The sequence below is a fragment of the Poecilia mexicana genome, unplaced genomic scaffold (genome assembly GCF_051168715.1).
Source record: "Poecilia mexicana isolate PSO_F unplaced genomic scaffold, ASM5116871v1 scaffold_2, whole genome shotgun sequence".
NCBI classification, from domain to species: domain Eukaryota; kingdom Metazoa; phylum Chordata; class Actinopteri; order Cyprinodontiformes; family Poeciliidae; genus Poecilia; species Poecilia mexicana.
In genome coordinates this window covers 9265483-9370659 of record NW_028263371.1, presented here as the reverse complement: position 1 = coordinate 9370659, position 105177 = coordinate 9265483, and the positions used below count along the sequence as shown (strand labels likewise).

Sequence of the window (105177 nt, the reverse complement as noted above, 5' to 3'; positions counted from 1 at the left end):
AAATCAATAGTTAATTCCTCACACATTCATTTCAATGAATGAAAAGATGACAATTGTTTATGAACAAGACAGTCAAATTACTCTGTCATGTTTTCGTAATGACAATTCACTCTTAAAGTGTTTTTCCAATGCCAAAAAAGTCCGAGCCAGTGCTAATTTTGCACAGTCATTTGAAAACATATCAACAACAAACATTAAAAAAAAAAAAAGACACCCTTCGGGTAAAAATGTGCACAACTGTGAATAAAATCATTGGTGAAAGCTGAGATTTACTTACAGTTTTTTTCTTGATTGCTTCGATGCAGCTGTCCACATTTCCAAGACCTTTAACAGAGGCCTAAAGCGTGGTCAAAGTGACACATTTTGTTCGGTAAAGGCACTAACAGTGCCAAAAGATTTTTCAAAAAAATCTAAAACAAAAGCAAATATTGGCTTCAAACAGCACACCTGGCAACCGGTATGAACTCTTCCAATCAATCATTACATAATGGACAACGAAACACTTGCTTATCAGTCAGTGTAGCCCGGGGGTCTTCGAAGTGTGGGAGAGATTACTCACCGTCGATTTTGTCTCCGGCTTGAGGCTGGGTGAAGTTGACTAAATATTCGCAGTTACGTTTTCTGGTTTATTTTTTTAACTCGATGCCCTGCAGAGCTGCAGCAACCCCCACGGGGGGGAACACTTCCCACACTTTGGAAAGCCCTCGTGTATCACATTACGTCGCTTTCCTGTGAGTAGCATTTAAATTTTATTGATTGTATGACGTTGTTTTTAAATTGTGAATGAAAACGGAGATGTTGCAAATATTACAGAAAATACCGTAAATGTAAACCAAAAATTAAAATCAGAAAGAAAGCAAAGCAAACAAACAAACAAACAAACAAAAATATTACAGTCTTGTTTGCTTTGGATCCATGCTGGTAAAGAGCAACATGCAATGCAACTTAGTGGATCCCAGTTGAAGCAATCGAGAAAAAGTGTACATGGAATGATAATGATAATTCGGCACTGGCTGTATTTCATTTTGATTGACACAACATAAGTAAATGACAATGTTAGGAAACTGCAGGGAATTTTATGAAAGCAAGCGATGCGTGTCCAAAAGATTAATTTGCTGGAAGAGAAAGAGAAACTGCTACTATTATGAGCACAAAGGACTAATCGTTGAGGGGGTTGAACGCACAGTAATGAGAATTTAAATTCTGCAACAAAGCGGTTGGAAAAAGTTGTAATTTGATTCAGGTACGTTGGAGAAGGGATGCATGAATACTGCTCTTGAAGGCTGAACTTTAGACACCTCTGAGGTAAACCAATAAACAAAGTACACAGCACAGGTAAGAAACATAAATCCCCAAACCATAAAACACAAAACACTTCCAAAATCAAAATAACCCACAGATTGCTACACTTTTCTAAAAATACACTTTGTTTCAAGAACATTTTCACAAGTAACCCTCCGAACACCTGACAACGTTTTTATTCTTATTCTAATCAGTTGAGTCTTTCCTTCATTTACTTCCTTTAAAAACTTCATACATCCAGTCACAGGAGATGCTCATCCATCAATGATAATTTTACAATGTGCCCAATTTATGTGTTTTCTGTTTTTATTTCATTTTGTTTTTATTTTATTTTATTTTATTTTTGTGTGTTATTGCCATTCTAAAGCAACACTTCCTTGTTGGATCGAAGCTGTGACTGTTCCCCAGTCAGCAAAACTAGAAAACAAAAAGGGAACGTTTTAGCTACACTTGCTAACTAAGTCCTTTTGCTGAAAATAGTGCAGACACAAGCTTTTAATATGTGGCTTTTGCCATTAGTCCAGCAGGATATTTATCCTGCTAGACTAAATGCCATTTAGTCTAGCAGGCCTCAACATGGTGAACTTTCTTACTGCAGCTATGATTTCAATCCAGTCAAAACCATCCCCAATGAGAAGCAAAACCAAGGGAGCATGGTGTGACACCTATCCATAAGAAATAAGGAGCTGCTTTCAGCTGGAACATAATTAAACTGCATGAGACTTCATGTCCAAAACCTCTGATTTCCAAGGTAAATGAAACTTACAATAAAAAAAAACAAAAGTAATATTTAAAAGAAAACGTAGCTATTTCTATGGTTTAATAAGCATTATTGTTTTGATTTTATTTGACAGAAAATAAAAAAACAAAGAAAATCTTCACACTTATGTGTAGGTTACAAAAAAACAATGTTAAACATTGGTACATCTTGTTAATTTTTTATCTTTTTGATTAAGAAACTGCCCCAGATAAGCTTTCAGTTAGTGATAGATTCCTTGTCCTGTCAAAGTTCGTGGTTCTTGTAACAAACTCAAGAAGAAGAAGAAGAAGAAAAAAAAATCTCACCACATGCTATTTATGTATGCAATGCTGGACCGTTTTTGAACCAGTTTCCCTAATTTTACTTGTCTCACTGGAGTTGCAGTTTCTGCTCCTGCAATCAAATGGCACATTTCTGCCTGCTGTGTGTAACTGCCTGCATGATCAAAAACACCCAGGAATATTTCCCACATAATGACAGTTTCGAAATTTTCTTCTGTGAAATCCCTGAGCTGCAGTTCCGTTGTCAGTTTTCCTCCTGGTGTTGCCGGCCTTAATGAAAGGCTTCTCTGTGGTATGTGGGACCGAAGCCTCCGAAGCTCAGACCCACTCCCCTGGGAGCTCTAATTAAAGTAGAGGAAGCAGGACTTATCTGCATGGCTGATGGCGCTCGTACCACTTTAAATTGGTGCTAGCCTTAGTCTGGATGGAATTTAAGGAGTCAGTTATGATAGCGAGAGCGACAAAGCACAAAAAAATAACCAAAACTGTCCAAATAGTGCAGTAGAGTGTCCTCTGCTTCACCTGAAATGCTACAAGTTTTTTATTTGCAATCAGTACAGGATGAAATCACAGTATGAATGTGAGAGGATGGAAAGGGCTGTATAATGAAGTTAGGATTTTTACAGGTACTGCATTGCCCACACAACAATTTTCATCTTTTTCGCGATCTGACGATGAGCTGCTTTCAGTTTACTGACAACATCCACCAGATTAAAAATAAATTAAATCAATATATTTAATAGTGACATGGCGCTTTGCAACCTGACAATGTTCTGTGGGCCTTTGGAAGAGAGAAAGGCCCACAGCATCACAGCTCCCCCTCCATGCTACACCTCATGTCCATACATAAAAATGGGCATGATAGGCTTTTTCATCCATTGCTTTACACTACACTGGAGTTCTCCATCTCATCTACCCAAAGCACGTAAAGGTCCTTGTAGGATTTAATAAACTCCACACAGTTAGTCGTAAAGGTTATTTAATTTGCTTTTGAGAGCAATACAATATTTTGGTTTGAACTCAGTTAAATGGAGTCAGCTATATTGTAAAGCATCACAATATCTCTGCATGCTTGCCTTCCTCTCATATTGCAAAAGTGTCCATACTATTTCAAAACTTAAAAATAGAAATAAAATGGTTATTCTTTAAAATAAATAGTAAGACACACATTTTTCTTTTCACTTTTTACCAGTAAGTGTGGCAAGAGAAGTTCATAAACCCCAGACAGCGGTTTTATGGGTGAAATTTATGCAACAGCTTATTTGTATCAACATTTGCACCTCAGGGATCTACAGGATAAAAGCAAATGAAACAATGTCAGCTCCTGGACATCCCAGCATCAATACACACCCAACCTGAAATGAAACACAGATATGGTGTACATGTAGATATTTCTGCCACTCTTTGCTGATCCGTGAACCTGAATGTCAAACAAGCAAACAAACAAACAAACAAACAAACAAGCAAGGCACAGAGACACATCTCACACTCCAGCAGGCACAGACACACGTAAATCCAAACAGGTGTGGCAAAAATAAAAATAGCAACAAAGATTGAATGAAAAAACAAACTTCACCATCAATAAGAATAATAATAATAACAACAAAACACACACAAATACATAAAAAACAACAACATATAGATGGCCCAGGAGCATATAAAAATAATTACAAAAATAAATAGGTAAATGAAATGATATTGTTCTACCAAATTTGCCAATAAATCCACTTAATGCACAGTCAGAATTGTGCTAAAGGCTTGTACGGGGCTCCAAAAAGTATGTTGATTTGCAAAAAATACCTCATGTTTATTAGAGTCATACATAGCGTCAACATGTGATGAAGCAACACTTTGTGTGGCCTGGTTGATTTAACCAAACCAGTAGATAGAAACACACATAATTTGCTTCTTTTTTTTTTTTTTTTTTTTTTTTTTTTTTTTGCAGCATTTTAAAAATTTGCTCAAAATGTGCAAGATATTTGGACTAATGGAGACATTAACTCAGTAAGGAACAGTGTGATCTGTTATCTGGTGACACACAAGTACATTAAACTTGTGGTAAAAAATGTTGTGACCCTAATCTGAGCTGGGGAGAAGCATGAAGATATCGAATAAAAGGTGCACGGAAATGGAGCCTTGAGGAACACCACATTTAATCCTTGTTTGTTTAGATCTATAATTAACACAAATTAACAGAAACTTGCCAGTCTGTCAAGTAAGGTTTGAAAATTCTTTTCCACAATAGAAGGCAATCCTAACCTCTGTGTAAGGCTTGCAATTATTACTGCGTAATGACGAGCATTAAGTTTCATAACTGCTTTAAAGAACCTGGTGCAAAAGAATGATCAATTCCAGATTATTGTGACCTTACACATAAACCTCAGAGAAATATTCAAACTAGGGTGATGAGAGAGCTGGCTGTAAAGACTGAGTGTGTGATCAAATGCTAATGTAACATCAGTTTCATGGATGATCTCTGTAATGACAATTTGAGGAGCTCTTTTAAATAAAGTCCGGGGTATACTGAAGGGAAGGAGGCAAAGTCGAGTAAAAACGGATGCCTCAAGATGGAAGAAGGAAGATTGTCAACTGGAGAACGAGATGGGGGTGGGCATGATGGTGAGGGAAAGCGGGAGAGGATGATAGGAAATGGTCTCACGGACAAAGGGGGCAGGGTCACAGTGAAGACGGAGAAAGCAAGCCACAAAAGGAAGGTATCTGTGAAGGGGTCAGGTGCGGAAAACTGCACTCCAGCCTGTCGCCGGGATTATTCAACACCTGACAAGCGAGCACATCTCCCAGGCGGGTTGCAAATGTGCCACCCTTGGGTGGGAGTAGTTCAAAGAAGGCGTGGGTGCCTGGGAGATGGTTTGTTGGAGCAGCATAATAGGCTGTAAGACATCATGAAGAGCTTTATGATTACACCCCTCTCCCTTGCATCATCTGACCCAATCTCATCAAATTATTGTAACACCATTCATCATTTAGTCACACGCTGCGAAATCTATGCTGAGGAGGCGAGCATCTCACTGCTGCAAAGGAAGCTGGGAATTAATGTGAGTGTGTGTTGCCCAATGCAGAAAACACTTCTTCCCCCCAGCCCCCTCTGGGGATTCTGCTTCAAATAACACATTTCACGTCCTTTTTTTAGTCTTTTGGTATAGGTTCTTTTCCATTTCAGTGATAGGTCAACTAAATCATGATTCACTTTGAAATGTTTTCTTCCAGGCTTCCAGTGGAGTCGTGAAGTGCAACTGACAGAACATGAATGGAACGCACAAGAAGTGGCCATGAAAGAACTCAAAGTAGAAGAATTAACTCGGAGCCTTGAAATTTGGATGAACAAGAACGTATTATTACATGTTTGAATTTTCAGGGAAAAAAAAGGCACTTTGTAGGCAATCAAGTGCTCAACCCTGGAGCTTTTCTTTATGCCCAACAACCTTGCTATTCTCAGATTGTGAACAGCAACACAAGATGAAAAACTTCTTGTCTCACCTTTAAAAGTCAAGGTTTTTCTATTTACTCTCGGTTAGAATTGACTTCCAGCTACTAGATGTGAAACACAATCACTTCCTCCAACAAACAGCTTTGCAAATTGCAAAACGCAGCAACAGTGCACAGTTAATTGCATTAAGTTATTAATTTCCCACTAATCCCTCATGCTTAACATTCATATGATGACAGTGGACAGGAAAAATCCCATTTAACACAACAAGAAATCTCCACCAGATTTTTACTCAGTGTGAGCGACCGCCAACATGAACTGGATGTTTTAGACAACCGATTAGACACGAAAAACAGAGAAGGACTGGTTTGTGTAAAGATTTAACGGTATTAGTAGCTCCTTTAGTAGAATCAGTTGCATTAATACTTCCTTCGAGTGCTTTTACTAGAAAGGACACAGGGTTAAACACCGAAAAATTGGACCCAAGTCATATAGAAAGATGACCTGGTGTTATAGGAAAGAACAGCTCAGGCGACAGTGCCCTACAGGAAGTTTTTTACAGCCAAACAAAACATCTAGCCAGGAGTAAACTCCATGAAAAGAAAACAACACAGAACACAAAGTTAATGTTAGCAATAACTGCTGGCCATTTCCATCCCTTAATTACCATATCTCCAGATGACTTCTTCCAGCAAGTCAATGCACGGTCCCAAAACACTCAAAATGTCTCAAAATTGTGTCTTGAACATAATGGCAGGTTTACTGGACTCTTATCACCTCCACACTCAGCAGGTCTCAGTCTAATAGAACACCTTTGATATGTGGAGGATGAGGAGGTTCACACCCTGGATTAGTTGCTGACAAATCCTTTGCAACTGAGTGATGTTTTCCTCTCAGAAAGAAGTAACATTTTAGAGAATGTTTCCAACACCTAGATAAATCTATACCACAAACAACTGTTTCAGTTCTGACTGTAATTGGAGGTTAAATCCAGTATTTGGAAAATGTACCTAAAATTGGTATGTGAATGTACATTAAATATATAAAATGAAAGCTTTTTTTTCCCAGAATGATATTGATGAAGAAGCATCTTCCTGCTGATGAAGGCTATGCAACTTGGACTGAGACCGTTTTACATCTCTTATAGTAGGACCTACCTTAAAAAAATCAATGCGACTCTTGGGTCTCTATCGGTCTGCTGTACTGGACAACCATCTGCATAACATCACTGTTTGAAGGTTCTGGCACAGAAAATTACCACATCAAAACACACTATAGGTATTGCAGCAGATCCATCACTTTGTACATCCAGCTTGATTCAGGGACGTTGCTATGGTTCTGACCAAATCAAAAACATCCTTGGGGTGAGATTGAAAATCAGGACACGTATATGCACCAGCAACAATTCTTGTGGGTTGTGAGTACCCAAGTACAGAAATGGCAGTATCTGAGTTATCTCAGCAAAACATTAACCAATACATCATGGTACCTTGTACTCTTGGTAAAATGCAGCTTAGTGACATGTACCGTATTTTTTGGACTGTACCTTGCTCCGGAGCACTGGTGGCATTCATCAAAAAATGTAACATAAAGAGATGGAAAAACACATCTATAACATGCACTGAGAATAAATCGCATGTATTTAAAAATTGTTAAATTTGAAAGCAAACTTTGTCCATGTTGATGATGTGATCTGGTTATATATTGTGGTTCAGTTGCTTTTCAACAAATTCATGGAACCTGCTGACTTTGGATTGGATGTCTGCAGTTTCTGATGCACCGACATCCATACTGAAAATAAGGATGGTCAGGAATGTCTCCACTCCACAAGCGAAGTGTGCAGCAGAGCGGAGCCAAGCGGACACGCATGTGGTAAATCCGGGGTGACAGAGAGGCAGTTGCATTGCATGAAGGCCTGTCTGCAAAGTGATTTATATTCATCTTCTCCGCAACTACCACGGCACGGAGACATAATTGCACCATTCACGAGCCTCAACAGGTGTTCCAGCCTTTTTCAAAAGTAGCACTAACAGATTGATATAGCTATCTTAACGGACTAAGGTAGGAAAATCTGATGAGGTCACACAGATCGTGAGAACACCGGGAGTACTTTCTTTAAGTACCCAACTGCTGACATGTTCTTCCAGCTGTGGCCATCTTGCTTTCACCCCATGATTAGTGTTCCTCGTGGCTGGAGACAGTAATGTTTAATACTTGGTTAATCTCTGTCAGTATGAATTAATATTTAACGCATCAGTCAAAAAAAATTTTATTTTTAAAGTGGTATTTCTATAACATTATTTGAAATTGAAAGTAAGCATATATTATGAGACCTCTGTGAGTTCTACATTGTTTTTCCAGCAACATTAGCTGGAAAACCCCTTTCCTTTAGATCAGACAGCATGAGAACAGTTCACTGGTTCAACATTTGTTTTTCTTTGTTGGCCTACGTTTGGTAACATCTGACAGCTGACGACTTGGAACATCACTGAAGAGCTGCAGCTGTGAAGATGTATTGACCCAGGCACATGATACACTGTCCATGTCCATCACACATTGATTAACACACAGATTTTTCTTGTGATTTCAGTCAAGGTATCAACAACTGCAATTGTGCTTTAATATAGTTTTCCTTTATGTCGTTCCCATTAGGTCTGGAGTTTCTAATGAGGGCCCGCCTTGTCTCACATGATGTAACACCTGTGTCTTTGAGTTAATTCCTTGTAATTTTGAGAATATGTTTAAGCAGATGGTTGAATTTCCATCGTGACTCACAACAACTGAGAGTCTAAGCATAAAAATAAACCTAATGCTTTTAAATAAAACTACATAAGCAGCAGCGTACCATCCAAGTGTGATGTAGTTGGCTCAAGTTCATGCTTTCACATTAGGTTTATCAATTATTATAAAGACCACAAGCATTGGTCTTTATAATAATAACAATAATAATAATAATAATAATAATAATACTGTATGAATATTATAAAATAACAAAAAATGTAATAAGATGTAGACGGCAGGTTTGTATTGCATGTTTCACCCTCTTTGTTTGGGCTCTTAGAATGTATTTGTTTACAAGAGGCATCTTTGCAAAACCTATACCTATTGTTATTGTTGACAATATTTATTCAAACATATATCTCAAATATACAGCATCCTCTACTACCACTCTGTTAAAATATATACCCAAGTCCTAAATGAATTATGGTTACAGCGATTTGGTCACTGTGATTTTGCTGTTTGTGTTTTTTTTGTTTTTTTTTGTAAGTGTACTAATATAAAAGTTTCTAATCACAATGATATTTTTTTTAGTATATAAATAAAAAATACTGTGATTGGTTGGTGACCTGTTGAGTGCTGGAAACCACCAGCAAGCCACTCCTCTAGGGATAATAATGTAATATACTTGTTACATCTGTTTTATATTGATAATAATTATGATAATAATGTTGTTATTTTTACTATAATAATAAATATGATGATGATGATGATGATTATTATTATTATTATTATGTAAATAGTAAAAATCTCATTGAATCATAGTGAAACAAAAATGAAACCAGTTCAAAGGAGTAAGACATTTAACTTAAACATTTCTGTGGAATAAACTACAACATTGTTACTTGAGGGAAAACTTTTAATAATGGTAACACTACATATTTTTTCTTTTTTTTTTTTTCATATATAAAATAATTAACATAATGATGTATTATGCAGCTATTTTTGGACTTTTTAGTCATAATTTGACATTTATCAGGAACCAGCATCTTGTCTCCCTTTTCAACATTTCTTTGTGGAATTATTTTATTTGTTGTTCAAACTTTGCTTCACGTAATTTTTTTTCAGCAATGTTGTTGTGAATCCCAAGGTTTGTTTTATTTTTTTTTTATTGTTTGATCTTTCGCATTTTCCACCATAGCACTTTAGATAAATGAAGGACAGAAAGAAAAACATTGTTGAAAATAAATTAGCTGAGAAGAAACATTAGAAAAATGAGAATGTTAATAAATCCAGGAGAATACAGAGATATGGAGCATTCGGACATCTGCTTGCTCTGGGGCCTTCCCTGGTTTGCTGGTTATGCATGCATGCACGTATGTGTGTGTTTATCTGTATGTGTGTGTGTGTGCGTGTGTGTGTGTGTGTGTGCGTGTGTGTCTGTTTGTGTGCGTGTGTTTGTCCAGGCGTTTGCACACCTGCACAGACTGAGTGGGTTGGCTCAGTGGGCTGGCGTGGAGCTCCGTGGATCCCCCTCCAGGCCAGTTCTCTGTCAGGCCCTGCCAAGGTCAGCTGTCTGCCAGTGGGTGGGTGGGGGTGGGCGGTGGTTGCCAGTGGGGTGTGGAGCAGGGGGTTGGGGGGGCTGCTTCAGCAGCATGGCCTCCGGGGTCTCAGCACACGGTGTCCAACAGCGACCGCAAACCTCACACTCGCGCCGAGAATCCACTCCAGCACAGAGATAAAGTGGAAAACCAGCAATCGTTCATAGACTTGTTTTAAGTGTATGAGAGAAAAGATGCAAAGAGAAACACTTTGGATTACTTGACAAAGTAACTTCCAGAGATTAGGGGTATGAAAGGGAAAGCCAGGAAGGTAACATGGAGACCTGTGTGTTCTCTCTGTATTATGTCCATTCCACAGCTATCTATTACCTGGATCACCTTACTGGGTAGCTAAACCCACGGCGGGACCTGAGCTCACGAAGCCATACCTGACACACTTACTTACTTTTTCACATGTTACCACAGCCACAAGTTTTAATGTATTCTATTTGGATTTTATGTCACAATCCCAAATAGAGTGGAGTAAAGGAAAGTGATTCAAACATTTTTTTAAATAAATATTTGTTGTAAAACATAAATTGAAAGAAGGAAGTCCTGTTTGCTGTCATGTAGGTAACAGAAGTGACATGTCAAGTCAATACGCTGGTCAAACTTTACTAAGGAAAAAAGGCCTGCTTTAAAAATGACATACAGCTCTGGAAAAAAATTAAGAGGCCCTCTGCACTGAACCCCATTGAAAACCTCCTGGTAATTCCACCAAATATTGACTTCTGAACTCTTCCAAAGTTAAAACATTAATATTAATCTTTCTGAATGAATATGAACTTGTTTTCTTTGCATTATTTGAGGTCTAAACCCACTGCATCTTTTTCGTTATTTTGACCATTTCTCATTTTCTGCAAATAAATGCATCATTTTTGCTTGGAATTTCGGAGACATGTTGTCAGTAATTCATAGAATGACACAACAATGTTCATTTTACTCATCCATATATCTATAAAAAGTAAAATCAGAAAAACTGATCATTTTAACTGGTCTCTTTAATGTTTTTTTTTTTCCAGAGCTGTATGTAGAGGAAAACCAACACAACACATCTCTCGCATTAATAAAACATTGTGATAGTATTATGCTGCGGTGATATTTTTCTTCAGTAGGATTAGAGAAGCGGGTATAAGAGCTGATCATCATCATCATCATCATCATCATAGTCCTGAACAAAAACCTGCTAGAGACTGCAAAAGACTTGAGACCAGAGAAGAGGTCCAGCTTCCTTCCTTAAACATAATTACACATAATTAAACAGAACTATAATGGAATGGTTTAGATCAAAATATATAATATGTGTTATTATGACCCAGAGTTCAGGTCACAATTCAATAGAAAATCAATTGCAAGATTTGAAAAACTGTTGTTCACAGATGCTCTCTATCCAATCTGACAGAGCTTGAGCAATTTAGCAAAAAAAAAAAAAAGAATGGGGAAACCTTTTTTAGTCTCTAGATTAGCAAAGCAGGATGAACATTCAAATATGACTTTTCTGGCTTGCTAGTTCTAAACAAAGTTTTAATGTCTTCATTGTCGTCAGCGAATAGCCTGCTCATAAAGAAATGGAAACCACCTGAATTGTATGGCAGCACAAAAGCAATTACCCACCGCCACTCCTCCACAAACCCCCCACCCCCACCCCGCCGCTGTCAAACCTGTCATTAACCCCGGTGAGTGTGGATGTGAGAGTGTGTAACTAGCCACCCGGGTCCTCGCTGTTACTGGTTGGTTGCTGTTTTCTCAGCCTCCAGCTTTTTGGTTTTGTTGCAGAGGGACTTTGTGTTGTCCCCCTTGGTGGCTGGACCCCTCCCACTTCACCTCGTATACACTCCCCCGAACCCCCAAATAACCTCACCTCCGCCCCCTCCCCTCCCAGGCGTTGGGTAGAGAGAGAACAGCCAGTGCTCTCCAAACGCAAGGACAGAAGCTGCCAGCAGGTAGCCATGGCAACAGTTTCTCTCTCGCCCGCCACTTCCCCGCTCGGTAAAAGCGAGTGTGGAGAATCGCAGGGCCCCTCTCCTCCTGTTTTTTTTTTTTTTTTTTTTCCTGCGCTCCCTCACAGCCCAAATTAGACGGGTCACAGTGTTTTTCTGGCACCCGTTTAAGTAATCATAGAGATGGATGTGCATAAAGAGAGATGGAAGAAGAAAGAGGTGAGGCGGGGGCAAGCCAAGGAAACAGAATGGGGGTGTTAATCAAAAAGAGGCAGATTGCTGCACAACAAATGATTTTCTTTGCAGGCATAAGGCTCTGGTGGGTTGTAGACAAGGATGCTTGAGATATGTGCCAGCCATGGTGTGGAACTTATCAATCTACTGCGAGAGCAAGGAAGAAGTATGAGTAATTTCAACAGCTGAGTCTTGATGAGAGGATGGAAATGCCTGGCAAACACATCAGTTCTTTGTTCCAAGCTAAATGGGATTTTAAAGGTTCATTTCTAGATTTATCTTTTCAGAGGAATACCGGCACTTTGCGGCTGCTCTGGGCACCCACCCGGGCTTACAAGTCCCAAGAGAACAAGAATGGACCGGCTTTACAAACACACCAGTTGCACACACAGGAAAAAAACAAAAACAACAACAACACTTGAAAAGTTTGCTAGTTGTATTAGCAGAATCCTGATTTAAAGCTGATTTGGTCATTTCTGTTGCTAGTGAGGAAAATTCCTGATCCTTCGATCATAGACTAGGAGTAAAACCCGACACCAGACAAAACATTTGTTTTGGACTCTGAAAAAGACAAACCTTTATAGTATAATTTGATCTTTATCTGAAAGGCCAATAGAATCTCATTGTTTTTTGTGCCTGGTTTAAGTTCATCGTTACGGAACCTCAATTCCAGATAAATATTTATTTATTTATTTATTTATTTATTTATTTGTTTATTTTATTTTATTTTGAAGAAAAAAATATAACTTTACTTTGAAGGGCTCTCACTGACTTAGCTAAATGACGAACACAGAACCGACATTTTCGATAGTCCGAGCTATGACATGTCAATATTTAGAGTAGAAAAACATCTGGGAGTTTTATTTAGTTTGTAATGCCTGACTTATATGCATAACTGATGTGGAAACTACTTTGCAATAATTTAACAAATTATATATTGAAGCTTTTATGTAAAAGAGTGTCTGGAAACTTTATTTAAAATTCTCACTTCTAACCCTGACTTATTTAGTAGCAATCCTATAACAATGAGTCAGGAGGAATTATGTGATTTTCATGTGTAGCAAATTCTTCACATGGTGACAAAATTGTTAGGTAACTGGTTAACTGTAAAGCAAGTTGTTTTAAATGAAGAACACAAACATGATCAATGATCTAATTTAACCTTCTAGTTTGATGTTTAGCAGCTAAAACAACATCACAAAGTGCACGAGAAAAGTCTCTCTTACTCTTTAATTCTTATTTTCTGGATCCTTTGCCCCTGATACTCAGCTACATGTTTTGGATTTTTTTATTTTATTTTTTGGTTAGGCACATTGACTCGTGCAGCAGCCTCATGCAGATTTTGTCCTCCCGAACCTTTGTGTGTGTGCAGGAAGAGGTGCTAATATCAAGAGCAAGAACTTGTATGGCGGGAAACCCTGAAATGTTTTCCTTTCATCAGCTGCTGCCACGGGCTCGCTCAAGTTTATTAGTATTCCTGCCTTTTGAAAATAATTCAACCCCGCTTATTTTCTACTTGATTTACTTTGCGCGAGCCTCCCCTCATCAGCGCTGGAGTCCTGAAATTACGCCAAAATAAATTGGTTCCCTTTCTCTGCCATATGTTGGTCTCGGAGAAAAACTTTAAGAACACAGTCACGGGATTACATCACCGCTTAACAATTTCTATTTTTACTCTGGCTGAACGTTTTTCTTACTTCCAGGAATTTCCTAAACAGGATAAAGCTGAGAGATCAAGCACGGCACTGCAAACAAAAATATTGAATTAAAGTGTGGTCATACACGCAGGGTCAAAACAGGAATTAAATATTCTACAGAGATGTTTGGAGAGCACATTCAGAAGGATTAGAAGTCCTTGTAAGGAAAACTTGTTCCAGGTCTCAGACTGGTGCATGTTGTTGTTGTTGCTGGTGAAGCTCTCACATACTGACACATCTAGACAACATATGTATTGAAACATTGGTGTTGTTGAGTCTTTTATGTTTCGACTTCTTCAAACTCACCATTCAGGTGAGTTTTTTCCGCTTTAAACCTTACATATAGTATCTCTTCCCTCTTATCAGCATACCTCATAAAAGATGAGAGGGAAGAGTTACTGCTTAGGGTCTTGGAATGCCCATGTTTTAACCACCTGCTTGAACATTTTGACATTTTTTCTTTTCTTTTGATGGAATCTGTTGGTAAAGTGCACCAGTTTCTACTGCAGCCACGCGCCTCCACAACATGATGCTGCCAACGCTGCTACTTCACAGCTGGCATCGGGTTCTCAGCCTTACCAGCTTCACCCTTTTTTCTCTGGAAGGTCACGATGGTCAAATGTTACAATTTAAAGATGGGGGTATTATGTATTTTCCAGCATATAGTGGCATTTTAGAGCACAATCAAGTAACTATGTTATAAAAACACTGTATATATCAAGCCTAAAAGAAATTTGACATTGCAATTTGACACCTTGAAATTGGCCTCTATCTCTTTAAGAAGGTCCTACTCATTCAAGCACCAAAAATAACACTTTTAATCTCTATTACTATTGACTTAATATTAACTTCTGATAATACTACTGTTAATACTTGTTTATATTTGATTGGACAAATGAATGTAGCACCGAAAGGCATCTGGGAAATGTACCTAAGGATAAAACAGACCTGTGGAGGCCACAATTAACTTCCTGATATCTTGATTGATTTCCTGTGATTCTTCCATGATGTCACACAAGTGAGCAGAGTGCTCAAGGTGTTGCCTTAAAATTTGACTGAAATGATGTAAATTGGCCTATCAGAAGCTTATAAAGCCATGATGTCATTTGGGTTTTCCCAAAATGCCTAAAGGCGTGATCAACTTTTTGTTTGTCAACTTTTGAACTTGAAGAAAGTATTAAAGAAATCTCTAAAAAAATAAAAAAATAAAAAAAGAAGTCTTTACTTGTCTGACAATGAGGGAAGCTGTGTACCTCCATCCATCCATCCATCCATCCATCCATCCATCCATTATTCTACACGCTTATCTCTTATAGGGTTTCCAGGGGTGCTGGTTCCTATGTCCAGCAGTCAATGGGAGAGAGGCACGGTACAAACTGGACAGGTCAAGCTGAGCACCTATGAAGTATTAAAAAATACATTTATTTCTTCTTCTTTTTTCCATAAGATGTATGCAAATGTATAGTTTCAAATACAGTGAAATAAATTATATCTTTACCACAAAAACAAAAAAGAGGAGACTTGTGTGACTCGAGCACCTCACAGTTTACTTCTGGTAAAGGTGCACAAGAGGTCACTAACTAACATGATGATGGTCAGGTTCTGCCATGAATCTCTTTCATAAAAACAACTATGTGCGCTCTCTCTCTCTCCGTGTGTGTGTGTGTGTGTGTGTGTGTGTGTGTGTGTGTGGGTGTGTGTGTGTGCGCGTGTGTGTGCGGCTGGGAATATGGATGTGTGCACATTCACAAGCTTGCTTGACTTCCCCACATTGATACCAGATGGCCCTTCCCATCATGGCCAATAGAGGAATTCAGTTGGCAGGACCCTTTCTATTTCATGGTCAGTGTGCGTGTGCATGCTTGTGTGTGTGCGTGTGTGTGCGTGTGTGTGTGTGTGTGTGTGTGTGTGTGTGTGTGCGTGTGTGTGTGTGTGTGTGTGCGTGTGCGTGCGCGGGTGTGTGTCTCTCCCTGTAGCCTTTCCACCACACACTGACCTATTTGTATTCTGGGCAGAGCAGATGAGGCTCCAGGCCCACTGCCCTGTTCCCCTCTAGCCGGTCCCCTCGGGAGGGCATCTGCGGATCTGCGCTGGACAGATAGGGGCCGACCCATCATGGCAGCACTTTAAAGACCACCTCGCTGGTCCGAGGAGAGTCAGCGCGTTTGGAACTGGGTGTGGAGGGCCTCTGTGCTTCTGAGATGTCTCTCTTTGTATTTCTTTGTGCTGAGCAGTGTTGCTTCTGTTTTTGATGACAAAGGAAATCACCTGAGTCCTGTACCAAACAGGAAAAGTCCTTATCAAGGCTTGATAAACGGCTTCCGGTTGGCAAGGATGGACTCCTCAATAGGCTTAAAAAAATGAAACTAATAGCTGAAGGGCTGACTGACGTGCCGTGTCTCTCCGTATAGCTCTGACTGGCTGCTCAGAAGGGAATGATACGTGGTCAGCCGTACGTGTTGTGTGCGTGTGTCCGTCTGTGTGTCTCAATTCAAATTGAAATGGGCTAATTTGAAACCACCCAAGCGTCTCTGATAGTCCCCCCTTATTTTTAACCCACATCCATTCACCCTGCAAACATTATTTGTTCATTTGCGGCCACACACATATGTCGTGAAATCCAAACACAAAGGTGCGTGCGCGCGTCCGTGTGTGTGTGTGGAGGCAAGTGCGCAGACGTGCTATGAGGAAGAAGGTTGCCGAGCCATAAAGGAATGCAGGGCGGTATAATCACAGCATCATCAGCTCTGTCCTCTGAGAGAGAGGGCCAATAATGCCCCTCTAATTGAATAACTTATCCACAGCTATTTCCCAGGGGGGCCGAGCTGCAAGGCACTGTCGCAGAGAGGGAGAAGGGTGGGGGGAAGATGGTGTTGAGCAGAGCAAGCAGCATCCTCCAAGTGCTACACTCAAAGGTGGAGTTGAGCAAACGCACATAATCACTCAGTGCAGGGCAACTGCTCTTAAGCTAGGAACTTTTTTTTTTTTAGCTCTTTTTTATGAACGCAGGAACCTAATAAGTGGCTTTACGAGAACAGAAACTCATCTGTCTAATAAAGCGCATCATTCTGTCTTTGTTGCAAGGATTTTGTCTTATGTAATCCAAAAAAGGTTTGCAGTATTCCCCAGGCTGAATGGGAAGATAAATCCCCTTTAAGACAACCCCCCCGCCACCCAAAAAAAAAAAAAAAAAAAATATCTGGCTCCTACTTAATCCCTATTGGAGCACTGGAGGGGGTAACTAAACATTCTGTTTCTTATTTTTCCCATCATTCATCTCCTTCATAGAGAACACACACATGCTTAGCACAATGCAAGTACATTCTATAAAACATGGACAAATCTGGGTTAATTTGCTAAACCAGCATTGGGTGAAGCAAAGACCGTTTCGTTCCTGGGTTGAATTAATACGATGGGCTTGGGCTAAAGGTTTTCACCCAGCTTAGTGAAATAGGTTTTCAAAGTGAAAAATGGGTTTAAGCGATTAATGTCTAACACTCAAGCTATCAAGGACAGGGTTAAAAAATATAACTTATCGCTTTAATTAGTGATTTAAGTTAAATTTTCCTGTTTGTATCCCATTTATTACCTGTTATATTGCCCTAAAGAAACCACTTTAAGAATTTGTATTTAAGATTTTACCTTTCAGATTATCTTCTCTTTTGCATGTAAGTACATTTTCTAAAAGCTTAAGTATTTTATCAACTATAGTAAACATTGTCATAACAAAGATTTAAGGTTTTAATCCACACGTATAATTATGCTCCCTTGAACAAGTTGGGATATGACTATGGGCCTATCCTGTTCATTATACTTTTGTGCAAAATCATTCTTAGATAATGAGATTTTAGTCTGCTAAGTTCTGCATATTTTGAGCTGCTTTCAGAATTAGCTGTTTTGGGACTTCTTGATCACTTTAAATCCAAATTAGCTGCTGCTGCTGCTGCTGGCCACGCCCCCTCACCCCCAACTCCACATTTACAATCACATGTGAAAATGGTGGCAAACAGATGCACAGTTATACAACTATACATCTTTGAAAAGCAGAAGAAGAACCTAGTGCACAATGAATAAGAATGCACCAAGTAGTTTATGAATGGAAGGTCAACAACAAAACATTTGTGTTTTCCAGCAGCCATTCCACAGTGCACACAACGGCAAAACCAACTGACCAAACATCCTGGAGCTCAGCTTTGGTTGCTAGGTAACGGGCTAGGCTTTGCTGGGGTTGCTAGGTGAGGGTCAGTGCCTGCTGATTTGTGATGTTACATTCTAGAGGTTTTTGAAATGGGTCATTTTCATCAATGAAGATTAACTTATTGCCAAAAGTCAATCCTGCTGGCTTTTGGCACTTTTTATAAGTAGTAGAGACCCAAATGGAACTACAAAAATGTGCAACGTGTTAATTTTGTACAATAGGTCCCCTTTAAGATTGTAGTATTTTAAAATCTAACGTAACACAGGTGTCAAATTCATTTTTATTTCACACCACATCTACATCCTGGCTGTCCTCAAAGGGTCAGTTGTGGCAGAATGCATTAATAAAACTACTAATTAGGAAATTCAAACTTAAAAATGATTTAGACTTTTAGTAACATTAATTACCTTAATTTATAGTCATGTGCTAAACATGTTTGCAATGGCAGTCAAAATATATTGTAGAACATGACTGAATTTTTGGTAAATTGGTACAAACTACACATCTGTAGGTAAGTTAAGCCGCATATGTTGCAACATTTCACATCATTCCCAAGGCAGTCCAAGTAGCAAACAAGAATGGAGACTCACTGATAGGAACATACCCACTACCAATAATGAATATGTCAAAGGAGCAAAAAAGAAAAAAAAAAGAAATGAGAAAACAATATTGTCTCCTAACACTTGAATTTAAATAACCAAATGTATACTTTTGCATACATTTTCATAAAATACTTCCTGTCTAAACTGACTTTATGTCCAGTTCTTTGGTCAAAGTGTGAACGTAGACCATAACTAGCACTAGCTTGTGCTAATGTTATCCTAAATGCACAAATGTATTCTCTCCTGTAAAACGAAGTGATGTAAAGCAGCTCACTGACATTAACATGACTGTACAGCATATCACTACCATCCTAACACTTCCTATTTGAGCGCCATGGAGGAAGTTCAAAAAAGTTGCCTGTAAGGAATGAGACACATTCCTCACCCAGTGTTTAAACAGCATGAACCCAACATACGTGTTAAAGCAATAAACCAGAGTGTGATATTGTTGAGTCTTGATTGTTGCGTTTCTATGATGCTCCAGCCACAGTGAGATGTTCAGGTCAACTTGAGGGCTTTTGATTTGTCACATCATGAACAATAACACACGTCAACAGCGCATGGTGCCAGATACTTTCTACCTTATGTTCTGATGACACAGAGTCTTTCCTCGTCTAACCGACCAATCTCGTCTCTGCTGAGCTGTGCCTCATCAGCAGGCATGATCTCTACTCTAGTCAATACCTTTATGCCCACAAGCTCACTAAAAGTCAATAGAATTTTTATTAGGAAACAATAATGGGGGTGTTGGGGTGCGTATGAGGTGTAGATCGAGAGAAGGTGAGGTGTGTGGAGAGGTAGTACATTGATTTACCCTTCATAGTTCGGTGCACTACATTTACCCAGCAGAGTGCTCAAATTAGTGCCCTCCAGCTCTCTCCCAATTAGTTTCCACAGAGACGAGGTGTAAAGCCAGTCACTGGCCTCATTACCTCTCCTTTCTCCTCCTCATACTGTGCCCCCCCCCCCCCACACACACACACACACACTCACACACACACCCCTCACTTCCTCACTGACTACCCCTGCCTTCTACTCTCTATTTCACTGTGTGTGTTTTTTTTTGTTTTGTTTTTTTTTTCCCTCTCCACTTCAGCCTCTCTCATCTTTTTTTTCCTCCCCTGTTTCAGTGCTCAGTCCCAAGCCTTTATTTGTGCTCTCTCACTCTGGTCTCTCCATTTCAACATCTGTGTATTTTCCTCCTGTTTAAAGTGCCAAACAGTCTGGGGAGAGAGTGCATTCATCTCCAGGAGCATGGTGTGGGTTTGGCTGAAAGACTCAGCCACCTGATGAAGAATAGATGATGTTGTTCTTTTGTCCCCGCAGCTCTCTAAAGCTCTATGGCACAGGGAAGTCAACGATACTGCGAAAGCCCTTCAGCTAATGCAAAAATCCTTTTAGTATGTGTTCCCTCTAGACCTTTGGGTACAGGACTGACCCGAACATACCGTAATAACTTTAATTTAAGCATATAGGTTCTCCTGAAGCCCATCCTTAATGTTATGTGGAACAGTTTTACCTAAGTGCTCATTGTGTGTGTTTACATAAGCAAGCACACCTGGTTGTTGCACAAAATGCCAAAAGGATCAGCACTGTACTGGAAAAAAAAAAAAAGATATCTAACAAGACTATAAGGATCAGTATCAGAATAACTCTTTTTTTGGCCAACGATGTGTACACATATGAGGAATCTGAGCTTGCAAGTGCTTACACTGTGCGGACGTTAAGTATGAATGCATTAACTGCATATATTTACAGCCATATTTCTTTACAGATAAAGAAAACAAAAGAAAAATGCTTTACTAAAACTGTTTTTTATTCTGTCTCTATACTCATCATCACCCAGGGCATGATTGTCATATTTATAAGGATGCGTGTGTGTCTGTGTGTGTGTATCCTGATCCTCTGATTGCAGGGTTTGACCGGCAGGCGTGTCCTCACAGCTGGAGCTCGTCAAGCCCAATCAGGAGGAGCTTAAAGAGGAGGGCATTACCTGAGGCAGATGCCAGATTGTTTTGCTCCATGAGTGGTAATCAGACCTACAACTTCTCAGCTCCTATACACTCTTTGATGTCCCATGCTCATCTCTTGTTGTCTCCGCCCCGGAAAGCCAGGTTCCCAGCTCGTGCTGTGTTCCTGGATGGCGGCGTTCTGCCTCTCTGCTGTCAGAGTTTGTTAAAGAGCCCAACTTGAGGCTTCCTCTGTGAATCTGTGAATCTGCACACCGCTGCTCCTGGTTCATGCTGTCAGACCCCCATACAACCCATCCAATGTTACTCGCCTCCTTGTCCACCCTCTGACACTCCACCGCCTCTCACCTCTCCACCTGGAAGAAAGGGCAAGGAAATCATTACCAACAAGCACCACTCACCACCCCCTGCTGAACTCAGTCTCTGGGGGTATACTCACCTTCCTTCCTTGGAACTCCATCTCTCCAGCAGTAAGCTAACTGCTGGAGAGATGGAGATATCATTTCCATCATATCTGAACCACGTTTTATGTTAACTTGCCTCTCTTCGTCAGTGCCACCTTGGATTCACCTCATGTGAATCTGGAAGAACCAGGAATTCATTCATTTGTATAAAACTGTTCAAACTTCTCTTTGATGTTCATAATTGTTGACTACAAGAAGGTCTCAAACAAAGAATTTGGCCCATATTGACATACAGTTATGCATATTTGTCACAAACATGCACAATTTGGACACCTGCTGTGCACACCCTACCTGGGGATTAGATGGCAGCAGGATGCGGTGTGAGAGGATGACAGGTCTAGGGGAGTATGTGTGAGTCTGCGATTCAAAAATGTTCTGGAAAACCTTGTGATGTATGAAATGGAAGGCTGTGAGACAGTTTAGGTGGTCAACTCGAGCTGCACATCAGCTCCACAAATAGTCTTCCTCACCCACATCAGACATTACCTTCTAATACGTGTGGTCTATTTAACTTGAACATTTCCTCCCCCACAACCTGCATGCTTTCAACCTAGATACCTGGGACTGAAATGGTCTCATTACTATATAGCATGTAGAGAAACATGCTGGAAGAGCGCTGGCATCAAAGCCAATCAAAAGACGTACAAAAGCCTCGTATTAACGAGTTGTCTGACTGAACTAATGTGCACATCTCATGCATGCAGAGAAATATTCCAGAATGGTTTACGGTTATTAAAAAAGTACTTAGATATTTAACTAATTTAAATGAAATGCGAGATGTGAAGGTGCTCTCTGGTTACTCCGTCTTCCTCTCACAACCAGATATACACTCTGAATATTAGTGTGTTATCACAGCAAATAACTGCAGAAAGTACGAACACTGACCGCATGTGTGTAAACTGATGAAATATGCAGCAGATCTCTACTCCTGTCCATCTCCATTAATGTTGGACTCCTGTCTAAAAACCCGTGGCAGAGATGTCAACAAACTCTTATGAGGAAAATGGTCAGTCAAAATATTTAGTATTTTCGCTTTAAGATTCTAAGTGGGCATTTAAGTACCACAATTAAAAATGTGCTCTAGATTTTTCCCTTTAAATGCAGTTTGATATTTTAAGCTACAGCTTCTTTTCCCAATACTGGCAAACAGAAATGCTACACGAAAATAAAGAAGACGTCTCCGTTTAAAATAGACGGAGCGCTCACAGTAACACAACCTTGGCCACAGAACAGAGAAATTTTGCCTACAGGAAAGCAAACACCTTTTCCTCTCAGATCACACCTCCAGCAGTTTCTTCCCTGTTCCCTCCCCTTTCGCCACCCTTCCTCTTGCACGGTGACCCTGAGAGAATCTAGGTGAGGTGTCAGCCCGATGAGCCGCCTGCAAACAAAAGCCACGCTGTCCACCCCAGACCCAGATGTTCCTTACTGATTCCCCACCCCCACCCCACCCCACACACACACACACACACACACACACACACACACACCTCCTGTGGATTTGGTATAATGTAACCTCTCCACAAACTCCCCTCACACTCCCCGAACATGCTGTTTGCGTTGTTCTCTGCTAATCTGTACAGTTCTGCATGACTGTCCAAATCAAAGCCTGGTGCACAGCAACAATCAACAGTTTAGTGCTTGCAGCACATACTCTTGCATTCATCCCCTTCCGTCTGCTATCACTTCCTCTCCAGACCCCCGGTTGGTTGTTTCTGGTTAATAATGTAGCGCGTCTCGGTGTCTGATGTTGCAACGGGTTGCCGTGGCACCACAAAGAGGCTGTCTACCTTTCCGGTAGAGACGCGGTGACCGGTTGCCAAGGAGTTGATTTCAGGAAGGAGGCGTGGAAGAGGGAGGGAGGGTAATTTAAAGGTCTGGCAGAGATAAAGTAAAGGGACAAAGACACAGAGAGAGAGAGAGACTGGAAAATAAAATGTAACTCAGCAAAGGAAGCAGGTCTACCTTTCATGCCTTTGCCATAATGTTCATACTTCACTCATGATGGTAAAATTAAGGTGGCGATGACCTAAATAAATACAAAAAGCAGTTTTCAAAAGGTGGTTCCTTTTGTGTGTGTGTGTGTGTGTGTGCGTATGCGTGTGTGTGTGTGTGTTTATATATATATATATATATATATGTATATATATATATATATATATATATATATATATATATATATATATATATATATATATAGTAGTAGAATAAATAAATAACCTAAATTGAACCTGTGTGACAATATGAAGTTGACTAAAAGCAACGCAAGATGCAAAGGAAATTATGACCAGATGAAAAACAGTCACTTATGTCTATCTGTGGGGAAAAAAAAAAAAAAAGATTACACATGCTCTGGGACTCGGACCACAGAGAGAGCCATTCTCCACAAATGAAGAAAATGAAGCAAAAAAAATAAACATGGTGAACATGGTGAGCATAAATTACTACATGAATTACTCCAAGAACATCTAAAGCCGTCACTGGGCTCAGATGATTAAACAATATGAAATAGACCGAGCAAAAACTCCATGCACGGCAGAGTGCCGCAGTAATAAGCCCTGGGGATGAGATAAAACACAAAGGTCCATCTCGCATTTAGAAAGAAAAAAGAAAAAAGAAACAACATGAAGACCAGAAGACCTTTGGGAAAATCTTCTGAGGTTTAAAGAGACAAGAGGAACGTTTTAAGTACATACAGTGTTATATCTGGCATTAATAAAACCACAGCATTTCAGAAAAAGGGGATCATGCTGACAGTCAAACATGGTAGTGGTAGTGTCATGCTCTGGGCCTGTGCTACTTCTTCAGAACCTAGACAGCTTGCCATATTTGGTGGAAACATAAAGAGTTTCAATGGTCTTTATTGCAAACTCCCTTATGTTTTTCACACCAGGCCATATTAGCTTGAATAGCTTTTTTTTGTGTCCTAAATTAAAATCATATTTTAAAACTGCATTTTTGGTCTGGCTGTCTTTGCCTTATGCTAAAATATGTTTCACAATCTTAAGTATTTTGGTTTGACAACAAAAAATAAAAGCAAAAATAGGAACTCTTTTTCACAACACTGCATGGTGTAAAATTGAATTGAGCTGAATACATAGGACGAGATATGAGATATCTAACTTTTGTGTGCATATTTGTTTTCTTATAAGAAGCGAAAGCCATTAAATCGTTGAGGTGTAACTCGCAGATTGTGTTGTGGGTGGAAAATGCCATTCACAGGCTCCACGGCGCATATTTATGTCATTAGAAGAGCAGGCAAGGACTCTGAGGGAATTGATGGGTTTTCGCTGTTCGTCAGTGTTTCAGTTAAAGGTATTTCCCTGCGAACCAAAAGGTTTATGGTGATGCAAACACATAAATTCCCATATAGAGAATATCACAAGCGCTTAAAAAAAAAAAACATATAAAAAAGCTGACTCTCTGCCTTCAAGCCTTTGCACAATGTTTTTTTTTTTTTTTTTTTTTTTTGCGGTAGTTAATCTGATTCCATTGCAGGCAGGGTTGTGTCAGAGATGTCTCTTTTTTACCAGAGAGCTGCTCCTACATCAATGAGATTGTCTTTATCTGCCTGCTTGCAGCTTGGGCTCAGATTCTGCCCTCTATATACGGGTTGCCGGGTTTGTGGGAGGCATGTGGGCGAAGGTGCGTGGCATCCGGCCTAATGCACAGCCTGGAGAGAAATACTAACACTTCATATTCACTGTGACTTCAACACCGCCACAGTTGAGGCTCTCACATTTGGATGGAGATTTTCACTGAATGAGTCACAGGTTTGAAAGATATTCCACGGGACATGGTCTGCTAATTTTGTTGCCGCGTGAAATGAAAAGAGTCGACTGAATGCCGGTAGCAGGGCGTCCGTGTAAGCACCGTCGGCTCCACGGCTGCGGGACGCGCTCCGTGTCGCCTTGCTCGGTGACACAAAGAGCGGGGTTTTTTTTTTTTTTTTTTTTTTTTTGCAGAGAGCCCCCTCGCCTAGCAGAAGCGCGCTCCTTCCTCGGAACCCAGGAACGCCTTTTGTGTTTGACTCAGGATATTCCCCGCTGCACCGCATTCCACTGTTGCTCCGTTATGCTGGACAGGGTGCCTGGGTCTTCCTGCCAAAGCCCTCCCATAAACACACGTCCAACCCAGGGGTCCTCGCTCTGCAGGGGGCATTCCAGAGGTGTTCATTTTTCCGAGCTTTTCCCTCCATATTCAAAACACGTCCAGGCACAAAAACCGGTGGCCAAGCAGTCGGGATTTGAATCCTTCGCCTAAGGATAGAAAAGAGGAAAACTTAGCTCTCCCTCAAAAAGCTCAACAGGTCTTCATTCTCCTCTGTTGCAGACTCAGTTTTGAGACAGAGGTGAAATGTTGTAAAACTGGCAACATTTTGCTTACAAAAAAGTGTAGATATAAGCCCTTCTTGTTGTTTACAGGACAGGCCAAACATTCCAAAGACGTATTTGTCTCTTTATGGGAACTCTCCCTGTTTTTCATGCTCTCGTTGCAATTACCTCACTGAAGAATGCAGGCATCCCCATCCTGGAAAGAAGCTATAATTTTTCTTTTGTCCCTTGCGGGGTTGTTTACATGTTCCAGTGCAATTATGGGAACTAACAAAGAACATTTGCTGAAGTGCTTCAGTTTAAGAGTTTATGTTAAAAAAAAAGTCCAAAAATGTTACCATATCTTACTTTGTCGAAGCATCTTTATATTCAGTGTCAGACTTCTGTATTTGTTTATTCACATCTGCCATCAGTTGTTTTGAATCTGATGAAGCTGAAATAAAAGGCATATTTACTTGGTGGATTTTGCTGATCATTCTCATCCCTTCATCTGAAGCCACAGTTTGTGGAGAGGCTACAGACGATTAAAAAGGACTAATTGGACTAAGAGCAGGGCGCAAAACAGTTCCACAGCAATGTCCGCGTACCGTGGTACAATAAATATAGTCATGCAAAACTGAATAAAGTGACATTACTACAACGCGACGACAGCCAGAAAATTTGAAAAGCTTTTACGAGGCTAAAGGGAATTTATGTTTTCTATGTGACGACAACAGTCTTCTGTATTCTCCATCTGTCTGGCTACGTTGTACGGACAGATGACTGAAGGCTTTTCCGCCGGAGGAAACGTTCAGGCCTGGCCTGAAACTTTATGGGACAATAAGTTATGATTATGATTTCGTAGACGAAAAACAACTTTGCGCATCACTGAAAGAACACAGCGTCCACGGTGAAACATGGTGGTGGACCATGTTTCGTTGATTTGTTTGTTTTTCAGTTGTCAGTAAAAAAAAAAAAAAAAAAAAATCTTGAAATTATTTATTATGGTCAAACTGTTTTGCATCCCAAAATAAACCCTGGAATTTAAACAGCTGTGTTTATGGTTTTGAGAGCCACTGGATCTAAAGTAAAATAACATGCCGTTATTGCTAAGCATTCAATTTTTTGTAAAAATTCACCAATTTATATCTGACTAAATTCAAGCCTTTGCATTTTCTTTGTCTCCCTCAAGTTGTTGCATTTTGTTTCATGATGCAGATCATGATCTGGACGATGGTGATGCAATCACGATATTTCAATCGACAGTATCTTGTTAATTGAAGTAAAACAGCTATTTCTTTTTTTTTTTTCATTATTATTTCAATAAAATACTGTTCATAGATGGAAAAGATGGGTCTGTGCAGAAAACTGCAGCTCTCACAGAAACTCAGGGACGTCAATTCTGATTATTTAAAAATAATAATAATAATAAATAAGTCCCTTTCTCAATTATCACCCTGAAATAAATAACTTTTGGGGCTGGATTTGCTGACAGTTGGAAGAACCACTATATGGGGATTTTAAAAAACTTAATTTAAAATGTAATACTTTTCAGGACTTAAAAATTGCACCAACTAAGAGCCCGTGTGAGACTGATGATTTGATCAAAAGTCAGGTTTGCTAAATTTGTTGTTGCAGAAATGAAGCCAAGCTGACACATTCAATTATTCATAATATTTCCTGGGCATTTTTCTGGTCTGAAGGTGGTATGCCTGAAAATCTGAAAAATCATGCTGACTTTTCTTTCATTTTTTTATTTTTTTTTACAGCGAAAACTAAAATAGATTACAGATAAATTGAGCGCTTACCACCTCTCTGACTTTTTAGAGCTTCTTAAAAACAGAGTGCTGTAGATGCTTCTATATGCAGGAAACTATTATCTTTCAGCATCTCATATGGTTTCATTTTATTAAACTGTCTGAAAACTTCACAGATTGCTGGAAAGGAGACGACCAAAAGATCAAATAAATATGCTCTCTTTTTCTTGAATATCGTGAACTTCTGACTCCGGCTTCAGAGTTAGTGGCAGGATGAGGGCAAAATTCAGAGGCCCTGCACTATACCTCAGGACCTAAACAATCTGAACTACTTGGACAAAGAAAATGATTTTTCATGGAAGCCTTACGGCCTTGGAACAAAGAAACGGCTAAGTGTTTAGATTTAACTTGATTCACTGCAAACTTCTTGAAACGTGGCTGAGCATGATAGAAATGTTTTGACAGAGGAGACAGTCTGAATCCATAAACTAAAACTCCTGACAATTTTAACTCCATATATGGCCCCGTGATGGATTAAAAACATTTCTCAGACTGTACCCCTCCTGTAACCCACTGACTGCTGGGATAAAAGCTCCATTTCTCCTCCAACATCGACAGCTACAAAGTGAACAGGTGAGACCTCATTGTAGAGACTGTAACATCATTTAATTTTGGGGCTTTTAATTGTTTGAGATGAACGGTTCTGCTTCCAGAGCAGAATACTCGCACAACACGAAACCGCGTTGAATTTAAATTTGAAACGCAATTGGACGCAGACTTGGAATTTATAGTGGATTTTCTCCAGTCCATGCGCAGGATTTGTTTGACAGTACTCACTGGGCTGATCAAAGCCCAGAACAATGGGAAAGTCTCAGTGATGAGCTAAGAAGGAAAATTTTGGGATTACACAAGTTTGGGAAGCCTCGGAGTCATTTGTAAATAATCGCAGACTCCAGAATAATCAGTTTAAACAACGGGTACATTCGGCTGAAACCAGATTTTCACATAAATTGCCTTTTTATTTGTTAAATGGCAGAATAACAAGGGATTTGTTTTTATCACTGCCTTCCTATTCAGAAGTTCACATCAATACGATTACTTGGATTTCAAAGCATTAACAGATTCTGACAGGTTATTTCCTAACATTTGAGTGGAATCAAAACCCACCTATTTATGCGTTTCGAGACAACACCTCAGTCACACTGCTTTTTTTTTTTTTTTTATGCGATGTGATGAGAAAGTCAAATCAAATCTGGCAAGATCTGGTTCATCACTGGGCACAATTTCAAGATGCCTGAAGATTCGACGTTCATTCAAACAAATATGCAAGCACAAACAAGCTGGGAATGTCCCAGAGATGGAGGCATTTTGATGCAAAATGTGCAAATGAACCCCAGAACAAAAGCAAAAAGACTTTAGGGATATGCTGTTTGAAGATGGTAAGAGACTGAGTAAAATTAGTCATCTACCAACATGGGGTGAAAGGTCACTCGCGGAGGAAGAAGCCTTGGAAGAATTGGAGACTTTCAAAGTTAAGAACTCCATAGGATCTGTATAAATGGAGGTGATGGCATCGTGCATTTACCGCCAGTAAAGCTACTATGTTGCAAAAGAAAAAAGGTGAAACAGTAGAGAATCAGGGCTCCCTTCTAATTCTACATCTTCACCTCAATTTAACTGAAACTTGAGTACAGCAGGGGGGATTTTATGTCAGTGGAATAATCTCAAACACATATCAAATCTGGTTTTGGACAAAAAGGAGAGAGAAGTTAACATTAGGCTGCTAAAAAGGCCTCACCCTCAAAAATGTATAAAAACTTGCAAGGTTGTTGCCAACAAGCCAAAAAGTTTAATAGAGATCTGCAAAAAATAGCAGACAAGTAGTCAGATTTTAAGCCAGTTATTGTCAGAAATTAGGCACTTTTTTTTTATTTTATTTTTTTACCAAATATCTATACATTTATTTGAGCCTATATATAACATTTGAACTTTGTGTGAATTAAAAACAAACCCTGCAATATTCCAAACTTGTAAAATTGTGAGAATTTTAAAAATGCGTCTTCTAAGCCCCAAGTTGTCGTGACATTGACACCCTATTGTGAGGACAATTCTTACTAGAAATGTATTTGCTGCATTCCCTGAAGCTGTACTTTGGGGAGTGAAACTAGCTGAGCAGGTTTTTTACAAAATTAACATTCTTTTAACTCCCAGATCTAAGAGGCAGAGACAGAAAATGCCCTGTAACATCGTCTCACTGCAAGCTCTCGGCTAAATTTACAAGCTGTGTTCCTTTCCTTGATAGAGTTCAGCCACACATCATGTGACTTTGATTGAGAACATTTGTGGAAGCAGTTTTTTTTTTTTTTATTGTTTTGTTTTTTTTTCCCCCACCAACTTGTGAGATGTTGTGCTGTAGCAGTTCTTTGTGCTGTTGCCTCCTGCTTCGTGTTAGTTTTACACTGTCATCTCCCATTACTCATGAGGTCTGCCAGCACTTGTTGCGTCTCCCCGTCACTTATACACATTTGAGATATCTGGTCTCCGCTAGCAGTCCAGACAGTGAGAACTACTAAAATCCTCCTCATTATGATTCATTTACTAGCCCTCACCCGACTGGTTCTGTGTGCAACAGTCGGCGACAAAAATGTCATCATAGTTTTCAAAATGTAATTTCAATTCTATTTTTTTTTTCTTTTTAATAAGCAAAGTTCATTCTTTACGCTGTGTTTGCACTTTCTGCTCCACGTCTGTGCGCACGTGTGATGACTGCCTGTATCTTCTGACAAACTCTTCAGGTTTTCCCACGTGAACCCTGGATGTGAATTATTCATCGCGATCACCTGGGCCTCCTCACAGTCTCCATCTCGGCGTTTCTTGTTGCTGCAAGACACAGGGACGCACTCGGTCACAGAGGCAGCCGGGGAGGTACGGGCGGGGAGGAGGAGCCCCTGTGTACAGCCTGGCTGGAGCCAGAGGAGGCCGAGGAACAGCAGTGTTCATTAAAGTTGCCCCAAACGCGCAGGCAGAGGATAACAAGACCCTGGGGTGGCTGGTTTGGGCCCTCCGCCCTCAAAGGGCATAAATGTATTCCAATTCATCCAGACAAATCAAAAAGTCCACTGTGTCAGCAGAAAGACACACACACATGCACCCTTTCCAGGTACAATCCTTTCTTTCAGTTATAGTTCTGCAATCATAAATATAAAACAATTAAAGAGAAACTCCAACTTCTTTGGATTTTTTTTTTTAGATTTTTAACTTTCAGGTTGATATAATAATAAGCATACACAATTAATTATAGTGTACACACACAAAAAAGAGTCATGTAACACCATCTTAATGTTTTTCCCCCTCTACATTCGTTTTTGAAATAAAGATACTACACAGGCCTATTAATGCACGAGAAGCAGTCAGTCTCTACAAAGGCAGCAACAGATCTGCCATGTAAAGCACCCCGAGTTCATCTGCATGCTATATATCTTTTAATATTCAGAAAAACAGAAAGAAGAAGAAGAAGAAACCCCAACAACTCAATATTTGACATGTTGGAAGTTCCAGGCAAAGAAATCCAAACTTTTCTTTGCACAAAACTAGTTTCTAAGCAACCAGCAGAGAGTGCAGAAACTCACCGGACCTGTGAAAGAAAGAAAGATGCTGATAGGCAAATTTGCCACTTTTTGAGAGAGCAATTGCTTTCTTTTCCCCCCTCCACACACTTATAGTGCAAGGCCGGGAGAAAAGACTGCTGGTTTTAGTCGCTTACTCAGAAACAAGGAAATTTTTTTATTTTTTTTTTATGTTTTGTTTGTTTTAGTCTCTTCTGAAAATATCTAGTTGAAACACCTCCACTGCGGTTTAGACTCTTCTTAAACGCTCCTGCTTTGTGCTCATGTACCCATTCTCCACACCTTCACTGAAGCTACCTGAGACGTGCTGAAAACAGCTCTGCATCGAGTTGAAGGTGTCTGCAACCGAAAAGACAAGAGTGAACGTGGGATTAATCTGTGGTGGGGTGGAAGCGATCAACGACTTCTCGTTGCTGTCCCTTCATTCTTCGTTGGTTTTCATGCTCCTTCCTCTTTGTGGTGAGCTCTGCTGTGGTTGTGTGATCTCTGTTTCTGTGGAACTTTTGCAACAGCTCAGCTTTTCATTTAAACATAAATCGGCGTTGTTAAAAGCTGATGTACTTTTGTGTTTTTTGAGGAATAACCACCTGTTGCTCTACAGTAATAACTCTTATTTTTTACAGACTTTCCCAGACACCATGGTTTATTCCAGGTGAATTGGTTAAATTCACATAATATCCTACTGGTAAAAATGTATTTGATCAATAAGTTATTTTCTATACGTCATAAATATATGGGGAAACAGAAAATATGTCTGTTTTTTGCCAAAAAGCTATCGATGAAGGGAGTAGCATCGCTTGACGACAAAGCTGCAGGGGGACTTGCCTAGGACTTGGTTTTGATTCCTTGGTCAGCAATGTCTGTCCAGTATCCATGGTAACCAACTGTCCCCATCACACTTATTACATGTTCAGGAAGAATAGATAGCTTAAATATTCACCAGCTTTTAACTGGTGACGACGACGACGTCAATGATCGTTTTACGTCCCTGTGAAGGAAATTTAACTCACTCTTTTATGCAACTTTGAATTGCTTTAGTTCAAGCCCAATGTGTGGCTGTATACCCGAGGTTTGTTTTTCTGTAAAAACAGAAAAAGATGTACACCTTATAAAAAGAACAACTTTTATCTTGTCAGTTCACAGAATGTTTTCTTGTGGAATCACAGACATCAGCAACTCGGACCACCTGACTGAGTTGCTGGGTTACTCGTTGATGCACTCAGAGTAATTGTAGCAGGCCGTCCACTCCCAAAAAATGCTTACACAATTTGTTGACAAAGATTCAGTTGAGTCCCAAAGCCTGATAAATGGCTTTTTTAAACCTTCCCTGGCAGATTAATACTAATAACTGTTTTTCATGTTGAATCTCTTAAGGTCACGACATGATTTATGTCTTTAAAGAAACGTCTGACAGGAAATTTACATTTTATAGCACTGTGTTTGTATTGCAATATGGTAACCATAATACTTTTTTTTTTGAAGTCAAATAAAGAACAGCATATTCTATGAATACACCCTCACTGGTTCTTCATATCATTTTAGGTTAGTGACCTACAAATCTCTCTGCAATTTCATTGCAAATGCTAAAACGCATCAAAAAGACGTTTATTTTCCTCACAACAGTTCATTTAAAGAGATTTAAATCCAGCGTATGGACATTGGCTGTCGAGTAACTCTAACTTCTGCGAGACAGAGTCAGGGACAGGCATTTAAAAGGAGCACAACTAACTGAACGACTCCCAGAGGAGGCTCCCCTGACTGAGTTTATGGATCTCCGAGTTGTCTCTGCTCAAACTGCAAAGAGCTGCTGTTCTCCCTTGTTTGCCTGCCTGGCCTGTTGGACCCCCATACCACAGCTTTCCAGAAAGACCCCCAAGCGATCTTGCATTCAGCCAGGCTGAGCAGCAAGCTGAAATTAAAGCTGTTTCCCTGTGGTTAGTTAAATAGTTGGACAGTGAGAGCATGGGGTGGCCCTGAGTCAAGGCTGAGGCTGTCTGGGCTTGGGAGTGGAAATATCAAAAAAGGCAATGAATCGGGCAGGGGGTGGGGGGAGATGGGAAACATGCAAAGTGAGGTAGACGAAGAAGCTAATATAGCTGCCTGGTCAAAGGTTTTTGTTTTGAGAAATGGCATAAAGTCTCTGGGTGGGTGTAATATTTGCTTCATTTCTTCGGCGCATGCTTGAAAACGCAGCACGACGGGAAGGAGTGCATAACATGAGATGACAATGCATCCACTCAGCAACGCAGTCAAATACTACAAGCAGTTTTGCAAACGTATTTTATGCTCCTTGTAAATAAAATCCACGAGCCAAAATGTGTGATAGGTTGGTTATCTTTTTCACAAGACTCTTAATTTAGCCGGTAGTAACAGAAGTGAAACTGCTGATAACTCTGTTGTTTCTCCGTAAGGTGGCCTGAGGCTGGGACTCAACAGAGTTTAAAGTGTTTATTGTATTATGTAACCGTTCAGCAAAAATCTGGGCTAAGGAGCAAGAGGTGGGTCTACAACGTCCCTCTGCCCCCCCGTCTTCCCCACCTCATCCCTTCCCCGACTTTCTGGATTTGACCACAAGTCCAGCCAACATTCTTCATGCTTCTGCTCGGTTTGTTTTGAGGAGATCTGTGTACCTTTTCACGAAACATTAAGATACGAATCAAACCATGTGGACCTTGTCAGCGGCAGCTTTCCTGACATACGATCCTGCCCTCCAGGAAACACGCTGAGACCATCATGCCTGATTGTTATCACAATATTCCTCGTGCTTTTATTCTCTATTTTTATGCTTTCTGGACGACATACAAAAGACACTTTTTTCTCTCTTTTTTTTCCTCCTGATGTTTCCAGGCTGAAGCAAACTGGCTGTATATAATGACTGGAATAGAGAGGAGAAAAATGCCAAGTTTAAATCCGTGGGGGTTCAAGCAGCAAACGGATCGCTCCTGCAGCAACAGTAGCCAAGACATCTGTGTGACGAGAAGGGATTGATGCCTGCAACCAGAGCACCGGGATCAAGGGAAACCAGGATTAACTGGCCACATCGCATACTGCAGACCATGTCTCCCTCCTGTTATCCCAACAGTCAGATTTGAAATGCACATGTACAATTAAACAACCACGCACATACAAACGTAGAGGTGGACAGGAGTGTACAAGTATAATCTAGAGCAGTGCAGTAAGGGGTGCACTCAGTGGTAGAATATCCTCCCCAGTACTGAACTAATGTACTCAGTGTGGAGGCTCTCATTATCCACTATCCACTGGTTTTCCAGTCATTGGGGTCTTTGTGCTAACTCGAGAGTCCTTCCTGCCTGAGGGCAAAAGGATGGTGATGGGGATGACATGAGCACAGGGCTATAAGTGTTTCTCTGTATTATAGTTTACACCTCTGCAATACTGCTGCAAAACAGAAAGATAATTTCATCACTGCAACATTACGATGTCCATCAGGAAGCTGCTTTCTGGAGTAAGTAAACAGTGACTCGAGACGGAGCGTGTACGGCTACTAAAATATTAACTTACAGCAGCAAATCAACTGGTGGGCCCCCTTGGCCAAATCTGAGTCATGGGTTTGCTTTAACAGACCGGCAGTGGAGTAAATTTTTAATACATCAACCATAATCGGAAACTGAAATCCGCTGTAAATAAAAATAAAGAAATCCGGTGTAGCTTACCCAGACAAAAAGCAGGATTTTTTTTAAATTCCCATCAGGGCTTTCTTGAAAAGTCTTTGGATTGTTTAGTGTAAGTTTACCATTTTTTGCTAACTGCCAGTACTTTAGCAAGAAACCTAATGTACTGGTGAAAATCTGAAACCCCGTGTTTACAGATCCAAACCGGATTTCTAGATATGGTCACAGGTCCAGCACAACTGGAGACAATTTTCCGGGATTGGGTCGTGAGCTAACCAGGTCCAGTACAGAAACCCAGAATAACTCTAAGCAGTGACACTACCCAACTCATTTTACGAGTCTAGCAGTGTCTGGTTGAGAAAACCTCCAAAGGGATGAGCCAAGAAGGCATCGCAATTAAATGCCTGAGCCACCCTCTCTGGATGACGGAACTCTGACTCCAGCAAACATACAAAGAAAACTTTTCCTCGTTCACTTGCATCTGGGATCTTCTTCTTTTGGTCATGATCCATATTTGGTGACGAAAATTAAGGGTTGGGCCGTAGAAAGAGCAATAACTACAGAGCTTCGTTTAGACCAAGCTCTTTCTTCACTATAGCAGACTGAAGCACCGCTTCATTACTGAAGATGAGGAGCCAATCCATCTATTCCTTTCTAGCTGCATCTTGCCATCAATCATGAACGAGAAACTACTAAACATGATCTCTTGAGGCGGGGACATGAAATGAAATTAACTGAAATGAATTGAAGCCACTTATTTCTGTAGAACCATGACCTCTAACTTAGTGGAGCTGACTATCATCCACTTCTATCTGGACTTTGACTTGGCCAGTGTAATCTAAACCATTCTAAACTCTGGCTAAGAGTTTAGGACGACCGTGGTGCTAAAAGGTAAGTCCTTTAAGTCCTTTACAGTTTTCCACGTATTTAGCGTCATTCATCCTCTCATCAATAGTCACCCCCTTCACTGATGGTGATGATTTACAGATAAAGTCAAAATAAAATAATTTCTCTTGAAAAAAATCATTAGATATGATTATGTTTTACCAAAATGAAAGTTCAGCAGAAACTGAACACCTGAAACATCACCAATCAGAGGCCAAAATTTCCAGAAGTTAAAGCCGTAGTGCAAATTCTGCTGAATTATCTAAATTCTAATTTAGAGAATTACAGACGCTTTAAGACTCTGATCTGTACTTACATATTTTAATTTAAAGTACATGCATGCATACGCTTATGAAGGCCGTAGGAGTAAGTGTTGTATGAGGGTCAAGGAATAGAAGCTTGTGTTCTCAAACATGTGACCTCCAGTGTCCTGAACGTCGCCTCCACCCAGCCACACCCCCTGGTACACGCACGCACACATGCACGCACACGCACACACACACACACACACACACACACACACACACGCATGCACGTCTTCCAACCTAGACAGGCCAGGTTGCCAGAGCTACACAAACTCCCACCCATTAGCGGCAGGATTCCAGGATAACCATGGAAACCGGTCTCTCACCCCCGGGGAGACGAGCAGCAGAACTGAAAGGCTCCATTCAATTTCCACATCCCAGTACAGCACACACAAAAGAACACACATGCACTCTTTTTTTTTTTTTTTTTTTTCACACAGTAACACACACACACCCACAGACGAGCAAACGCGCACACACACAGTCGTGGACACGTCCTACCCACTTGCTCTAACAGCCTCGCAGTCACTCCAGCCTTCTCTGCCTGCCTCCACTGGGGTGAGTGGGAGCTTGTTAGAGAGACCGCGCACTACATCCTCTCACCCACGGTCCTCGGCTGCACACACGCAGCCCACCAGTGAAACATTAATTACACCTCACTCATTGTGATTAGACACACTTTTAGTGGGAGACGACAGACTTTATTGTGTGCTCGGGGATCATCCTTTCCCAACCCCCGAAGGCAGGAAGCATCTTATCAAGCAGCCACGGAGAGTCGCATCAAATGACTGCGTCCCCGCATGCACACTCTCGTCTGCCACTCACTTCACATGGCAGATATGAAGAGGTGAGGCGGCTGTCATTTATAGAAATGTTCACCGACACCTCTTCTGTGCACAGGCATTGAAATTAAACTAAGAGAGGAGCCGTGTCACATTCGGGAAACGTCTCCTAACGCGATATATAAAGAGAGGAGATGCGGATGCGATAGCAGGTGAAAGGATCCACCACGCAGCCGAGAGCGCACCACGCTTCCCAAGTCTGCCCAAGACTTAAAAAAAAAAGGCAGAATGTACTCAGTGGGTTCAACTAAGAGTGAAAAGGTTAATGAAGCACAGTGGGAAATCAGCCTTAAGGTGTCACAGTCAGAAGATCAGAGTAGATGGACAGAGAGTTACAGAGGTAGAGGAGGAGATCAGGAGGAAGCAGGCTTTGAGAGAGGAGACAAATTACAGATCACTTTATATAAAATTTGCTTTATTTTTGATTAACTTTGGCTTTGTGTATGCAAATGACAAACTAGGATTTCTTGTGTCATTGACTCACATTTATAATGCATTTTGTATTTTTTTTGTATTTATTGCTTGATTTCTGTTTCATAGTGTCAACTAGGCTGAGATCATTTTTCATATAATGAAACCATTTTGCATATGTGATATTAAAAACACATTCGTAATGACTATTAGATAATGTTTTGTAAAGAAGAAATAAGAATGTCAAAATTTAGAAAAAAAATTAACAATGGCATTCATAAAAGAGAAAAAATGGGAGAAGTGTGATGTTGCATAATATTTCTATGACAATCTTCAGAATTATTTATTTTTTTAAGGAAGCTAGGTGCAGCATCTTAACAGAAAAAAATATCAGAATTGAGGTTGTTGCTTATATTTTGTTTTGGTGGTGATTCAGAAGCAAAGACTGATCACTAAAAAAGCAACTTAAGGGTTGAAATTTTTTGAAAATTTATTAATATTTATATTTGTAGCTAACTGAGGCATTCTTTAAATAACAAATGTAAAGAAAATGTCTTGACACAGCCCATTTCATCTGCATGTTTCCTTTGCTTAAGAGACCCAGATGGTGAAATTTGTCTACAAATTTAGTTCAAAGAAACAAAAATTTCTCTGAATCAGTGTTGCAGCCAATTTCTGGCACACAGAGGCGTTGATTACTTGCAACCTGTCCACTCCTGAAAAAGAAAAGGATACAATGATTTTAATAATCCTATTTTAAGACATGAATAGAAAAAATTGACTTTTTGTGTTTGTTTGGTTTTTAAAGAATAGATGTAAATTGCTTTACTGTCATTTAAGGGGTTATAAAAGGAAAAAGTAGACACCTGAAGGTATCTTTAGAAAGGAGAAGAGTAATGCAAGGTATGGTATTTCTAAAATAAAGATCATAAAACCTTTAAAAGATTTTTTTTGTCCAAAGTACAAGGTAAAGCTTTCCATGAAGGATTACGGAAATAATTTCCAAAAGGAGACTGTCAAAAAAAACAACAAAAAAAAACACAAAAATGACTAACAACCTGCTCTGAAACACACTGTTCTGATTATCTCCTTGATCCCATCAGTAGCCCACACAGACCATTAAGATGTGAACCCTGTTTAATTCAATTTGGAAAAAAAAAAAAAAAATCTATTCAAGAAAACTGATTGGCAGGAACGCGTCATTCTACCTTCTCCACCGACGCAGTGCAGGTTGTTTTCTGGTATCCTAGTGGCAAGAAGAGCGGAGGTGAAGAGATTTGAGTCTGAACCTGGATGGATGCACAGGTGGTAGGGCTGACAGAGAAGTGAGGTGAAAAGATGAATAAATAAATAAAAAAGGGTGTGGTGTTGTTTTGAGAAGCAGTGTAGGCGGGAGGCAGAGAAGCAGGGCAATCTGGAGCGAGGCATGGACGGAGGAAGAGGCGAGGGAGGCTGGCATTAATGATGGGTGCGCCTGAGGCCACACAAGTACAGCTGTCTCCTCTCCCAACTTCAGCAATGTCAGATTGGTATAATAAAGCTCGGTTGCTCTGGTCTGTGCTCGCAGCTGGGTGGTTTGGGATGGAGAAAAAAAAAAAGACAAAACAACAAAACAAACCAAATCATTTTCACATCCGTGAATGAATCCACAATACAGTGACCGCAAACATCTGTGCGTCTTATTTGGATTTTATTTTACTAAGTAGTGCACACTTGTGAAGTGGAAGAAAAAAAATGATGCATGGGTTTCATCGTCTGCCACGAATGAAAATCTGAAAAGTGTGGTGTGCTTTTAAGTTCAAAAATTCAGTTTTAGAGTCATTTGTTTGAACAGAAATACTTTTGAATTTCTTTCAAAGACTTTATCATTGCCAATTTTCTATACAAAATAGTGGAGTTTCCGCTTCAGTTTAGTCAGATGGAGACTTTGTTTTTTTTTTTTTTTTTTAAACAGTTGAGACACACATTTTCAAACGTCAGGTTTTGGATGTTGAAAACTTGGGGAACTTATTATGTAGCCTAATCCTACTGTAAACTGTTTCACTTTATTCCTATTCTGTCTGCTGTGCTTCTCATTGGTCTTCATGATTATGTTTGTCACCAGCAAAACTCTGAGGCCTCCACAGATCTGACGTAGTTGTTGTACTTGTGTTGAAAACACATTATGACAAAGATGTTCAGTTTGTGGTTACCACTTGTCCCTTATTTTTTTCTTATTTCTGATGTATTTTGTCCTCCAATAGTTGGTCACAATGATTTAATTTAAACATTGCTGTTGCAACTTTGCATCACTCACTATCCTGGGTTTGTTTGTGGTAGCGTTAGTCAGTTTACATCTATGTAGATGTTTTAGTTAAAGCTAATGCCTTTGGACTATTGAATGACTATGAATGTTTATTTTGTTTCTAGGCACATTTCTGGTAAAAGTTTTGTTTTTCACCATTATATTTGTCCCTTTAGATCAGGGGTCCCCAAACTTTTTCCTGCGAGGGCCACATAGCTGTTCCTTTCTGTAGTCGGGGGCCGGTCTCAGGTTTTGTAGAAAGAAACCTTAGAAAATTCTTGTCGACGGGGGGGGGGGGGGAGGAGGCTGTTCTGTCTTTGAAACTGTCGAGCGGGGGGGGGGGGAAGAGCGCGATGACACATTCGCGCTTTTAGATAGATTTTTACCCAGAATGCAAATGGAAAAAACCGTGAGTGAAACGGTGACTGGGACTGACTAGTATATATTCCATTGAGGGAAAGTTAGTTTCACTTCTGCTCAAAAGCCCCCTGGTGGTTGAAGAAAAATCCACATATAAACCGGAAAATACAATATATGAAAAAAAACACTGAATGCTCTCTGGTATGAGGAGGCGGGCCGGATCCGGCAATTGTTCAGGGGGCCGGACCAAATGACGTGGCGGGCCGGATCCGGCCCGCGGGCCGTAGTTTGGGGACCCCTGCTTTAGATGCTCCAGGCTGAGCAGCTATATAGGAGGGGCCAGTCCAGCATTTCCTGCTTAAATGGCCCTATGATGTCACTGATTGGCTCACTGGGTTCTACCAAATAGAGGGTTTTCTTTTATGTATTGTTTTGTTTGTCTTTTTTCTCTTTAAAGCAACCTTTTGAGTTGTATTCAATGTTTTATTTTCCAGTGCATTAAGTTATGTGGATTTGTTTGTGCATGAGATCAATTATCTTGTTCCTGTTTCTCTGTTTATATTTTGTTGTTTGGTTTGACCTGTTCTATTATGGTATGGTCTAATGAAGTCCAACTGTGTTGCTAATTTGGTATAACACCAGTAATATTTCAGATTCTCCAGATGGATGTCAGAGCCTTAAAAAAAAAAAGCTAAATAATAAGAACCTGGAACTGATGGCTGATGCTGTTTTTTGACCATTTGACTACACTACCTCACACACATGCATCATTTCTTTTCAGATTTTGATTTGTTAAAAAAGCACGTCCAACCACTTCATTATGCGCTACTGTATGTTGGCCTGGTCACATATAACCCCATTAAAACATGTCAAAGTTTGGGGTTGTACCTTTAAAAAAAAAGAAATGTATGAAAAAAAAACTAAAAGTGTGAATACTTGAACAAGATACTCTATGCTCTCACAGATAACTGCAGCCCAGACTGACTGCTGCTCTAAATTGCTGCCTCCTCTGTTAGAACAGAACCGCTTGCTTTCATGGAGTTTCCTTTGGCTGACGTCAGAGTGCGTCCAGAGTGCACTGAGTCAGACATGGATGAGCTCTGCCCACCACCTTGTCTTTGTGCCGCTGTCCTTTGTGGCCTTGTGAAAAGGTAAAAAACATGATGTCAGATGTTCCAAACTCGAGTCACATCCGGTCACTTATCATCACGCCATACACCCGGATCCTGCAGGGCTTGACCAAGGACACACAAGCAAACAGAGTCAATCTGAGGACTGCCTCTGCTGCCTGTACTTGATCTTTACATGCACTTTTATTTGATGGACCGATGTGGGAGGATATCTGTTTGTCTGACTCACTCTATGTCTGCCTGACCACCCCCTCCCTCCTGGCCGGTACTTCAGTGTTGTGTCTTTCTCCTCCTTTTCTCCTGATCACTGCTGTGGTGATGTGGTCCAGGCATGTAGCCACTGGATAATCTGATTAGAGAAGGCTCAGGCATAAAGTCTCCACTCTGATCACTTCAGTCACCTGGGACTTTGGTCGCATTTGTTTGGGGAGGGGATCCCCATATGGAGGAAACAAATGCGCTTGTGAGATCCTCTGACATGTTAGTTCTGGTTTGTGAACTTCACCTTCTTTTAACCCTGCATTATACTACTCTGTGCATAATTCATAACTGTGAACTTAAAGAAAACATTGAAATCTGAACATCTCTTAGAGCACTGCCAAACGCATCATATGATGAAATAGCACAACTACAAACCTACCTAGAAATGCATAGGCACGCTCTCTTCCTCCTACAAAACATAAACATTACTTTAGACATAATTGGTCTCTCCAAATGGCGCTAGGGTGTGTGTGAATGGTCATTTGTCTTGTGTGTCTCCATGCTGACCTGTGATGAACTGGTGACTCTCGCCCAGTCACTGATGGAGATGGGACAATGGAATCTGTTGGCCAAAATTAAATCTAGCCTTCATGGCCAAGTGAAAAGTGGTTTGCAGTTTGTCACAAGCCACACAGAGGAAGGAGGTGCAGAGACTAAAATGCTACTCTTTTACTTACATGGAAAACCAGCACTGAACATCACCCAGAAAACTCGGTCCTTACAGTGAATCATCCTGGGGGGAGAGGTGAGAGGATGTTCATCGTCCCACAGGAAAACAGCCTTAAACGTGCAGCCAGAGCCACTTTGGATCAAAGTGTAGTCATTTGTTAGCATGGCCTAGTCTCTGAACACACTGAAATCCACTTGAGAATCTTTTCAAGAGTTGGAAATTGATATTGATATTTGGGCGTACCCTGAAAGACTTGCAGCAAAACTCGTAGCAACATAGGGTTCAACAAACGATTGACTCAGTGGGGCTCCACAGTTACTCACTACAGTGTGCATAAAACTTTAACATAACATGTTATAGTTAGTGGCTGTAGTGTGCCCCAATATGAAAACTTTCTAAAAAAAAAAAAAAAAAAACTTTTGCAAGGTAGTGTAAAGTAAAAGAGGGAGCAGAGGGGGGTCGACTTTCCTGTTAGAGATTAAGTTGCATCCTTATGGACTGTACATACATGTAAATCTGTGATTCCCTCGTGTCGGAGGCTACAAAGTGTGTTCTTCAGGCCTCCAGAGGCCCCACAGATGTACAAAGCTTTTCATTAGGTAAGCCAGGCGTTATTCCCCAGCATGTTCTGCAAATGTCCCCGGGGGGTTTTGTTGAGAGCGTGTGTTGTCAGACCGCTGAGGGGAAAAAAGGTGGAGAGGGGAAGAGTGGCTCTTGTCAGGAAAGAGACGAGGAAGGCTTAGACATGACAGACATCTCATTAATCACAAGACTCTCCAGGCAGTATTTGCGGCCCCACACCTCCTCTCTGTGGAGGAAACCGAAGGTACTGGACTGGATTGGCAATCGGAAGAGCGCACGTGTTGGTTTAGTGCCCCGTTTCTTCGGTGGCTTCATTATTGCCCTTTTCCCTCTGTCATTCCAGGCTGTGGTCGTGTGCACCATCAGCCCCTCTGGCAGCTCCATCCCTGACAGGTACAGACAGAGAGAAACACTCTGTAGGAAGCAAATCTGTCACCGCGCTAACTAAAACATGTCAGAGGGAAAGTGCTGCGTGTCTAAGAGCAGCGGTGCCCTCGCTGCGTGGATGGCTGATTGGAATTCAGGCTGTTTGAGCCAAGTGTTTATTTCACAGCTTCAGAAGAGGAGAGGAGTAGACAATGAAAGAGCCCTGGAAGAGATGGAGCAGCCGGTTGCATCGGAGAACGAAAGATTTGGGGGTTGGGGGGGAGAAATCAAGGCACAGCTGAACTGTACGGCACAGTCTGCATGTCTGTGTGTGTGTGTGTGTGTGCGTGTGTGTGTGCGTGCGTGCGTGCGTACGTGCGTGCGTGTTCGTGTCCTCAGGGAAGCCTGCTTCTCTCTCTAGGCTAGACTGAGCTCACCTGAGGCTCTCCTCCACCCCAGCAGCTGTTTCACTCACTAACTACCTTCAAGTTTCACCCCCAGTCTCCATCAGTCACACCAACTCCTCATCGCTTGTGTCTACAAGCCTGGCACCTCTCAGCCAGGCCCTCTGACATGCAGTGGTGTAATGTTTGAGCTTCTTCCACATTATTGACTTGAATCATGGAAAACTATGTTGGAGCGTTGCAGCTGAACAGCTGCTGGGATAATCCACGACCTGACGACTGCGGCCATGTGTTTTCAACTGAATGCAGTCCAGCTTGTAGACTGCTCCACAAGCGAAGCGGTATAAATTCCCATATAAGGCAGGAGGACCCTTCCTAACCTCCTGCTCCTCCTCTCTCTCCTCTCCCTCCGCCGACCCATAACTCCTTTACTGAAACTAGCTCATATGGCAACCTCCCTCAGACGCACACATAAACACAGTCACATCATGCAAAGAGCTGAAAACCGTCTAATGTCGAACACTGTGTCGTCAACGTGTGCCGTTATAAACCAGATACTGGCTCGTTCTCCAACAGATCAGACTCTCGTTCTTAAATGGGTTCGAAAGGTCAGAGTTTGCCACAGTTTCAGCTTCATGTTTTATTGAAGATGTTTTCAGTTTCCAGTTAGTTTGGAATCGGCTAATCTGTTTCCACGATTAAGACGCCTCGCCTGCTGTATTTATACACTCGTCGGTTTTAAGGGTTTGGTTTGAAGGTCCAATTTGGGAATCGCAGCGCATCTGAGTAGAGGGTCCACTTGGTCCAAATTAGAAAACTGCTGGGATTTGGGAATTGTTGTGGTGGGTGACTGGGCTATATGGGTGCATTGCATGTTCACGTTAATGTTCTGGTTGGCAGGAAACAGAAAACCACAGAAAATGAGAAGAAACTGTAAACATATGGTGGACCCCTGCCTATTTGTGGACGGATTCAGCTATTTGTTAATTTTTCCAAGGCAAAGAACTTCATATTACTCACATAAACTCCGCCTGTTTGCAAAATGTTTTGTAGCGCATATCAAAAATAATTGATGGAAAGTGCAGGTTGGGAGACTGACATAACCAGGTGCAACGCTACCTGACGCTACTGGCTGGCATTCAAAGTCACTTAAATCCTGTTTGGTCACATTCTGATGGTGAAGATCAACAAGTCTAAATGCACTGAGGCAGGGATTCGTTATTTGTGTTAGCAAGTAGCTGGAACTGGTGTATCTAATAAAGTGGCCAGAGCGTTTTTAGCTGTCGTTCACATTCATACTTTAGACATCAGTCAACGCCGAAAAAAAACCTGCTTGGCCTGAAAATGACCTCAGCAGATATTTTCGCATCCTTTTTAAACTAATGAAGACCAATATATTTTATGTGGGTAGCTCCCAACCAACTCTGCATATAAGAGCCCTTTGCAGTTGTCTTATCAGCAATAATATTGACCACCGCATATAGATGTTATTTAATCTGTACTGCTGCTACAGAGTATGGCTGACTGATTGGATTAATTAAAAAAAATTATGAAAATGAAGTTATTGCTGCAGTGAAAACGCAGGGAATCTGTCATCACAGGTTTTCTTTTGGTTTTTTCCCCAGACAATATAAAAAAACAAACAAACTTGAAAGCCTACCTTTTCAAATAATTATAGTGTGTAACAAACACACAACTGATTGTCTTTTTTGTTGTTCGCTTTCACACTCTCTGGGGCTCTCTTGCCAACCACAGGGAGACCAAAGGGTGAAGCACATGTTGCCCGGCAATGGTTTCGCAAACAATACAAGTTGGTAATAATATATTTCTCCCTAATTTATGTGCTGAAACCCTGAAGGGATGTATACACAAACAGAGACTGGACAGTCCTGTATTCAAGTGGTGCTACAAACCATCAGAAGGGCAAATTAACAGTTTACTTGTGCGACTCTTGCTACAGTTATCTCCACGGCAGCCATATTGAATGCAGACTTCTGAGTTTGGTGGGATTTGTGTTTAATTTTCCATCTTGTAACTCTAATTTATTTATTTTGTTTATTCTCCAAGTACAAATCGCACCACTGACATAAGATTTTAAAGGATTTATTATACCTTGAGTGAGTTTCACTGCACCAACTGCGAAGGTATCGCCTACAAAAAATAAACACACTGGGGTTCAATTCAGTACCAGACATTTGTGCACAAAAAAAAAAAAAAAAAAAAACTGAGCATAAGCTATTTAGTGTGGAGGTAGTCAGAGGTTTCTCAACTTCTAGTTAAAATTCTTCAAAAATAAACTTAACCTTGCTCTGTATTTTCCACAATATCTTCAAACCATTACATAAGAGCCGACTTTGTCTTGGGTTCTTTACAGAAAGACCTTGACACATGCCAATTATGTTGACTGACTGAAACAAGCAAGCTTTAACCCATATTTGTGTCCTGTACATGATTATGAAACAAAGTCCTAATCAGAAGATCAGTTGTGGATGTGCGTTCGCCATCAAAAGTGTCAAAGCATCTTCCTCTTCAAAGCTGCGTCGGAAAAGTGATCAATACCGAAGCTTCTCATCAGCCCGCATAAATCTGGTGGGACGGACGGAGGACAGTGGGAGGCAGGGATGGGTTGAAGAATGAAGATAATGAAAAAAAAAAAAACATAAGGAGAGCTGATAAGCCTTCAGCAGAGGAAGTGTTGTTCTGGGCCAATTCCCCCGTGGAGACCCTGCATCCCACTGCTGCCCTGCTGCAGGATGTGTCCTCGTGTGGGAATACACAAGGAATGCGGCCCCCTTTTGTTTAGCGTGCGATAGGCTTCTGGTTGGCGGTCATTTGTGTGTCTTATGTGTGACGAGCTCCAGGCTTGGCAGAGGCTGATCAGAGCGACACTCCAGCAGTCCTTTCTGGGTAAGGCCCTCCTGGGAAAACAATGACTGAGCTCATAGCTGCTATCTTTCAAAGCCTCTCCTTGGCCGGTTAGACACACGGTATGTTTTCTCTCTGTATTTATTTTTTTTGTTATTTATAAACCACACATTAAACAAATGGATAAGAGGGGATCTTAAAAAAGCTTGCCAGCTTTTTTAATTTTTTAGTTGGAATCCCCCCAAAGAGCCAGAAGAACTCAAAACCTTTCCCTGACACCTCCCACAATGTTCCACCAGTATGAAAGTTTTTAGAACTTGACGCTTCTCCTTCCGTCTGCAACTAGTCTGTCTCTTCAGGTCCGCCAAGGACACACTGCACACTGTGCTAAAAAATGCAAGTTTCTGTCTAAATAAATTGTCGGGAGTTACTTAGTTGGTGTTTAGTAATTTTTGTGGATGCAGCGAACCTGAAAAGGGGGAACAAAAAGGGTTTGCACAACATGCTGCTACTAACAAAGTACTTCAAGATTAAAAAAAAAAAAAGTCCTCTTGGCAAAGGTTGGATGTGCTCCTGAAGATATTTTATGCTTAAATTATATGTTTAATAGCGGGTGGGGATTAAAAATAGAACATCCATCTTGAAACAGCAGAGCATGAGGAATATGCTGACAATAAAAAGCAACCAATCTATAAACAAGGTCTTGACTTTCAGCAGTTGTATAAAGCTTTCGCTCACATTTTCTCAAAAGACAAGAGTGAGATTTGCTGGCAAGAAAACGCATAGAAATAATGCATGGCAAAAAAAAAAAAAGTAAAAAAAAAAAAAAAAAAAGGTAGAGATTCTTTCGCGATGGAATAAGGCCTGTCCTGGACAAGGTGATAAATGTTTGCAGGCGTGGGAAGCACATAACTGAGATAAGTTGCACACAGTGTTTCCCAATAAATTAGAATATCTGTGGAAAGTTTAAGTATTCAATAATTCCAAAAAGTGAAATTTATATACAGATACTGATCTTACAAAATTATTTCAGCTAATTTTAAGGAAAATCCTAAATTTGAATCGACTGCCCAGTAGTCTTAGATGAAAAAAACAACAAAAAAAACATTTATTTTGTCTAATTTAGATGGTTTATGAAAAAAAAAATATATATATATATAGTCTTTTACTTTATTGATTTTATTTAGTAAGAGAAAAGAACATTTCAAGGATATTCTATTTCACTGAGATGCAGCGTTGGAAAATGTTTTACAAAACGAGCTCAACTAACCACATCCTGCCTGGTGTAAGGAGGAGATAGGAGAATCGTCAGTGGTTTCTGAAATATTGAACAATCGTAGCAGCATAAGAAAGGAGGCACCAAACAATAAAGCAATAAAAATCCACATTAGATAGGTATTCCCTTTGAGAAATTACAATACATTTACAATTTTCTATCAAAACCGGTGAAATCTGCGTCACAATTTCACCCAATTCTGAGCACGGAGAGGAACAAAGCGGAGTGAAAACTCCAGCAACACTTGAAATAATGACTAATCAACTTTGCTGCTAATGGAGATTGTTACTAGGCATCCAAAGTGTTCAGTGGAGTCTTAACCTCACAAGACTTTAAGCTGTCATTTCAAGCTCCAAACGTGACCGGATTAAAACAATTCTGCAAAGAAGAGTGGGCCAAAACTCTCACACGGCGTCGATGACAAAGACTCACCGTCAGTTATCACAAACACTGGAACGGAAGCAGACGGCAGGTTTGTGATTACTTTCATTAGGTCCTGTTGGCTCACATTGCGTTATTCCCCTTAGCAATCAAAACATCCTTTGAGAACGACAATCTGTATTCAGTCACGTTATCTTTATTTATTTTTTTCTCCACAGTGAAATTAGGTTTGTCTGACATATTCGAGCGAGGGAAAGTACTTTTTCACAGCGCTCTGTGACAGGACTTTCTCACAAGCTAACACTTAAAACACGTGAAACTCATTGCTTCGTACAGAGCAGTGAGTCACACACGGTCGGGAAGGGAAGTCAACTATTTGATTCAATCTTAAACGTGTACAAGGCTAAATCTTTGACTTCTACTGAGATTTTTTTTTAAATCTTCTTTCATGCTTTCAGCTCAATGTTTAAATATGGTTTAATTTGCCCAAGTTGCTGACAAAAGAACAACTCCTAATGGAAAAAAAAACAAAAACAACCTTTATATATGCTCTTTGTGGATGTCGGCTTACGCTGGTCTTTTAAGCGAGCTAAACTTGGAGCGCTAAAGGAACAGAATTTAATTATTTGATCTCCTGATGGGAAGGAAATACATAGGGAGACTGAAAACAAGGCAAGGTGAGGTTTATTGATGTATTCAGGACAGTTTCTTTGCGTCAGTGTAGCCCTCATGTTGACAGTTTAAGCACAGTGATACAAGCACTAGTTAGCAGTCGAGATGCTGACCCCAACAGTGAGACTCTTAGGCTGAAACTTCACACACAGGGTTCCAATGAAGTCTGAAAAAGTATGAAATGTATTTTCATAAGCCCATCCATCCACTGTGCACTTTTCCATTTGTTTTGCCGTCCTTCCTTCCGGTCAATATTCCATAATTTTGACCTCTCGCTTTTCCGATTGTCCATTAATCTGTTTGTCTTACCATCCATTCATTTACCTTACTGCCCATCCATCCATCCTGTTTTTTTTATGTCCATATTAAAACCGGGGATTCTGACACGAAATGCACAGGAACCCTGCATATAGAGAATTGTGTAGCAAAATAAAAAATAAAAAAAAAGATTGTGTAATGATGATAAAAAGGCCCGACATTGTTTTTTTTTTTAATCGCATACTCAAGTTTTTGAGACCAATATTTGGTATTTCTTCAAGTTACTGTTAAAAACAACATCTAGGGAGAAAAAAAAAAGAAGAAGCGAGACAGATTCGGTGAAAAAGCCCATAAAATATGTAAAACACTGTGCATTTTGAATGAGTTCGTTCATGTATCTCCAGGAAATAAAGCACATCTTTGGTTCAATGGTCTTACATCAAGATGCACGGATATTGCAGTAGTACAAACTACAGACAAAGGCTTAGTTTCCTCTCTACTGCATGCATCCATTAAAAGTTGTTGGTTTAAAAAAAAAAAACAAAAAAAAACGAGCCATTTGATATGTTTTGCTGGGTAAATCCATGCAGCTCATTTTTTCAATAACAACTCAATCAAAAAACAAAACGCTCGTTTTCGCCGGGAACTTACGGCCTTATTTACACGACGGCTAAAGACACTTTATGCGAATTAGCCGATATCATTCGCATGTAAAGACGTGCGTATGATTGATAAACAAACGTATTGCACTGGCTGCCATTACCATACATCTTCTGGGACTCAAGTAACAGAATAAAAACTTTACACTCCAAACCAGCACAGATGTGTCACTCGTCTCCCACGGCAGGACGGCTGATGAACACCCTCTTGTTTCACGATAGAAGCCACCCTAATTTAATTGTAAAGAGTTTTTTTTCCCCCACACACACCTTTTAAAAGACGAGGACAAGTTTTCACTTGAATAAAAAGTGATGACGGTGATTCAGACCTGGAGGTGACAAAAAACAAAATCAAAGAGGGAGCCAGGGACAGAGCTTTAAAAGCATATAAACCGTCTGTCCATACAGTCAACCACTTCACTGCAGTGTGTGTGTGTGTGTGTGTGTGTCTAGATGCAGTATATAAAACCCAAGACTCATTATCGTTGAGAGGGCAACTCAAGCGCCCTCAGGCTCATTTTAGCTCCTTTCTTATTTCTCTGCTAAACTAAACTCTCCAGTTTTGGACATTGTGCTCCGACAACAACGTATCTAATTGACGTCTTGAGCCCAGTAAAGTGCCTTCCAAAAGTATTCGTGCCCAGCAAACATTTCTGTACTCTGTCATGTTACGACTACAATTTATTCAATTTATCACACAGATTTTAGATAGCAGACCAACGCAACGCCGAGGGTGATTTGGAAATGATTGTTAAAATCGCTTATATTATAAAAAATCTGGAAAATGTGCTACGTACTTGATAAACTACAGATAGTTAATTATGTGATTCCGAAGGGAATTGGCTGTACCTCAATTTATTCAGGGGTATCAGAGTAAACAAAGTCTACACCGCAAAGACACAAAATCTCGCAAAGTATTTTTGGTCTAATTTTTAATGCAAGTATCTCAGAATCCTTGAAATGAGGTAAAACCATCTTACAACTTTTTTTTTTTTGCGAGATATAAAAGCTTATTCTAAGTCAATAATTCCTTCCAGTGGCATATTATTTCACTTATGACGTTAGAAAAACGTCTTATCATAAGTGAAATAATCTTCCAGTGTAATTAATACAATTTTGTCAATATTGAGGAATTATTGATTTAAAACAAGCTTCAGTATCTTGCTGGAAAGTTGCTTGTAAGTTAATTGTGTCTCATATCAAGTGCACTAATACATTTGCACTAGAAACTAGAAGAGACTACAATACCAGTAAGATTTTGAGTTTTTGCAGACACACTTTTTTTCTGTCAAATGGCACCTTTGACTTTCTGCAAGAGCGTCTCCAGTCTGGAGGGGTTTTGCTCTCTCTGCATGGTTTGTATTTTCTCTTTTGTGCCCAGGTGGATTCAATCCAGGTTCTCCAGCTTCCTCTCAGTCCAAAAACATGACTGTTAGGTCAAATGTCAACTGTCTGTCCTGAGAGTGACACACTCTCTCCCATCAGAGTTGGATGGATGAATGCTTCAATTTCCTTCTGATTCACAATTATATGCAAATTGCATTGATATGTCAAATTAAACCATGAAAAAACACATCGCAGTCGTCGCTGAGACAATGTGAAACAGTTCCGACAGCTACGGATACTTCTGAGAAACTAAAGCGGTGCTGCCTCGCAGAGCTTTTTTCTTTCGTTTTTTTTTTTTTAAGTGCAGCAGCGTGTACATTCAGATCCCGTCTCCACCTCGATCTGTTTAGTCTGCGCCTCCCGGGGAGCGCGAGCTCTGCCTCGGAGTCTGAAGGCGGTGCTAAAACAGAGACGACCGGCGCGGCCGGCGTCTTACAGGAAGCCGAGGAGGCAGGCGACCTCACATCCTGCCCGAGATCTAGAAGAGACGTTTCTCGAGAAGAAACGGCACTCTGAGCGATCTCTAGCGATGCTGCACTCTAGTTCTGCTGAAGAGTGACGCCGACCTTCGCGGCGAGAGAACGAACGCGATTAGAACGACCCACGAGGAGACGTTACATTCATTAAAAACTTCAAGTGATTAAAATGTAATAAAGCGAAGCTTTCATTGGAGACGAACGTGTAAAAGAACAACAAAATGCTCCCCCCGATCAGACACTGGTAATGGCTGTAAGTTGACCTCGCAAGGTCCGAAAAAAATGACGTCTCAACAGGCAGCTTCTGTGGAGTTACTCCGTCAGGCAGTAAAATACATCCCGGCAGCGCGATCGAGGAAATTCCCCCATGAATAGAGCCAAAACATCCGGCCACTGCAGGACGGCGTGGCCGTTGGTTCTACCTCCAAACGGGCCGTGAATCAGATGAGAGAAACATTGGCTTTTCTGCGCTATGGAAACCCTGAAACCATCCTCCCACCAATCGTTTTATCTGCTCATCAAACACAACCGAGATGTTTCCCCATGCAGTCTGCCTGTCTCAAGACTTCAAACATTTACAAAACGCCGCCACACTTCATCACAGAAGTAAAGTGGAGCTCGTCGGCTTTCCACTGAGCAGTCTTCACTTGACAGTTTGTGGGTCTGAGTCGCTGCATCTGGCCGAACGCAGCCAATGCCTCCTCCAGCCCCCCCTCCCCTTGCAGCCTCCCTCCATCCCCACCTACTCCCTCCTGTTGCCATCAGGGCTTCTTGGCTGCGGTTTTGGCTTTCCCGTTGGGTCCTGTTTTGATCTGGGTCATCTCCACATCTGTCAGGGCGTCGGGGGGAAGGCTGGAGCGCATGCGTTCAACCGTCCTCTGGTAGGCTGCCCTCTCTTGCTCCAGGGAGCGAATCATGTGCTTCATTTTGCTCTCCCGAGAGAGGAAGCTCTCCACGCTCGTCTCCAGAGTCTGAATCTTCTGCCTTGCAGCCTGCAGGACAGAGAGAACGCACCTCAGTCAGGCGCTGTTGCAAAACGGACACTCAAATTTGAAAATCTTGATGACTGTAAAACAAGGCGTGCAATTTCGCACCGCAGCCCGGGAGGATAACGTCAGTAATCGGCGTAATGCATCTGAATGTGCATTTCATCCACGATCTTGAAATAACTTGTTGAGCTTTATAGGAGTCGAAAACCAAGTCCAAGTCCAAAACATTGACCCTCTAGTGATTTTCTCTCACCACAATCAGACATGAGAGCGCCTGAAGAACTTTCAAACCTCTGTTAATATGAAGCTCATCAGGTGCGACTTTATCAGTCCTCCTCCACAGATTCACACTTCACTGAAATGATTGAAGTACGTGGAGAACATAACAGCTCTCAGGCCTTTTGTTTCTTCAACAGTCTCTCATTGCTGCTGTGTTTTCCACTGATGTATTAGTGCCATCTACAGGTAATCTGAGGCAATGACATTTTTGCAATTACACACAGCTTCTTTGAGATTGCACAAATTGGCATTATTTTTTTAACAAATTGTGACTCTTTGCAGAAGAATATATCCTCTCAACAGTATTCTGGTTTACCACTTAAACATGCGATGTTGCACTTTATTTTCCTTACTTGAAGTTTTTCCAGCAGATCCATGTTCTGTTTCTTCAGCTGCACGTTCGTCTTCTCTAATTTGTCGAGGCGCTCCGAGTCGTCGGGCGGCGGCCCGGCGTCCAACATCTCATCCTGCAGGACGTGGTACTCGACCTCATATGCGTGCAGCTGCTTGGAGATGTCCATCTCCATCACCTAGTGATCCAGAATGAGCTGCAGTGAGGTTGTTTGCACCAATGCTTCAGACATATAAAGCCTGGAAATAAATTGTGTATTGCAATAGCCTTGCTTTGTTTGTAAAACATTTGATTTTTGCAGGGGGCTCTTTTCTATCAGTAGTCAGTCAAACTACTGATGGGTATCATGCTAGAAGGAAAGTATGCAGTTTCTATGTAGGCCAAAAATAAAAACATCTGCAATTGTTGAGCTATGTTGGGCTTTTGTTCTTTATACAGTCAAGACTTTTCAAGATTCTCTTGGAAAGCAATGACAGGTCCAACTGAAAATTTAAAAACGATCCATTTGGAGATGCGGCAGATGTGCTCTAGTCAGACGAAACCAAAACTGAACTTTCTGGTCTGGACCCAAAGTAAAGTGTTGTGGTGGCAGAATCATGCTGTGGGAATCATTTCAACTTAGTAAGACAAAAAATATTCCCCGTCTTGATCCACAAAAAAAAAAAAAAAAATCTCAATAAAATTACACTGAAACTTGTGCAAGGGGTGTGAAAACCTTTACAAGGTTCTGCATAAAACACATGTAATTGCATGTATACTTTATTTTTTTTTAATATTCGTGTTCTGTGTTCAATTTTCACAAGTCGGCAAAACCAAATTAGATGCGAGAAAATTGTAGTATTACTTTTGCATCGATGCGCTGCATTGAATCCCTTTCGGTACCTTGGTAATGGTTTGCTCCATCTGTGCCTGTGTGAGCGTGGGGAGTGTCGTTTTCAGGTAGTCCACGATGCTCTCAAAGCTGTCGCACTCCACTATCTCCCTCTCATGGTTGCTCAGCAGACAGAGGGCCACTTTAAAGATCACCTCAGTACCCTGTACAAACACTAGATCTAACCACAAAAACAACAACACCAACAAAAAACAAAAACAAAGAAGAGGCAGCATCAGAAACGTGTTAATGTAATCTCCAACACAAATGCCTCAGCAGATATAATTCTGCCGAGGCAATTTGGCTGCCATCAGAGACCCCAATGTTCTGGGCTTTACCAAAGATGCGGGACACGAAGCCGAGGGGGAACTGCGAGGCGAAGAGGGTGAGGAACCAAGGCGCAGCGTAGAGGCTTGGCCCGATCTCGTACTCCTCCAGGTGATTGTAAAGGTCCCGGTGGTAGTCGTGCAGCAACCTGGAGAGCTGGTACATCTGAATCTGGAGCACAAGAGAGACAAAAAAGGCAACATCAGGTCAGAACAAACTGGTAGAACTGGATCTGGAAGAGACAAGGTTTCCAAAAGAAATCCAAGAATCAATGAAGGATTTTTTTCTTTTTTTTTTTCTTTTTCCTCCCCCATTGAACCACAGCGCTGGTAAAGTGAAAGCAGTGTTGCTTAAAGGACTTGCTCAGACAAGGCCGTGCGTCTCATGAGCTGCAACAACTCTTTTTACAGTATGAGACAGCAAAGAGCAAAGACAGGAGAAGCAGAAGTTAGCTCGGGCTAAAATTAGACTCTCTGCTTTTACAATTTCCTCAAAGTAACAAAGAAGACAAGCGATACCTGAGCCTCCTCCCGAAGCGCAAAGGAAACAGCACAAATATGTGAGGAAACGTCTTTAAAGACCAAAACCGCTGCAGGGAGGGGAACGGCAGGCTTCTGCTCGGCTGAACGGTTACCTGGAGGAGATTAAACATTACCCCCCGCCCCCCTGTCGATGCTTCAACTATGGTGAGGTCAGCTGATGTTTAACTGGAGCTAACAGAGCAGGTGTGGTCTGACGGAGAGGTGGAGACACGCTGCTGCCAGCAAATCAAACCAATAAAAGGTGACAGGCAGATGACCGCTATAAAACGAACGGAGGAGCACACTGCATGGTTTTAAACAGGAAGTAGATGTGTTTGTTTTTTTGTGTGTGTTTTTCTGTGCTTTCAAAACACATTCGCAAAAATGGACTCTGCACTTGTCACTCCCGTCAAAAGCAATTTAAATAAAAAAAGGCAATAAAGACAAAAAGCATAAAACTGTAAGAAAATATTTAAAAATGGTATTTTCTTACACAAAGTCGACACGCATTTGGTTAAAATAAAACATCGACTCAGAAAGAATTCCTGCACATTCTCGACCTCGTGATGGCATTACATAAGAAAACGGAATGGTGCGTTTCTTGTCTTCAGGATCAGGCGCTGTAGTTCTTACAGTAAAACGTTTCAGTGTTTTATCCGTGGCATAATGCCTGAAATATTTAAACTATGGAGCAGGTCTGGACTGCTGGTGTGCAAACTCGGGTTCTGGGCTGTTCTGTTACGCCGCGATGCTGCTGGATGAGAGGATACGATGCTCTAAATGCGCATTATTCTTAGGAAATAAATTGAAGCCATGTGCATTTATTGGATAACAGTACTGGTTATAATGCAAACCACATTGTGCCTTTCCTCTTCTGCTTGGAGAATGCAGGACCAAGTGAAGAAGTAGTTAAATGTTTATTTGTTTACACAAAGAGTAATTTTCTCTCAGCCTCATAAAGACTGAAATGGTTCTGTCCCATTATTTTCGCAGCGTTTAATTTGTTTGTGAACAATGTTATGGAGAACTCAGCAGAGATTTTTTTTTTTTAATGAACAATTTTCAATGCATAAAAATCTTAATGATTCACTATTAATTACTGCAAACAGAGCTATTAGTTACTGAGGGAAAATTCTTTTGTTCAATGATACTATGAAACAGGGTTTGTTTTTTTTATTGTAATCAGCAGCAGCCTTTATCGAGTATTTGTGACAAAATGCCCAAAGTGGCCAAAGAGCAAGCAGGAAGGTCAGCACAGGTCAGAACCTGAACCCTTTAGCGATGTTCACACCCGGCTGTTCATCCATCATGACTCATCAGGCGCTCAGCCGTCTGACAAAACTGTCCCTGCAGTGGTTTGTAAAAGTATTCATACCATTAGAGCATTTCTTTTTACTTATTTTGCTTAGGGCCAGAACTTTAATGCGTTAATTTTGATTAATTAATTACATAGATTTTAACGTGTTAAAATTTTTTACTCATTTTAAAAAATTTTTTTTTTTAGTTTTAGTTTTACATATAAAAGTTCCAGCTGGAACCTTTATACTTGCGTTTCTGGCATGCCCCTAAATGCGATGCACACGCGACATCCACAAACAAACCAAAAGACAGCGAAGTCGCTTGTCTTGGACCCCTGAGGGTTCATTTTTGCCTCAATAAATAGCCTGATGGGACTCTGGAAAAGGCTGTTGTTGTGTACGTTGTGCATAAAGGAGTCGGCCGGTAACCGGAGCTACTCAAGCCTGAAATGCCAACTAAATGCAAAACATGTTGCCGCAGCACAGACGTACCCGGTGCTAATGTGAGTGTCCACAGGGCACATTTCTAAAGAAGTTTTTTTTTTTTTTTTCCAAAGATGATCCCTGAATGCTGGATGGATATAATGGCGCTTTTGCCCAAATCTGATGGTTAAATAATACAAATAACAGATGAAAAGCAACAAATCTCTTTGATGTTCAGCTCCTACGTCTATTTATTCAATAACGTAGCCGCAAAAAAGGGTTTTTGAATTAAAGATGTTGCTTAATTTGTCAACATATGATCTTCAATCAAATTGTGATCAAGTAATTAGAGACCTTGAAATTAACTCCATTAAAAATTATGACTAATTTTGTAGCAGTACAAACACAAACTTTGATCAATTGTATTTATTATGTGAAAGACTAAAGCAAAGTAGTGCATGGTTGAGAATAGTTGATGGTTTTCAAGACATTTGTTTTAATAGTAAAATAAAAATCCTAAACATGCAGACAATGCATATATATATATATATATATATATATATATATATATAAAACAAAACAAAAAACAAAAGAAAAACGCTGAAGTGCAAAAGTCTTCACCAGTTTTGATGTGAAAAATATTTCTGTGCACTCATGAGTTTGCTTTTGTTCGAGCGGCATGTCAAAGCAGCCGATCAGTGTGTGCGCGCTGACCTGCAGTGAAACCATGTCGGGTCGGTACTGCCGCCTGATGCCCAGGTCGTACATCAGGAACTTCAGCATGTCGAAAGCTTGCTCTTCCCTCATGTGGAGCAGCAACACTCCGGCCACAAAGCTGATGCCCTGGCAGTAGCCAACCTGCGGAGAAACAAATAGGAAAAGGACGCTTCATGATGACTTTGAGGAGATTCTTTACTTTGAATGTTTCTGTGAGCGGAGCAAAAAGGATTACAGCGTGTACCTCTGTGTCCATCAGAGAGTACGCCTTCAGCAAATTGTAGAGGGAAAGTTGGCCCGCTCCAAGCTGGGCTGAGAAGTACTGGTGTGTGGGGAAGGTCCGGCCTGAGGAGGGAGATGGATTTACAGCTATAAGCTTTTGTTATAAAAACAATGCTCCGTGTGAGAACTTCATTAACTATTCGCTGTTTGTAATTTTATGCACCACTCAGTAGTGGGACCACAGTTTCAGCTTTCCCATTAAATTTATTCTACATCGAAGCCCATTTTACCATGCACAGCTTGCAGACCTAATGTAGGAAGTGACTATAGTGAGTTTTTAATCTAACCAATCGAGGTAGTCACTAACAATATAAGTGGCTTTTACCCTTTGTTATAGATAATCCAAGGGACTGTATTGGCTGCTGCACCTTCCTGCAGGCAGCTGCTGGTTTAGTGACGAGTGGCACATAGAGCAGCTGAAACACTAGTCTTTAAATATCACGGCGGCGAAATTCAAGTACGAAGTTCATAAACTTTTAAATAAGCTGTATTATCAACAAATTAAAACAGAAAGTAGACGTGTACATTTTAGACAAGCACTTCAGAAAATTTGAGACAAATCCTGGAACCATCCGGACTGTGAGTCAAGTTGGAAAGAATTTAGTTTTTAATTTAAACCATGTGTGGTGTATTCTATGGACTTTGAGAAAATAGTCATTTCTGCAACTGCAACTTTAAGTGTTCAGCTTAAGAAATGTAAGGGGCATTCAAATTCAGTTCAAATGTATTTAATTTAATTACTTAAATTAAATACTCAAGAATTTAGCTCTGGAGCAGATTTGTATTTGTGTTTTAAATTCAACATATTAACTAAATCTCCACCCCGTGTGTAGAATAAAACATGTCTTTCTTCCTATAATTGTAGCAAAAAGAGAAGCATCAACTTCCATGTCCCTCCTTTGTTTTTAGGTGCTTTTGAAAGCTACACTACAACCGTCATCCGACTTCCTCACGTCTATTTCCTTTCTTCCTCACGCAAAGAAATGTTTGCGCAACTCATCGCAAGGAAAATCAGTCACAGTAAATTTCTAAATTTCTAATTTTCTTGTAGATTTTGAACTTAAAGATGTCGCTTCTGCCTGCAGTGGGGGCACCGATGAGAATATTTCCGCTTTTTTGTCGTGTTCAATCCTAGTGGGGTCGTGTGGTTAAGCGGAGGTCACGTAACGGTGAGCATGCCCACCTAAGTCCACCAGAATGGCGTGCTGCTGTGCGGTGAGCTGCTTCAGCAGGTCGTAGTAGGGGGTGTCTGGAGCTTGCTGGCGCTGGGGCAGCCTGTGCTGCAGCCGATGCTGATGGGAAAGGAGCAACCAAACCTCCCCGCGTCTGCTCTTTGGAACTCCTGCAGAAAAACAAACAAATAAGTCAAGTATAAGGTAAGGTAACATTTAATAATGTCAGGCTTTTAAAGTGCACCCATGCACTTCCCTCTCACCCTGGCAGATGGCTCTGTATATGTCCTCCTTGTCCTGCGGGTTTGTGGTTCTGCCTGGAGCCGTTAGCTTTCTCTCCCAGAGCGCCTGAGCTTCCTTGGAGCAGGTACACACTTCCTGGTAGTTGAGCTTCATTTTGCGGATGTGCAGCTCATCTCGACTCGCTTAGGTTGAATTCGGAGGTACGAAAAACAGATAAGGGAACAAACTGAACATCGCTTCGCTGAAGAGGGCATAAAAAGGGACAGGCAAAAACCACCAGGAGATGATGCAGACCATCAGTCCTTCAGCTGAGATGGAAACATGAGACACAAAAGCCACAATAACACCAAATAGAAACCAGATTATTCTAAAGATTTGATCGTAGTGATGAAGGGAACGGAAGGATAATTAAAAAAAAAAAAGTTGGTCACCCCCACCGCCAACCCCATGACATGCAGAAAAAAAGAAAAAAAAGGAAAGATGAGTTGAATGACTCTTGCAGCTAGCCACTAGTATCATGCAAAACCTCTTCCCTGATCCCAGAGGCTTCTGTTATAATGCTTACCTTCTACAGAAAACAGTTTTGCACTGTGAGGTCCTCAGACCAGCATTGAGGTCAAAATATCAGACAAACAAAAAGAGATGTGTTGGTGTTGGATTAAAGTGCATTAAAGTGATGTGCTCTTTTCTTTGTGTGTGTATTTTGAGATGTGCATGCATCAAAATATTATGTTCAGACACTCATTGCTGCTGAGACCTAATTCTGCATACGTCTATTGAGAAGTGCAATCTAAGATGCCATTTATTTTTGATGAATGGCATCTTAGAGAGCTGGACTGCATCCTAAAAATAAAAAATTCAATTTTTTTTTTTTATTGATCCTTTCGAATAATGTAGATTAACCGTCTTGTTCTTGGTGCTACATCAGCAGCAACTGCTTCCTTGAATTCAGAAATATTTTTCCACTGTGTCTCTGTTAAACCCTTATGAGTACAACAGGAACTGATCAATTGTAAAAACAAGGCGAGACTTTCAGCTGCTTCCAGTCACTGCCAAAAAATAAATTTAAAAAATACACAAACTAACCTGAATTTAGTCTTTTGTCTCAAGAGGCCATTCACTGCTGTGGCTGACTGAGATTTCCACAGAGTGTTTTGAAATAACTGCGTACATCTGTTAGATTTCTACACTATTTCAACATTTCTTAGACGTTTTACCTCGAGAGTGACATTTTCATTACCTACACGCTGCAAATCATCACAACTGTGATAAAGGTCTGAAACATCAGTCTGTGTACATAATGTGATTCACTCAGTAGACTGAGTTTGAATAAGTTAAGTTTTCAACAATATCTAAATGTATTGAAAACTGTACATCTACTGTAAATCACGTTCAAGCTGGAGAGTTAGTTGACACTTTTCCTCTTAGGATGCTGTTGTGCAAAGCAGGTCTGGATTTCAAACACAACATCATTGCTCCTTGCTCACTATTGGCTAATTTCTCAGCTGCCTTGTGCTTGCTCTTTTTTGGAGTTTATATATATATATATACTTTAATCATGAAAAGTAATACAAGTATCAACTATGTTTTCAACTAAACATAGTTGAAAAGTTATTAAAGAATGATGATTTATGCTCTTTAAGCTATTCTGGTGAAATGAAACTTTTTATAAACCACGTTGCAGTTTTTACAAATTGAACTAGTGAGGAAAATAAAACACACACACACACACAAGAGTGTAATTCCTGTTTCGGCAAGTATGAGGCCATCATAAGCACCATGTGTCCTTCATGTGACCGGCAAAGAATGCGCTCCAGGCTTAAAATGCCACTCTTCGGTGCGGTGGAGAAGGGATTTACGCTCACCTTCCAGCCTCTGATTCTCCTTTTCCATGCGCAGCAGCAGGATCTGCTGGTGGATGGCAGTTTTCCAGAGAGCTCTGTAATCGGCTCCCGTCTTCTTGGACTTCTTGTCGGCCGGCTGATCGGATGCCGGGGACAGAAGGCGCCTCAGAGGGTCCAGACCCGGGTCCGAGGCACGAGGTGACAGAGGCAGCAGCTCCGTGGCGTCAGAGCCGTCTGCAAAAAGTGTGTTAACACATGAACACGTGCTTAAAATTCACTTTGCTTTGCCATATAACAATAAGTTTGATTTACTAGCAGTGTCGAGTCCACAGAGGGTTTTAGAGGATAGTGAGAGCAGTTCCACACAGCTGCTTCTAATTTAGGATTTGTTGTCTCGAGTGGTTCTCGGCTATTAAAAGCACCTGCTTTCACACACACACAAAATACTGACAAAAGTTTTTAACTTATTCCAAAAGCTGACAGAAAAAATGGAGCATTTTGAAGTAAACGGGAATGTTTTCTGAACCGAGGGGATATTCAGTCAGAAACACGTAGACAAGATAACAAATTAAAACCAGAAGGAGATGGATTTAATTGTTGCCTTGTCTCACTGATAAACAATAATGGATCTGACTCTGACTGTGGTTCATTAGTCCAAAAAATGGCTGTGTAACCCTTTCAGTGACTTTGTTTCTTATCAGTGTTTCAAGTTCTTTAGTTTAGGGAAAGGTATGTTTCTTTTTGGGACGTTACAGTCTTCTTCGTGTTGCCAAACGGAGTCTATTTGGTTACAGGTCAGGTCTGCATGTGGCTAGAGAAACTGAAGGGGGGGAAAAAATTAACTCCTTGTAAGTATTTACTGCGTTAATGTGTAATCTTTTGCAAAGACGTCTGCTGTGGTTTATTTAACTGGAATTACTATTGCAGTCTTTAGAAGTTGTAGCATTTATTTATATTTCATTTCATATTGATTTACAAAAGGAAAATCTCACCAAGACACAAAACAAAATATTCTCTAAAAACATTTTCTGTGCGCTACTCAGAGAACCGATATGCAACTGAGTGAAATGACAAAAACATATTTCAATAACTCTAGTAATAGTGCTGTATTTTTGGGCTATCAGCCAAACTGTACGCATATTATCAAAGTACCTTAGCTTAATAACTCTGTCATTACACTGACAACATTTGCACACGATATTCATGATACAACATTTTCCTGTCGGTACATTGGTATCTTTCATTAAAGCAAAGGACGCCGATTACATGTTGCACATAATGATTCCTTGCAGAACAGCTTAAAGGATCATGTTACCCCACCTGTGTCCTGCATAGATGCAGATGGCTTGTTCATGGGTGACGCGACCCGCAGGAAGATCTTCTGTCTCCAGGAGACCCTGCGTGGGGTCAGAGGGAGACCTCCGCTCAGAGAGTCATTGCTGCAGCTTGACAGCGTCCTTTTCCTGCCTTCTCCATTGCTGCAAGAAAGAAAGAAAGGACAGATGTGTCAGAGACACCCGATAAAGGAGTCAGGTGTCACATTACACCAACTCTCTTCAACCCCTCTAATGATGGCAGACACAAACCAAACACAAGCACGATAGGAGAACTCGTCCAGCTTTTCCGGACAGTTCAGTTCATAAGCGGCGAAGGTGAACCTTCCCGAACAAAACAGCAGCCGCACACCGATTCCCCAGTGTCCGTGTTAATGAAGCAGCGGTAAACAGAAGAGACGTCGGCCACGGCCGAGGCGCATGCATTTCTGTTCTTTCTGAGAAAGAAGTTGATTGTCAGCGAAGGGGAAGAGACCGGTGGTGAGAGTTTCTGAAAAACTTTACGTTCGCAACCTGTTCGCAGACATCCCAGCTGTAGAAATACAGTCCAGACAGTCTGACAGAAGTGGGTGATGGTAAACCTTCACGATGCTGGTTGCTAGAATATGTAAAAACTTTTATGAATCCATTTCTGTAAGACCATGGGCGGGGAGGGGAGAGGTCTGCGGCACAGCAAAGAGCGAAGGGGAAGGTCCTGCAAAGTGTGCGCTTGGTCAGCTGTTCGGACTAAGCCCACAGCTTTCCCAGAATGACGATTTTTGGAGAATGAATTCAAGGAGTGACAAAACATTCAAGATGACTAAAGCCTTTAATGGAACAGGTTAGATCTTAAACAGCAAAATGATTTCCAAAAATGTGTGAAAAAAAAAAAAGAATCAACAAAGAGAAATAATTATTTCCACCTCTTGCTGTTAGTCACAAAACGCTTGAGCAATCAGTAAGCATTGTCAGGACACAAAAACCTGCCTGAACATGTGAGCAATGGGAAACAGGAAGTGACCTTGGTTCAAGACTAATGTCACTGAACACAAACAATCCGGCTACTCCATGCATGCCCCAGTCACTCCTTAAAATTCCTCCCTTGACACATTTACTCTAATGCTTCTCTGTTGTTAACCCAAGCAGGGCGTCGTCAGAAAAAGCTTTGGCTGCTAAAAGGGTCAATCAGAAAGAAAACCTCAGAGCGGACGAGTCATATTCAGCACATTCAAAACCCAAGGCTGAAACATCTGACCCCTAATCTGGGAGCGACGCAGTTCGAGAATTTAAAAAAGCTTGTCTTGATTCTTCGGATGCCACCTTGGAGTCTGGCTGCTCGGAGAACAAACAACACCTCACAGCGGCCCGCTGCGCTGCATCTCATTTATAATGGAAATGTTGACCTTTACTTTCTGTCACCCAGACATCTGAGGAGACAGAACCCACTTCTCAGACACACCGAGGTTTATCTGCTTTCACTGACGAACCAAACACGGTCACTGACTGGCCGAAGGTTACCGATGACAACCTTCCAAAATGAGACAGAAAAAAAGAAGAAGAAAATTGCAAAGCTTTGTTAGGTTTTAAACTGTGCAGCATCTTGCAAAAAAAAAAAAAAACTTCACATCTTGTTTTGTTAAAACCAAAAACTTCAATGTGTTTCATGGTACCGATGAACAACAAAGCGCTACACTGTTGTGAAGTGGAAGGAAGGTGGTGCGGTCGGTTTGAAATATATTTTACAAATAAAAACCAGAAAAGTGTGATTTACTCTGCTACCTCTAAATAAAATCTAGCTGAAACTCTGCTTTAAAAATTCACCTGATTTATAAATGGAGTTCACCTGTATGCTATTTAAAGTTAGCATAAATACAAAAGCTCCTAGAGAACATCAAGGAACATTCAGCATCATTCAGCCTACAGTTCAGGGAGAAAGTGCTGGAAGAGTTAGATGCAGGTTTGGGTTTTAAAACAATACCCCGAGCTTTGAACACATCAGAGAGCAACCTTTTAAAGAGTTTACAGCACAACTGCAAACCTAAAATGGACGTGATGGACGTCCGCTTCCACTCACAGGCCCATCTGGTGATAGGACAAGTAGTAGTCATGTAATCCTCTAATCTGAGCTTTCTGGAAGAAAGTCACTGTTGAATGAAGCCTATGCAAAGACCAAAGGCAAACGGATAGAAGAAGGTGAGCTAGATGGATAAGAACAAAACTGAACTTTTGAACTAAGAAGTAAAACGCAATCACCATCGCCGTGGTGATACACTGGGAAGGTGTTACGTTGTGGGGATGCAGTGGCAGCGGGTCCATAGGGGGCGCTGCCCTCTCTGATGCAGAGGAGGGGCAGAATCTTAAAATGATCTATAAACATGATTAAAAAATTGTATTTTCCTTAATTTAAAGATTTATAGAACCTCATCACCAGCCGACTCTCGTTCATCAGTGAATTTTCCTGACGGATTCCTATCAGGTAAAGCTGGTGGAGACAATCCAAAATAACTTGCGGCCATATTTGCAGAGAAAGTATTGGTCACAGGGAATGAACACAAATTAACTCCGTATCTCAGTTTCAACCCTTTTTACTAATGAAAGAGGGTTGAAAACAATTTATTGATTTCCTTCCATTTCTACAATAATGTGATGCTTTGTGTTAGTCTATCACAAAACTAAAACAAAAATCACAATAAAAATACACTTTGTTTTAGCCTGAAAAAAAAAAAAAAAAGCTTTAGTGGTACCGATATTTTTGCAAAGTACTGTCACGTCAGAAGAACGAAATGTAGTTAATGACGTTTGTTCGTCTCGGTGAAACACGCAGGAGTTTGCAGTGCAAAAAAGCTTTAGACGCACATGCAAATGAAACAGAAGGAGGATGTATCAATATCCCGCTCTAAACGGGAAGAAGGCCGGACTATCTGCAGAGCCGAGAGGAGGGTTAAAATAAAAAAAGAAAAAGGAAAAGAAAAGTCTCAAAATCCGGGAAACGAGAACAATAAGTTTGTGTTTATGTTGAGAAGAAGTTGAAAAGAGACTGGATAGTAGAGCTGCGAGTTACAAAGATTCAGCCAAACACGGATTATGGCTACTGCCATCCCAGCAACAGGTCAGCTGTTCCCATCCCACAGAAGTCATATCCTTCATCATCAGCTGTCTGTCTGTGCAAGGGAGGGGGGCGGGTGGTCGGAACCCCCCTCCGCTCACCTCTTGAGGCTCCCACTGTCCGTCAGGGAGCCCAGCGAACCCTGGTAAAAGCTTTTCAGGAAAGTGGGAGTGGAGAAGGTGGAGGGGAGGCTGAAGGAGGACTCCCCCTCTGAAATGCTGCGAGTTCTGGACACGGCCACGTGACTGGGGAGGGCCCAGCGTGAAACGCCCACAAATAAAATCATAAAAAAAAAGAGAACAAACATTACATAAAGGAAAGGAAAACAGTGAGAAATGCATGTGGGTCCAAAACACTGACAGGAAACCTGTGGTGCTATTGTTTCAGAGGACAGCGGGGGGATGAGGGGAGCAGATTTTAGACTGATCAAAGTGCTGCAAATAGATTACATTGTGTGTGCAGGAATCAAAAGGTCAGCGGAATATTTTGTTAGTTTTAAAGTGATTAGGGAGATTAACTGTAAAAAAAAAAAAAATCAACCAAATATCAAAGCTCAAAAAAACAGCAAAATGTGCAAAAGATTAATTCCTAAATGTGTAAAAGAAATGCACAAAATGACCAACTGTTTCAGGTACTTTACCTGGCCTGCAGCAGCTCAGGGTTGACGGAGTGCTGCCTGCGGAGCGGCGCCTGTTTGGTCTGGTTGGCCGGCTGGCTCTCGAAGGAGATGCGCTTCCTCACCGGCGGGTGGCTGAAGGTGTGAGCACGCCGACGGAACTGCGGCCCGGATTCCAGCTCGTCGTCCGGGAAGGCGGGAGGCGAGCCTGGCGGGGAGTGACCGGGAGACTCCTCATCCTGCTGGTCGGGACAAAACGCAAGATGTTTGTATGCGTGTTTGCCGCGCTCAGGCTGCAGATGTACCAAAAGATATTCTGCATAGCACGACACAAACCCACAAAAAAAAAAGAAAAAAAAAAGTTGTTGGAAATGAAATCTGCACTCACCTATTTCCTCACGGTTAAACTGACTTCACGCTTAACTTCTCCACTCGCCACTATTGAACTCTGTGCCTCATGCCTGCTGCTACAACTCCCACATCTATTGTACAGGTGCTGGTCATAAAATTAGAATATTGTGATAAAGTTCATTATTTTCCATAATGTCATGATAAAAATTAAATTGTCATATATTTTAGATTCATTGCACACCAACTGAAATATTTCAGGTCTTTTATTGTTTTAATTTTGATGATTTTGGCAAACAGCTCATGAAAACCCAAAATCCCTGTCTCAAAAAATTAGAATATTATGAAAAGGTTCTCTGAACGAGCAATAAAAATAATCATCTGAATCAACAAAGTAACTCTAAACACCTGAAAAAGATTCCTGAGGCCTTTAAAAACTCCCAGCCTGGTTCATTACTCAAAACCGCAATCATGGGTCAGACTGCTGACCTGACTGCTGTCCAGAAGGCCATCACTGACATCCTCAAGCAAGAGGGTGAGAAACGGAAAGAAATTTCTGAACGAATCGGCTGTTTGCAGAGTGTTATATCAAGGCACCTCAGTGGGAAGTCAGTAGGAAGGAAAACGTGTGGCAGAAAACGCTGCACAATGAGAAGAGGTGACCGGACCCTGAGGAAGATTGTGGAGAAGGGCCGATTCCAGACCAAATTAAATTTTCATCTCCATAAAACTTTTCAGCAGATGGAAGCATGAAGTGCTCCAAAATCTTCTGATAGCTGCTGCATTGATCCTGCCCTTGATAAAACCCAGTGGACCAACACCAGCAGCTGACATGGCACCCAGACCATCACTGACTGTGGGTACTTGACACTGGACTTCTGGCATTTTGGCATTTCCTTCTCCCCAGTCTTCCTCCAGAGTCTGGCACTTTGATTTCCGAATGACATGCAAAGTTTGCTTTCATCCGAAAAAAGTACTTTGGACCACTGAACAACAGTGGTCCAAAGTGCTGCTTCTCTGTAGCCCAGGTCAGGCGCTTCTGCCGCTGTTTCTGGTTCAAAAGTGGCTTGACCTTTGACCTGGGGAATGCGGCACCTGTAGCCCATTTCCTGCACACGCCTGTGCACAGTGGCTCTGGATGTTTCTACTCGAGACTCAGTCCACTGCTTCCCCCAAGGTCTGGAATCGGCCCTTCTCCACAATCTTCCTCAGGGTCCGGTCACCTCTTCTCGTTGTGCAGCGTTTTCTGCCACACTTTTTCCTTCCTACTGACTCCCCACTGAGGTGCCTTGATATAACACTCTGCAAACAGCCGATTCGTTCAGAAATTTCTTTCCGTTTCTCACCCTCTTGCTTGAGGATGTCAGTGATGGCCTTCTGGACAGCAGTCAGGTCAGCAGTCTGACCCATGACTGCGGTTTTGAGTAATGAACCAGGCTGGGAGTTTTTAAAGGCCTCAGGAATCTTTTTCAGGTGTTTAGAGTTACTTTGTTGATTCAGATGATTATTTTTATTGCTCGTTCAGAGAACCTTTTCATAATATTCTAATTTTTTGAGACAGGGATTTTGGGTTTTCATGAGCTGTTTGCCAAAATCATCAAAATTAAAACAATAAAAGACCTGAAATATTTCAGTTGGTGTGCAATGAGTCTAAAATATATGACAATTTAATTTTTATCATGACATTATGGAAAATAATGAACTTTATCACAATATTCTAATTTTATGACCAGCACCTGTATTCTAATGGATGATGTCCTATGACTCGGAGCATCGCACGCGATTGGCGGGGAGGACCTCACTGGCAGCAAGTCAGCACCAAAACCCTCCAATCTGCTCCTGTCCTGCTGTCACAGACCTCCCCTCTTGACTCCTGTCACCGCGCTGGACACGCAGTGACATTTGTGCTGCCAGTTCCTATCTTTGAACACAAACCACTTCCATTTCGGTGCAGAGCAGAGCTGCACAATGAACTCGCCTTTAATGAGGCTGTAAACAGAGGCTCACTTCCGCGTCTCTCCGTGTCATGATGAGGCTGAGCGGACAATGCGACAGACTGGTCTCGGCTGAAGTACAACTGGACATCCTGAGCGTCGTTTCCTGCTCGCTTTTACATCCCATCCTCGTGATGAGGCCCTCCGCAAAGCGCCTCGACGCAAACAGGTTTATCTGACCCCAGACAACGTTACTTGGGAAAGCATCTGTTTTGTCTTCTACTGGGTAATGTAGGACTTTTCTGAGGAACTGTGAATCTGACTGAAGTGTGCAAGGCAAAAAAACCCCCAAAAAAACAAAGAAATAAATAAATCTGCGGCGGCTCACAGATTCTGAGAAGGTAGAAGATATGCAGCGACGATAAAAGAGTGAATGGAGTCTGAATTTCCTCAAGCTTTACTGAATCTGACACGAAGAGTTTGAAGCAGGAGGCAATCTGGGTCATATCGGCAGATCTGAAGCGGAGGCTCTGCTGAGCTTCTGGAGATGTTGCCGAGAATTTTTCCGCAGATTTCTGAGAAACGTTCTCCCGCTGATGAACAAACTCCACCGGGGGGGAGTTTGTTCATCAGTCCGTCTGGCTGAGTTCAGCTGTTCATCCTGAACTCAGCCAGACGGACCAAATCCCCAAAACCACAGAGGCAGAATAAAGGTTTGCAGAGTAGTGCGGGTCTCTGCAGATTCATCTCAATTCATTAATTTATTCACTAATTCAATTCATAGAGGAAAACTTCTACATTACACAGATTCATTGCATATGTTCAGATATTTTACTGAACATATGCATTCAGTAAAATAACATATGAACATATGAACATATGCATTCAGTAAAATAACATATGAACATATGATTTCAGGTTTCCCCCCCTGAACGCAGCGACGGCTGTTTTGATTCCAATTAACCCGTTCTCGAATGGGTCACCTAAAAGTCGCTCCAAGGGCTGCAAATGGACACTCTTGTATGCAGACCCTTCAGGTTTTTCCCATGTTAACAAAAAAAAAAAAGATCTGGAGTAGTGTGACCAAAGGCCTGCACCTATAAATAAAATCAGATTTGAACTACTTCAACACTTTAACATTATGTGCAACTAAAACGCATTTCAAATTTATGTCATGAATTCAAGAAAAAACAGTGACTCACTCACCTATATTCTCTCCTTAAATGTATCTGACCATCTGAATAACCTTAAATGATAATATAAATGATCAAAGCTTATATTATATTTATTCATCTATATATTATACTCATATTTTCTAATTTTAAGATGAACTTAATTAGGTCAGCAGTAATGATCCTGTATCTGTGTCTTGATCGAATCATGCTGAATGCTTTTTTCACAACCTCGACGCGAGTCGTAAAAGCTGCGGCGGGTGTGTGCTCAACGGTCAAAATCCTCTTAACTTCACGCTGACGGGCAAACGGGACTTCGTTTCATACTCGCTTCACATTCCACACAACGGCAACAAAATGCGACCGCTTGTTACCAGCAGCTCGCCGACACCTCCGTAAACACATTCCGGCTCGGCCTCTCGGCCAGCTGCCCTTTAATCTTAAAAGCTCCTGGAAACAATGTGGAGCAAAATCACATCTTCAAGTTTTGAGGAGCCAAGGAGAGAAAGCAAATCCATCACCCTGCTCTGATGCTCAAGGCAAAGCTGGAGTGTAAAAGGGTTTAATAAGCCAGAGGGTTAAAAAAAAAAAAAAGAAGTGGGAATTCCCAGAATCCCCTGATAGACGCTCTGGGAATTCTCGTGTTTCTCTCTCTCAAGGACACTTACTCTTTCGAAACTGCTCATGCTTCCCATGCTTCCCAAGCGGCCCCGCATTCTGCTGGCACCCTGGTGACGGATATCAAGAGACAACGTGAAACACGGTGCGAAAAGATACAAGTGTTTGATAAAATAAACAATTAGGGTTTATGTGACATAATTGTTTTCTTTTTAACTCTTTAGGATACAACCACTAAAAGAAAAAAAAATTGAAGAAATGCACAGTCGTAAGGAAAATCTGAAATGGGAAAATGCAAAGAGGGAGGATGTTTTCAGAGGTGATAGCATTCAGTGTGGTGGTTGAGCTAAGGTCTAAGAGATAATAACAGATGGCAGCAGAGACTCTGAATGCCTGGATCCCTTCACTTAAGGAATTATTGTGTTGTCTCACTGGCAGATATGGGTCAATCCAAATCCCTTTGGATGAGCGCGACATTCTGTGTCGCGCTCATCCAGCAACTGCCACAAAGACTGAGGCAGGTGGGGGACCAAAAAAAACAAAACAAAAAAAGAAACAAAAAAGGTGGCTACATCCAATCAGGTGGAGAGAAAATAAAGAAACAGAAGCAGAGCAAAAACTTGGAGAGAAAATATCTAACTAGGGGAAGGACTGAACTAAAATAAAAATAAAAAAATAATAAAAATTCTACTTATTCCTACCCTTGCAAATATGTTTTCCAGAGAGCTGGTGAGGGAGGTGCGGGCTTTATTCTTGAGAATATCGAGTTTGAATCGACTGCCGGTGGCTGAGCCGTCTCCTGCAGCCGTGCTGTTTGCTGCATTCTGCAGAACAGTAAGAAAATCATCATTAAATGACATGGGAACGGTGGCCATTTTAGGTTAGGAAAGCATCAGACGTGTAAAACTAAGAAGAAAATGTCAGTTGCCAAATTTAACATCCACTCTGTTTTTTTTTTCTCTAGTGTTTTACGCCAGCATTTCTAAAGATTAAGAACTTTACCGACTGAATTCAATTGAATTTTAGATTTAGAAACAGAAACTTTCCCCAAACATAAGGGAATGTCTGCAAATTTAAAAACTTACTGCTATTTTTACTTTAGCCACTCACATACTCACCCGACGATGAGCATTTAATGATAGCGGAGGGTTAGGATACTTGTCAACAGCGACATTAAAAGGTGTATGACTCAATGGTTGGTAAGAGGTTTCTGGGTTTCAAAGCCACACTAATGTTTCTCTTAATAACACCTGACAGACAGACAGAGCACGGCGTTCAGTTCTCTCCTCCCTCATCTGTTCCTGGAAGCTGTCAGTCACCTGTGTGGAACAGCTAAGAGTGGATTTACCCTGAACGTTTCCCTTTTGTTAAAAAAAAAAAACACCTAAAAATCAGCTGTGATAGCCACGAGTTAGATTTCCTGGAAATCTGCCCATCTGGCTCTTTTTGAGTTTCCACTGCAGGGCCCTTTTTCTAGGAACCAGGAGTAGTTTTGCAGAGTCCGTATTATTCCTATCTGTTTCCACTGCAGATAGGAATAACATCTGCAGATAAAACTAATTTTACCAGATAAAACTAAAATAATACCAGGAAATAAACTTAGAAAAAGATGCCATGTAGGGAGACTGTGTTTTTCTCTTTTTTTTCCCCATTTAGCAGGAAGATTTGTCCAGATGAAAGACAGTGCTAAACATTTAAAATTGGTAGATTATTTACAGCATTCTAATTTAGTCTTAACTTGTCAAAAGCTCATATTTTCTGTTAACTTTAAAAGTAATGTTAAAATTATCTGCATCTTTTTTTCAGGAATCAGTTGAGGAAAAGGGAACACTTTCTTTATTTTAAAAGTACAGAAATGTGGCAAAAAGAAAAACAATCCCAACGGATCGCTGACGGAAGCAACGTGCTAATGGTTAATGATTCTTTGGGACACATTTCTCAGGTTTACTTGTTAAGCTTCTGTGAATACTCAAAGCTTCCTCTGGCTCTGAAATGCTTTTAATACACTTTTAAAGTGTCAGTCCTGTGAAATCACTCTGTCTCTCAAATCTGATGAAACACAAAAGCTTGAATCTAAAAACAAGAAGAAAAAAACCATTAAAAATAGATCACAGTTAGACCTTTTCAGTGGATTTTACAGTGATTCCCTAAATGAATTATAATGTGTCGTTGCTGCATTAGGATAATCAGTGAGAGATTTCTTTAAACATCCCAGTCTATATTTTCAAATCCTTGATCTCAGAGATCTTAAAGGTTTTTGTGTGCCAGTCATTGTACATCTGTGGATTTCATATTTTTGAACCCAAGAAAAAGTAAAGCAGAAAAATGATGCGTCTCCCATGGGACATTTTACAACCCCGTTTCACAACTCGTGATTTAAAGTCATTTTCTACAATGCACTTCAGGTCTACTGAAAAGTAAATATCATTATGTGACTCCAAGAAGTAATAATTTATCACACAAAATCTTTTGTTTTTTTTAATGCAATAAAAAAAAATCAAGATTTAATTTTCCTGATTATCTCAATAATTTATCAAAAAACAAACTATACTTTATGAAGCTTTACGTGTCTGACACACAAACCTTTGTTGCTGATGATGCTTCATAAGGTATCAAGAAGAGAGCTTGATTTGGAGTGTGTGCATCTAGTTTTGATATTTCTGGTTTTAATCCAGCATGCAGTTCAGCAAAAAAAAAATTTAGGGCGATTTAAGATATTTTTTTTGTAAAAAATAAATTCAAAATACTTAAAAATACCACAAAGTGGATTACTCTGATAGACACTGATGCAAAAAGCACTTAAGGATGAAATGGGTTGTTAGCCACCGGGAACTTTTGGGATTTCGGGTAAAAAAAAACAACAACAAAAAAACGGATAATAATATTTAGTTGGGATTGTGGCTTTAGCACTCGTAACAGACTATGGTGGAGAAATATGACATAGACATGTTGTTAAAGTAGCAATTATATATAAAAACATACAATGCTATATAATAAACCACAACTTGTTAGACTGAAATTGACTGAAATGTTTGGTTTAGGGATAAAAGTTCTTTGATTAAATATATGTCATTTTTTTCCTGTGTTTTAATTTAGAGAAAAACAGAAACGTGTATGATATAAATGCTAAATAATAAAGTTGTTCTCAAATATCACAGCTTACTGGACTCATTGAAAACCATTCAAGCACTCAGTCCACCTAAGTGAAGACCGGGCCTTCTTCGAATCATCAGTAACCTTGAACACAAAATGTTAGAAATTGCTAACAAGCATAAATGAGGGTAAAGTTCACTGGCTTAAATAAAACTCCCATAACAGTTTTCAGGTCCTCTTCAGCGTGAAGCCCATACCTGAGGGGTTTCTCCGATGTGAAGATGCGATTTCTGTTTGCTTTCACAGAGCTGCCTTAGATACATAATCGCCAACTCATTCTCCTCTTGGTCAGACCCAGGCTTCAGTCTCTGGAGAAACACACACACACCTTAAAAGACGACAACTAGGAGAAGGTGTGCTTTGAAGCTAGCAAAAGGAAGCTGTGAAACCCTGAACAGCTCTCAACCCAAAACCATTAATGTGTCACTTATGGCAACAGGAGAGAGAGAGAGAGTGCGCTTACTTGAACTCGCTCGAAAATCTCTGCCTGCTCATTATCGGTCAACAGGGAGAGATATTTTTGGATTGCTAGCTTCGCTCGGGGTGGATAAAGACCTGCGGAGAGAGAAAAAGGCGCTCTGAGGAACAGACTCATTGACGTACGGATCATCAGTACGAGTCGGGGACGCGTCGGGGTGACGGGGATCGTGCTGCTCGGATCACAGGGGGATTGGGGGGCGAGGGGGGCTTACCCTCAATCCTCTCGCAGAGTTTGTGCAGGTCGTGCATGGGGCACGCTTCGCAGAGCTGCACCGGGGTCTTGTTGCTCTGCAGGGCTGCGGCGGTGGAGAAGGCCTGCTTCAGGGTCAGCATCACCTCGTCAACCTGATACATAAACAGAAACACAAGCTCTTCACCTCTTGCGCTCCGGTGTAATTTTCACTGACATCACCCCCCGTGCAACTCACCAACGACTCGTTGGCGCACTGGAAGACGTAGCACACGTACTGACTGGGACCAGACTCCGACTGGTCCCGGCAGATGAATCCAAAATGATCGGTCTGCTTGACGCCCTGTTTGAAGACAGAGGCGAATAAGAAAAATCATTTTAGAAAAAAAAACAAAAAACAACAACTTCGAAATGTATGTTCTGAATAAGCTAAAGATCACTCAACTGCAGTACAGAGTGAAGCATAATGGTCCCATTTTATCAGTAAATTACCAAAACCACAAGGCAGTCCATTAGCTCGTAATAGCAGCCTCTTTCGACGCATTCAAACAGCATTGCATATGAAAAAAGGGGCCACATTTCCACAGTATTTCACAGATAAAAAGTTAATTCATTGTCAGTTTAAATGACATACAAAAATTCATATTGTTCTGTGGCCTGGATCATCGTACTGCATTAAGTTACTCTGTTCAAAACCTGGAGGTTCAGCAAAAAAAAAAAAAAAAAAAAAAAAAAATGGCTTTCCAGTGTAAATAATGAGAGACAAAAAAAAAAATGAACCAACCTGACAGCAGGATGAGATATCTTTGAAGTTCTTTTCCAGCACCACTGTTTTACTGTCTGGACTAATAAGGTTCACTTCAAAACGCCCAACCTGTGCAAAACATGTAAATACAGATTCGTTTAAAGCACTTAAAGGTATTCACGCCCCCCGAACGCTGTTGATTCAAGCCCTAACTTCACTGTGTTCTATTGTGGTTTTGATTGCCCAACAGAAAAGCGTGGCGTGGAAGTTAACTGGACGGAAAACATTGCAACAACTGTTTTTGCCTTATGGCCCAGTGAGCTCATACTTTCTCTCCAAGTCTCTTGGGGTTATATCTGCCAGCTTGGCACATCCAGAATCATTTGTCTTTTGTAAAACAGCTCAAGCTCAATCAGGCTGAATGAAAAGTTTCCCTATTAATCCTATCACATGAATATACTTTGATGTGAATCACTCCATCGCAGCCCTGGCTGCATGTTTACAGTTGTGATCTCACTAGAGGGTGAACCTCTCCCCCAGTTTTTCTAATCTATTGCAGCCTCCAAATGGTTTTCTTCCAGGGTTGTTCTGTATTTAGCAACCTGCTAAAGAATCCACACATCATAATGCTGTCATCCCCATATTTCAAGAAGGGGCTGGCACCTCCAGAGTGACATGCAACGTTATTTTTGCCACCACACACACACGCACACACACCCCCACGCACACACACACACACACACACACACACACACACACACACACACACACACACACACACACACACACACACGTCATTCTGCATGCAATCTGAAGTACAAGTTTGCTTTAATCTGCCAATAGCCAGTCCCTCCAGAATGTTGCGATATTTTCCGTGATTACTGAAACCTAACATTAGTGACTTTTACAAAACGTTGCAGTCAAAGTCGCTGATTTTTTTTAAAGCTTTTCTCATAACATTGCCTTACACACAAAAAAAGTTGAAATTGCTGCTCATGGCCTTCCAAATAAGAAATTATATTAATTAATGACACTGCACACCACTGTTTTGTGACTTGTGTTTCTAAAAATGTTAAAACCCATGTAGCATTTTTCCTTCCACTTCACTTCTATGCAAACCTTTGTGCCGGTCTGTCGCATAAAAACTCATGTAAAACAACCTTCCAGGGGTATGAGTTCATTTTTCTGTTGGCTGATTATGGTTTTAAGGACATGAAAAAAGATCTCCAAATCAAAACATCACATGATGCTAAATTGCTTGTTGATGGGCAGAAACACGCTCGTGCCGATCAAGGCCAACGATGCAGCCGGCCAATGGGTTTTTCCAATAATTGACCGCTGTGTGGAGTATCATATTGAGCGCCGTGCTCTAGTTTTTAAAATTAGCCTCATGAGGAAATGGGCATGGCGTTTGAGGAACGGCAGCTGGCTTGCGCTGCAGCCCCACATGTTTTCAATAAAGAGGCTTTGAGTTTACACAGGAGCAGCGATTTCAGACGGGAGTTACGGCCTCCGACTCCAGCAGGAGCAGAAATGCTGCTGAGAACAGTGGCAAGTCTGTACGCTACACCTGCCTGGCGCGTGAGCGTGGAAATGATTTGGCGGTAGAGTGAGGCCGAGCAGCCTGAATGCAGAGAGATTCGATGACGAGACGCAGGCGGGCTCTAAGACAAATTCCAAGACACGCATCCGCAAAGAACGGACACTGCAAGCAACATACTTCTCTTTTTCTGTTTGTTTGTTTGTTTGTTTTGCAAAGATGCATTATTTTTTACAGATCATTCAAATCAAAGCAACTTCTCTTCGATTTTTGTGTCCTTTACCTGGAACAGCATGGTGCGGTTCTTGTCGGAATCGGACGGCTGGACGTTGTTCGGCGCGCTGGCGTGTCTGCGACGCGTGGGACCCATGATGACTCCCTCCCCTGGCTTCCTCTGCAGGCTTCCAGCCAGGCTGCTGCAGCGCGTGCGAAACTCCTGAGGTTCCTCAAAGCCAGAGTCCTCCAGGATGCACTCGGGGAAGGATCCTCGCAGACTGCTCTGACTGGCACTGCTGGGCAGACATTTACCTGGACAAGATAAAGAAAAAACTTCAACTTGACATATTACTTAGATTAAGAAGAGGTTTTTCTTTAGCTTTTAGATATTACTCTTGGGTATTTTTTTTCTTTCTTGTTGTTGCAAAGAACAGCTTGATGTGCAACCAATCAGACAGGTTTCACTGTGTTTGAACACGTTTCTTTTCCGCTAGAGTATTTGTTTTAGCATGGGAACGTCTGGCCTTGATTTGACGATAAGTGCTCAGCAACTTTTTTTTAATTTTTTTTATGCGAACATCACTCAGACTGTGTAAGTACTGCGTTTTTAACTTGAGTACTTTATTAGATTCTCTTTATCAGTCCCATCTTCTGTTTCTTTAAAAGTGAAAATGAGTGGAGTGTTTTCGAACTCCACTGGTTAATTAACCAATTACTTCTGCGGCACAAAATGAGAGTAAGATCATCTAAACATACTGGTAGCAAACACTGTGGATCCTGAAAACATGAGATTACTCCACATCCTACACAATAAGGTAATTCTTGCCGATTGTTTATACATGTACAGAATAAAACAAACTGACCAAACTGATGGTCTTAAAATCTCTTCCTGTGTTTATTTTTGTCCCAATTCGCTGCAGTTCTCCTCCCAAACAGCAAAAGCCACAACTGAAAAAGATAATGCCACTCCATATCATAACAGTCCCCACAGGAGTTCATCCTCAAATGTGAGCTTCATCTGCACAGATTGAATTTTACTGACACAAACATTTATTTGTTTACGTAACGAGATTTCAGCTCAAAACTAAAAACTGAAAAGCACCGGCATCACGTCGGCCTGCGGCTGTTAATTATAATGACTCACATGACGAGATACAAGTGGTAAACTAGATGGAAAATGTTCAGCATGATTAATCAGAGAAATTGTTTGAGATAAATGTATTTCCTAGCAGAAGTATAAAATAAATGTGTTCACATGAGCGCTAGAGCTTTTGGCGTCTCTGATTGAAAACACAGTGACTCTAATCTGAGTCTGAGTCTGACTGACTTCATGCTGCAGTGAAGTTACTGCCATCTCACATCTACCTTACAGAATCCCACTTCAAACCAATTTTGTGTTCTCTCTTAAACATGTGATTTGAAGGTTGTCAGTACTGAACTTTTAATTGTTTGTTTTTTTTTCCCTTCACCTGTGATCAGGTCTTCTAGTCCTGGAGCTTCCGGTTCCTCCGTGGTTCTGCTGAGGGCAGTGGAAAGCGGGTCTCCGTCTTCAGCGATGAGTAAATCCACGGGGATGGTTTCTATCGACCCTCGCTGACCGTTGAGAAGTCGCAGACGCTTACGTTCAGTCTCGTGTTGGCGAAATTTTTCCACGCAGTCATCAATGAGGGTCGACGAAGCTTTCTTGTGGCCCACAGTAACCTGGATTTTTAAATTGAAAAGATGAACAACTTTCACCCGAAGTACATGAAACATGAAAATGTACGTCTGTTTTTTTTTTTTTTTTGTTTGTTTGGTTTTTTTTTTCAGGGAACTACCTTGCCACAGTAAAGCACTTCAAACTTCTGGGAGTTGTAGAACGCCTCGTCGGCTTCCTGTTTGGGCTTGGCATCTTCCTTCAGAGCCGATTTGGAAACTTGACGAATGCTGCTGATTACCTCTGGGACCTGTGAGTAAACACAGTGGAATGAGAGCAGATAATAACTGAGGAGACCTTCAAAAATAAAATTAAAGTTCATAAAATCACAAGGAAATGGGAATAAAAATTGTGGTTGAAACATAAAAAATTCGAGAGACACAAATGTCTTTCCAACGCACTGCAAAAAGGTTTGAAAATGCAGTTAAACAAAGCCTAAAAAAATTGCTTTCGTTGGATGATCACTTGTATGAAAAATAGGGAAATTATATTCATATATTTTCTCTACTGAATAAAACACGAACCAAAGTCAATGTGAATCACTAAAACTATGTTTAGAAGACATTTCCTGACTTTATACATTATTCTGCATAACAAACATGATCCAACTTCATGTTTCACAATAAAAAAAAATAAAATAAAAAAAAATGCCAAGGCCTTGGTGGAAAGCAAGGCTCAAACAAACAGACTGAACTCCAGAAGAAATGTGCAAGGAGTCATGGAAAAATCAATACGTTACTGGACTGAAGACATAGGGCTGGAAGAAACCAGAGATCTGAAGGTGAGCCTGTTTGTGCAGCAGTGTGTTGGAGGAAGAGCCTGTGCTATCAATACACTCGGTGCAGCCTGGTAACATTCATACAGGAGAAAAAAAACAAAAAAAAAACAATAGCCATACATTTTGCAAGAGAAATTCATAAGGAATGTCTGGAAATGTAAGAGACATTTGTTTTGCTTCATATGTATACAAGATCAAGAGAAAACTGACCAAATACAAAACGAATATACAATGTTGAGAGCTAAGACAGTGGATTCGTGTACTCTGTAAATGTATTACAACACATTAGTGGCGAGGCTAGTGGAAGAAGACGCATCACAGTGAAATGGAAAGAAAACAGGAAGAGGATGGTTGGGATTGAAACAAAAACATCCTGCAAAACATTTGACCGACTTCCTATTAGGGCATCAAGAAATCCTGACAAGATTTCTTGTAATGTTCCTGCAAGGAAGGGCAAGGGAGTTTGTGCCTTACATCCGGCTGCAACTGTTAAAAAATTCGAAAGCTGATCCGTGACAAGCTGGTGACAAGATATTGAAAGTAGGAAGAAAATTAAGGATGGAGGGACATGCTTGCTGAGTGATCTTCTCAAAAGAAATCTGTAATTATCTTTCTAGCGGACTGCAAAGCCGCGTTGTAATAATTCCTTGATGTCTTGTGAGGCCGAAGCCAATTTCCTGACATGGGTCATCAATGGTGGAAAAGAAAAAAAAAGCAGATACGAAATGAAAATGGCAACCTTTGGTCTGGCAGACCAGACAGCAGACACCTCTGGATCCGATCGATTCAAAGACCTCGCTTCAATCAAAGCAGCGCTGTCTCCGCAAACCCCGAGGGGAACATGACTGGACCATTTTAAGATTTTAAGAAAGTGATTCACTATGCATGAGTAAGATGACGCCAAAGCACCATTTGGGCTTATCAATTATTTATAACCTACCCAAAATAGAGTCTGTAAAGCAGCTTGTTCCAGGTAGAAGGAAAGCGACCAAGATAGAATTGGCTTTTCCCCTCCCCATTTAAAATCGGTTGAAGCGTAAGCCCTACAATAACTCATTGTCAAGCTGATTTAACTTTCACCCATTTCTGCCTGGATCTGTGGAACCATAACAGCAGTGTTGGGTGTGAGCAAGGACTGTCAACATAAATGCCAGCAGTGAAGCTCGGCTTTTATAGTCCAGGAGAAAAGCAAACATTACGTGAGCTGATGGATTGCGGGGCGAAATACTATGACCTCCCCACAGTCAGTCGTAATAATATGAGATCATTTACGCACTGATCCATGGTTTCTGCAGGCAAGCCAAGTTGGATTTCTTATAAAAATATGGATTACCGCTGGGCTGATACACAATATGCATGAAAAAAAAATAGACACTTGGACTTTCTGTCTCCTAAACGTTTAAAAAAAATAAGTCCTTGTTAAAACTGGGAATAAAACGGTATCTATTTTCAAATGTATTTAAGATCCAGGATAATTAAGGAACTTGTATTTTTTTTTTAAGTTTTGTGTATATTTAAAGGGAGCCAAGGCTGCAACCTTCATGTCACAAAGAAAGACTAAACTGTTTCCTGTTCTGCAGAGGTACTTCTCTATCTCAAGAATAGACATTCAATCAGCAGTTCAAAATGAGCAATAAAAGCTAACTAAACTAAAAAAAAATAAAATAAAAACATAAAACATGGTTCTTTGCATATTTTACAACCGAGCTGCAAACATAAAACACTACATCATGCCATGCTTTATTCAATAAACACCAGGTCTAATTGCAGAACCAATGCATTCAATAGCTTGAAGGAGATCCTTTATTAACCATGACCTGAAATAATCCAATTTTCCAAGACTTTGTTTGTTCCCCATATTTCTCACTGTTGTTTCAGCTGGCGAAGGAGTATCAACATTTTCTTCAAACAAAGGCAATTTTTTTGTTTTTTTTACAGAATTTTGTCAGACAGCGCTCATCTTTACTGCTGAAAATACGTTACGTTTTGAGTCCACGGACCCTGTCATGTTTACCAAGGTAATAGTCAAGGTTGGTTAACTCATTTCATTAACCCCAGCAAGCTTTCAAACACCACAGTTAGACATCAGTGGACATCTTTATGGCGAAGGTCAATTCACCTCTCACTTTCAGCCACAGTTTCACATTTTTACAAGCAGAAGGCAACATAGAGCTCTCCATGTCTGCTCAATGAAAAAGTGCTGAATGGGGCTAAATATGTTTTCTGTTGCGGACTTGCTGCTGTGCTTGAGGCCATTGTTCTGTTTCAGTGAAACTTCAGCAGTTGCCTCACGTCTGACTCCCAAATAATTCAATCGACAGAGGAGTTTGTGGTTGATTCGATCACGGCAAAGACCTCTGGCTCTCTGGCTGTAAAACAAACCCAAATCCTCTGGTCTTCAGCTTCTTGTTTGACAGTTGGTAAAGGTGTCTGTGTTCACATAGTGTGTCTTGTTTTCAATACGTAGTGCTGATAGTGATGATCAAATGTCTTCAAGGGAAATTCTTCCAGAAATGTTTTGGTTTATCCAGAAAAGCAGCAGTGATTAAATTTCTAAGATGATTTGCACTTTCCAAATTATCTGGTGACAACATAATTCAGCCAAATTACTGTTTTTTTTTTGTTTGTTTGTTTTGTTTTGTTTTGTTTTGTTTTGCTTTTTTATTGTAACATCTAAACAGTATTCTAAACACTCCCGGTTTGAATTTGGTATTTTTAATGGATAATTCAACTAGGTAAAGTGTTTATGTTGGATAAGAGCTGGTCAGATTACTTTTTAACTCCTCTTTCCTGAATCCACAAAACTGAAGACTTTGTGTGAAATGTCAAAGGTTACCCAAGAAGACAAACTGGGCAGCCGAATTTAACAACATTCATGTCCCAACATAAAACAGAAAGGCCCTTATGTCACCTTAGCAGGAGGTGGAAGATTACAACATAATCCACAAAGATGGGTGTAAAACAAAACCGTTTTTTTGTCATCAACTAATGTAGCTGTATAAATATTAGGAGTTAAATATTGCGACAGACAGCTATCGCCTTCATTTTCTAACCCTATGGAAACATTTATAGGAACAAAATGCACAACTAAATTCAGTTAAGAAAATTAGACAAAGAAGCTACTTGTTCTGGTCGATAGTGATTTAAAAATGGATAAAAGACTACTGTATTGGAATAATTTAAGTGACTAATGTCCAAATGAATCATCGTGTGTGCGTCAGTTATTGTCTCAATAAAAAACCGAACAGTAATTGTGAGAGTTGGCCCTTTTTAGCTATTTTGGTCTATTAATAAAAGTTTAACTGTTGTGAAAATCTGGGTTTTTAGCATGTCACAAAAACTGCTACAATGCCAAGCACTTTTTGATTCCGCTTCAGCATTCAGTATTGCCTCTGTTACAGTTAATCTGATTTACCTAAAATAAAGTTCAGTGATGACCCCACGACGACCTGCGTGGAGCGCTTCAGTCGGGCTTCAGAGTTCATCACAGCACTGAAGCAGCATTAGTGAAATCTACTAATAATATTTCCATGGTTTCAGATAATGGACTTGAGCTCTTTATGCCGATGATATTCCGATATTTTTATCCATAAATCCTAATGAATCCAAGTAGTTAGGTAGACTACACGCACCTCCTGGAGAAATAAAAATCTGGATGAATTGTCATTCTTAAATATCAGCGGACAAAAAGCAGAAAACGGTGAGAGTTCAACAAAATTAATAGGGAGACATTATATTTCTCCATTTGTCGGTTCTCTGCTGAACTGTAATTATGTTTAGTGTTTGTGATTGAAGTCCCAGTTTTGACATTACAAAAACTTGCCACTTTAAGAGGGGTTTGCACACTTTTGACAGGCTCTGTATAAATTATTCTGATCTGACTTCACAACAGAATCGTTGCCATGCCAGTTAATGACTAAAACACCTGAAAAGCGACATAAGCCAACGTAGGGTGATGCCCTTCTGAATCTTCACCTCTCAAACGGAGGCAGCATGCCCGGTTATAACAATCTGCTGCTCTCCACCTCTTAGTTTAAAGCAAAGGAGGTGGCGGAGTTCAACCTGTAATCAACAGTGAAATACGACTCGCCAATGCAGTGGCGAAACACATGAGTGTTTCTTATGCGCAACGGCACGTGGTACGGTTCAGATCCACCTGCGTTTTGTCTGGATATCACGGGAGAATACAGTTTCCTGTGGTCCCAGTCCACTTCAGATCGCAACGTAAAAAGCAGAGGAGCTTGTGGTTTATGGGATGGGCAGGCTCAAGTTCTCTATTGTTGGCTTAATAACAGGACCATGCTATTACAGGGTCAAAGTTAGATTTGTAACTGTGGCTTCGAGCTCCACACTACATCTCAGAGATTCTGAGGAGGTGAAAGGTTAAACTCAGTGGAATGTCCTACTCTGACTAAGATGTTAATCTGAGAAAACTCTTAAAGAAACACACCTCAAATGTAATATTTTATGGTTGGACATAAACTCTTGCTTTATACACGAGGGCTAAAGTTGAAATTCAAGTCAAACCTGATTTGACACGTGACCAGCCAAGTGTAGAGACAGAACGTGCTTTCACGCCATATCCGAATGTTTAACTTTTTCTTTACGCATGCAAAATCAGATTTGCAGTTTGCCACAGGCCGTGCAGGAGGCCTGGCCTCTCCCTATTTTATTTAACCTTTCCCTTCAATTTAATGCATGCAAGGACTCCCGACTCTGGCTTTACACAATGAGTTCCCATCATGTCCTCAGCTAAGAATAGATTTGGAAGCAGCTACCACTCTGTCAGCTAAAAGTCTGCAGCAATATTTCATTGTTTCTTTGAACTTTTCCGAGACAAACGGGAGCTTTCCGAAAGCACAAGAAGCTGGTTCTGAATAAACGGAGGATACACCTGGCAGATAATCGAATCAGTAACAATACAGTCACAGCAGGGCGTTGTGCGTGACGGTGGCATATGGGCAGAAAAACCCGACCATCACACGTAGTCCACCTTTCATATGTTGCACGCGGCCAGACCAGTTTTTGTTGCATAATAATAGTGACTGAGGGATGTTTACGACGACTCTCCAACTGTAGACTTCAGCTGAGAGGCCGCAAAGTACTTCTACTCTTATTTTAGAGCGCAAAACAGACTCTGTGCTCGGGCCCTCCAAATACCACTGGAAACATGATACAACACAGGCGCACTTGACATGAGCGCAAAACCCGAGCATATCCGTTTCTGAACATTATTTGTGAGTGTTTCCCCGGGTCACTGGGGAAACAAGACAAACACGAGCGAGTGTGAAGCATCAGAATGGGTTGCAGGCTGGGAAGGAATCGTATGTGCACATCCTGATGTTTAGATGTGCAAAAACAAATTGGCAAATTGCTCATTAAGCTTGTGATTTTTTCTAAAAATCCTTTTTACAGCTAATCTACAGCCAGGCAAAAACCCCAACATGCTGCTTGGGTGACTGAACCACACGGTGAGGCCTTCCAGCGCCGATAAGAGAGCAAGACGGCACATTGGTTTTTTAAAACACCAACTCCCACGTTCCTGGTTTTTGTAATGTTTTCAACATTTCAGTTTATTACTCAAGACTGGCATGCTGATCAGCATGTAAATGTGCTGACTCAATATTGTGCCTGTTCAGATTTCAGGAGAAATGTCTCATCTGCATCGATTGTGACAGCTCCAATTTGGAAAACACAAACTAACAACAAAGAGTTACTTTAAGAGAAGTGATGGGATGCTGACATCTGCAACAAATACCACATGCAGAGAGCTTCAATGTGTTTCATTGGGACTAAACACCAAACTGTCACATAACTGGGAATTATAAGGAAAATCATATGTAAAGTAAAAATTTGCAATTGTACAATTTGCATTGCTAAGATGTATTTCTACATCTTTGCAATGTAGTTCTGTTCAAATAATTAGCAATGGGTATAATTTAACATCAGCATAAAAGCAAATAAAAACGGGTAAGAGACTCAAGGTAACTCTGGAGGAGTTATAGAGATTTACAGCTCAGGTGGGAGAATCTGTTGCCAGGACATGTTCTAGCTGTCCATCCCACAAACATGACCTTTAAGAAAGAGTGTCAAGAGAAAAGCAATTCCTTAATCAAGAAAGTCATAAAAATCCAGCTTGCAGGCAAACATTGCTGGAAGTCGTGTAGAAGGCAAGCAAATATGTGGAAGAAGCCACTCTGGTCAGATGACACCTAAATTAAACTTTTTGGCTGTACAAGCAAACCACTGAAGCAAACATCACACACCTCCTGTGAATTATGGTGGTGAGGACAAAAAAAAATATGGTTAGAGTTGATGGGAAGATGGAGGGAACTAGCTGCTGATTTGTCTCCTTGGAGAAAACAAATCAGAGGTCGCAGAGATTTCTTGATAGAAGTTCACCTAAATATTTTTTTCAAAAATCCTAGATACACAGCAAAAGCTACACTGGAATGGTTTAGAGCGAAGCTTATTTATGTGTCAGATTGACCCAAAAGTGCAGACAGAGTCAAAGTGCAGACCTAAATGCAGTCAAGACATTTAAAATGGCCTTTCAATGTATATGCTTTGAAAACTGACATTTTTCTTCCACCTTCTTATTATGCACTAGTTGGTCTACCACGTAACATTTCATTAAAACTCGAAATGCGGCAAAAAAAACAAACATCAAGGGATATGAATTCTTAAGTGCCACAATAAGCACTAACTTAACACCCAAAATACAGTTAAGCTTAAAAAAACAGCTGACCTACAAGTGAGTTTTGCATCACATGAAGTCATCCCAAAATGAGAAGTGAGAGCTGTAATGTCTGAATTCTGTGCGTCCAGCAAAACAGTTTTATATGCATCACCATGCCCACACTGTTCTCAGACATATGTATTTTATTGCTCAATTACTATCAATTATTGATACAATGCTTCCCAGTTACTATCAATTGAGATCAATAACCCAGAAGGAGTTGGAAAACTATGCATCTCAGGATTGTGAAGGGTCACAGTGAGGATTTGTCAGCAAAAACAGTAGGAAGTTCATTAGGTTGCAATCTGATTTGTAGCAAATATATATATATATATTGCTATCTAAAAGCACCTATGAAATGTAAAGAAAACGACAAAATACTGCAAGAATTGTTTTGTGTAAAAATGCAATCCAGGCAAATTCTTTAAAGAACTTTGTGTATTGCACATTTATCTTATGTCACTTTATTTTGACTTTAATGAGATTCCTAAACAGAAAAAGGACAGTGAATGGATTAACTGCCAAATATTATCCCCTCCAACCAGTGGCCTAAATACTTAATAGTAAGATAAACAGGTCTGGAGTAAAGGCTAAAATAATACTGTGTTTATGTGAGATTATAAGGCAAAGTCTGTCGCTCCATGGTAATCCCCACTTCCTTGTCTTATGTTTGGAAAATTATGAATTATGAAAAAATATATATATTTTTAATAAACTCGACTTTTTAAGAGAGTAGAGTGTTTGACTGCAGATTACAGATAATAGCTGCTGTAAAAATTGACATATTACTTTTGGAAACACAAACTACACTTTATGCACTTTATCTTGTAATACCTAATCAGTCTACAGCCTCTACTATCATGTGCTGTTTCCATTAAGTAAAGTACAACATTTGATCATCATTACAGTTATTTATCAGTACTTACCTGTAAATACTAACATTTTTTCCAAACATTTATATGATTATAATTTTCATTTGCACTTTTCAGAATTTCTGGAGACTTTTTTTTGTTGTTTGATGATGATTATGTTTCTGAAGGAGACACATGGGAAAAATTTAACTACAGGCAGACCTGGCCCAAGGCATAAGTAAACTAAGCCACTACTTAGTGATTGTTTTTAACCTCAGTCAATTAAACACCTGGAATATCCTCTCCCAGATTTCACTAGTTGTCTTGAACGCTAATAGCGGTGGCAATTCAGAATGAACTAGCTCATTGGTGTACACATAGATTAAATATTTATGTATTACTGGAACACAACATTGACTCGTGTCTAAATTAGTTCTACATATTAACATTAAAATCGGGTGTATTTAATCACCAAAGGATGAAAAAAATGGGGGTTGCACATGGAGTGGCTCGCCCAGGGCGTCATTCGTGCAAGGATCGCCACTGGCTTGTGTGCCTATACTTCAGCACGCCTACCTGGTTCGGGTCGCAGGCCTTGAAGACGTGACAGGACATCTCGGACTCCGGGTTGTCCGGCTGGCCCCGCAGCAGATAGGAAAAACAAGTGAGGTCATTGCTGTTGTGGATGAAGCGCGAGATCAGCTGAGCTTTGTGCTCGAAGATGAAGACCGACGAGTTGCTGCTGTTTGTGGGGACGCAGCGGACGAAGGGGGGGTTGAGCAGCAGCTGAACTTCTCTGGGCTGCATGACGGGGCCGCAGTCGCCCCTCTCGCTCCTCCTGCGGATCTCGGCCACCAGCCACGGCAGCATGGGCAGAGTGGTCCGCCTGTCCAGCGAGCACCAGCCGACGTAAGTCAGGGCGAAGCGCTTGTCCGTCCTGCTCTCCTTCTCCTCCTGGCTCTCCATGTCGACCCAGCAGACTCTTCCGTCCAAAACTAGCGAGACAGCGACGGGGGAACTAAAAACACTTTCCAAAAAAATATCCCCGATGGACCATTCCCTGCAAGCTCAGTGCACACGACGTCGGATTTACTTTGTAGCAATTTCCATGTTCACATCCACACTCTATGCTCTTGCAACAACAACAACGGGGCTCTGCTACGTGCACAACATGTGCTCGCTCAGCTGCAATTCTCCATGTTATCCAAATGTCAAAAGTGTATCCGATGCACTTTTTCTTTTTCTTTGTTTTTTTTGTTTTTTTTTTACCTCGAGGGATTTAAAGTAATCGCATACGTGCAGTCTGATTCACTGCTCCACTCCTCTGCTGAGGTAAACAGCTAAAAGTTTTCTGCACTGTGTGCTGCACTTCGTTGAAGATTGCCTGCTAAAACGTGGCTTTGGATGGTTCCTGTGTAAACACAAGGCGTTTGGTAGAACTTGATTTTCTGACGCGCTGAACGTCCCTCCAGAGTGCACAGATCGCGGCGCGTTTACACCATCGAGATCCTGAAATCCTACAGCGCGCGGACTTGTGAGGTTGTTATCAGTCCCGTGCAGACGATCAATACATTGTTGCTGGTAAATCGTCTTCAAGAACAGTCCCTTGATTGTGATCCTTTCTTCCCAAACGCCTTGGAGGCGGAGCGGCTGTGCGCGCTGAAGCGCCTCCCAGCCGTCCCATGTGCTGGGGAAGCGGGTGGGGGTATGGCAGACCGTTGTAACATATATTCAAAAGGACACCAAATTAACTTTTTTTTTTTAAGGTCAAATTAGGGCCACACTAATAAAATGGTAATAATAATAATAATAATGTAGTCATAATATTACAAGAGTAATGTTGTACAAGAATAGTCATAACTGCTTTATTTTTTTGTAAAGTTATGACTTTTTTTTCTCAAAATATGACTTTTTGCATTAGTTTTTATTCTCGCAATACTGTGGCTTTATTCTCATGATATTGACTGTAATGTTGTGATATTATTTTCACAAAATATAACTTTATTCTTGTACAACTTCATTCTCGTAACAGAGTTTAGTCTCATTTGTTATTAGTATGGCCCTGACACACGGTCGAACAACGTCCTCCATATTTGCCAGTACCTCTTCAATTTGTAGTTCCTGATGTGTCGAGGTGGTTCTATTTGAGGTTTTGTTTGGTCCTCCAGGTTTCACTTTGGAAATGAACAGTCAGCTCTTTGGATGCTCTTGGAGTTCATTCATTTTTATCTCTGTGGACCACCCAGGTTTGTTTACCAGTTTCGAGACTTGACCAGAACCCCTTAGTGTAAATTACCTTGAGAAATAATGAGATTTGGTTATATAACAGGCTTTACTGCCGAAAAATGATCAGATGTTACAAGCCATGTGTGCCATACAAATAGAACAGATACAGCGCGACATTCACACCGTTCAGCACTGGACACCTTAGCACACCTTAAGGATGCAACCAAGTGAGGCAAAGATTGTTTTATTATTCTCTGCAATCTGTACTCTCCCTAAAGGCTAGTCTAATCAGTTTTAGTCTGTTTACATATGTCTGGCGGCAGTCACACATAAACATGATTATGCAAGCTGCAGCGTGTAAGCAGATAAAAGAGGGTAAAAGAGATAGAAAAAAAACCCACACAGAATCCATAACAATGCTCAGATGTTTGTAAGCTGGATTAATGCCCAGCCCTTCCCTTGACAACTGCATCGGTTCCACCTTGCTAGTCTGTGATGCTGTCCAGGTAGATGAAAGATTGTGCGTCCTCCAGAGGTCGTTATTAGAGTTGATCTTAAGGATTTTGGTGCTCTCCTTGTGGTCAATGAGTCCAGCCTATTCTGATGTGGCAGCCAATACATTTGTATTTACTTTTTGTATTCTCAAATAAACTGCTTCTCGTTATCGTTCCAAATACATGGAAATACTCTGAAAATGCTGCTTGGTTGCTTACGACAGGATGTCCTTACATTTCTATTTAAATACAATATTTAAATTAAGTTTTAGATTTCAAATATAAAATCATATAGTATGATTAATATCATAATTCGAAAGTCTTGTTAAACGAGAAAATTTACGTTATCTGTCTTGCTTTTTTTTTTTTCCTTTTACATTTTAGATAGTTGAAATCTTTTTGGTGTTAAATTATACAACACCTTGCCATAGTACCAAATGACAGGACGGAGCTCCGCCTTTTCTCTAACAGAACAGAAGCTGTTAAATGGAAAGTGTCTCCCATGGCAATATGAGGAATGTTTGCAGCCCCTGTGGCACAGCTCCTCTGGGCTCCCGTTGGTTGTAATTCCTGAGGATAGTTTTTAATGAAAGCCGTGTTTAAGGCCTACGAGTATTGAGTATGAGCTTGTAAGCAGTAAACAGGTTTTCTGTTTACAAGCTACCCCTGCTGAATCATAGTATTACATAGCTGCTGTACGTAGCAGGAAGCTCCCATCTGCCAGACTACATAATTCCTAGAACTCCACCTTTCCCAAAATAGTACCTTTGCCATATATAACCTCATCAGTCAGGGCCCTGCAGACTAGGCCCTGCAGACTAGACACCCACCCACACTGAGCTCTCCTACTTATCTTAGCTATTACTTATCAAGAACTCCAAACCACTAAAAATCTTGGTTTGCATTTTATTGATATCTAGAAGAAATAAGGTTCCCTTTTTAGAATTTTAATAAAAATTAAAATAACATTGCTAGATGGGAGCATAGCTTAAAAATAGTAAGTTATTAAAACAGAAGAGGCATTCTGCTCGAGTCTACACATTTCTGAGCTGGCAATAATATCCAGCACACATATATTCACATATAAACTTAAACTTTTATCAGTAAAATAAAAAAAGATACTACTGACTGTCTAGCTTCGAGCTAAACCAGAGTAAAGTTCAGAGAGGGACTTTACTCAATTAAAAATGATGAAGGGTTTTCTCAGCTCTGTTGGAGCTGCATAGATTAACGCTGCCACTACTGAGCTTTGAATGTCCAAATGTTTGGAAGATCTTACTACTCTGATTAAATATGGCTCCTAAGTATGATTTAAATATAGAACCGAACACTGAGCAATAGGTAAAATTAACTTTTTTTTTTTTTTCCAATTTCAGCTAAGACAACAAAAAAGTTTAACTTCTCAAAGCAATGAATCCAAGATCAAATACAAATAAGATTTATATTTACGGAAGCAGAGCACAATTAAGATGATCCACTGATAGAGCAATAGGCCTGCAAGTTTAAAAGAATGTTAAAAATAGTTTATTCGCATACATGGAAAAAATGGGAAAATTCTACATTTTTAATGCAGTACTCAAGCTCCAAACCTACATTAATAAAGTCAAAGAAAGTAAAATAATTCCAAGTAAACAGGCATAATGTTTTATATCACTAAATTGTTCAGGCCTCAGTGGGATATAACATAGCCTTCAAAAAATACAAATTACTTGTGTCTGCACACAATCCTGGACAATAAAGCTGATTCTGATTCTTAAGTGAGGAGAAAATTGCCCAAGTTTGGCAAACAGGGATGATCCAGCCGATAAAAACAGAGACTATGTTTGCTTTCAAGCAGAATGAGGCATTTACTGTAAACAACCCTGAAAAGAAAAACACAGGGAACTGTGCTCTGTTCATTAACAACAAGGTGCAGGATAAAACAGGCACAATTTTTTATTTTTTTTTTAAATATGAGCCTCAATCAGGAATAGACCTAAAGAAAACCTGGAATTGTGAGAAAGAGGGTAAAGAAAAAATAATGATGCTTCACATGATCTGTGTCCACAACGACCAGCTGCTTAAGATATCCCGTCTTTATTGGCTGTGACCTGAGCACAGTGCAAGCTCCAAAGATTGAATGGTAAATGACGCATAATTGTATAGCACTTTACCTAATCCAGAAGACCACAAAACGCTTCACACAACATTCAGTCACTCTCTGGAGGTGGTGAGCTACGTGGTAGCTACAGAAGATGGCCGTGACGAATGGAGCAGGGATTTGAAACTGCGTCCCATCGGTTACAACCAAACTCCTACCTCCTGATCCATTGTCGCCTCAGTACAAAGGAAAAAAAAAAAAAAAAAAAAAAACTGACATAAATCAATATTTGTGGTGCCAACTTGATTTAAACGTGAAAAAAATTCAAGGTGTCTGAATATGTTCACATCCACAGCTGTCAAGTCTCCCATTTTGGCCAAGACACTAGAGTTTTTATCCCCCTTTTCTGCCGTGCTCCCGTATTATTATTTTCCCTTAAATCAGTGGTCCCCAAACTATGGCCCGCGGGCCGGATCCACATTTGGTCTGAACAATACCAGAGAGCATTTAGATTTTTTTTCATATACAGTATTTTCCGGACTATAAGCCGCTACTTTTCCCCTAAGCTGTGAACCTTGCGGCTTATAGCCCAGTGCGGCTTATATGAAGAATTTTCTTCAACAACCAGGGGGCTCTTTAGCAGGAAGTGAATCATTGGAAGTCAAAATTGGAAATAAAAGAAGAAAGCGCCCATTAAAACGGAATTAGATTTTTGAGAATGTTGTTGATCAATTAAATAGCACTGAGAGGGAAAAGAAGATTTTCAGCTTTTTTTTAAATACTGGGATCATTATTAGAATTTGAGACAGATATTAGGATCCAATAGATGGCAGTAGTGCAACAATAATGGATGCAAGCTGCTGTTGAAATCTAAAGAAGACGACGAATAAGAAGAAAGCGCCCATTTTCATTTAGCCCATGCTAGTAGCAGACACGAAGCATCAACACATTTACTGTTACAGTTACCGTTCGAAAACTACCGTAATCAGTTCTGTTAAATCTAAACTTGGCAACTTTTTCTTTTTCAACAGTAATAAATGTGATATTCAATTGACCTGATATGACTCAAATTTTGGGTGTCCGCCCCCCTCTGCTGCTGCTACATCGTTGTGGAAAACCAAGAGCGGCAGAGATATCTGCGGCTTATAGCCCGGCGCGGCTTATAGTCCAGAAAATATTTATTTCATAAATAGTGTTATTTCCTGAATTTTTTCTGTGAAGAACCCAGAGAGGGTTATTTGATTGTGCTTTCTGGAAAACAATATTTTTTTTACATTTAGGCACACCTGGAAATGTCACACTTTTTCTGTTACAAACTGACTTCGGCCCCCCACCAGAGAAGGGAAAAGTTATGTGGCCCTCACAGGAAAAAGTTTGGGGACCCCTGCCTTAAATCATAATACGCTCTTACGTCAGTCTGGCGACATTTCCCGTATGCTCAAGTCCAGAACTCGACAGGCATGTTCACATCACTGTGATGCAGGGATCACTGAGATGTGGCATACCTAAAGAATCCTTTGCCAAGTACCAACTCGGAAAATCTACCCACTTGGAAGAGTTTCTGAGGTCAGTCTAATTACATGGCATCACAGAGTCACATATATTGCAGAGACCACAAGTGACTCTCATAATTTTGTCAAGCGTCGACATCTTTGCCGCTTGATCAGTGAGCAAAAACTTGATAGGAAAGGTGCTCTGTAAAATTGGGTATTTTTGCTTTAGGTTGCCCAGGGCTCGGTCCATATTTATTCTAACTGATAAAAGTTTTTTGCCTTCTGTGATTTCCCCGTGCGGCAGCTGTTTGACACCTTTTGTGATGACAGGAACTACCAACTTTGCGCCACGCAGAGCAATGATATCTTCAATACTAAACCCTTTGTTTGCTAGAACAGCATCTCCTGGAGCAAGATTGTTCAGGTAGCCGCAGCTCTCTGTCACCAGCCGATCGGACGTACGGCCAGCCCATCCTTTGGATATAAAATTAATGAAACCTTGTGGCGTCACTGAAATTAAATACTTCATTGTATTGTGACTTTTGTAGTGAGAACTGTTTATGGTTTTGGTTTCAAGGTATGACGGTCCTTCTGTCAATACCTCAAAACAGTCCAGTATCGAAACACAATCGGGATACGTAGCTTTAAAAAGTTGGGGCATTGTACTTCTTACCTGATCTCGTTCTGGCCAAAATACAGTAGAAGGAACTAATTTGATATTTAAAAAGGTGATCACGTCAGAAAATGTTTTTGCAACTGTGCTGTAGTGAACTCTGAAAACATATGATAGATATAGCATACTGACATTAAGTCTTAGCTTCATTAATGTCAATAAGCATTTGTGAAACGGCGATAAGGCCGAGTTTGGTTTCCGTAAACAAGGCATGATCAAATCCATGACGGCCATTAATGAGACAAATGTCGGTAAACCTGTGTAAACCTTAGTTTTTTCATCATTATCTTTAAACGATTCCTCAGAGAGGTCCATGACCTTTAGCTGATCAGTCAGCAGTTCTTTGTCTGAAGTCAACTTTTGAACTGCGGATGACAAACTGTCGATATCTTCACCGCTCATTTCAGTCTGAACTTCCACTCCCGTTTCTTCTTCCTCCTCCCCACGCAGATCTGCTTGACCAACCTCTTCTTCATACAGGTCAACGTCATCTGCTGTCCCACTGTTTGGCCCAGTCCCAGAGAGATCCAGTAGTGCAGTTGCAGCACTTATTATTTCAGTCTGAAATGTAACACCAGCAGTTAGACATTTTTTATAACTTATAGCGACGATTTTAAATCAAACTTTTATATCCGATGCATTTCCCGTACCTGATTAGATTTGGTGCGACTCTTCTTTGTAGGTTCCTCGCTGTCTCCTGCTTCTCTTTTTTTGGCTTTTCTTTCAGCAGTTGGGGTGTACGCAAAAATAGAGGGTACATAATCTGGAGACAGAGGGTTGTTGCTTTTTTGCCCTGCAAGTGATGGCAGGAATTAAGCATTTGTGGACACAATCAAAAGTATCGTCCAATCTACTCATTCTGTTAAAATACCACTAATCATTACTGGCAGGGTTTGAGTTTTTGCATGCCACAGACCTTAAGAATCTACTAGATCCCAATTGTTCATTTGTTGAAACCGGGTTTTCCTGCAGAGACATGTTTACCCACTACTTGTGGTTCTATACATTTACAATGATGTATTAAGGGTGCATTCAAGCAAATCTATACTTGAATGCTCAATGAATTTCTCAATGAATTTCTACATTGAGCAAACTCCAAAATGCTTAAGTTCTTCAAACTTCTCAGCAAGATTTTTTTTTTCTTCTCAAAATGCCATAAAATAAGATTCTTGGCCATTTCTAGGAGGTCTTAGAGTTGTTCAATGGTTTTAATAAATTATAAAAACACCACAGTTTTATGCGAGTCACTATTTTAAATGATGGAAATAGTAAAAAATGAACCCAATGCTTAAAAATTTAACAAGGTCTTTATCTTAACCCCATTGGAAGCAAAATCTACAGTTTGGGGAAGTTATATTGCAAAGTTTGGGACAGTATTACTTTACACCTTACAAGTGCTTTTCTTTTTTCTCTCTAAAATTCTCAATATTTCTCTGTCTGCATCTCTCTGAGCTGTCAAATGAAACAGAGTTAGTGCTAAACAAAGTTGATTCATACAACAGCAATGACTAAATATTACCTAATCTCATGCTACATTATGCTGTCTGACAACTGAGTCCCTCAACTTGGGTTGGTGAATGCTTCAAACTGAAAGTGAAGTCCACAGCTTGACCTACTTTTTGATTTGGCTGAGAAATTACTTATCTCTTTGGTGCACTTACAGACTATTTTGATATACAGACAAATTCCATACCTCTGATCCCAACACAAATGGACTAAAGTTAATGAAGGTGCATCTAAAGACAAATAGAACTTTTTTGGAAAATATTGCATTATCAGTAATTAACTTGAATATTTAAGAATGCTGCTGCAGAAGCGTGTCAGAATTAAAACACATGTGCTTTATGCGCTAATAAAAACCTGCAGAAATTTTAGTATAATAAATTGATATAATTTTACAGCATTTTAAAATGTGTAACGGGAGATTTTATTAAGTGTGAGTTTTGAACGTAGAACTGATCAATAATTCAAATAAGTACTGCACAATATTGTACTGACATTTGATGGCAAGAACATTTGTTTAAATATTCCTATAAATGCCCTAGTGTACACAGTGTACAACGTGAGGTTGCCGCCCATGAGCATAAAACGCGGTGCAAAGGCGCCATGGAGCGAGAGCAGTGCAGAACTGGTGAGGAGGCAACTAGACGGTGGAACCAGACTCGACACAACACCCGTAACCCGCGCGGTTAGTGAAAGCAATGTGTAGAGAAAATTATAAGTCAGCAAGTTAACTAAATCAATTCAGCAATATAACAATAATACACACACAGACTGGTATATTTACCCGAAATGAAATGTTTACTGCATATTCTGGAGTAGTCGGTGGGGTTCCAGTTTCGGCGGCACACAGCTTGCACCCACAAAGTCCTCCTCTCTGGGTCTTTAGGAAAGCGGTAAAATGACAAATCTTTTCTGATTGACCGATTAGAGCAACCGACAGCGACACAACAAGCCATTTCGTCTTCCTAAGAGACTTGTTCTTTATCTTTCCGCGCGTGTTGTTAAACAACAGAAAAGGTATCCAAAGGATATCCAAAATGGCGACTTACGTCACGTGACTTGTGGAGTGATGACGTCTACGCTGACTTTTTCCGACTTTTAAATGCACCGTTAAAAGTCTTATTTAAAGCAATCCCAATACGAAAGTTTATAAGTTATTTCTTCCAAAATTAACTCTTTTGTTTTGCTTTGTTATTGGAATATATTAAAAAAGTCCGTCTATTATTGACAAACCTTTATAAGCACGTTTCCTAGTCGTTATTTTCGGTATGCTTTGTTAAATTGTTTTTTTTTTCCTTTTTTTTTGTAATTTCTAACTCATTTTTATGGATCACAATATTTCACAAGACCAAATATTAAAATGTTACACTTACAATTGTTTGAAATGAATGAAAAAATAAAAATAAAAAATAAAAAACATGACTTCTTGTCTGAGTTAGTTACAGTTTTGTTTTTTCCACAACATGGAATATGAAGTAAATATATATTCTTCCATACCAGCTTCCCCAGTGCAGTGACTCAGGGTAACTTCTCTGTTATGGATGTTTGGGCACACAACAAATAATTTTAAAAACTAATTTGTTGTTTTTAAAATACTATGTGGTACCCACATCTAACAAGGACCATTTAAAACGTAAAGAAAATGTACAGGTTCATGTTTAACCATGAACCTACCGGATTTTCCCCACTATTGGACAATAATGGGTATTTCTATTCTATTACAAAATGAAGGCAGTTAAAACTATTTCCAAACAGGGAACTGTATTTATTTTTAAAGAGAAAAACATGATGAAAAGATCACATCTGCTGCAGATATTAGGAAAATGCAGTAGAATCCAAAAATACATGCAAAAACTAAATGGAACAACCACTTTATTATTTTAAAGTGCATCATGATTTATATACAGCATTTCAATGAAGGCATCAAAACTGACAGAAAAAGCAATCATAAAATGACGTAACAGTCTTTTAACCTCAACAGAAATACAAAAATTTATATTTATGGTCGAAGTGTGCAAATAAAAATATATTAGTCATAAATCGGTCTCATCATGGACACAGATGTTGCAAATCTCCCGCGAAACTCAGCAATAGGATAAATTACGTAACCCTAAAAGCTGCCTTTTTCAGCTGTTCTTATCTTAAAGGGTTCCAAATGCATCACACAAGATCTCAGAGAGAGACAAGCTGAGAGCTGACATTTACAGCAAGTCACGTCGACATTTTAAGACACCTGGCAAGAAAGAAGAAAAAAAAAACAAGGATGTCAAGCTGTTCCTTCTTTCACTTTTATATAAACTGGTATTAACTGCACACTTTGGCTTTTTTGCACATCATACAGTCTCCATAATCGCTGCCATCTCCTTGAACTGCTTGTGAAAATTCTGAAGAGTCAAAAGTAAAAAAAAAAAAAAAAAAGAAGAAAATATCATCAGTGTCTGAATAATTCAGTCAGAATTAATATAGATCAAAGTCGATGTCGACTAACACCAACCTGGAACTGTGGAATTGTCATCTCGAAAGCCCTCTGGCAGATCTGTCCAGAGGGCTCGACGATCTTCAGCAGCAGAGACACGTACGGGGAGTTTAGAGACCGGCACGTGTCTGAACTCACCGCCATCCCCAGCTTCCACTGCATGTCCACAAGCTACAGCGTACACACAAATCTATTCTGATTATCAGGACACACTTCGATACGTATTCACACCCTTTAGCTTCAGCTTGATCTCAAATTGTCTCGTTAAACCACATAGTTGTGTTTGTTTTATTTGGGGGTTTTACATGACAGACAAAGACGTGCTTGATTCTGAAAATGGAAGAAGTGATGCATGGTTGTCCGACTTCACTGACAGGCCAGGCAAGGTAAGAAATAATCAAAGAAGCAGCCAAGAGACCCTTAGTATATGTGAGGGAGCTGCAAAGATCCACAGCTTGGGTGGAACAATTTGTGGACACAACTGTTAGATACATGCTCACAAATGTGGTAGTTTTACAAAATATTACCTCAAACATCCTGTAATTAAATTATATAACATGTTTACTGTTTGTGTTTGGATTATGACCAAATGTACAACTGTTCTTTAAATGGAAATGCTCTTAAGTTTGTGCGTACCTGACCGATGCTCAGCATGGACTGTACTTCCTGCTGAGCACGAACCGAGGCACCATGTTCGCTCCACAACGTGTGCAAGGTCTGAAGAGAAGCTTTGGACCATTTGTTGCTGCCTTCCTCCAGTTTGGACACAAGTTCGTCTGCAGAGAAGTTGTTCTTTCCAGCTGACCTGGAGATACAAACCACTGATGTTTCATCTGGTAGCAGACTGATGTGCTCCTCTGTGTGTGATTTGACATTTTGATTTGCTAAATAAAGACCAGATTAGCACTCCGCATCCAGTGAGAAAAACAAAACATGAATAACACTACCTGAATGTCAACAGAAGAAATCTGGTAATACCCTGGACAGCTTCATGATCGATTGTTACCCCGGCCCTCTGAAGTCTCTGTTCAGATGATAAACATTTAAAGAAAATCAGGAAGCAACAACTGGGGAAAGGTAAAGGTAATTATTTATTTATATGGCACATTTTCAGCAACAAGGCAATATAAAGTGCTTTACAGGAATTAAAAGGAAATACAAACAAAATAACAAACCAAAGGAAAGAGCAAAAGAAGAAAAAGCTAATAATGTTGATCCGTAGTAAATAAACTAGATACTCCTATTCAGGCTTGGTAGATAAGTATAAGTAAGTATCTTCTGGTCTAATTCCTTTTCTTGTTTGGGAGAATAGGAGTCTAAGAAGTAGTTGCTAAGGTAGGTTTTTTTTCTGGATTCTAAGTTTGTTCTAATCCCTGTTCTGGGTTGCTAGATAAGTGTAAGTAAGTAAGTATCCTTTGGTCTTCTGGGATGCTAGATAAGGATAAGTATTCTCTGGACTTTCTAAGTGTGCTTTAAATTTGTAAAAGTAATGAGTACTCCACAGTTTCTAAGTAATAATAAAAACTAAATGTTTCTGTTCTGGAATATTTTTTTTCTGGATTCTAAGTTTGTTCTAATTCCTTTTCTGGGTTGCAATAATAGGAGTTTCTCAGCATCTAAATAGTGCGCACCCTACAGTTTCTAAAATATAAGCTAAAGAGTGACTAATAAACTAGAGTCCCTGGTTTCCAAGTTTGTTCCAATTCCTGTTCTGGGTTAAAAGTGAGCACTCCACAGTTTCTAACAAAATAAAATAAAAAAGAAGAAAGGACACATTAGGGCACATAGCAACATTCACATGAGTGGAAGACAGTTTAGAGGTTGAAAAAAAAATTGACTCACAAGAGCAATTTCAGCTGAATCTACTCCACTGGTTTGCCCTTGAAGATATGTCAGAATGTGCTGAGACTGTGAAGATTAAAAGATTTGCAGTTGAACCGTTCCAAAACCGCATCCTGAGTGGTTTGTGCAGAGGGCGGTTAACACACACACAAAAAAAATCAATATTACTCAACTCTGTTTACATCCTGCTGTTATCAAGGCAGACACATTATGAAGCAAATCGTACCAGACATGTTAGAGTCTCCTCGCTTTTACTCGCCGCATTTCAGAAGTTGCATGTGTGCCAGTAGATGTCAAAGATACGATAAAGAAATTACGAGTATGCCGTTTCCCTTCACACCCAGAAATGATTAACTTATTAAGTTTTATATTACTTACTGTTTCAGTTAACAGATATGGAGGCAAGCTGCAGATTTTGTCTACAGCTCTGCTGATGCCTAAAATTACAAAAGAACAACTCCACATAAGGACAAATGCATTAATTATGACATAATTTACCACCTCTTCCTATTGCTACAAGTGTCAGAAATTCTTGCAATCTTTTAAATTTATCACTTTTTACATTTGGCTGCTTTTTTCTCTTTCTCTCCTTTTTCTTTTTTAGGTAAGTGTTCTAGTGTATCTATATCCCCATTGTTTTGTATCGATGAATGGCTGAAATCAAAAACAAAGTTGAGATCAAAGTGAGTGTTTCTATTCAGTCGGAAGAGAATAGCTTCTGTCATTTTATGGTGAAACTTTACAACCGAGACCCTACAAGTCTGTCACTGTTCCTATTTATCTCAGTAGTGAAGTTCTGACCCTTTTATAGCCGTTTAGTACTCACCGTGTGATTCCTCTGCCGCTGGCATCGTTATTTGACAGCAAAATACAGTTTAAATTAAGAAGCTTTTAAAAGTCTAAACCTTTCTGTGTTTGTTTTCAAAGAGGTCCTGAAAACATAGCAAAATGCATACTGCTGCTTCCCAAATGATCCTTCTTGTATGTTTAACTACATTAAAAACTGCACAGCGCCATCTGCTGCACGGGAGTATCCATAGTTACGATACAGGAAAATCCGCAATAATTCGCTGAAAATGTTTTTACTCTGTTTCTCGTCGAAAACAGCGTAAACTTGGCATGTCCGGGTTGATGGTTTCACTTCAACCATGGGGCAGCTCAGTAAATTAGAATGTAATTGAAAAGCTATTTAACTCTACTCAATTCAAAAAGTGAAACTAAGAGATTATCCTGTTAATTCTTTTCATTATGACTTACAGCCATTGAAAATAAAATATTAAATTTATCATAGAATTACATAAGACTAACAAAAAAAAAAGGTTTAGAATACAAAAAATGGCATAGATCTACAGATCTGGGATGGGGGCCTGGTACAAGGCTTAGTAAAGAACGACTTCAGGGAACCAAGAAGCAAATCTCACTCAAGAATTTGTGGAGACTGTGTCTGAAGTCAGCACTTCAAGAGCCAGCACGCATTGACATAACTTGCATGTTTCCTACAACTGTCTCATCTTTGTGTAAGTCACTCCTGAATCAGATATTAAAAGCATCATACCTTGCCTAATTAGTAAAATCCTGGACTGTAGCAGTGGTCCATGTTTTTTTCCCTTCAAATTAAAGTAATTAAAGTTTCTGTTATATTTGGAAATCAAGGTATAGTCAAAAGAAAGAGTGGACAGAAATACAGAAACCAGTGTGAAGTTTTCACATTATGATGATTTAGTGATAGCCATGGCATTGATGGTGTTGATACGCCTTTTAGTTTATCAAGTCTAAAGTTAGTGCAGTTTATCAAGTCATACAGTTTTGGAGCACTTAATGCTTCTCTCTGCCGACAAGGTCTATGGATTGGATTGGTCTTTAAAGCTTTAAAGCTGCCACTTTCAATATGGCGGCAGCGTTTACGTATGATGCTGCCTCTACTACTCAAAGCTTCTACACGGCACTTGAAAAAAAAAAAGTACCCATCCCCATCTGGCAGCAAATGGGTATGAGCTACACACAGAAAGACATCCAATAAACTATCTTTTTTTTTTCAGGTATAATGTTAAAAACAATCGTGACTAATTAACTTGAATAATTTATGAAAAATAAGGCATAAAACCGAGGCATCTCTACAAACGAGCAACGCCCAAATTCTGGAATGATCCACCGTAAGGTTCAGAAAGGGGGTGTTAAAAGGAAATATCTTTAATTTTACTGGAATAGTAGCCATTAAATATCAAAAATATTAATATAAAATTAATATAAAGACCATAAAATATGAAAATTGCTCGTGAGAAATTCTGAATCTTCTTAAATAATGTGTTTGTTGTGAGCTAAAACAAGCGTACCACCCCCGTGACTCGCCTCCAGGTCAATGTGCAGTGATTAGACACGGAAGCGAATCGCAGCTGTCAAACAGACCTTTCTAAATCAGACTCAGCTCGCAGTTAGCAGCAACATATCAAACTACACCTAAAATGGACTCTCCACGCTGGCTGCCTCTGGAGTCCAATCCAGAAGTATGTACCCCATCGGCTATTTTCACAGCTGCAAGGTTTTATTCAAGCCATTCATTCTGAAGCATGTGAAAACTAGCTACTGTGCTGGCTAGCTATAAGAACAAAAGCTGAGCCCGGTGTAGGGGCTCTGCTAATAAATCATATGTATTTACCAATTTCTCTTTCTCTCTATTATTATTTTTTCAGGTCATGACCAAGGTAAGCTCTTTTTGGTTCTATTTAATGATAGTGCTGAAAATAAAGAGTTGCAAATAGTTTTCAAATGTGCAAGGCCCACGCCACAATGATGCTACATTTACAGTATTGTCATAAAACAATAAAAAATAAAAATAAAATCGCTGTTAATGCAGTTAAAAAAATACTGCAGTGGATACATGATGTCCAAACTTAGGAAAACATGTTTAAATAAATGAACTGTCAAAAACATTTCTGGTTCCACAACCTAAATATAATATGTCTACAAGCCCAGAAATATATCTTTTGGAGGTTGGGTGAGTGGGTTTTGTATTTTAAACTAGATTATGTCAGTGTATCTTGTTGTGCATGCTAATTTACTTTGTTTGCATCTAGTTTGTCAGCTGTTTGGGCATGAAGCCGTCTTGGCAGTTTGGGGACGTTTACGGGTTGGATCCAGAGCTTCTGAGCTTGGTACCAAGACCAGTGTGTGCAGTGCTGCTCCTCTTCCCTGTAACAGAGAAGGTTTGACATATTTATACAGTTATAAAACACATAGACGCTCTTGATTTTTAGGTGTCTATAGTTTATGTGCCATTGATGAATGTTGAACAGAAATATTGATGATTGTTTACATGTTTCTTGTCTTTCTGCTGCTTTTCTCTTGCATCCAGTATGAGGCGTTTAAGCAAGAAGAGGAGGAGAGACTCAAAGGCCAGGGGCACGGAGTCTCCCCTGACGTATACTTTATCAAGCAAACTATTGGGAACGCCTGTGGAACGATCGGATTAATTCACGCAGTGGCTAACAACCAGGCTCACCTGCAGTTTGGTGAGTTTTAACTTCATGTGAATCACATTGGAAGGAAAAGTAAAACTGACCAAAAAACATGTGGATCTGTTCACATTTTGTTGCATTACAACATCAAACCTTAGTGCATTTAGAGCTGATTCAATGCAAAAACTAAACATTAAAAAACAATTTCCCATAGTCTTCACATTGCCCTGATAGAATCAAAACAATGAGAGAAAATTATTAAAGAAATGTTATATTATCTGCTTCATTTTATCCTTCGCTCCATGTGTCCTTTCTTTCTTCCTTATGTAGTTATGTCTTTCCATTCATCCATTCTTCATACTAAGATACATACTTGGATCTTTTGTCCTCCTTTTTTTGTGCCCACTGTTTGTTCAATTCCTTCCTTCCTTCCTTCCTACTCTTCTGTTCCATCCTTCCTTCCATCAACCCTTACCTCCTTCTCCTTCCTTCTCTCCTTCCTTACTGTTTCTATTTTTTTTTCTTTTTTGGTCGTTGTCTTTAGTATTTTTCTCTCTTGCTTCTATTAATTTAACTTAAAGATTGAGAACTTCGGTAAGTTGCATCTGTAAAAATTGGGGATTTTTCCACAAATGTTTAGGAATCCTTACTTTAGTAATAAGTAGAATAGTTTAAATCTAATCTTGTATTTAAAAGCGAGTAGTCCTGTACCGTTTATATTTTGCTCCTCCTTCACAGAGGCCGACTCTCCCCTTAAGAAGTTTCTTGACCAAACGGCAAAAATGACCCCAGAGGAAAGGGCCACGTTTCTGGAAAAAGACGAGGTAGGACGAAGCTGAAGGGAGCATGGATGGACATTAATTGTAGAAACGAACCCGAAGGGACTTTAAAGGAGAAAAGTCAAATGACTCATGTAGTTCTTTTGTTCGATTGTTTCTCCCAGAGCATACGTGTCACACATGAATCTAGCGCACAGGAGGGACAAACTGAGGTTTGGAATAACTTTAAGTTCATTTGTAAGATTAATTTGCACTGAATTTGACATGTACACAAATTAACCTCAATGAATTCATTTCTCGTCTGACGTAGGCCCCGAGTTTAGATGAAAAGGTCAATCTGCATTTTATAGCTTTTGTGAACGTCGGAGGACAGTTATACGAACTAGGTGAGTTCACAGCAGCATGTCGCAAATCTTAATTGCGGTTTGTCACATTACAGCGCCCTGTACAGGTACTAGCACGTTTGTATTAACAAATGTACAATAAAGTCATGTTTTTATTCAAGCTCAAGTTCACTTGTTTAGTTGGGGGCAGGGGGAGGAAATACCCCAAATCATGGAGCCAAAGTTTGATACAGTAAAACTGATGCTTCAGTTCTTAACTTTTAAGTAGACCAGAGTTCCTAAGAGCTTTTTTGCAATAATCCTTAACCTCCTGGTTTCGTAGGGAACAAATATGAAGTTTCACAAACAGCCGATCAAAATGAGAAAGTAGGGGTGCACCGATAAATCAGCTTTGATTTTCCTTTGTTTTGAAACATTGGCTGATTTCCCAAAACAATCTTCTTTACCTCTGAAAAGGATCTGATAATCAGCCACTATTCCTTTCTGTTATGCTGTGAGAGCAGGCTGGCAGACAGACCTGGCCACCAGGTCACGTCTGCAGGTGCTCTGTTAACAATAATCACCATACTGTTTACAACTCAGCAACTTTGTTGCTATATTTAGTAGACAAAAAAATCTATATTAGCCAAAATCGTAATTGGCAGATCAGGATTGTTAAAAGATTGTCGATCACCTAGAAAACTGCAATTGGTTCACCTCTACAGCAAAGACACGGTATTCAAGTAAGACTGGTGTTTATTGAAACAACTGAAGAAATAAGAAAATGTTCACTTCCCAAAATGTGTGTATATACATATATACACAGCCATGGTGAAAATTAAAAGATTTAAAGCAACAGTTAATTTCATACATAGATGGACGGAAGCCTTTCCCTGTTGTCCATGGAAAAACTACAGAAGATACGCTCCTTGAGGTAAGATATTGCTAAACACAATTAAGATTATTACATAGAAAGTTCACTTTTAGTTTGTGTTATTTTGTATGATGCTGGACAGTGAGAGTTTCCTTTAAATCTGTTGGCAGTAAATGATTTGACTTGTGTGTTCCAGGACGCCGTAGAAGTGTGTAAGGTTTTCATGGCTCGTGACCCTCAGGAGGTCCGTTTCACCATCATCGCTCTGTCCAAAGACTCGTTCTGAGGAAGCTCCGTTTCCTTTTGTGTTTTTTTTTTTTTTTTGACCCCAGAAAGCAAAGAAAACATTACTGCCAAACATTCTGAAGTGCTGAATATATTATAAAACACAGTTGTTGTTTTTTTCTCTCACAATGTTATTGCAAGCAAATCTCAAACTAAAAGAATACCAGGGATCGGAAATCTGCATCGCTGCCTTGGATTATAGATTTGCTTAATCTGAATGTTTGAGGCTCTTTTTGGGTGAACATTTAACTGCACTTATTCACTGTTTAATTTTATCGTGTTTGGGTTTGTTTTTGACAATTACTTCGATCGCATCATGGAGATGAGCTGTGGAGACACATTTTAAGATGCTTTAATTTCATTCTCTCAAAACACTTAAAGGATGATGATGTTTCATGAATTAATGCGTTATGAACTGCTTTAACAAAGATGACTGTCGGAGGATAACAAACATCTAGTCTGAACATGCGGGTGAAAGGTGCCTACATTTTTGTAATTATGAGTTTGTCAAATAAAGGGCAAATTTAATAAGCACTTTTTTGGGGGTCCTTAGTGTTTGTCTTCAAGTTTACATATAGTTTCTACTAAAATTAGCTCCCACATTAAATTAGGTTTAATATAAAAACTCCAAAAACATTGCTGTGGTTGTAAAAAAAAACTAATAAAAAAAAAACTGCAAGAGCTGTTTCAAGTAGGTTTTATTTTTAGCTTTTGCTATTACAATATACCCATAAAATGATTCAACCCTCTGAATAGATTTATTCTAAGGAGCTTACATTTACAAATCAGGGTGTAGTCTCAGACATACCTGATGCTGCCGATCAAGATGCCTGTTTTAGAAATAT

At 40.3% G+C, this 105177-nt stretch overlaps 4 protein-coding genes across 7 annotated transcripts; 1 reads left to right on the top strand and 3 right to left on the bottom strand.

The window, feature by feature from the left end:
- Nucleotides 1-20579: 20579 nt before the first annotated feature.
- tbc1d4 (TBC1 domain family, member 4) lies at nt 20580-87614 on the bottom strand. 4 transcript variants are annotated; one of them, XM_088010384.1, is made up of 23 exons: nt 86406-87614; nt 77583-77711; nt 77235-77466; nt 75833-76077; nt 74049-74138; nt 73503-73607; nt 73287-73419; nt 73058-73149; nt 72792-72902; nt 70143-70265; nt 69492-69551; nt 65394-65611; nt 64855-64998; nt 61655-61812; nt 60356-60568; nt 58511-58672; nt 58259-58417; nt 57038-57138; nt 56791-56934; nt 53846-54005; nt 53519-53688; nt 52638-52814; nt 20580-21107 (listed from the first exon to the last, which is right to left on the bottom strand). In XM_088010384.1, exons 1-23 carry the CDS (start codon nt 86793-86795, stop codon nt 21096-21098), a joined length of 3528 nt encoding a protein of 1175 aa, XP_087866510.1. In that variant the 5' UTR covers nt 86796-87614; the 3' UTR covers nt 20580-21095. The 4 variants fall into 4 exon arrangements, with proteins under 4 accessions (XP_087866510.1, XP_014859348.2, XP_087866505.1 ...); XM_015003862.2 differs by lacking the exon at nt 20580-21107 and adding an exon at nt 48232-52008 and having other exon boundaries at nt 86406-87612; XM_088010379.1 differs by lacking the exon at nt 20580-21107 and adding an exon at nt 48232-52008 and having other exon boundaries at nt 65394-65608; nt 86406-87612.
- A 2436-nt stretch (nt 87615-90050) lies between these two features.
- Nucleotides 90051-96047, bottom strand: LOC106927915 (uncharacterized). The gene is made up of 3 exons (XM_015003822.2): nt 95083-96047; nt 93446-93588; nt 90051-93356 (listed from the first exon to the last, which is right to left on the bottom strand). The coding sequence occupies exons 1-3, from the start codon at nt 95252-95254 to the stop codon at nt 92202-92204; spliced, it is 1470 nt and encodes a 489-aa protein (XP_014859308.2). The 5' UTR covers nt 95255-96047; the 3' UTR covers nt 90051-92201.
- A 106-nt stretch (nt 96048-96153) lies between these two features.
- commd6 (COMM domain containing 6) lies at nt 96154-99613 on the bottom strand. The gene is made up of 7 exons (XM_015003834.2): nt 99443-99613; nt 98995-99053; nt 98617-98682; nt 97722-97798; nt 97411-97579; nt 96793-96945; nt 96154-96682 (listed from the first exon to the last, which is right to left on the bottom strand). Exons 1-7 carry the CDS (start codon nt 99465-99467, stop codon nt 96632-96634), a joined length of 600 nt encoding a protein of 199 aa, XP_014859320.2. The 5' UTR covers nt 99468-99613; the 3' UTR covers nt 96154-96631.
- Nucleotides 99614-100967: 1354 nt separating this feature from the next.
- On the top strand, nt 100968-104866 carry uchl3 (ubiquitin carboxyl-terminal esterase L3 (ubiquitin thiolesterase)). The gene is made up of 9 exons (XM_015003801.2): nt 100968-101120; nt 101307-101318; nt 101691-101819; nt 101969-102125; nt 102810-102895; nt 103015-103062; nt 103161-103236; nt 104049-104107; nt 104244-104866. The coding sequence occupies exons 1-9, from the start codon at nt 101079-101081 to the stop codon at nt 104331-104333; spliced, it is 699 nt and encodes a 232-aa protein (XP_014859287.1). The 5' UTR covers nt 100968-101078; the 3' UTR covers nt 104334-104866.
- The last annotated feature ends 311 nt before the right edge of the window (nt 104867-105177 follow it).

Excerpts from the sequence above, each read along its gene's own strand:
- tbc1d4 (XM_015003862.2), bottom strand. The coding sequence starts at position 86,795 with ATGGAGAGCCAGGAGGAGAAGGAGAGCAGGACGGACAAGCGCTTCGCC. Across the intron at positions 77,467-77,582 it reads AAGTGCTTTACTGTGGCAAG|GTTACTGTGGGCCACAAGAA; the intron begins GTAGTTCCCTGA and ends TTAAAAATCCAG. Across the intron at positions 57,139-58,258 it reads CGCCATTCTGGTGGACTTAG|GCCGGACCTTCCCCACACAC; the intron begins GTGGGCATGCTC and ends CTCCCTCCTCAG.
- uchl3 (XM_015003801.2), top strand. The coding sequence starts at position 101,079 with ATGGACTCTCCACGCTGGCTGCCTCTGGAGTCCAATCCAGAA. Across the intron at positions 101,820-101,968 it reads TCTTCCCTGTAACAGAGAAG|TATGAGGCGTTTAAGCAAGA; the intron begins GTTTGACATATT and ends TCTTGCATCCAG. Across the intron at positions 102,126-102,809 it reads CCAGGCTCACCTGCAGTTTG|AGGCCGACTCTCCCCTTAAG; the intron begins GTGAGTTTTAAC and ends CCTCCTTCACAG.
- commd6 (XM_015003834.2), bottom strand. The coding sequence starts at position 99,467 with ATGCCAGCGGCAGAGGAATCACACG. Across the intron at positions 99,054-99,442 it reads AGCGGCAGAGGAATCACACG|GCATCAGCAGAGCTGTAGAC; the intron begins GTGAGTACTAAA and ends TTGTAATTTTAG. Across the intron at positions 96,683-96,792 it reads TGACAATTCCACAGTTCCAG|AATTTTCACAAGCAGTTCAA; the intron begins GTTGGTGTTAGT and ends TTGACTCTTCAG.
- LOC106927915 (XM_015003822.2), bottom strand. The coding sequence starts at position 95,254 with ATGGCTTGTTGTGTCGCTGTCGGTTGCTCTAATCGGTCAATCAGAAAA. Across the intron at positions 93,589-95,082 it reads CAGTAAACATTTCATTTCGG|GGCAAAAAAGCAACAACCCT; the intron begins GTAAATATACCA and ends CATCACTTGCAG. Across the intron at positions 93,357-93,445 it reads GTCGCACCAAATCTAATCAG|ACTGAAATAATAAGTGCTGC; the intron begins GTACGGGAAATG and ends GTTACATTTCAG.